Raw genomic sequence first — 121,896 nt, forward strand, 5'->3', positions numbered from 1 at the left:
GATTATGAACTCACTATTTTGGTTCCTCAACATGGAAGAGGCAATTACAAGATGGTTGACCATCTTGAAGCCTCTTTCTCCAGTTAGAAGATTTTTGTCTTCTACTAATAGGACCTACCTCCTTTAAGCTAACTAGTATTTAGACATTCCCAGCAAGTCATTCTGTCAGGCTGACACAATGACTAGTGATACAAATGAATTACCTTTGTCCTGTTTCTCATGGCCTGCTGCCTCTCCCTGAAGAAGCCGATAGCTTTTAGGAAATATGCTTTCTTAAAATACTCATTATTTTCTATTTTACCCAGCTGTCTCATTGTAGGAATTTTAGAATCCAGCAACTCAGATTGACAAATAAGAAATAACTGCTTTCTGGGTAATCACTCTGTGATTCTCTTCATATACATGTTAATAAATTGTGTATGTCTTTTCTCCAACTAAGAAAGAAAAAATGAATTAACTGCTTATTCTTTCTTGTAAGTATTGCAATGTCTTTTCTTGCATTGATAGAAGTTTTGCCCTTTGTTGTTTCCAAATATTTATGGGTTTTATATGAAATGCTATAATTTTTAAAGATCAGTTCTTTGGCTTTGGTTTTTTTTGTTTGTTTCTTTTCTTTTTTTTTTTTTTTTTTTTTTGAGACAAGGTGTTGTTCTGTTACCCAGGTGCGAGTGCAGTGATGCAGTCATGGCTCACTACGGCCTCAGCCTCCTGGACTCAAGCAATTCTCCACCTCAGCCTCCCAAGTAGTTGGGACCTCAGGCACATGCCACCACACCTGATTAATTTTTATTTTTTCTTTCATAGAAATGGAATCTCACCATGTTACCCAGGCTGATCTCAAACTTTTGGACTCAAGTGATTCTCCCACCTCAGCCTCCTAAGGTGCTGGGATTACAGGCATGAGCCACCATGCCTAACCAGATCAGTTCTTTGGAGAAAGCTGGAGAATCAAATCTGAGTTAAATCAGAGTTTGTCTCAAGGAAAATAAACAGCTGGCAACTTAGAATGGAAGGGGTTGATGAGAGGTTAGAACCTGTGAAGTAAAGTAACTCAGATGTGCTCTTCAGAGAGTACACAGCTCTTTCTCTAACCGTTTCCAGCTCAGTAGAATTTAGAATGGCTTCTATGAGGCCAGACAGTCTTTTTGATCCAATATTAAATTGTAAAAATGGATGTGGAAGCCAAATTTCACAGTAGATCTAACAAAGTGGCTAACTGGTACTATGCTTCTGAGAAACTGAACAGGCCTGTGAGAGCTGTAGCTAGAAGAAAAGTAGACTCCAGACTCCAGCACCAAGCAGATTTTCCTTAGCAATTTACAACCTGAGGCTCCAAGAAACAACTATTTTAGCACACACCAAAACTATTCCCATGTGCTGACAGGTATGGAGACTTCTATGTATATACTGTTTGATTCTTTTCTAACTCATTTCCATGCGCTATTTATACTTTTTCTCCTTAATTTTACCTTGCATGGGTTTGCTCATTTTTTATTCATACCTGTTTATCAATCCTAAAATACTAAAAGGATCCAGGAAGGGCAGCTCTAATTGGTGGCTGCACAGAGTGCTACTTCCTGTGAGGCAGCAATTTTAACCCTAGCTGGCATACACTTCAGATTTTCTCAACAGTAGAGGACGTGACCTTCCCTCTGATGCATTTTCCCACTGCCAAACAGAACTATTCTCTTGACAGCATGCCACTTCTCTTTCCAGAATTCAAGAATAGGATATCTCTGTTTAACACCTCGCCCGTCTCTGTAACTCACTCAGGACAATCTCAGTACCTCTATTACCTGGTCACAAGTGCTAATGTCTCACATTCAAATCTCATCGGCTGGAGGGAAAGTCATTAAGCAGAACTAATAATTCTTGTCATCACAGCTTTCTCCAAACCTGTTCCATCAGCATTTTACTCTCACTCTTACAGCCTAGCCTCGACTGCATCAAATAGACAGTGTTCTACAGTCCCTTTCTGGGACAGATATAGTTGACTGCGTATTCTAACCCTGAGCAATGGAGCCCTGGCTAAGAGAAAGAAGGGAAAGGAGAGAGGGAAATGCTGGAATGTTACCTTTTAAGAGAGGAAATGGAGACAAATAGTTTTTATGGGGCTAATAAACAGCCTCCACTGTCCCACAATAAAAAAAATTGAGCTTAAATACCAAAAAAGGCTTTTCTATGTGAGCTGAAAACAGAAAGAGAGAGCAAAAGGGAGGATGGGCTGGAGTAATCTTGCCTGAAGTTCTGTCACCCTAAGGAAGTACCTTCTGTTCTTCTGTCATACACAAGTGCTCAGGTCTTACATAAGCCCCATCCGCACTTTACTAGGAGCAGATCATCCTACCCAAGACAATAAAAAAGGAATCAATCATGCATTTTATGTATTTAGAGACACATGAGTACACTTTCCTCATAAGTAAAGCAGCACACCCCTGCCTGACTTCCTAGGATCTCCATAACTGAAGTATGGTCATGAGTCAGAGATTCTTAAACCAATCCTGGTTCTGCTTTTTTCACTTCACCAGACCAAACTTGTCCAGATTCTTTAATGGCTCCAAAATCACAACCCTTTGAACTATTTTACTTTTGTTTTCCATTTTCCTTTATACTACTGTCCAGGTGGTAGAGTTTTTTCTTAAAAAAAATCTGAGTGTACGGATCTTCAGCTGAAGATCAAGCAGGGAATGGGAAATCTATCACCTTCCTTATTACAGAAATAGTGCTGATATTAATGCAGCCTAATATTATATTAAATCATTTGACAGGTATATCAAACTATTGGATCTTATCCAATTGGTAGCCAACCAGATAGTTATAAATGAGATGGAGAGATAGGTCACTCTCTTCCCATAGCCCTCTCTTCCTTACCCTATTTACCCCAAGATGCTGAGGCAAGAAATAATGCACACTCCTTTGTGAACTCCTCTTCCATCTCCCATTTTTAAATGGAAACATAATTAAGGCATAATCTTCAGCCCTTTGCTCATCTCTCTACACTCATTCTCCTGCAGATCTCAGTCACCCTCATGGCATCAATCATGACACCACAGAAAACCCAGCAGTGTACAGTCTCTGGCTTCATCTTAGCTGGGTGCATCCATCTGGATGTTCCAGCATTACCTCAAACTCAGTCCTTAATTTTTCTGTTAGAACCATCTCTTCTCTGCAAACCATGCTTTGTGTTCAGCATGCTCGTCTGGGGTCCAGTTTAAGAAGGCCACCTTCTTTTTTCAATAAATGTATTATATAGTTAATCATTTCATTTATATAGAATGCATAGAAACTGTTCACACAATATCCAGCATTTTGTATTTTTTTCTGGTAGGGAACATTTATTCACTGAATTCTACATTCATATTTAGATAATTTAATAGTTTTATGGAGGAAGTGAAATGCCCCACCCCCCACCCAAAATTGAAAATGTCAGTGCTGGTTTTCATGGACACACCTTATCAGGTGAAGTAATTTCCTTTTATTTCTAGCTTTCAAGGACTTTTTTTAAAATCATGAATGAGCAAATGCCTTTTTCTGCATCCATTTACATGATTATATAATTTTTCTTTTGTATTTTGTTAAGACGTGGAATCACATTGATTTTTTTTTTTAATGTTAAACATACCTTCCATTCCTGGCATAAACTCTTAAGATCATGTTATAGCATCCTTTTTTTTTTTTTTCTTTTTCTTTCACTGATAACAATACCCGAGAATTTATCATCATTTTTAATATATTGTTAAATTCAATTTTATAATTTTTTTTTTTTTTTTTTGAGACGGAGTTTCACTCTTGTTACCCAGGCTGGAGTGCAAAGGCACGATCTCAGCTCAACGCAACCTCTGCCTCCTGGGTTCAGGCAATTCTCCTGCCTCAGCCTCCTGAGTTCAGGCAATTCTCCTGCCTCAGCCTCCTGAGTAGCCGGGATTAGAGGCACGCGCCACCATGCCCAGCTAACTTTTTGTATCTTTAGTAGAGACGGGGTTTCACCATGTTGGCCAGGATGGTCTCGATCTCTTGACCTCATGATCCACCCGCCTCGGCCTCCCAAAGTGCTGGGATTACATGCTATCTTGTTTTAAGTAAAAACAGCGTCTTCTGGAGAGTTTCCCCAAGACCAAGCATGCCACCTACAGGAAGGTGAAACAGGAGGCGCCAGTAGGTCAGCCTTTTCTTCTATTGAAATGCAGTGTGATAGTCAAAGGGGAAGTTGCTCTCAGATGCCTGAGTCTCCTTCCTCACCTTAATTCCTTGCTTATGTGACAACATATTCTCCTAATTCTTCTACCTCTCTGCTTCTTCTCCATTTTCATTAAATACTCTTCTTCTAAAATTTTGTTAATCATGTATCTTTGCATTAATTTTGCTTTTTCAAGCTATTTCATTAAAATATGATTTACTTTTATTACTAAGTTCTTTTGGTATCCTCCAAATTTTGCACCTAAGCCAAATGCATCCCTTACATCACCCTAATCCCAGACCTCCTTTCCATACTTCCTCTTAACATCTGAACATCTCCATTCACTTCATTCTGTTATAGGTCATACATACAATTATAAATGTATGTGAACAAAGAAAAATAAAGAAGAATTTGTCCTACTGAATACTAACACACACTACAATGTTACAGTAATCAAAACACTAGGACACTGGCCCAAGAAGAGACAACAGAACAGTGGAACAAGAAGAAACTCAGATACAGCCCGTCTGTAATGGGGGCTTTCAGTTTAGCAAAGGAGACACCACAAACTTCCGGGGAAAAGGTGAGCTATTTAGTAGTTGTGGGAACACTGGCCCATTATATAGAGACAAATAAAACATGATCCCCATCAAACACAAAGGTGAATCCCAGATAAATTGAAGTTGTAAATATGAAATTTAAAACTATAAGAGATATTTTAAGAATATCTTTCATATCTCAATATAGGGAAGACTTCTTTTACAAAAGACGCACAAACAAAAAAAAAGAGTCGATGAACTTCATTACAAAATATTAAGGATTTCTCTTCAATAACAGAAACCAAGGAGAAAGTTGCCAAAAGTCAGATTAGGGGAAGACATTTGTAATGCCTAAAATTGACAAGGGACTACTTGCGGGACTAAGGCTCTCCTGCAAATTGATAAGAAAAAGATAGAAGCGGCCAGGCGCAGTGGCTCATGCCCATAATCCTAGCACTTTGGGAGGCAGAGGTGGGCAGATCACCTGAGCTCGGGAGTTCAAGACAGACTGACCAACATGGAGAAACCCTGTCGCTACTAAAAATACAAAATTAGCCAGGCATAGTAGCACATGCCTGTAATCTCAGCTACCAGGGAGGCTGAGGCAGGAGAATCGCTTGAACCCAGGAGGCAGAGGTTGTGGTACAATGAGATAGCACAATTGCATTCCAGCCCGGGCAACAAGAATGAAACTCTGTCAAAAACAAAGAAAGAGAGGAAGGAAGGAAGGAAGGAAGGAAGGAAGGAAGGAAGGAAGGAAGGAAGGAAGGAAGGAAGGAAGGAAGGAAGGGAAGAAGGAAAGAGATAGAAGCCCACAGTACAAAAATAGACAAAGAATGTGAACAGGCAATTTATAGAAAAGAAACATCCAAGTGACTAATCAGTCCCAATTATAGCCCCAATAACAATGAATTAAAGAAATGCAAAATAAAACAGTATATTTCTTTATGCACATGAAATTGGTAAAAGTTAGAAAACTGAATGATGTCCAATGTTGATGTGCATTTAGGAGTTGCAGGACGTTTCAGGTACTGACAAAGGAAGTACAGATGAGTACAGCCATTCAGATGAGCACACGAGCAGTACTTAGTCAAATGAAGGAACTGCATCTCCAGCAATACTGCAACCCCTTTCTAGGATACATACATTTCAGGTGTGCAGGTCAGGTCCACATGCATATGCAGGTCCACGTGAGATATAAGGATTGCTTTCAACAGTAGAGAACCAGGGATGATCCAGGTATCCCAGGAGCAATATAGATATGTGGACTGACATGATTTAGATATTTGTTCCTTCCAAGTCTCATGTTGAAAATTGATCCCCAATTGATGGCCAGGTGCAAGGTATTTGAATCATGGAGGAGCCTCCCTCATGAATGGCTTGGTGCCCTCCCCAAGGTAATGAGTGAGTTCTCACTCCATTAGTACACATGAAACCTGGTTGTTAAAAAGAGCCTGGCACCTCTTTCTCTCTCTCTTTCTCCCTCTCTGACCATGAGATGCACCAGCTCCCCTTGCCTTCCACCATGGGTAAAAGCTTCCTGAATCCCCCAACAGAAGCAGATGCCGGTGCCATGCTTCTTATATAGCCTGCAGATCTGTGAGCCAGTTAAAGCTCTTTTATTCATAAATTAGGTAACTTCAGATATTCCTTTATAGCAATGCAAAATGAACTAATGCATGGATGTAGAGAGTAGAATACTATGGAAGATTTGGAAGAAACAAACTAAATGTACAAAATTAGATCTATAATTTAATGCCATTTTGGTTAATTAGATATACATGTACACTGGGCACTACATATTATACAGGATCTATGCAAATAAAAAATCAAATTCATTAAAATGTTTACCCATGAGGTAGGGATAGGAGGTTAGATATGGGAGTAAGGACTGAGGATAAAAGGGACCAAATAAATCAAGAGAGAGAGCTCGGAGGCACCAATGATGATAGTATAATGAACTGAGAAGTTCTTAACCGTTTGTACCTGAGGTCCAGCATGAATAGCAATAATAATGATGAATTAGATGTGGTCATCTGCATGGAAGTTAACTAATGCTAAGAGAATTCTCAAAACATATAACATGATGAGGGTTATGATCAATAAAAAACTATAAGATCTCAGGAGGGGCATTCTTTTGTGTGAGCATTGCTATGGAATGAGTCCAAGGAGAGACAGTAAATAGTTACAGGCACCCATCTCACTGTGTTGTCATTATGTGTAGAAATATAGATCTGGCTCCATTACTAAACAATGGACCCTTGGAAAATCTGAACTTGGTCTTTTTCTTCACAAAATAGTGTGTATAGGACAATGGATAAACAGTCTTGGATCCAGATGGAACTACTTCATAGTTGTGGGAACTTGATCAAGGTGCTTAAGGTCTCTGTATATGTGAAAAGATAAGTATCTCTCATGTGAAATGGCGAAAATAATAGTACCCACCTGAAAGACTGTTTGTGAGAATAAAGTGAGTTAATAAATGTAAATGCTCAGAATAGCACCTGAGCATATTAACTACTCCGTTATCAATGTTGTTGTTTTTAGCTGTTTTTATGTGGCTGAATGCTTTTAACCCATTAGGAGATCAAAGAACACTTATCAGATTGAATTCTTCCTCTCTTCCTTACATTCTACAGATTCTATGGCCTCCTCTTTACATTTCAACCTTTACAGTATTTCACAGGGGCCCCTGGGCCCGGGGGTCACGGCCAGAACGCAGAGATTTTATGATGAGGATGGTGCCCATGATGATGCCCACTAGCCCCAAGACAAGGCCCAGGGCACAGAGCACAGTCTCCGTCGTCTCAGGCATCTGGATTGGCTCTTGGGCCTCTGGGGGAAGAATGAAGAGATAGGGTCAGGAGGTGCAGTGAGGGTGGTCCTGGTCTGGGATGGGTGTGGGAATTGAAGCTTATGGACAGTTAATCCAGTTAATTGAGTGTTAGCACAAGGAGAGGATTGAGACTTGTCCAGTGGGGAAAGCTGGTGCAGAGGACACCAGGTCCTTGGAGTAGAGGATACCAGGAGATTACGGAGAGAAAAGGAGCTGCATACCCCAGTGTTTGAGGAGTGGCTGGTCCAAGCCCCAGTGCTCCACCCTGCAGTCATAGACATCCTCAGCTGAGGGCACAAAGGTCAGGTAATGGAACTTGTGGAAGCTGCCATCTGTTCCAGGCAGGAAGACGCTCTCAGCGACACCCTCAGTGACCGGCTGCCCATTGCACAGCCAAGTGACATTGAGCACCGGTGGGAAGAACTTGTCAATGTGGCAGATGAGGGTATTGGGCTGGCCCAGCTCCACAGGCTCCTTGGGAAACACGGTCACTTCAGGGGGATCTGGGAGGAGACAGGACCAGGTTAGGCCCCTGTTCTGGAATGAATCACAAGAGCTCCAACTCTGGGGGTTAGTCTACCTCAGCCTTAGATTTTATGGCAGCTCTGGGTTCCTGTATCACAGAGTGGGTATCACACCACTGACCGACCTCACTCTGCTCACCTTTCTGTCTCCTGAGAAGGGAGGACACAAGCCCTTGCTGTAGTGGGATCAGCCCATGGCCACTAGGGGAAAAAAAGGATCACACAGCAGGGGACACTTAGGCTTCCTAGTCTGAGGGTGGCAGAGAGGCTCTCTCATTCCGTACAGTTGGGCTACAGAGGAAGAGGCAAAGATAGGCAGTACCATTGGTGGCCTGAGTGTGGTTGGAACGCTGGATCATGATATTCAAGTTGTAGTTCAATGCAGCAATGTTAGCCAGCCCGCCCTGAACCTCAAAGGAATAGGCTCGGCCAAACTCCTCCAGACGCCACACGGTCTCCTTCTTGTCCAGATCCACATGGAATATCTCATCCTTATCAAACTCAAACACAAACTCCCCTGTTGGTCTCTGCGTCTGTACAAACATGACAAAAGTTGACACATGGTCCGCTGCATAAAGAAAGTAGAGAAAACATGACAAAATGTCAGTATGAATATGCAAGTGGTGAAGGCTAGAGAATGATAAAAACTTATGAATATAAAGAAGAAGAAGGTAAGAGGTCAAAGGAAGGGCATATGGGGAAGCAGGAGCAACACCATAAAGGAAATAATACAGAGCAGATGAGCCGTTATAAAAAGAAAGGCGCGAAGAACAAAATAAAAGGCTTATCATTGATAAGTCAAGCTGCCTCCTGGTCTTTGAAAGTCTGGGCATCCCGACCCTACACAACAGTGATGGTAACAACGACAGCTAACGTTTGTGAAGCGCTTACTTGTGCCAAGCATCCTTCTAAATACTTTACGTAGTTCACTCACTGAATTGTCGCAATAAGAATATGAAGCAAATACATAGCATACTATTTTACGGATCAGGAAATGCAGAGAGGTTAAATATTAATAACTTGCTAAGGTCATACGGCTACTGATAGAGCTAGTACACAGATTTTCTCTCCCCTTAAGGTCTTAATTCTTCTGGGACACAGATGTAAAATTGTTTTTAGAGTCATGGGGGTGGAGGAGTGGACATTTTGTTCTTCTTATTACAGAAAATGGAGAAAAAACAGAAAATTGAGAGGATGAAGAAAATATTCTTCTTCCAATTTTAGTCTTAGCTTATGAATATGAAACTATAGAATGTATAGCTTTGTTGATAGTATTTTTCATTTGGGGGATATAAATTCAAAAGTGCAGTACAGTTTTCTTGGCATTTGTTCCAATCTTTTGCTTCCTTTTAAAAAATATTTTAACATTTATTTTACTTTCAGGGATACAAAGTACATGCGCAGGTTTGTTATGGAGGTAAACTCACGACACGGGGGTTTAGTGTACAGATTATTTCATCACCCAGGCACTAAGCATTCCAAACTTTTCTTACATTTATATTTTGATTTTTGTTTTAGAGGCCAACTGGAAATTATTGCTGAGTTTGAAATACATGTAGGATTTAATTTATTTTGTTTCTTAGCCTTTATTAGTTTGCAAGAAGTAGCAAAGGTAAGAGGATAAAAGCAACTCTCATCATTAAAGAAAACAATGAATGTGTATGTGAGAGTCTGGGTTTAGCATGATAAGTGCATGAGCGGGAAAGGACTACACGGCTCATCTGCTCTCACCTCCCAACTCACAGATTTCCCTGTGAGCTTGCAGACCTGACATGTGGGGACCCAGTCTGTGCTTGGCCACTTACAGTGACAGGGAGAACGACTCCTCCTAAGTGTCTGGAGGATATAGGACCTGTATCTTATTTTTCACTGAGAATGACTCCCTGTCACTGTAAGTGGCCAAGCACAGAGTGCTATTTCAAACTAAACAAAATAAATCAAATCCTATAGGTATTTCACAAGCAAACTTCGCTTCCGCCTCAGTTTAAAGGACTCAAAGGACTCACCAGGAAAAGAGGGTAAAATAAAAAGACACAAAATCCTCTAGCAATAATTGGGAACTCATCTTAAGATGTGAATGCCCCTTGTACTTTTTAAAATGATTTTTAAAAAACACTTCCACAAGTTCTGCGATCGAAAGATCATCTAGATGTGAAACAGATTATTTTACTTCAAAATATCAATTCCATTCAGACAAAAATATGTATTAAAAGACTATATGTCAAATGCTGTTAGATGCTAAATATTCAAATAAAAATAATATATAGGTCCTGTTCTGCAGACGCTTACAATTCACAGAAGGAAACACAAGTGACAAGACAACAGCAGGTTCTGAAGGATATGTGCAGATTTGTGGGCATACACAAGATGCGATCAAACAACTCGTCAGAGAAGGCTTCCTGGGGAACCGATGGCTTCAATGTAGGCATTCAGAAAACAGGGCAAAAGTTACTTCTCACGGGGAAGACGGCCTGACTGACTGGGAGAAGAGATTGAGTTCACTGTGGGGCCATTGCACTTAGGAGATCTGAAAGTCATTTAAGGAGAAATAATACCTAGACATTTCTGTATGATGGGTGGTCTCAGGAGAGTTTAGGCCAGAGAACTGAGAGTCATTATGGGTAGGTGCAGGTTAGATGAGATTTTCCAGGAAGAGTGGCAAAAATCAGAATTGCAGAGATCTCAGAGTATGATGAGAGAACATGATAATTAAGAGGTGATTTAAAGGATGATAAGGAGAAACCAGAGAAATAGGACAAAAATAAGGACAGGGTAGTTCATCAGAAAGAAGTGGATTACAGTGCAAATGTTATTAGTAATTCAAGTCAGAGGCACTGAGAAGAACCCACTGGATTTGACCTTCCGCAGAGGTTCCTGATGGCCAAGATGAGAGGATCCTCAGGGATATACTGGAGACAAGTCAGAAGCTTAGCTCCAAGTGTGAGGACACAGAGAGAGTGTCTCTAGGGTGGGAAGCAGACTGAAGGCAAGATTGTTTTATATTAGTTGGTTTGTGCTTATGTTTTTAAGGTAAAGGACATGTTTAAATGTTAAGAGACAAGGAACCACTGGGAAGGGAAGCCCTGAAGAGACTTCCCTTCAGGGGTTGTTAAGAGACAGCTGAGCTAAATAGAAATTTCTACCAAGAATTCTAAAAAATATTCAGATCTATGACGATACATCCATTGTGGTGTTTATTAGGACATAACATTAGAAATAACCCAGGTGACCATGAACAGTACAATAGATACTTCTGGTTCTCCCCAGCCTCACGTCTTTATTCTACACATCTTCAATAAAACTGTCTGAGGACAGTGTGCATCTTGCATGTCATGGATTCTAACCTTCCCCATCACTAGATTTTGGGACGACAGCATCATGCACAGGATTGATGCCGTTCTCCCTGATGTCAGCTACAGGAAGAAAGAGCATTAATCCACCACGGTTCACCTCTGCCTGAGTCCTTGTGGCCATCCCAAGTCTAGGCCTCCCCTGTAGTCGCGGATGTCTCAGGACCTGAATCACAAGGCTAACAAGACCATGTAACACTGCTGTTTTGAGAGAGGAAAGCTTGTGACCACCCACAAAGACCCAGGACGGACCCTACTAGGGTCTTAGGAGAGAGGGAGGATACAGGAACACTCTTAGCACTTTGTCTCCTAATGCAGAGCTCATAGCTTGGAGTTCCTGTGAAGCAGCCACAAAAGGCAGAGGCTGGGGATCCTGGATAGATAGAAGGGGTGCGGGGGCCCTGCGGGGATCTGGGAAAGGCAGTGTATGACCCTCAGAGTTGGGTCTGGAATTCAAACTTGGCTTGTTCATCTGCTGTGTAACCTTGGAAAACGTATTCATCTTTTTGAGCTTCAGTTTTTTTCAAAATAATTTCTAAATAAAGAGAATAATTTCGAAATGAAGGGAATAGTTTCTTCATTGAAGCTTCCTGTAAGATGTAAATGGGGAAAGAAACTATGCAGGTGTCCTGTAAATTCTGGCTGCTATTGCTGTCATGATTATGAGGGCCAGAAGAAACACAGACTATCGTGAAGGCCAGATAGATCAATGAGCCTCTAAAATCTCTGATTCCTGAAGCAACAGTTGATGTGAGCCTCCCCCCATTCACCCCAAAGCTCTTGCGTCCTCCTGGGCACTCACCTTTGATGGCCCCAGCCCCTCGGAGACTCAGCAGGAAAGCCAAGGAGAAGGCTCTCAAGATCACAGCTCTGATCTGGAAGACTCTGTCTTCAGGATGCATGTTGTGGGTCTATAATTGATGACTGTGAGCACAGGAACAGTGATCAGTGGAGGCAGATGAGACTCTGAAACTGTGGCTGTCTAGCACCTGGAAATGATCAAAATGGGTGGAGAGGAGTCAGCATGGCTGGGCTTCACCAATCAGAGAAATCATAGAGCTGACATTCTCTGTTGCTGAGTAAAGAGGATGCTGGAAGGTGCCAGGAAGAGATGGGAGAATTTTAGGTACCAGTGTGGTCAAGAGTGCTCCAGTTCACAGTTCACTTTCAGAGTTAGAGAAAGAGACCTAAAAAGATAAGTCACACTTTCTTCTGATGGCAAATGTTTTCCATTATGTTCCTTCTCCCAAACGCCAACCCCATCCCAGACAGTCAGATGATCTTTGATGTTTTTGGGTCACCATATTTTAAATAATGTTTTATGCTACCCTGTCAAGTTTACAAAAATATTCTGCTGATAATTAAGAATGAATGGGCTATCTAATAAAATATATCATTAATCTTTCTTTCAGGCCCACTTCCCTGAGACATCTCCTCTTTATTTAATCACTTCTGCAGAAGTGCTATAATTTCTATTTACAGGTTTTAATTAACTTGAATAAAGTTGATCCTTAAGTATTTATCTGTTCCTGGTTACCTTTGTTAGTGAAATTTTTAGATAATTTTTATTCAGATTTCTTAGTATTTGTCTTTTCCTGGTATTTAAACTGTAATAACATTTTAATATTTAAATTACTAGTCAAGTTATTTCATTTTTGCATAAAAATACCCAGGACAGCATTACCTATGGTAACAATGTGCACCCATATTTTGATCTTGGTTTTAAGAAGAGTTTCTCTAATGCTTTTCTGTTACAGGTAATGTTCATTTTTAAATTGTATATTCTCTTACCATATTTAAGAAATTACTTTTCTAGTCTCATTTTAAATATTCCAATTTTGAGCTATTTCTTTGATTCTCATAGATAAGGTCACAAAACATTTAATATTTAATGTAATGAAGAAGTACATATATTACATTGCTATTTTTCTTGTTTGTGGTAACCTTATCTTCCATAAATAATAATTACTAACAGATTAGTACACAAGAGACGCTGTTATTAGCGCTTTGCAAGCATCACCTCATTTAATCCTCACATTAAGCCTGAGGGAGGTATTATTAATGTCCACTCTAAACATAAATTACCTGAGACATTGAGGAGTTAGGTATTGTCTAATTATCTATGGCAGGAAAGTGACAAGAAGAAGAGTCCAACCCAGGCAGTTACTAAGAAAACTGAGCTTTCCTGCATGATCTCCTGGCCCCTCAATCCTACTGGACACCTTCTATTACATAGTAGTTTTCTTCTCTTGCATTTTACATGCTAGCCTTCTATTTACATTTTAATATCTACTTAAAGAAATGATGCCAATTGATTTTTCTTTGAAATCAGAATTGGTGGTCCAACAGGATCACATTTATAGGTGTCTAAGAAATAATGTTCTTTGAAAGTTTGTAAAAATATTCACTATAAACAAAATAGAATCAGATGCTTTGAAGGAAGTGGGGCCTTTGATGTGGTTTTTTTTTTTTTCACTTTCTTCTTTACTTATTGGTCAAATTATATTCTCTGTGGACTTTCTTTTTCCAAAGCAATTTCAGACCTATTGATCTCATTTGATGTTAAGAGCTTTGCTATAAGGCAGGTTGTGTCATTCCCGTATTGAAGACAAGGAATTGAAATCCAAAAGAGGCAGCTTCCTTAAAGCTGCTTACTTACGTGGTAGGGTAGGTGGTGTGTCCATGCTCCCGGTGTAAGGTTCCTGGACTGAGCCCTGCTGACCCTGTTGACAGCCCTATGGAAGAACCTGGTATCCCCTGCCCATCTCAGGACTTACAGACCTTTGGGAGAAAGTAAATATGAATGGGTGCTAATTTTAAACACACCCTTGGACAAAGACAAGACAGACAGACTCCAGGCCCCATTTGAGTTTTGGGGTGGGTACTCTAATTTCTCTAAATCATGCCATGGAGTGACTTTTTACACACGGAGACAGCACTTCTTCCACAACAGACCATGTCCTGTGGGTTTGTGAGGTGTGGCAGAATTGGGGAAATTATAATCCCCATAGATGGGCCAGCAGAATATCTGAGATCACCTTCAGAGCAAAGGAAACACATCATCTCCCCAAACCTCATGACCTATCCGACTGCTTAAAGTGAGTATCACTGTCGTCCATCTGTCATCTTAAGTGCATCACAGGCCTTGTATTTTCAGACCTTTCACACTAACCGTCTGCCCAGTGAGTGATGACTCATGCAAAGCTCAGTGTCCATTGGCTCTTTTCTCAGACTCTGTCCAATCCCAGGGTCACAGAAGACTACTTGGGTTCACGGTCTCTAATATTTCAGACACGAGCTCCCCTTAGTGAGTCCTTCTTTTCCTGGCTGCAGCTCTTTTCATTTTGCCACCTTTTTCCAGCTCCGTGATGGTTCTGCAGGTTTCTGCCCTCCCCCGGACAGTGGCTCTGACGGCGTTACTGATGGCGCTACTCACAGCTGTGGTCCAGGGCAGGGCCACTACAGGTAAGAGCAGAGCTGCTATTCCTAGAGGGTCAGGCTCAGGGAACAATTCCTAGGGGACTTTAGGGACCAGACTCTGAGACAGGCTGCGGGGGGTCCTGCCCTAAGCCAGTGTCCTCCCTTCCCAGCTAGAGAATGAGGCTCATCCCCTGTAGGATAGATTGCTACCCTACAGCCCTACTCTCTCTCCAAGGACAAGGGTACAGCAAATAGAGAGAAGTGCCTGGTGGTCAGTATGCTTGTCTTTGGGGAATGGGGTCAAGGGGTCCAGGATAAACTTGGATGGACAAGGTTTGCAGAGAGAGAGGTTGGCAAGTGCAAGCTCCTAGGAGTGCTCAATCCACATTCCAGACTGAAGGGTCTCAGGCAGAGACCCCTTAGCTGGAGCGTCCAGGCTCTGAAGATCACTGAGGATTCAGTGTTTATGGATAATGCCTCTCATTCTCCAAGGTGGAGCAGAAGCCCATGCATCTTGGACAATGAAGGCAAGACGGGAGGGAGGGAGGAAGGGAAGGAGGAAGGGGGACAGGTTCTAGCCTCTGAAGGCACTCTCATTAAAGGTACTTCTCCCAGCCTCCCCAGAACTTGGTTAGAGTATTAGGGTGGGTTGAGACTTGTAGAGACTTGTAGAGATGAGGTTGTGTGAGTGCATGAAAGGGATTGAGTGTAGGTTATCAGCCAAGGAAGCAGTAGCCAAGTGAAGAACCTCTTCTTCCCACTGCCTTCCTGTGGCTGGTATAATATTATGGCTCCTATGATCTATTGTTTTTCCTCTCAGGATACTCATCTTTCTAGTCCAAATTTACACCAACACCCTGAAAGGAAGGACTGCAAACTTGGTACTTAGTTTTCCACTGACTTCCACCTTTCCTGCTTAGATCTTTCCTCCTAGATCCCTCCACACCCCTCCTAGGACACACCTAGAAGATACTGACATCATGTTACCTTGTCGTTTTTCAGGGTAACAATGTTGGAATCTCCTGAGGACAGCCCCTCAATCCCTAAAGCCTCTTATCTATTACCTTGGGTTCATTGTCTGGGAAGGGGTGGAGAATTTGCACTTGTAGTCACAGAGAGTGCTAAGAACTAACCAGCCGACGACGACTCACCCCCGGGAACTGGAGAGGGGTGAGGCTGGGGAGAGGGAGCTAGAGCAGCGCTGGTGACACTGAACAGTCCCCAGCAGGTGAGGGGACGCAGTACCCTCATCCCATAGGCAGAGCTGTTGTGTGGGATGAGGGGCAGTGTTGGGAGCCACCAAGGAAACCCAGAGGTGGGGAAGAAGAGAGCAGAGGGGGGCATGTGATGGTGGGCAATGAACAGGTAGAGAGGCAAAAGCTGGGTTGAGGTTGGTAGTGGGAATGAGATGAGGCAGTGGAGCCATGTGACAGGGACTAAGCTCCCTGCATAGAATGAATGTTCAATCGAAACCTGCTGGAGGGAGAGCTGGAGCCATAGGGGAGTAGGTAGAGTGGGCAGGGCCGATTCCACCATGCCCTGCATGCTCCCCCAACTCCACACACATCCCCATCCTCAAACAGGGCACAAGAGAAAGGCCCTTAAAGAGGCTAGGGGGGAAAAGCTTGGCTGAGGAAGCTAGAGGTTTTCAATATGTTCTGTTCTGAGTGAGAGATGAATTTATTCAGATCAGTAATTTTCAAACTGTGCTCTGGGCAGCTGAATTGTTAAGGGTTCCACAAACAGGATAAAGTCTCTTATATTCAAAACCAAAGGTTTCAAATTACACCACAAAACCCCTTATCACTTATGTTTACTTGGCAGTAAAAATCCATTTAAAAAGTTAAATGTTAATTTTAAAAATATGCCTAAGATGGGGTAAATGAAAAAAGAATCAAGTGTTGCAAAGAAAACTTTCAAAATTCTTATTCTTTCTTTTTTTTTTTTTAAAGAAAGTAAGAAAGAGAAAGAGAAAAGGGGGAGAGAGAACAGGAGTCTTGCTCTATTGCCCAGGCTGGAATGCAATCTAGAAATAGGTATTAACAACCTCTTTTATGCTGATGATTGTGTTTAACAGTGGAGACAGGAAGGAATAAGGAAAGAAAATAACAAACAGCCAACCAACATTTCATTTAAATCTGTGAAATGCTGTGCAAATGCTGAAGAGTGATTTGCTTCCATTTATGTGGTCACTTTCAAAATAGGTGTAATGTGATACTAAAAAACAATGTATGTTCTTAGGACCTGGGGTGAAGAATTCTATAAATATTCACTGAGTTTACTTGTTCCAGGTCTGAGTTCAAATCATAAATGTCTCTGTTAATTTTCTATCTCATTGATCCGTCGAATATTAACAATGTGGTGTCAAAGTCTCCCACTATTAGTGTGGGAGTCCAAGTCTCTTTATAAGTCATTGAAAACTTGTCTTACATATCTGGGTGCCCCTATATTGGGTACATATATATTTATGATCATTGACTCCTGTTGTTGCATTGATCCTTTTATCGTTATATAATGCCCTTCTTTGTTTCTTTTAGTCTTTGTTACTATTGTAGTCTATTTTGTCAGAAATGAAAGTTACATCTCCTGTTTTTTTTGTTTGTTTTGTTTTTTTCTCTCCATTTGATTGGTGAGTCTTCCTCCAACCTTTTGTTTTGAGTCTTTGTGTGTCCTTGCTTATGAGATGGATCTGGATACAGAGTGCCAATGTGTTTTGACTTTTTATTCAGTTTGCGTGTCTATGTCTTTGATTGGGGAGTTTAATCCATTTAAATTCAGGATTAATATTGATATTTGTGAGTTTAATATTGTTATTTAATGTTCGCTGGCTATTTTGCCCATTAGTTGATATAAATACTTCATTATGGAGATACTCTTTATCTTTTGGTAAGTTTTTGGGATGACTGATACTGGTTGTTCCTTTCTGTGTGTAGTGCTTCTTTCAGAAACTCTTGTAAAGCAGGCCTGGTGGTGATGAAATCTCTGAGTGCTTGCTTGTTCGTGAAAAATTTTATTTTTCCTTCATTTATAAAGCTTAGTTTGGCTGGATATGAGATTCTGGGTTGAAAATTCTTTTCTTTGAGGATATTGAATATTAACCCCCACTCTCTTCTAGCTTGTAGGGTTTCTGCTGAGAGATCTGCTGTAAGTCTGATAGGCTTCCCTTTATGGGTAACATGACCTTTCTCTCTAGCTGCCCTTAGAATTTTCTCTTTTATTTCAACCCTGGTGAATCCAACAATTATGTGTCTTGGGGTTGCTCTACTTGAGGAATATCTTTGTGGTGGTCTCTGTATTACCTGGAGTTGAGTATTGTCCCACCTTACTAGATTAGGGAAGTTTTCCTGAATAATATCCTGAAGAATACTTTCCAGCTTGGATTCATTCTCTTCATGACATTCAGGTACACCTATCAAATGTAAATTAGGTCTTTTCACATAGTCCCATATTTCTTGGAGACTTTGCTCATTCCTTTTTACTTTTTCTTCTCTAATCTTGTCTTCTCGTTTCATTTCATTAAGTTGGTCTTCAACCTCTGATATCCTTTCTTCTGCTTGATCAATTCAAGTGTTAAAACCTGTGCATACGTCTCAGAGTTCTCATATAGTATTCTTCAGTTCCATTAATTCACTTATATTTCTCTCTAAATTGTCTATTCTCGTTAGGATTTCGTCAAATCTTTTTTCAAAGTTCTTAGTTTCTTTACATCAGGCTAGAACATGTTCTTTTAACTCACAGAAGTTTCTTATTATCCACCTTCTGAAGCCTATTTCTGTTAATGGAATGCACTCGTTCTCCATCAGGCCTTGTTCCTCTGTTGATGAGGAACTGTGATCCTCTGTAGAGGGAGAGGCATTCTGATTTTGAGGATTCTCAGCCTTTTACACTGGTTTCTTCCCATCGTTGTAAATTTATCCACCTGTCGTCTTTGTAATTACCAACTTTCAACTTAGGTCTCTTAGTGGACATCCATCTTGTTAATTCCCAGGGCCGAAATGTGAGCAACCCACTGTGCTAGCTAAAAGAGCGGCATCAAGGTTCTTGGTGCTTTTCTGTCTGGAAGTCTCCCGTCTGGCTTCCCTCCTGAATCCTTTCTTCAATCCGCTCCAAACGTCGGCCAAAAGGGGAACCAGTCCCGTTTACTCTGCACCAAGAACCGCGGCGCCGTGGCACCAGCAAAACCGCAAAGCCGGCTGCAAGAGTCATGCTGGTGACCCGTGAGGCTCCTCCACTGGGAATCTCCTGGTCCTTGTGCAAGAAAGATTCGTCTGAAAGTGTGGCATCCTCTCGTTCTCTGCGCTTTCACTGGGAGCTACACGCCTGAGCTGCTAGTGGTCAGCCATCTTGGATCTCTCTCTCAAAATTCTTATTCTTGAGTGAAAAATGTTCTCCTGCTGGTGAATGACATGCAAAAACAAAGATTAACAAACAAAAATGGGAGGCCCACACTCAGAGCTGGGCAATTGAACAGGGAGGGGTGAGTGGGTGACAGAGGAGGAGGAATCTGGCTCAAGGTGCTGGGGGTGCTGGCCCTGGGAGTTTAGGGGGCTGGGGCCCAAGGCTCCAGGAGAAGAGACAGATCTGGATATCTGAGTGAAGACCTGGGATCTGCCTTAGCAATAACAATGGACATGAAAGGTGGACTCCATGGTGCCCCTGAGCCCAGCTGCACCCCTTCTCTACTATCCTCTGCCACCAGCTGTGCAGCTTCTGTGAGGGGTGAGGTTAGTAAACTGGAGAAGTTAATTTGCGAAGCATGAGACAGATGTGCGGGACAATCACAGCACCTTCATTTCCCCGATGTGCCCAAGAACAGAAAGACTCAAACAGAAAGGAGCGTGCGCCGCGTCACTGATACTTCTGTGTAGACACACGCCTGCCAGACACTGCTCATGTGCTCTCTAGGAAGAACCGCATGTGGGAAGGGCTGCCAAAGTTCTTTGTGTAAAAATTACGTCAATGCTCTCTTCCTCAGCGCTGTCAACAGAAGTGGCAGCCATCTTTTCCTCCGCATCAAGGCCTCCCTCATGAAGCCCGAGATCCTCAAAAAGAGGACCAAGAAGTTCATGCAGCACCACTCAGACAGATACATCAAAATTAAGCACAACTGGCGGAAACCCAGAGGTGTTGACAACAGGGTTTGTAGAAGGTTCAAGGGCCAGATCTTGATGCCCAACATTGCTTATGGGAGCAACAACAACAACAAAAACACATGCTGCCCAGTGGCTTCCGGAAGTTTCTGGTCCACAACATCAAGGAGCTGGAAGTGCTGCTGACGTGCACCAAATCTTACTGTGCCGAGATCACTCAAAAGTGCCTCCGAGAACCAAAAAGCATTGTGGAGCCACCCTGGCAGCCATCAGAGTCACCAACCCCAATGCCAGGGTGTACAGTGAAGAAAATGAGGAGACAGCTCATGTACCCCCTTTTGTGTTTCAATAAAACTGTAAAAAACTGCCCCAAAAATTGCATCAACGCCTCTAAACCCAAAGGACTCCACCCTGCAGGTCTCTGGTTGTTGTGGTGATTTTCATTGATTAAGATATTTTCCACATGGTTTGACACCAAGTCTTTCTGCAGCCATGTTTGAAAATTAACTTTCAGGATACAGACTTCCTTCCTTCCTTTTTCCTTTCTCTCTCTCTCTGTTCAAGTGATTCCACTGCCTCAGCCTCCTGAGTAGCTGGCACTACAGGCACGTACCACCATGCCCAGCTATTTTTTTTGTATTTAATAGAGACTGGGTTTCACCATGTTGGCCAGGATGATCTCAATCTCTTGATCTTGTGATCCGCCTGCCTCAGCCTCCCAAAGCGCTGGGATTGATTACAATCATGAGCCACAGCGCCCAGCCCAGAGTGTTTCTTATATCAAAGTTGAAGAAGTTTTAAGAAATATATTTCTACATTTTCTACATGCAAAACAACAGAAGCAAGTTGAGGAATTCTGAAGACATTGGCAGAGGAGAACGCCTAGTTGTGGTAAAGAGGAAGAAGGAAGGGAGGGCTTCCTGGAGGAGGTGGCATTTGAGGCAGAACTGACATCAGGATGGAAATGTCAGGCAGGGAGGTGGATAGGGGGAGCAGCTCCGCCCTCCATGTCTCCAACTCCTCCCCGCTCCTGTTTCTCCCGGCGACCCCAAGTGAAACGTCTCCCCCTCCTTCTCCAGCCGCCAGCAGAAGGGACTGCCCTCCCCTCAGTGCTGGCCCCTCCCTAGTGATCACTCAGCCCCCCAGAGCAGTGAGTCTCATTCTTTTCAGTAAATCCGCTCGTGCTGGTGAGAAAACTGAGGCCTGGAGAGGCTCTGTGACCTGCCTACAACCACAGAACTCCGTACTAGGAAAACTGCTATTTTAAAATCCAGCCCTGAGTGGGAAGATTTGGGAAGAATCGTTAATATTGAGGGGGGCGGGGGGGAAAGAGGATTAGGTGAGAGTGCGCCCCCGCTTCACGGCCGCCCCCTCCCTGCAGAGAATTACGTGTACCAGAGATTGTTTGAATGCTACGCGTTTAACGGGACACAGCACCTCCTGGACAGACTCTTCTACAACCGGGAGGAGTTCGTGCGTTTCGATAGCGACCTGGGGGAGTACCAGGCGGTGACAGAGCTGGGACGTCCCGATGCCAAGTACTGGAACAGCCAGAAGGACATCCTGGAGCAGATGCGGGCCGAGGTGGAGAGGGTGTGCAGACACAACTACGAATTAGAGGATCCCCTCATCCTGAAGCGCCAAGGTTAGTGGGGGCTTTGGGCCAGGGGTCCTAGGGCAGCTGTGGGAGCTGGGCCCAGAAAGCAAGGGCAGCTGGGCCGGCCTAAAGAACCTTAGTGCCAGGAGGGAAGGGGACTTTGGGCTGAGGATTGACCAAGGAAGCCCATTCGGAGCATGTCGGGGAGCAAGCAGGGGGACGTGGACCAGGCTGAGCATGGAGTGAGGAGGATGAGGGCCGAGAGACCTCCGGAACGCTATTAGGCCTGGCAGCTGACTGCATGTGGGGTGAGGAAAGGAGGCCACAGGACAGTGTGCAGTGCTGCGGTGTGGAGATGGAGGTGGAGATGGCACATCAGGCCATGCAGAGAAGAAACCTGCAGGGAGGCAACTGGATTTGAGGTGCTTGAGAGGCCAGATGGATGGTCTGATGGGCAGATAGAGAGAGGGGTCTGCAGCCAGGGAGGGGCCTGGGCTACATGAGACCACACAGGGAGAGGGGACCCAGGGGGAAGAGCCAAGGAGAGTCCTGGAAGCTGAGGGGAGGGGCCTCAGCAGCACAGTGGACAGCGGTGCCAGTGACTTAGGAAGGTCAGAAAACAGAAGATGGAAAGTGGGTTTGGAAACCAGGAAGACCTCTGGAGAGCAGGTTGGCTGCAGTGGTGGAAACTGGAATGAGAGAGACTCAATGAGGCTGAGTGTGGAGCATCCTCCTCGGAGCTGAGATGGATTTTACTTGTCTTGGGTTCCCCATGGCTGGCACAGGGCAGTGTCTGAGCTCATTCGTCTTTTCCTTCAGGAAGTCTGAGTGTAAAAGATGGAGAGAGGTGAGGTGTGGGCAGTAAGATTTCTCAAGGATGGGACAGGAGAGGCTTGGAGCTTTGGCTTCTGCCTGTGAACATGTGGGGCGAGGAGCCTGCTGCACCAACCTGAGGGACCTGGGGGAACATCAGGGTGTGAGGGTGAGCCCTAGACCTTTCTCCTAGAAAAAGAAAAAAATGAAGGGAGGAGGAGGAAGCTGGGAGATCACACCTTTGATCCCCTTGTTCCTGGAAAGTGGAAGGAAGTTCACCTGCCAGGAGGGAGAAGGTGGACACACTGGGTGGGGATGAGGTGAGTGACGGGTTTAGGAAAGTTGCTGAGGTAATAGTTGAGAGAGGTGTGCAAATAAAAGTAATGCAAAAACTGTTTCTAAGACTTTGTAGAGGCGCAAATCAGCGACATGGCAGCCATTCCTTTCACAGTAATCAGCTGCCAGATTGCAGAGAGCCCTGATGCCAGACTAAGGAGTGTGGGCTCCTCCTCTAGGCCAGCAGTTCCCAAGCCTCACTGCTCGGAAGACTCCTGGAGATCCTCTGTGATGCACAGATGCCCAGACTCACTGCCCTGAGACTCAGATTCCCTGGGTGGGGAGGTCTGGGTATCTCTGTTTGTAATCAGTTCCCTAGACGTTCCCATATAGCCAAATAAGTATTGTCAGAACACTGAAGATTTTTGAAAAAGGAAAAAAGAAGGTGTTGGGTAGAGGAGGGACCAGAGGCAGGGAGATGAGGCAGGAAACTGCTATTATTGTCAGAGAAATTGCAATGAAGGCATGAATTAGAACAGGGAACACACAGAGGCAGGGGAGAGGCGGGAAGGGGGAGGAAAAGGAGTTGTGACAATTGCAGTGTTTATGCCTACCCAAATCTGGAAGTAATTGAGCAAATGTTTCTGGGCATTAGAGAAGGCAACTAAAACAAACAGGAATCCTTGCCCTGGTGAAATGTATTTGAACTGGGTCAGAAATGAGGCCTTTGGGTATCAAGCCTTAGCTCCAGCGCCCCCTGGAGGTCTCTGATGTGCGGCAGGCTGACTGGCTCCTGTCAAAGAATATTGAGCAAGACGCTTCTCATGGAATATTCTGGCACCTTAAAACAGACACCCAAGTATTCCCCCTGATTTCATGGTTCCCAGGAGCTCTATGGGGAAGAAACTGTACATAATTCACAACTGAGATTTAGACATAGGTTGAGTAGTCTAGCGGATGTTGAGTTTACAGAGGTTATTGAAGTAGTGAGACACAGGTGTCCCTGAAATAAACTCACATTGAGGGAAGAAGAGGCTGGGAATGTGGATCAGTCTGTAAACAAGGCAAAATACCCTAGGGAGTAAGGGTTGTGGATCAGTTCAAGACAGTACTTTTACCTGGCCCAGCCCCATGTCAGGGTATTTGTGTTCTCCAGGAAGTAGAAAGGAAAGAACTGAGTGTAGGGACATAGATGACTAATTTGAGACATTCCTCTGAATGAGCTGTTCTCTAGGAGCAGTTGGCCCTTTTCTGTGTTGGTTTTTTGTTTTTGTGCTTGTGTTTGTCTTTGAGACAAGTTCTGGCTCTGTCTCCGAGGCTTAAGGGCTGTGACGTAATCATGGCTCACTGCAGCCTCAACCTCCTGGGCTCAAGTGATCCTCCTGCCTCCCATGTAGCTAGAACTACAGATACATGTACCACCATGTCCAGCTAATTTCTGTTTCTTTTTGGAGATGGGAATCTCACTATGTTGCAGAGACTGGTCTCAAATCTCTGGGCTCCAGTGATTCTTACCTCTCAGGCTCCCAGAGTACTAAGATTACAGGCAGGACCACCATGCCTGGCCTTTTCTGCCTTCTGAGGAGGAAAAGGTACTGGTGGCAGAGATCCAAAAAAAAGTTGTCAGCAGCAGTGCGGAAATTTACCTGCGAGCACAAATACAGAGATGCAGAGGGTCACAACACCTGGTTATCTGTGAGACCTTCATGGGACCTAAAGACACAGCACAGAAAAGGAACTTGGAAAAGGATGGGATTTCTACTACTCAAGCATGTAGAGGCTCAGGATATTATGTGAATATGAAGGTTTTGAGTTTTTGTAGGTGACGTCAAAAAATACATAGGTTATTTGCAGAATAAGACATGTCAAGCCCTCTTCATTTTCTTTGTATTTTCATGAAATAAGGTAATTGGATTAATAGGCCACCATAATGCCATTGTCTGTATATCTTCATTTTAAGATATTATTTGGGTAAATTTTGCATCCTCTGTATCAAGAGAGAACTTTGAAAAGATAGGTAGTTTCTCAGTTGATTAAATATTCTTTGACCAAATTGCTTTTAGTTAAAATTTCTCCTGAATGTGCTAGAGTGCTACCTCTGTATCCCTGCCATTCCCCTATATACTTATTATTTTATTCAAGATCATGCATGCTGTACGCGAAGGTCTATTTCTGTCTTTTCAGTGCTACCCTTACCCACTAGGCTAATCACATTAGCCTATTTTCAATATCTAGGAATCAATTACATAGCGAACATGCCTAACAAATAATAATCTGGTCAGATGCAGTGGCTCATCCCTGTAATCCCGGCACTTTGGGAGACTGACCGAGTGGATCACTTGAGGTCAGGAGTTGGAGACCAGCCTGACCAACATGGTGAAACCCTGTCACTACCAAAAATACAAAAAGTTCACCGGGCGTGGTGGCAGGCACCTATAATCCCAGCCACTTGGAAGGCTGAGGCAGGAGAATTACTTGAACACAGGAGGCAGAAGGCCTGAACCCCTCTTTCGATCTCAGCCCTCAGGTGAGTGAGGAAAGAGCTAATATTGTGCTGCCACACTCTAGACTGGTGACAGAGTGAGATTTTGAAAGAAGAAAGAAAAAGAGAAAGATTGAAGAAGAAAGAAAGAAAAAAAAGAAAGAGAAAGGGAGGGAGGGAGGGAAGAAGGAAGGAAGGAAGGAAGGAAGGAAGGAAGGAAGGAAGGAAGGAAGGAAGGAAGGAAGGAAGGGACCTCAAATGCTATTTCATTATTTTTCTTCCCCATTCCTAGTCCAGCCTAAGGTGAACGTCTCCCCATCCAAGAAAGGGCCCTTGCAACACCACAACCTGCTTGTCTGCCACGTGACAGATTTCTACCCGGGCAGCATTCAAGTCCGATGGTTCCTGAATGGACAGGAGGAAACAGCTGGGGTTGTGTCCACCAACCTGATCCGTAATGGAGACTGGACCTTCCAGATCCTGGTGATGCTAGAAATGATGCCCCAGCAGGGAGACGTCTACACCTGCCAAGTGGAGCACCCCAGTCTGGACAGTCCTGTCACCGTGGAGTGGAGTGAGTTACTCTCTGATGACTCTCTAGTCCCCACCTTTGAAAAGCAAGGGACTCTCTGGCTCTGGGTCCACTCATCTTGTCTTCTGCATGTATACCCTGGGGCCATATCCAACCCCATCTTTCTTCTACACCAGCTCCCAAGCATAGCTTTAAGCGGGAGCAATGGAGACTTCCTGACCCTGGCCAAGGGGGTCCTGAGGATTCATAGTTCTCCCCCTTGTCAGAGAATCTAAGGACACAGACACCTTCCTGAACCGACCTCACCAATGGGAGCAGTTCTCCTCCTTCAGCATTTTAGCCTACTGTGTCATTTTGAGAGACAACTTCCAGAATCAGCATTTGCCACCTTGTTGAGGTCACACCCTATGTTCCAGATAGGAGGGTGGCTCTTTCTGAATTTCCTCTTATGCAAGTTTTTTCCCCCTCACTGTCCTTGTCTCGATATTCTGCATCAGTCTCCAGAATCTCAGACAGGACGTGAGGAGGGGTGCCCCTGGTTGAAGGTGACACTGAACCTGGGTCTGTCCTTCCCAGAGGCACAGTCTGATTCTGCCCGGAGTAAGATGCTGACAGGAGCTGGGAGCTTCGTGCTGGGGCTCCTCATCTGTGGAGTGGGCATCGTCATGCACAGGAGGAGCAAAAAAGGTAAGAAAGCCTGCAAGGTGAGCAGGACTTACCTTCCCCTGCCATATTCACAATTATTCCATGGTGAGGGGTTCAGTCAGAAAAGAAATGTCAGAAAGCTCTAGAGGCCACTGAAATCAGATAGTCAGGGAACAAACATGACCTATAGGTAGAGAGGTATCCCAGGCTGGTGTCTTAATGCAATCAGATGCATGAGGTCCCAGGTACTCAGGCTCCTGCAGGGCCTCCGTTGAGTGACGGGCAATGGAAGTTGGTGGGATAGAAACGTTTTTCTAATTATTTGAGGTGGTTTCAATGGCTGAAACATAACCTTTCCTCTTTCATTCCAGTTCAACGAGGATCTGCGTAAACAGGTAATATTCCTGCTTTGGTTTCCTTGCGGGCTGGGTTGCAGGAGGATATGAGTCTTTTCTGTGCATTGTGACACTGAGGCTCCTCTAGGAAGAGAACCTCAGGCCTGAACCCCTCTTTCAATCTCAGCCCTCAGGTGAGTGGGGAAAAAGCATTGCATGGTTCCATTCCTGAAGGAAGCAGAGATCAACTGTGTTCTGTATCAGACTGAGACTCAGCCTCTCACCGTAATTTTTCTCTCCTGGGACTTGAAGGAGGCCAGCAACCTGGGATAATTTTGCCTTTCACCCCCACAGGGTTCCTGACCTCACCGAAAAGACTAATTTCGTTAGTCCCAGCCTCTGCTTCCGGGACAGACACCCAGCTCCCCAAGAGGACGCTGCTGCCAAGAAGTTGCTCTGAAGCCAGTTGCTGTCATTCTGCTCTTTGATTCAATGCGTGGTTTCTCTCACTGAGTTCTTCTTAGCGCCATAAACAATCAAAACCCAACGTGAGTGTTTGTTTTCTTTCAAAAATAGGCACCAAATCATCTCTCATCACTTTTGCCTGAGGGTTTTAGTAAACAGTAGGAGTTAATGAAGAAGTTCCTTTTGGTTTACACACAGGAAAGAAGAAAACCATGAAAATGGGGATAGGTTAACTGTTGCATAATGTGGCCTGTTACACATGGCACTCTTCTGAATTTACTGTATTTCCGTGAGCTGACCCCAAATCAAGTTTAGTGCCTTCATCCATTCAGGTCTCCGACCACTATTCACTTGTCTAGACATTTGTCTATTCAACGGGGAGCAGACTGCAGATCTGCCTGATAGGACCCATAATCACACAGAACTTTCAATGTATAACTGACTGAGACCATGTTTTATCATGATCATTAAGAAATTAAGTGATTGGGGCAGATCATCTGAGGTTGGGGGTTCAAAAGCAGCCTGGCCAACACGGCGAAACCCCATCTCTAAAAAAATTAAAAATAAAGAAGTTAAATGATCATCAGAATTTAAAATGATAAATATAACCTCATGCACCTTACACATTTACTTTACATGTCATCACACATACTCCTTAACCAAATACGGCTTGGCCTTTGAATGCATCAAGTGGGCATCATTTATCCTCTAGGTCTGCATTCATCCACCGGCCTAGACCTCCCGTCTTAATTTTCATATAGACAAAAATGCCTCTCCACTAGGGAAAAAGCAAAGCAATACATGTAGCACTCTTTTTCAAACACTGGTCTTTTTTTCTTTTTCTTTTTTACAGTCCAACATTGTTATGTGTTTTGTGTCTCATGTTGTCACCTTTCAGTCAAGGTAGAGGACATGTTTGGTGTCAGCTTTCTCTTTCATGTAGGGGATGGATTCTTCACTCCTGATACACAGAATGAGCGCTCAGCAGCTCTCTGATACATCCAGTTGATGGCTTCCCTCTCCAGGGCTATTTATAAGTGTCTTCTGGGCCTTTTGTGTCCCTGGGCGCCTGTCCCTGGTCAATTCCCACAAGCTACTTTGCTCCTCTCGCCCTCCTCCCCTTGCAAATAATGCCCTGCATCTGGGGACCGGCTTCCTCCAGTTCCAAGAGAGGTGAGGCTGAAGGTACAGACTTGGGCGCCACTGGCACAGGTATAAGTAAATATGCTGGAGTCCGCAGAGAGGACGGACTAAGTGAGGGGGTCGGGAAAGAGAAGCCACCCACAAGGACAGCCCATCATGTCTCACATAATCCTTTTGACCTAGGGAGTAGGACACAATCATTTTTCCTTTTTAAAACATCCTTATCCCTGATTAGCCTCATTTCCTCAAAACTATATAGGAAAATGCTGCTGCCTTGTTTTTGTTTAGTAATTTCAGCTGTCACATGAGGTAACAAGGACAGTATATACTAAATAAATGAGGACCTTTTATCTGCCTTATTTTCCCTTTTGGCTTCACAGCCAACTTGTGAGAAACCTATGCAGCAAAATTAATATGATTTTAATCCAGGATTCGATGATGGAAGGAGGTCATGAGGATTGCAGAATGGCCTCAAATTGAGATCACTGTGAAATCCTCAGGTTCAAAGCACATAAATCCTACCCTCAGAGCCAATGATCAGTCCATATCACAAACCAAATCCAATCAGAGTCATTCTGCTTCATGCTTGTCACCTGTACCCGTGTGACAGATCAGGGCAGTTCCCAGAGTGGAGTGACAATCTCCGGACTGACACTTGGCAGGATCAGAAGCTGAGGTGTCTGCACCCACGTTACAGGAACAGGATATGTGCTTCTAGGGAACTGAGGGTATGAAGAGATGAGGAAAAGCCCTGGAGTCACAGAAAGAAGGCAATGGACGTGTCTCACTCGGACATATGCAGGTATTTATTAAACTCTGGGATTTCTAAGAAAAGATATATTGCAGAGAGAGGTCCCAGAGAAGACCAGAGAAGACAGACCATCCAAACTGGGGACGACCTTGTCACTACACTTCAAATTTTTAATATTTATGCAGTGTTTTCTAAGAGTCAGGTCCTTTACTGAGTGCTATGTACAGCAAGATCAAAGGCAGCCAGGAGGTAGAGGAGTCTTGAAGTCAGTATTAAGGTTGAAGAGCAGAGATTCAGAGGAAAACTGGGACCAGAGCTTTAAAGGAAACCTGAAGCTGGTGACCCTTTTGCATTGGCCTGTGACTCAGAAAGATTGACGCCTGCAGTAGAACAACCCCAGCGGGCTGAGGACTCCCAGCTGAGTGTTGTATCCCCGATCCCTTTTCACCTGGTCCCTTCATTCTTTACTCTTCACAGTCCCGTAAGGAGAAGGTGGTCCATCAAACAGGTGATACTTCCCCAGTTGGTGATCAAGGGGTACCCTAAGCTGAAGTCATTTTGCCCCCTCTTTTGTCACCATTTGTCAAGAGGCAGTGAGGCCCGGCCAGGGGATGGTGAAAGTGGAAGGAGGTGGGAGTCGGGCATGGGGTGTGAAGATGTTCTTTAAAGGGGTTCTAATAACCACTCGCACTACCAGCCCAGTCAACACTTAATCACAGTTGACGCCTTTTGAGCATGTCATATTGTAAAGTGTCCCTGAAATTCCTGCTCGCTTGGCTTATAAGAGGAAACAACTTCCTAGTTCTCCTGTCCTTCTGCTTATTCGAAGTCTTGTTGAGCACCTTCCCTTCTATTCCTTTTATGCCGTAAGAATAGGATCAGCTGTGCCAAAATAACAAATACCTGGATATCTAGGTTTAGCTCACACTGCATGTCCAAAGTAAGGCTGCTGGGAAGCTCTCCTTATCGTCTTAGGACGCCAGGCTGACAGGCTTTCTCCTGCACATCTGCTCCCAGAATCTCCCCAGCAGAGCGAAGGGAACCTAAGAAATCATTCACTGACTCTCAATGATCCCTCCTAAACAGAACACACGTCTCACATTTCATTTTCCAACATAAATCACATGGCTGCAACTAACCTCTGAAGACTGGGAATCCTTGAAGGTGGAAAACATTTAGGAAGTACATGTTGAATGAATAATAAAACACTTCTACAGGAAGTGTTTATGGAGGACCTACTGTGTACCAGGAGCAACGCTAGGCATTATGGGTATAAGCAGTCCTCGACTCCTAAAAAGTTTACAAACTACCTGCTGGCCTAAGGAGGGGCGCAGGGATGCTGGCAACAGTCTGTTTCTTCAGCCAGGTACCACTTACATGGGTGCGTGCAGTGATAATCATTCAATGTACATTCTATTGGTTTGTGTGTTTCTTCCCAATGTCCCAGTGTTCACCACAAAAAGGGCTTAAATAGGGAAGTAAAGGAGAATTTGGGAATTTGAAGCAAAAGCAAGAAGCCAATGAACTAAGCACAAATATTGAGCTTTGATTATGATTAGAGTAAGAAACATAATAGATGACATAAGAAGGAGGACTCTTGCAACAGAAGTGTAATTAGTAAACAAAAAGCCAGACTGAGAAACTCCCCCGAGGACAGTATGACAAACAATAGAAATGTAAAAGAAAAGCAAAGAGAAATAAAGGTTAGAAACAGACATCTGACATCTTGATAATTAGACATCCAGAAAGTCAGGGAAATAGTAGAGGGAGAGGAATAACTGAAAACATAATAGATGTTTCTAGAAAGATGAAATAAGTTTGTTCAAAATGGTACATAGAATGTCAGTCTAGTTGTTAAACAAATTTGTTAGGGGAAAACTAACTGAAAACAAATGAGCTAATTATGTAAATTAAGAGGATGGAAAAGTAGAAAAACAGCTAAAAGAAAATATACGTAAACAATAAGCACAAGGACTGAATTCAATGAAATGTAAAAATAGCAAAGACAAACAAAATTAAATTTTGAGGCAACGAAAAATTAATGAGACCTCTGGCAAGACTCCTAAGGAAAATATAATACATTCAAAATGAAAAGGGGAAAAGACTATATGTACACACCTTTAAAATGCAAAATCTTATGACCAAGTCTATACCTAGGAATTTGAAAACTTAGATAAGATGGATACTTTTCTTGAAATATATAAAGGTCAAAACTACAGGAAGAAATAGAAAACTAAAATAGAGTAGGGAATATCAAAGAAATTGTTGTGGGAAGCAAAGAATCACCTTCCAAAGAGCCCTGTCCTGATCATATTACATTTGGGGCGTCCTCCCACAATTTCATGAGCAGATCATGCCTCTTACATGCGTGGTTCTAAAACACAGAACAAAACAGAGTTTTTGAGATCATTTTGTGAGGTTGGTTCATTCATATTTCCAAAGCCAGCTAAGAATAGTACAAAAGAAGGGAATTACTAATGTTGCCCATGTCACTGAATCCAATAGGACACTACAAAAACAATTAATTTTGACCAATGTAGATTGATTCTAGGAATGCAATAATTCTTCAGTGTCAGAAAACATATAATGTGGTTAACACATTAGTGGACTTCACAAAATTTATATTAATTTAAACTGAATTCAGCTCAAGACATACACAGAATTTAATCAATTTCATGACATGGTAAAGATAGTGAGCCAAAAATCCATAGCATATATATTTATGAAAAAATTAGGTGCATTTCCTTTGAGATTACGAAAAAGACTGGATGTCCTTTGTTATTGGAAATGCTTAATATAGCATTGGAGGTTCTGAACATTGCTATGTGTACAAAAGAAAATCAAGGCTTTGAAAAATGTAGGAAGACAGATTGTGACTGCAGATGATAAGACTGCAGCCACCGCTGGCCCAAAGCCTGGGTTCAAATCCAAGGTCTGCACTTTGAAGCTGTGTGACCTGCACCTTTCCTGGTATCTAATTCCCTGTCTGTAACATGAAATAAATAAGAATCCACCTCCACATGTAAATAAGTGAACACAAGCCCGGAGCAGTGGCTCTCACCTGTAATCCCAGCACTTTGGGAGGCTAGGTGGGCGGATCACGAGGTCAGGGGATCGAGACCAGCCTGACTAACATGGCGAAACCCGGTCACTACTTAAAAATACAAAAATTAGCCAGGCGTGGTGGCGTGCACCTGTAATCCCAGCTACTTGGGAGACTGAGGCAGGAGAATTGCTTGAACCTGTGAGGCGGAGGTTGCGGTGAGCCGAGAATAAGCCATTGCACTCCAGCCTGGGCGACACAGCACGACGCCGTCTCAAAAATAATAATAAAATAAAAAAACAAGTGAACGCATGAGAAGCACTTAGAATAGTGCCTGGAACATAGTAAGCAACTCAAGGAATGTAATTTCTCATTACATTTGTTGTTTCTCATTACATTTGTTAATGTTTTTATCCAGCCTAGTGGCTCTAAAACATCAGTGCTCAAAGAAACCCTGGCAAAGTGCTGCTCCTTCTCATTCTTCACCCTAACTTGTTACCTCGTCTTTTCCGCTGCATTCCTAATACACAACTGAGGTGACTCACAGGAGCCCCTGGATCCAGGGATGCTGTCAGATCGCTCGGTCTTCGAGACGGTGGTGCCATTGATGACCCCCGCCAGCCCCACTACCAGGCCCAGGGTGCAGACCCGCATCTCCATGGTTTCGGGCACCTGAATCAGTTCTGGGACCTCTGCGGCACCAACGGAAGATAGAGTTATGAGGTACAGAGAGAGCAGGGGCTGGCCTGGGGTATGGGAGGTGCTGGGTACTTGAAACCATGAGATGGTGACGTTTGGATAAGTGACCATAAAACATGGGATTGAGGAAAGCAGCTGCAGAGGAGAAATGGGTCCAGAAAATACAAGTGGTGCTAAGGCCGTGATGGCGGAGGGAGGGCACTGGGTACCCCAGTCCCAGAGGAGAGGCTGGTGCAGGCCCCGTACTCCCCCTGGCGGTCACAGATGTCCTCGGCCGTGGGAAGGAAGGTGAACGTGGCAGATGAGGGTGTTGGGCTGGCCCAGCTCCACAGTCTTCTTGGGAGACACAGTCACCTCAGGGTGCTCTGAAAAGGGATTAGGACCCGAGGAGCCTACTGCCATTGGCTGAGTCTCAAAGGTGCCACCACCTGAAGCCCTATATTCACCAGATTAGGAGCCACCCTTCCCAGGCCACCCTCCTGCTCCCCCAGGGCTTGTGGACAGGGTCATAGCTTCTCATGCTCCTGACCTGGCCCCCTTGGCCCAGCCTTTCTCTTGAGTGAGAAGAAAATGCCTGCTCCTCTGCTGTCCTAAGCACCCAGCTGTGTGGACCCAGCACTGCTCGCTCTCGGGGAAGGGGCTCACTCATGAGTGGGCATCACGGCCTCTAGTTCTCTGTGTGGCAGAGAGGCCCTCCCATCCCTACAGCTGGGCTAGAGAGGAAAAGGCAGTGCCATTTGTGGCCCAGTCCCATTTGGACCACTGGATCTGGGCGTTCAAGTGCTTCCTTGCCATGGTGATTCCAGCAACACCCCTCTGAGAGCCAAAGTCAGAGGAATGAATAAACTCTGGTAGATGCTAGTACATCTCCTCATCCAGGTTCACGCAGAGCTGCTGCTTCTCATCAAATTCAATCATACACTCGCCAGAAGATCTGTGTGTCTGCACAAGCTCTGCATATGTTGACACAAGCTCTGCATATGTTGACACATGCTCTGCTGCATGAAGGGGAGGAAGATAGAGAATGAGTGAATATGTAGGAAACTACACAGAATACAGAAAGCAAGAGGTAACAGGAGGTTATTGGGAACACAAAGGAATAACACAGAGAATGAAAAATACAAAATGAAAGAAAAGGAAAGGAATGGGAAGAAACAAAGACAGAAATGACCCATGAATGATTTAGGTTGTTTCTCTCGTCTCAAAAGACTTAAACATCCATCTACAATAATGGTAATAGTGAACACAATAAGGTGATATTTACTGGGCACTGACCACCTGCTAAACTCATTCATTGAATCTTCACACACCCATGTAGAAATAATTATTTTTCATAATAGCAAACTGACCACAGAGATAAAGTAACTTGTCCAAGTCACACAACTCCTGGTAGAAACGATATTGAGTAGTCCTCCTACCCAATTCCCATAGGATCTCAGAAACCCTACAGGACGATACATTAAAAACTACTGATATAGCCACAAAGCAAGGCAGGTAAGTGGAAGGATGGAATAAATATTTCAGAGTGGGAAAAAACTGTGAAAGACATTAAAAGACCTCATTTATAGACTTCAAGTTACATTCTTACTTTTAGAATTAAAATGATACCTTATATAATTTTATCCACAACACTTCCATTTTAGGCAGAGTATGTTTAAAAGTATTATCATTCACATAATATTCACAAAATTGTCTTGTGGAGTCTACATTTTCAAGTGTAGTTCCACCTGGAAATAAAAGTTGTTGCATTTGAAACCCCTGTGGGATAGTAGTAACTTAGCTTTACCTGATGTGAAAGAAGCAGCCACTGCTTGATGACAAGACGTGAATTATTATTACAGTAAAAAAATAAAGATGAGAGAGTTTGGGGTTCAAACTGGAAGAGGAAGTGAAGTGAAATGACACTGCATGGCTGATGACCCCTAAGCGAGGATGTTCTCCCAGTCCAACGTGGGGAAACCAGTCCTCTACTTAGATGCACAGAGTGACAGCGGGTTCAGTGTTGCACAGGGATGGTGAGGGTCCTCCACTGAGTTTAGGGTCCAGAGAATTACTCACCTACAGAAACGAAGCCCAAAGGAAAAGGAAAAAGTCACGGTGTATAGACTGGGCCACACAGATGTAACTGGTTCGGCTTAGGCTACTTTATATTTATTATATTCACAAAATCTGAAAAATAAAGCTCTGCACATTTTGAAGCTGATTCCTCACTTGAAACATAATTTTCATTTGGATAAATAAATGCTTATTGTGAACTTTCACTCTCCAGGTAATAAGGATGTAACTCAAAAGACAGGAACTTTGTCCTCAATCTGCTTGAAATCCAAGAACAAAAGAGACAAAGATGATTGCCACCCGTGTGGTTTGACAGACACTGAATATCACAAAGTTTACACAGGAGCTACTCGGGAGCAAAAGAGGGCCTTAAAGTTAAAATACCATTTCAGAAAGATTCCTCGGGACAGTGTTCACCTGAAGATGGCAAAACACAGAAGGAGGAAAATGGCATTTCCAGCAGGAGAAGCAGACTCAGGAGCAGAGAGGCATGAATTTGCAAGGAGAGCTACAGTTCTTCAGTGTGACTGAGCCAGGGGGGATGTGGGCCGGGCTGCACTGTGACCTCATTGTGTGCTGATGGCAGGGGTCTGCATTTTATCCCACAGAACACGGGAAATTCTCAAGGTTTTCCAGTAGCCCATAAGCTGATCTAGTTCCTCTTTCATATGCATTTACTTAGAATTTTGCTCCTACTCAAACAGGTCACATAGTGAACAGAGGAAGGGAACTGAGTAACATGGATTAAGCAGCGACAGATACAATGCTTTGTGTTTTACGTATGTGAACTCATTTAGTTCTCACAGCAATTTTGCAAGGTAAATGGTGTTACTGCTATTTTGCCTTTCAAGAAATGGAGAATTAGAGGTTGTTTCTTGCCCAAGACAACCTAGTAATAAGCCGTAGTGCAAGAACTGGAATCCCCACCTGTGACATGCTCCTTTTCTTACCCATATGACCCCCCTTATATCCTTCTGCAATTATATTTTAATATGTCCTGTTCTGAGTGAGAGATAAATTCACTCAGATCATTGGTTTTCAAATTGTGCTCTGGGTAACTCAATTGTCAAAGTTTCCACATCAGGATAAAGTTTCCCATATACAAAAAAATGAAGGTTTCAAATTCCACCATACACTCATCACTTATGTGTGCTTTGCAGGTAAAATTCCATTTAAAAATTTAAATGTAGCCTCCAAAAATACTGGGATTACAGGCATGAGCCACCATGCCTGGCCAATGTCCTTTCTTATAGACATGCATACACAATGCTGGCTTGAGTCCGCTGCAGGGCAGAGGGCTCAGCGAGAAGGATTTTTGTAAAGACAGCTCTTCACTTCAGCTCGGCAGCTTTGGTCATAGACAAGTTTGTTTTTCATTATCACAATTTGATCATTCTTGGATGAATTAAATGCTTAAAGAACTCTTTGATTTCTGTATGTGGAGCTAATGCTTGCCTTGGAAATTTTGTAAAATACATGTAATAAATAAAATATATTTTGAACATAAAAATTTAAACGTTGCAAAAGAAAGTTTCCAAATTCTTACTCTTGACTAAAACATGTTCTCTTATTTGTGAATGAGGAAGAGAAACAAACACTAACACATTAAAATGAGAGGATCCACACTGAGAGTGGGGCTGTTGAGTAGGGAGGGGTGGGCTAAAGGGGTTAGGGGTGATGGGCCTGGGTGTGTAGGGGGCTGGAGCCCAAGGCACCAAGAGAAGAAGCTGGTCAAGATATCTGAAGTCCTGAGATCTTGCCTTAGCAATGACACTGGAAACTACAGGCCGAATCCATGGTGGCCCTGAGCCCAGCCCCACCCCTTCTCCTCTGTCCTCTGCCACCAGCTATGCATCTTCTGTGAGGGGCGAGTTGTTAACTTGTAGAACATGAAACAGGTGTCCAAAACAAACCTTAGTTTCCTGCGTGTAAATCAAAGCACCTTAATTTCCCCTCTGTGACCAGGAACAGATCAGGCCTGAAGAGGCTCAGAGAGAAGCAAGCAGACATGTGCTGGGTCAATACCACTTCTGTATACACATACCCCTGCCAGACACTGCCCATGGTGCTCCCGGGAAGAACCGCAGGAGGAAAAGGCCGCCACACCTTTTATGTAAAAATGACACCCATCAATGCCTCTAAACTAAAGGAGTCCAGTCACTTAGTTTTCTGGTTGTTCTGGTGATTTTCATTAAGATATTTTCCAGATGTTTCTAGATCAAGTCTTTCTACAGCCATGTTTAAAAAGTGAAAATTAACTTTCAGGTTACATTGTCTTTTCTATGGCAAACTCGAAGACGTTTTATGAAATGTATTTCTACGTTTCCAGCATGCAGAACAAGAGCAAGTTGGGGTATTCTCAAGAAACTGGCAGAGAAGAGAGAGCACCTAGCTGTAGAAAGGGAAAGAAGGAAGGGGGGACTTCCTGGAGGAGGGGCCTTGGAGGCAGGACTCACATCAGGATGGAAATGTCAGGCACGGAGTTGGGTAGGGGGAGCAACTCCACCCTTCAAGTCCCCAACTCCTCCCATCCCTACTTTCTCTGCCTGAGGGACCTGCCCCCTGGTGACATTCTGCTCCTCCCTGAGACTCCACTTGAAATGTCTCCCCCTCCTCCTCCAGCCGCCAGCAGACGGGGCTGCCTTCCCTTCAGCGTGCGCCCCTCCCTAATGATCACTGAGACCCCTGAGCAGTGAGCCTCATTCTTTTCAGTAAATCCTCTGCTGCGTAGTGAGAAAACTGAGGCCTGGAGAGGCTCTGCGACCTGCCCAGAACCACAGAACTCGGTAGTAGAAAAAAATCGTATTTTTAAATCCAGCCCTGAGAAGGAATAGTTGGGAAATAGCTAATATTGGGGAGTGGGGAGAGGTGGGGGTGGTGTCACCCCCAACAACAACACCCTACCCGCAGAGAATTACGTACCAGGAACGGCAGGGATGCTGCGCGTTCAATGGGACTCAGCGCCCTGTGGACAGGCTCATCTACAACCGGGAGGAGTGTGTACATTTTGCCAGCGCAGTGGGAGGGTTCCTGGCGGTAATGGAGCTGGGATGGCCGAGTACTTGAACAGCCAGAAGGACTTTATGGAGCGGACGCGGACCGAGGTGGACACAGTGTGCAGACACAACTACGAGCTGATGGAGCCCCTCATCCGTCGGTGCGAAGGGGAGGGCTGCAGACCAGGGCTCCCGGAGCAGCCGTGGGGGCCGGACCCAGGGAGTAGGGGCAGCCAGGCCGGCCTAAGAGAGCTTAGTACAGCGCGGGAAGCGGACTTTGGGCTGAGGGTTAATGGGAGCAGCTCATCCGGAGCTTGTCAGGAGGGTGAGCATGGGGGCTTGAAATGGGCTGAGCATGGAGTGAGAATGGGGGCTGAGACCCCTGGGACTTTATCAGGCCGGGTAGCTGACTGCATGTAAGGTGAGAGGAAGCCACAGGACAGAGTACAGGGGTGTGGTGTGGAGATGAAGATTGTGGGTAACACCTCCCATGAGCACCGAGAAGGAGAACTGTCCAGACCCCAGACACAATTAATGCCTGAAGAATACCTCAGTTTATAGTGTCATTGCTCAGCTGTTTCCTTTAAATAATCATATAATAGTTTATAATCATATATTAGTTTATAGAATTAGTGCTTGAAATATAACTTACTGCCTACATACATTTCGTTTATATAATCATACTTAATACTTATATCTAGCATATTAGTTCGATATAATCTTTCTATATAATCATAAGTATTGTCGTTGGAGCTGTACTGACACATTTCGTGCTGATTTATAGAATCCTTCCATATGACCATATAGTATTATGTAGTAGGAGGAATGCCTAGAGCAGTCACAGAACAGAAGCAGTACATGGGAAAACAGCCAGACCAGGACAAGACCCAAAGACCCAGGCAGTGGCATCCCTGCCTGAAAGGGCATACGCTGTATGGCAGGCTTGGAGTAAGAGCCTCTCCTCCTGAAAAAGGAGTTGTGGAACCTGCATCCAGTTCCTGTGGAAAGTAGGCCTCAGAATTGAGATCCTGGAAATAACTGAGGGAGAAACTCCTCTGGGTGTGACCGGTCACAGCGGCTGTACACCCTGTCAGTCTTTTCTTGTTTCTGTGCTAGCTCAAATCATCCTCCCATAAATATCTTAGAGAAGAGCACAAGTCTGTCAGCTCCCACTGCATTAAGCTTACAGTATCCTTCTATTAGAAATCCTTTGAAGTCTCCAGCCCCCAGGTAAGAAGTGTTGCGCATGACACCTGTTGCACACAGCCCACCTCCTTGCCTCGGTGACCGATTGAGGGTGGACCCCTTTTCTGTACACAACCCTCTACTACTGCACAAGGCACAGCCCCCTACTGCACACGGCCCACCTCTCCACCCAGGTGACAAAATGGGGTGGTCCCCTCACTTGTGACTCGCATGATTATGTATGCCCTATTACTAAGCCTATAGATGATGACCATACACACGACCCTGCACCCTGCTTGTACCTAATAAGTACAGATGCTCTGGGGTATTTGGGAGCCACCACTGATCTCCACTCACAGGTGAGGTGGCCCACTGAGTCCAGATGCTCTTCACTAGCTCTTCAGTGTCCTGTCTCTTTAATTCTCAGATCCTGCCCCTCAACACAGCATAAGGGACACGCCACGACCCTTTAGGGCCCCAACAGCCCTACAGATATGATGATGGTACAGCATGCCAGACAGAAGAAATCTGTGGGGAGGCACCTGGGTTTGAGGTGCTTGAGGGGCCAGATGGATGGTCTGATGGGCAGGTAGAGAGAAGGGTCTGCAGCTGGGGAGGGGCCAGGGTTTCATGAGACCACACAGGGAAAGGGGACCCAGGAGAAAGAGCAATAAACTGGATCCTGGTAACTGGACATTGTGATTTTGAAATGGATCCATTTTCTGAGGTTATATGCCCTGATTCTTTGTCATGGCCGAGAAAGAATTCATGACACGGACACACTGAGAAATGGATTTAGGAGTGGAAAGTGTTGGCTGGGGGCCGTGGCTCACACCTGTAATCCTAGCACTTTTGGATGCCGAGACGGGTGGATCACCTGAGGTCAGGAGTTAAAGACCAGCCTGGCCATCATGGTGAAACCCCATCTTAATTAAAAAAAAAAAAAAAAAAAAAAGGAGTGGAAAGTGTAATAGACAGGAAAGAAGAGAGAGAAAATCCTTCCTAATGCTGAGAAAGCGGGTTGCCCAAGAAAGGCTCTCCGGTTTTTGGTGGAACACAATCTGTTTTGTACAGAGGACTGAGGAGGCAGTGATTGATTTACATAGGGCTCAGGGGATTGGTTTGACCACGTGTGCCATTTACATAGCCCATGAAAAGACTGACCCTCCCACCCTAGTCTTTCATTATGCAAATGTGGCCTCCACCTGGTGATGGCCAAGATGCCTGGGCACGTGGTTTTACCTGGAGGCTGCCATGACACCTGTAAAAGTGGTGACAAGGAACAGAGTGGGAACCTCCACATTGGATGCACCTGGCTTCCAGGTACTGCTGCTTCTAGTTTGCACATCTATGCCTGAGTTTCCAGGCTGCTTTCTGTTAGAGAAGAAATGTTTTGGGGCTGCTTTTTATTCAAGGAAAAGTCCACTGAGAACTTTTACCCTTTCCAGCTGAATAAAAATAATTTTTTAATAACTCCTGTATTATTTCCTCCCTTAGGAAACGTAATCATAACTGCTGTTAGGGGGTGTTGGACCAATGATTCTTTCTGGCTATTTCCTGCTGAAAGAGGGTGTCGTGTGGGCGGACTGCGGTTGGGGCTCCTGCTGAGGTTGATCTAAGGCTTCTTTGAAGAATGGCATGTCCATGTGTGGCTGGCTCTGTCTGCGGCACCATTTGGAGTTTGATTGCTTCTAGGTGAAAAGAGATAAATTTTACAAGAAGGTTTAAAATATAGGGTTAGCATATGAGTATTAAGATTATCACTATTAGTAGGGGTCCTACAGACCGTAACTATGACAATAGAGTTTGATACCTGATAGTTCCACCAATGAATTGTAATACTAATTTGTCTCCACTAGATGTCGCTGTACACTACCAGAAGCGTTTATATACAAGCTAACATTTCCTTTGAGAAAAACCTGTTTCCCCCTTGACTTGCTATTAGGGGATGATTTTAGGTTTAGGTCTTTTTTTAATAACTTGTGATATAATTGGGAGAAATACATTATTGGGAGGCTAAAATAACTTTAGTGTTAATCTTGGCAGTTCCTTTCCTTTAATTATTAAATTCTTTCATGACTTTCACAGACCTTCTTACAACATACTCCAACTTTCTTGTCTTAAACATCTTTCCTTTAAACAACCAGTTCCTTTAAACAACCAATCATATCCTTTTAGGACAATAATTTGCCATCCGAGATCCTTTCTTATATAAATCTCTTTCTTTATCACCTTCTTTCCATAGCTTGGAGTGCACCATATTACCAGTCTTCAATAAAAACTTCCAGCACACTTAGTGATAGTAAAACCTTCATGCTGCTTCTTGTCTGTAACTATTATTCCTGCTATAAGCAAAACAGACTTGATGAAATCCTTCCTGCAATTATGAATCCTGTCATAATGATGATAATTAGGCAAAACATTACAGCAATTCAAATTTTACAACCGGAATTCTACCTTGTGGGTGCCATAGTATGTAGTTCTATTGCAAATAATGGCATGACTATAACAATTCCCACAAAAGTGGTGTTGTAAATAATTTCCATTTAAAACTTTACTTGCCAAGATATAACATTTCTTTTTGGGGATTTACAGAGTTACAAATGCAGTCCTGTATATAATTAAAATCTCCCTACAAACACGCATTAAAAAGAAGTTCTAATATTTGGCAGTAAATTTTGAGAGGAAAAGCAGAAATGATAAAGAATATCTGGTGAGGCAGGAATGGGACTGGGTAAGATGAGCAGCCCTCACTCATTTACTTACCTGTTATCATTTTCAACTTAAGATCTTCTATTTCTCCACACTGATATTCAGGGCATTCGTCTGGGCTGTCAGGGGTTGCTCCCTCAGCTCTTCAAGCTTTGATTTGAGTGTGATGTATTCAGAAGTTGATACCTATAGCTTTTACTGCTGAGGAGGTTGAAAGAACAATGTACAGCCCTTCCCAGCTTGGCTTAGGGAAGGAGAGAGAGAGATGAGTTTTCACTACTACCAAATTTTCTTGCTGAGTAAAGGTAGTCCAGTTTCCTGAGGTTGGGCTTTTTGCTAGTTGTATCAATTCCTGTTGGATGTGAGCTAGAAAGGTTACATGCTTAATCAACTTTGAGGTTTTCTGTCTGAAAACAATCTCTGAGCACATTGATAAGCTTTATCCTTTCCTTATCTGCTTCCTACAGAGCTGCCTGCTTTTCAGCTGTGTTTACAGTTTGGTTTAGGAGCAGCATAACATCCTTCCATGTGAGGTGAATCGCCTCAGTTAAATTCTGGAAAGCTTCTATATACCTATTGAGATTGTCAGAAAATTGGCGTAAGTCTTCCTTTGCTTGCCTAAGGTTCTGTAATGAGAAGGGAACTTGAGGTGACCCCAAATAAGGGGAATTCTCAGATGGTTCCCTTGGAAATTGCCTTTCTAATTCTGAGGGATTACTTTCTATAGGCCTGCCCGATATGCCTGTTAAAACAGCTGGGTTGATCTTACAATGTTTGCAAAGGTTTAGTAAAAATGCCATGCCCTTGTGCAAAACAAAATTAGTCACTTTTCTCTTCCAAGTCCTGAGGTTAAAGGAGTTCCAGTGTTTCAGAGTGCATTCCAGAGGGGTGCAAGCTGAAGCTGGTCTGTTACCCATCTAGAAAAAGAAGTCAGAATGAAGTGTCCTTTTAGTCCCTATTCTTTCACTGTGACCCAGGACGGAGGGGAAGACAGTGGGAGCGTTCTCCCTACTGTTTTCTCTCCTTGGTTCCTGGGTCCCAGCAATGTGATAAAGGTGCCACCCATGGTTGTAGGCATGGCCCTCCAAGCCATGGAACTGGATAAACTAAGTGATGGGATTAACCACACTTTATCCACACAACCTTAGCTTATCCACCTTATGTGATCCTCTTTGACATCCCAAATTTGCATGTTCTGCCTGGCTCCCCAAAAAATGGATCTCCAGAGAGACTATGCTGTCTTTGGGCAAGGCTCCTTTAATGGAGGCAAAGTGCTAGATTGCCTGCTATTAGGGCCCATGCTAAAACATTTACCCTTCGCAGAATAGTTCTGGTTAACATCCAAACTTAAAGTCCCCTTGCTAATTAAGTACTGTTCTAATTGGAGACTGAAATAAACATGGGAAACTAATGACAGTTTTTCCTGCTGATGGGACAATATCAGAACTAAAGTTTCACTATGGAGTACATTTTATTCCTAGCTGTTGAAGACAGAACTTTCCTGTTCACAGAAGAGGCTTTTCTAGGGGCAGGAAAAGGAAGAATTTGGAAGCTGCAGTGTTTACCATAAAAACTGACAGGGTGCCTGATAAAGAGGATTTCTATTTTCACTAGGTGATGCTGTTGGCTTAGAAATACCATGTGCTCACCAGAGACAGGATAGAGAGTGAGATGCTTATTGTGGCATTTGCCAATCTTTCCTAACAGGACTGTTTCCCTGAACTGTAAAATTTCCCACACATTGCACACACAGAGAGGGCAGGAGACATAGTGACTGTGGATAGAAAGGAAACGAAAATTTTGCAACAGGATAGCTAGAGATCCATTACCAACACCTGGACGGGCTATCGGAGCCTGGGTTCAGTCCAGAAGCCTTTGAATAACACCAAGGTGTGCCCTGGCCAGAAATTTTCAGTTGCCCCAAGACTTTTCCCAGCCTCATACGATGTTGAAGTTCTCCATGAAAGGAAACTGGTATGAAGAAAGACTTGAGATGAAAGGACAGATTTGAGGTTTGCTCTATACTCACCACTTTGATGTTTCTATCTTCCATTCTGATTCGGATCCCGGATGAGCTCCCAAAATGAAACAGCTCCATTGTCTGGGGTATATACCCTGTTCATGAATTATTTGTCATGGCCGAAAAATAATTCACAACATGGAAAAACACAGGGAGTGGGTTTAGGAGCAGAAAGTTTAATAGAAAAGGAGAGAAAAAAAGCTTCCTAATGCTGAGAAGGTCACCCAAGAGAGGGCCTCCAGTTTGTGGTAGAACGCAATCTGTTTTGGACAGAGGCTTGAGGAGCCAGTGATTGATTTACATAGGGCTCAGGGGATTGGTTCGATCAGGTGTGCCATTTACATAACCTGAGAAAGACTGGCCCTCCCACCCTAGTTATTTTATCAGACAAATGTAGCCTCCACCTGGTGGCACCCATGGTAACTATACACATGCTTTAACCTGGAGGCTGCCGTGACACTTGTAAATGTGGTGCCAAGGAAAAGAGGGTGAGAACTGCCATACTGAATTTCCAGGCTTCCCGGTACGGGTGCCACCATTTACATATAAAAGCTCCTAGTTTGCATATCTATGCCTGAGTTTTCAGGCTGCTTTCTATTAGAGAAAAAATGATTTGGGGCTGCTTTTTATTAAAGGAAAATTCCACCAAGAATGTTTACCCTTTCTAGATGCCTAAAAATAATATCTTAATAACTCCTGTATTAATTTGGCCAAGTGAGAAGTCCTGTAAAGGAGAACAAAAAACACTAGAGAGCCTTGCAGTAAACAAGGACCTCTGTCCTGGAGAGAGGACAGAATGCAGCGGGAGGAGGAGGAGGCTCAGGTGGTCCCACCGTTGATCCTTCTGTTCCTGGGAAAGTGGAAGGAAAGTCATCCGATAGGAGTGAGAAGGTGGACACAATGAGTAAGGATGAGGAGAGTGACATGGGTTTAGGAATGTTGCTGAGGTATCCAAAGAAAACTAATACAATTTGCAAAAACTGTCACTAAGACTTCATAGAGGCCCAAGTCAGCGACATGGCAGCATTTTCTTTCATGGTAATCAGCTGCCAGATTGCAGACAGCCCTGATGCCAGCCTAAGGAGTCTGGGTTTCTCCTCTAGGCCCACGGGTCCCCAACCTCACTGCTCAGAAGACTCTCCTGGAGACCCTCTGTGAAGTACAGATCCCCCAAGACTCACTGCCCAGAGACTCAGATTCCCTGGGTGGGGAGGTCTGAAGATCTATATTTTTAATCAGCTCCCAAGTGATTCCCATGTAGTAGAGAAGTGTCAGAACACTGAAGCTTTTTGAAAATCTTCAGAAATATTCAAATGAAAATGACAAGACTGGAAATCTGTTTTTGGAAGACGGTGAAGTAGGTTGCAGGGAGCAGGAGCCAGAGGCAGGGAGATGAGGTAAGAAACTGCTATTATTGTCCAGGGAAATCATAAGAAGGGCATGAATTAGAATAGAGAAGAACACCGGGGTAGGGGAGACAAGGGGGAGGAGGAGGATAGAAGTTCTGGCCCCTCCAGTGTGGATGCCCACCCAAATCTAGAAGTAATTGAGCAAAGCCAACTAGAACAAACAGGAATTCTTGCCTTGGTGAAATATATTTGAACTAGATTAGAAATCAAGCCATTGGGTATTAAGCCTTAGCTACAGCGCCTGGACACAAGGCAAAAATACCATAGGTAACGGTTGTGGGTTAGTTCAAGACTGTTCATGTACCTGGCCCAGGACCATGTCAGGGTATTTGTGTTCTCAAGAACAGAGTAAATAAGGACATAGAAGCTCTGGTTTGGAACATTCCTCTGATTGGGCTGTTCCCTAGGGGCAGTTGGCCCTTTTCTGCCTTCTGTGGAGGAAAGGGGTACTGGTGGCTGAGGTCCAAAGGAAAGGCTGCAGGTGGTAGTGTGGAAATTGACCTGCAAGCAGCAGAAAAAGAAGGAGCACAAATAGAGAGGTGCCAAGGCACAGCTAACACCTGGTTATCTGTGAGCACCTCAGTGGATGTGACAACACAGTGCAGAGGAGGAACTGAGGGAAATTATACTACTCATGCATGTTGGTGCTCTGGATATTATGTAAACAGGATGATTTTGAGTTTTTGTAGTCAAGGCCAAAAAATCCATAGCTTACTTGCAGAATAAGTCATGTTAGGCTCACTTTATTTTCTTTATATATTTATGAAATACAGTTATTGAATTAATAGACCATGAGAATGTCATTGTTTATATATATATATATATTAATTTCAAGAAATTATTTGAGCAAATTTTTCATTCTTTGCATCAGGATAGAGGGTTGAAAAGATAAGGCAGTGTCACCACTGATTAAATATTCTTTATCCAGGCCAGGTGATACTTGTGGCTCATGCCTGTAATCCCAGCACCTTGAGAGGCCGAGGTGGGTGCATCACAAGGTCAAGAGATCGAGGCCATCCTGGCCAACATGTTGAAAACCCATCTCTACTAAAAATTAAAAAATTAGCTGGGTGTGGTGACGAGGGCCTGTAATCCCAGCTACTTAGGAGGCTGAAGCAGAAGAATCGCTTGAACCTGGGAGGAAGATATTGCAGTGAGCCAAGATCATGCCACTGCACTCCAGCCTGGGCAAGAGAGTAAGACTCAGTCTCAAAAAATAAAAATAAAAAATAAGTATTATTTGTCCAAAGGCTGTTAATTAGTAACTTATACACAAGATTTCTTTTAAATGTGCTACAAACTGGTAAGCTTGTGTGCCTCCTGTTCTTCTCAATACTATTTCTAGTTTCAGTAACGCCCTGATCCACTGGCCTAATCACATCATTCCTTTTTTTGTTTTTTGGGTTTTTTGTTGTTGTTGTTGTTGATTTGCTTGGGTTTTTTTGTTTGTTTGTTTGAGATGGAGTTTCGCTCTTGTTGACCAGGCTGGAGTGCAATGGCACGATCTGGACTCACCTCAATCTCCGCCTCCCAGGTTCAAGCGATTCTCCTGCTTCAGCCTCCCGAGTAGCTGGGATTACAGGCATGTGCCACCATGCCCAGCTAATTTTGAATTTTTAGTAGAGACAGGGTTTCTTCATGTTGGTTAGGCTGGTCTCGAACTCCCAACCTCAGGTAATCTGCCTGCTTTGACCTCTCAAAGTGCTGGGATTAGAGGCATGAGTCACCATGCCCAGCCATCATTCCTATTTTCAACATCTAGAAATCAATTCCATAAAGAGCATGTCTAAGAAATAATAATCTCTTGGCCAGGCACAAGATTTAAAAAAGAAAGAAAGAAAGAATAATCTCAAATGCTATTCCACTTTCCTCTTCCCCACTCCTAGTCCAGCCTAGGGTCAACTTTTCCCCCTCCAAGAAGGAACTCCCGCAGTACCAGAACCTGCTTGTCTATCACACGACAGATTTCTACCAAGGCACATTCAAGTCTGCTGGTTCCTGAATGGACAGGAGGAAACAGCTGGGGTCGTGTCCACCAACCTGATCCATAATGGAGACTGGACCTTCCAGATCCTGGTGATGCTGGAAATGACCGCCCCCGCCAGCAGGGAGACATCTACACCTGCTAAATGGAGCACCCCAGTCTGGACAGTCCTGTCACCGTGGATGGAGTGAGCCACTCTCTGATGACCCCTTAGACCCCACCTTTGAAAAGCAGGGGACTCTCTGGCTCTGGGGTCCATTCATCTGGTCTTATGTGTCTGTACCCTGGGGCCATGTCTGACCCCGGTTTTCTTCTATACAAGACCCTGAGTAAAATTTTAATCTGGGGGCAATGGAGACTTGCCTGTCCCTGGCCTAGGAGGTCCTAAGGATTCATAGTTCCTCCCCTTGTCCAAGAATCTAGGGATGCAGATACTTTCCTGAACTGACCTTACACACGGCAACTGTCGTCACCTTTTAGCTTATTCTGAGTTATTCTGAGAGGCAATTAACTGAATCTGCATTTGTCTGTTGTTGAGGTCACACCCTCTGTTCCAGAATTGAGAGAGTAGGCGTTTCTCAATTTCCCGTCATGCAAGGTGTATCCCCCTCACTCATGTCCTCATGACAATATTCTGCATTGGGCTCTGGGATCTCAGACAGGACATGAGCAGGGGTGCAGCTGCTGGAGGTGACACTGAGCCTGGGCCTGTTCTTCCCAGAGGCACAGTCTGATTTTGCCCCGAGCAAGACGCTGATGGGAGCCATGGGCTTCGTGCTGGAGCTCATCGCCTGTGCAGTGGGCATCTTCACGCACAGAAGGAGCAAGAAAGGTGAGAAATCCTGTGAGGTGGCGGATACCTGCCTTTCTCCTGACTTGCTCACCCTTCTTCCACAATGAGGGTTTGGGGCCGAAAAGCAATTCCAGAGAGCTTACTGAGATCACATAGTCAGGGAACAAAGACAGCTTCTAAGGAGAGAGGAATCCCAGGCTGGCATCCTAATGCAGCCAGATGCATGAGGTCCCAGTTACTCAGGCTCCTACAGGGCGTCCACTGAGTGATGGGCAATGGAAGGTGTGATGAAAACATTTCTCTAATTGCCTGAGGTAGTTTCAATACCTGAATACATTCTCTTTTCTCCTTTCATTTTAGTTCAACGGGGATCTCCATAAACAGGTAATATTCCTGCTGTGATTTCCTTGTGGGGGCAGTTACATAAGTCCTTTCTGTGCATTGTGACACTGAGGCTCCTCTAGGAAGAAGTCTTGGGCCTGAACCCCTGTTTCAACCTCAGCCCTGGGGTGAATGGGAAAAGACCATTGCTTGGCTCCTTTGCCGAAGGAAGCTCAGATCAGCTCTATTCCTTATCACCTGAGACTCAGCCTCTCACCATTATTTTTCTCTCCTAGGACTTGAAGGCCGCCAGCAACCCGGGATAACTTTGTTTTTTGCCTCCACAGGGTTCCTGACCTTGCCGGAAAGACTAATGTGCCTTGGGACAAGCGTTTTCTGTTTCTTTAGCCCCAGTATCTGCTTCCAGGACAGACCCCCGGCCTCCCACGAGGATGTCGCACTGAAGCCAGTTTCTACCGTTCTGTTCCTGGATTCAGTGCATGGTTCCTCTCACGGGGCCTCCAACCTTTCTCCTTAGAGCCATAAATAATCAAAACCCAGCATGACTGTTTTCTGTTACGAATATACACCAAGTCATCTCTCTTCACTTTTTCTTGAGGGCTTTGGCAAACAGTAGGAGTTAGTTAATAGAGAAGTTCATTGTGGTTTACACATAGGAAGGAAGACAGCCATGAAAATGGGTATGTCCAGACTATTGTATAAGGTGGCCCACTGGACACAGATCCTTCTGGATTTACTGTATTTCAGTGAGCTGCCGCATAATCATGTTTGGTGTCTTCATCCATTTACGTCTGAAACCACTATTCTTAGCTATTCGATGGTGAGCAGACTGCAAATCTGTCATAGGACCCATACTGACATAGCACTGATTCAACATACAACTTACTAAGAGCATGTTTTGGCATTACTGTTAAGAAATTAAATGAGAATCAGAATTTAAAATGATAAATACAATCTAACACACTTTAAACATTTTCTTTGCATGCCATCACAAATATTCCTTAACCAAATGTTGCCTGGCCTCTTGAATGCATCGAGTTGAAGACACTTAGCCTCTAAGTCTGCATTTATTCACCAGCCTAGGCCTCCTGAGCTAACAATTCATACAGAGAAAAATGCCTCCCCATTGTTGAAAGAGCAAAGCAATATATGCAGCACTCTTTCAAACACTGGTCTTTTTTTTTTACAATCCAAAATTGTTAAGTGTTTTGCATTTCATATTAAGTTACTATAAATCAAGGTAGAAGACATGGTTGATCTAAGCTTTTCTTTCCGTGTAATTTTTTTTTTTTTTTTTTTGAGGCAGAGTCTCACACTGTCACCCAGGCTGGACGGCAGTAGTGCAATCTCGGCTCATTGCAACCTCAGCCACCTGGGTTCAAGCGATTCTCCTGCCTCAGGCTCTCGAGTAGCTGGGATTACAGGCACCCATCACCACGCCCAGCTAATTTTTGTATTTTTAGTAGAGACAGGGTTTTACTATGTTGACCAGGATGGTCTCAAACTCCTGACCTTATGATCTGCCCACCTCAGCCTCCCAAAGTGCTGGGATTACAGGCATGAGCCACTGCACCTGGCCCGAGGATGAATTCTTAACTCCTGATGCACATAATGAGCACTTAGTGGTTCTCTGATACATCCAGTTGTTGGCTTCCTTCTCCCTAACTTCTCAGAAGTAGCTTCAGAGCCTTGTGTGCCCCTGGGCACTTATCCCTGATCAGTTTCCAAGAGCCACTTTGTTCCTCTCACTATCCAATCAGAGTCATCCCCTTCCATTTTTGTTCCCTGGACACATGCTATAGGCGTGGGCAGAGTGGAGTAAACAATCTCCAGACTAAGTCTTGTAGGATGCAAAATTGAGGTATCTGCACCCATAACGCATCCATAATGCACCTGTATCCTACAATTACAGGTCCAGGATGTGCATTCCTAGGGCACTGAGGATATAAGGAGTTTATATGTAAGAATATAAGAGGTCCATGTCCACATCTGAAAGGCATCAGATGTGTCTAGCTCTGACACACACAGTTATTTACTGAACTCTGGGATTTCTCAGGAAAAATGCAGTGCAAAGAAAGGTCCAAGATGAGACCAGAGCATACAGACCATCCAGTGTGGGCGCCACCTTGTCACTATATTTTAAATTTTTTGCATTGATTGAGTGCTTGAGTCAGACTCTTTGCTGAGTGCTAGGTAGGCAGGATCATAGGCAGCCAGGAGATGGAGGGGTCTTAGGGTACATCAGTCGTTGTGGATGAAGAGCAGAGATTCAAAAGAAAGCTTGGCCTGGAACTTTAAAGGAGACCTGAAGCTGTGACTTACCTGTGTCCACTTCTGACCGAGAAAGACTGACGCCTGGAGTAGAACAAACACAGTGGGGTTAGGACTCCCAGCTTACTCTCTTGTCCCCTATCCCTTTCCATCCTGTTCCCTTCATTTTCTGCCCCTCACAGCCCCTGAGGAGAAGGTGGTCCACCCAACAGATGTTGCTGCCCAGGTGAAGATCAAGGGGTACCCTAAGGAGAAGTCATTTCACCCTCTCTTGGTCTCTATCTGTCAAGTACCAACAAGGCTCAGCCAGGGGATAATGAAAGTTGGAGGAGGTGAGAGCTGGGCATGGGGTGTGAAGCTGCTCTTTAAAGAGGCTTCAGCAACCATTTACTACCAGGCCAGTGTATTCTTACCATAGCTGACGCCTTTTGAGATTCTAGCATTGTTAACTATTCCTGAAATTCCTGATCCCCTGGCTTATGTGAGGAAACAGCCTCCTCATTCTCCTGCTTCCTGAAAAGTTTGCAAACTACCTGCTGGCTTAAGGAGGGGTGCAGGAAGCTGGCAATGGTCTAGTTCTGTAGCTAGGTACTAGTTATGTGAGAGTTTGCTCTGCTGGCTTAAGGAGGGGTGCAGGAAGCTGGCAATGGTCTAGTTCTGTACCTAGGTACTAGTTATGTGAGAGTTTGCTCTGCTGGCTTAAGGAGGGGTGCAGGAAGCTGGCAATGGTCTAGTTCTGTACCTAGGTACTAGTTATGTGAGAGTTTGCTCTGCTGGCTTAAGGAGGGGTGCAGGAAGCTGGCAATGGTCTAGTTCTGTACCTAGGTACTAGTTACGTGAGAGTTTGCTCTGCTGGCTTAAGGAGGGGTGCAGGAAGCTGGCAATGGTCTAGTTCTGTACCTAGGTACTAGTTACGTGAGAGTTTGCTCTGCTGGCTTAAGGAGGGGTGCAGGAAGCTGGCAATGGTCTAGTTCTGTACCTAGGTACTAGTTATGTGAGAGTTTGCTCTGCTGGCTAAGGAGGGGTGCAGGAAGCTGGCAATGGTCTAGTTCTGTACCTAGGTACTAGTTATGTGAGAGTTTGCTCTGCTGGCTTAAGGAGGGGTGCAGGAAGCTGGCAATGGTCTAGTTCTGTACCTTGTACTAGTTACGTGAGAGTTTGCTCTGATAACCATTGCATGTGGTTTATATTGGTTTGCGCATTTTTTATAAAGATCCTCAATTTCACAATAAAAAGTGTTTAAAAAGACAGGCAAAGGAGGATATTGGTAATGTGAAGCAAAAGCAAGAAGCTAGTGAATCATGAGCAAGCCCTACACTCACCAGATTAGGGGCCACCTCTCCCAGCCCCACCCTTTTTCTCCCCAAGGGCTCCTAAACAGAGTCACACCTTCCCATGCTCCTGACCTGGCCCCATCAGCCCAGGTTAGAAATGGAAAGTGACATATTGGTTACAGCTGAGTGTATCCTTATTTGAACACGGTTTGGACAGTTGGCCACATGTGATTGGCCAAAGCTCAGTGATTGGCACAAGTGTAGGCTCTGGTCTATTTGCACCTCCACTTGTTATAGTTAGCGATATACAAAGAAACCTTTAGACCAAACTTAAAATATGTAAGGAGGCAGCTTTAGGCTAAACTTGATTTAACAGAAGAAATTATTTTACATATTAGGGAATTGACCACCGAGGTTAAGTAACTTGCCCAAGTCACAAACTCCAGGTAGAAACAATATTGAGTTGTTCCCCTACCTCACTCTGTTAGGATCTCAGAACCCCTACAGGACCAGACATTAAAAATACTGATACAGCCACAGAGCAAGGCAGGGAACTGGGGGGATGAAATCAGAATCTTTCAGAGTGAAAAAAAATAGTGAAGGACATGAAAAGACCACCAGACTCTTAGTGCTATTTATAAATAGCATAACTTCAAGTTACGTTCTTACTTTTAGAAAAATGGTACCTTATATAATTTTACCCAAACACTTTCATTTTAGGCATGGTAAATTTAAAAGTGTTGTCATTCACGTAACAGTCACAAAACTTTCTTGTCAAATGTATATTTTCAAGTATAGTTTTACCTGGAAACAAAAGTTGTTGCATTTGAAACACCTACGGGATAGTATCTTAGCTTTGCCTGATGTCTAAGAAGGTTGACAACAAAAAGCCCATTATTACTAGAGCAAAAGAATAAAGATGAGAGAGCGCGGGGTGCAGCCTGGAAGAGGAAGTGAAGCGAACTGACACTGCATGGTTGACGGTCCCTAAGCGAGGATTTTTCCTCCCGGCCCAACACGGAAAACCAGTCCTCTACTTAGATGCATCCACTGACAGCAGGTTCAGATGGTGAGAGTCCCCACTGAGTTTAGGGGCTAGAGAATTACTCACCTACAGAAACGAAACCCAAAGCAAAAAACAAAAAACATGACATAGGAGCTTTACCTAGAGGCACTGTTTACCCTAGGTTACTTTGTTTTTATTATATTCACAAAGCCTAAAACTAAAGGTCTGTCCATTGCGAAGCAAATTCCACCTTCAAATGTTAATTTTTATTATGTTAAATAAACACATTGTCAATTTTCACTCTCTAGGCACTAAAAATGTAACTCAGAAGACATGGACCTTGTCCTCAAGCTGCTTGAAATCCAAAAACCAAAGAGACAAAGAAAAGAAGATTGGTACATGCGTTTTTTTTTTTTTAATTTCCATAGGTTATTTTGATCACCACTGAGTACCACAAGGTATACGTTGGACCCACTCAGGAGCATAAAGAGGGCATTTTTAAAAAAATGAGATTTAAGTGTGGTGTTTACCTGAGGTTAGCAAAACCTGAAAGGGTAAATGGCATTTCCAGCAGGAGAAGCAGGCTCGGGAGCAGACAGGCATGAAGTTGCAAGGAGAGCTACAGTTCTTCAGTGTGACTGAGCCAGGGGGGATGTGGGCCGGGCTGCGCTGTAACCTCATTATGTGCTGATGGCAGGGGTCTGCATTTTATCCCACAGGACTTGGGAAACTGTTAAGCATCTTAAGCAGGAGAATAACATGATGAGAGCTGGGCCTGGAGGGTCAGCGGTAGGGATCATGGGTTGGAGGAGGCTGGTTTCAAAACCAGATCATGGCGGAGCGTGCTGGCTCAGGCCTATAATCCCCGCACTTTGGAAGGCTGAGATGGGTGAATCACGAAGTCACGAGTTCAAGACCAGCCTGGCCAACGTGGTGAAACCCCCGTCTCTGCTAAAAATACTAACATTAGCCCGGCGTGGTGATGGATGCCTGTAATCCCAGCTACTCGGGAGGCTGAGGCAGGAGAATCGCTTGAACCGGGGAAGCAGAGATTGCAGTGAGCGCCACTGCATTCCAGCCTGGGTGACAGTGAGACTCCATCTCAAAGTAAAATAAAAAGCCTTTCTGAAAATGGTGATGTGAGGAAGGACATGAGGTTTGGCACTTAGGGGGTGTTCAGTAAATGGTGCTTATTATTGTTGTTGTTAGAGTGAGAGAAAGCAAAAGAGAGCCTCACACAGGACAGTAAGGAAGAGAGAAAAGAAACGGGAAAGAAAACAGTAAATGTGGGCGCTTCCTCGCCCATCTGAGCACTCACCCCTGATGGCCAGGCTTCCAGGAAGCTCAGCAGGACAGCCAGGTTGATGGCCCGCAGAATCTGGCGCTGCGCTGGCTCCTTCAGTCTTCAGAGTGCATCTGCAATGGCCACTGTGCGCCAGACCCGGTGGAGAACACGAGGCGGTGCAGGAAGGGAGGAGCTCCCAATTCACCACTCCTTTCCCTGGCCTTGTCCAGGGAGAAAGGCTGGAGATGACACAGCCTGATGGAGTTCAACCAACCAGAAGACACCAGCAGAGGGCGCCTCGGCGGCTGGGGAAAGAAGATGCTAGAGCTTCTAGGAGGAAGTGGGAGAATTGTCAGGGACCGGTGTGGCCCAGGAAGCCCCTGCCCCCTGCAAAGTGTGGGGATAAGTGAAGAAAACGAAAACTAGGACATCATAATCACCTTCCTCTTAATGGGGATGTTTGGAAATACATTACAGAAGATGGGAGTTTTTATTTATAGTTACTTTTGTGAATGGATAATATTTCTTCATAATTTTACACTGATTCTTCGCATCATAGAGGAATTAATCTGTTACCAGGTGATACTATATTTACACTTTTATAGCTTTGATAATTTTGGAGAAAATCTTTGATGTTTTCAAACATATAAGGAGAAGGAAATAATAATTATTTAATTAGTAATTATTCTTTTATTTCTTCTTCACATAAGAATGTGGTGAGACCAGGCGCACAGCTGAATTAACTTTAAGAGTTGCCTGGACATGGTGGCACCTGTAATACCAGCACTTTGGGAGGCCAAGGCAGGTGGATCACCTGAGGTCAGGAGTTCAAGATCAGCCTGCCCAACATGGCAGAACCCTGTTTCCACTAAAAACACAAAACTTAGTGAGGCCTGGTGGCATGTGCCTGTAATTCCAGCTACTTGGGAGGCTGAGGCAGGAGAATGGCTTGATCCCAGGAGGCAGAGCTTACAGTGAGCCGAGATCACGCCGTCGCACTCCAGCCTGGGGGACAAGAGCAAAACTCTGTCTCAAAAAAAAAAAGAAAAAAAAAAAGAAAAAGAATTTGGTGATACAAAGAACCCTGTTTTAAATTTTGTGTTTAAGAACAATTTCTTTTTTCTCCATTTTTCTTTTTCTTTATTATTATTATTATTTTTTTGTATGTGTGTGTGTGTGTCAAGATCTCACCCGGTCACCCAGGCTGGAGTGCGGTGGTGAGTGTGAGCTTCCACCTCGTGGGCTCAAATAGTCCTCCCTCTCAGCCTCCCCAGTAGCTGGTACCACAGGCACATGCCATCATGTGCCTGCATTTTAATTCATGTACTTCCTCTTTCCCAAGTTCTCTAGTTTATCACATGTCCTTTCCTGAGGAACATAAATCACATGTTATTGTCTGCTTTCCATCCTGAGAGGAAGGAGATAGTCACATGGCCATTTGATGCTTGAAGGGTTTGGTGATCACCGGGTCCAATGAAGAGCCTCGGGATGAGTCAGTGTGGTTTTACCCAGGCGTGGAGGAGTACACTTCTTGATGGTGATCGCGTTTCCTTATTAAATAGGAGTGCAACTGATGGGATCTCCTCACATTTGCTTTCTTTCATGGTAGATGCCCAAATTCATGCAGTACTCTCAGCAGCAAGGAGTGGGACCATTCCCGGATGGAACAGACACCAAGCCTGGCTTTACCACTGAACACAATACAGGACTAATAAAGCAGGTCAGTTATTAGGAATATGCTTCCCAAATGTAGAAACCAACATAAGATCCCAATTTTAAAAACAGATATAATAGCATAATATATTATTTTGTTTCACCAGGCTGAAATGCAGTGGCATGATCCCAGCTCACTGCAACCTCTGCTTCCGGAATTCAAGTGATCCTCCCACTTCAGTCTCTAGAATAGCTGAGAGTGAAGACACCCGCCATCACACCTGGCTAATTTTTTGTAGTTTTGGTAGAGACAAGGTTTTACCATGTTGGCCAGGCTGGTCTTGGACTCCTGAGCTCAAGCAATCTACCCACCACAGCCTCCTAAAATACTGGGATTAGAGAAGTGAGCCCCCATGCCCAGCAGCATAATACATTCTCGTTCTTTGTATACTATTTGCACTACGTTATAGATACACACTTATTCCATAACTCTATGTTCACCAGATCACCCCAACTCCCTCTCTTGCGGGTTGTACAGTGAAAATACATCCCCAGTTTCGAAAGAAATGTGTATAACAGATTTTTCAGGCATAAGCTTGCTTTTAGAATACAGTTTACTATGATTTTTATAACTCATCTTAATTGACGTTTAATACCAAGAGAGAAGTCATATTTTCTCCAGTCATTTCATGGTATGATGTGCCACTAAATCCAAATTTTATATAATAGTAATCAGGAGGCTGGACACGGTGGCTCATGCCTGTAATCTCAGCACTTTGGGAGGCCAAGGTGGGTGGATCACTTGAAGTCAGGAGTTTGAGACCAGCTTGGCCAACATGGTGAAACCCCGTCTCTACTAAAAATGCAAAAATTAGCTGGGCATGGTGGTAGGCACCTGTAATCCCAGCTATCTGGGAGGCTGAGGTAGGAGAATCGCTTGAACCCAGGAGGCGGGGTTAGCGGAGACTGCACCATTGCACTCCAGCCTGAGCAGCAAGAGCAAAACTACATCCAAAAAATAAAAAAATCAGGAAAACTTCTAGTTGCTACAATATTATTAGTTTAATATGAATTTTCAAAAATGCTAGCCTTAACCAAGCTTCAGAGCTTTTCTTTCATAACTAACCTTCTTGAATGTGACAACAGGAAATTTTGATGAAATACATTCATAAATTATGATGACAAGTTGGTTTGTGGGGATTTTATGTATTACCAGATACCAACGCCAAAGGAGGAGCTATGTTGGGGGCCCTCAGAGCCACCCCAGGTGAGATGGTTCCCTAAGAGGACTCACAGGGCTCATCACACAGTCCTACTCAGGGCTCTGATTTATTACAGAAAAAGGATCCAGAGCAAACTCAGCAGAGGGAAAGGCACACGGAGCAAAGCCCAAGAGAAACCAGGCGCAGGCTTCCAAGGATCCTCTCCCCCTGGAGCCACACAGGACACACACTTAATTTCTCCCACAAGGAGCGGGGGTGCCACGTGTAAAATATTGTCTACCAGGAAGCTCATAACAGACCAGCACTAGGGCCTTTGGGAGTCTTTATTAGTCAGACTTCTTCAGATAAACAGAATTTATTGGCTATATATAGGTAGATAGATGAGAGGGGATTTATGATGGGGGTTCACTCCCTTGACTTGGAGGCTGAGGAGTTCCACATTAGGCCATCTGCAAGCTGCTGAGACTGGGGAGCCGGTAGTATGGCTCAGTCCAAGTCCAAAGGCCTGAGAAGCAGGGGAGCTGGTGGAGTGAGTCTGAGTCCAAGACCAAAAACCTGGGGGACTGCTGGTGCAAGTCCCTGAGTCCAAAAGCCAGAGAACCTGGAGATCTGATGTCCAAGGGCAGGAGAATACAGGACTTCCTACTCCAAAACAGAGAGAGAGTGAATTCGTCTTTTTTCTGCCTTTTTGTTCTAGCCAGGCCTTTAGCCGATTGAATGGTGCCCACCCACATGGGATGAGGGTAGATCTTCTTTCTTTAGTCCACTGATTCCAGTGCCAGTCTCTTCTGGAAACACCCTCACAGGCATACCCAGAAACAACACCTTACCAGCTATCTGAGTATCCTTTAATCCCATCAAGTTGACACCTGAAATTAACCAGCACAGGGCTGATCTCATAGGCACCCTCTGCCTAATACATACCAAAATTCCAATCTCGCAGAAACAAAGCAGGTGTTTGGCATAAACCATATTGTTTGTACAAACAGTTTAGACATAGTGAGCCATTTTTAACAGTTCTGGGAATGGTGGGAACCCTACTGAAATCCAAGTTCCCAGGTGCCAGACAGGGCCAATATTGTAAGCAGGTCCTTCAAAGGATCACAGTCAGGTGTGATATGTTAACTCGTTTCTACGCAGAAGTAAACCATCCATTCCATTGACAACTTTCAAAATGACATGAGTATCCGTTTTATCAAAGAAAGTCATATACTGGGCCGGGCGCGGTGGCTTACACCTGTAATCCCAGCACTTTGGGAGGCCGAGGCGGGCTGATCACCTAAGATCAGGATTTTCAGACCAGCCTGACCAACATGGCAAAACCATGTCTCTACTAAAAGCACAAAAATTAGTCAGGTATGGTGGCACACACCTGTAATCCCAGCTCCTTGGGAGGCTGAAGCAGGAGAATCGCTTGAACTCAGGAAGTGGAGGTTGCAGTGAGCTAAAATTGTCCCAATGCACCCAGCCTGGGCAACAGAGTGAGACTCTGTTTAAAAAATAATAATAAAGTTATATATTGATACAGAAGATACTCTTAAATCCTACTTTTCTAGAAATATTGGTTATTATAGAAGATGTAGGACTAAATTCATTTTAATGTTTTAATTCTGAAATTATTATTACTAATGTTTTTTGAATCCTATTAGCATATAGGCAAGTTTTAGAAAGCTAAAGTTACAAACCAGGGATGCAGATGAGTATTCTGTGAAATTTTTAATTTTTGCAGAACACCATGAGAAATTACACATTTTGTATTCTATATTTCTTGTAGGAAATACCCATCTCTCAGTGCCCCACATGAAAAAGGGAAGTTGTCATTTTTATGTAATCACTGTCAAGCATCTTGGTAAAACAGAGGGAAGCAGTCTGGGCCTGGTGGCTCACACCAATAATCCCAGCACTTTGGGAGGCCAAGGAGGGGAGGTACCTTGACCAGCCAGGGCAACATGGCAAAACCCTGTCTCTACAAAAAAATTAAAAAATTAAAAATAAATGTAGTCCCACATACTCGGGAAGCTGAAGGAGAAGGATCACTTGAGCCTAGGAGGTAAAGGGTTCAGTGAGCCATGATAGTGCCACTGCATTCCAGCCTGGGCAGCAGAGTCAGACCCGATCTCAAGAAAAAGAAAAATAAGAGAGAAGCAATCTATTTTGTACCCAGAGAATTTTACATGCAGGGAATTTGACGACGAATGAGCCTCCTTTGCCTAAGAGAGACTTCACTATTTGGAATTTTGAGAAGAAGAAAATACACAAACAAGCAAATGTCATCAGCAGAGGGTTGGGAAACCTGTGTTTATAATACCCAGCGATTAATTTAATATTGCCTTAAGTCATAGTTAAAAGGGACTTAGTTTAAAAGTCATTTTGATTGCTGGCTGACTCAGAGTCCTCAACATTTCACCTTTTGCTTTATGAAAAGAACTAGTAGATTAACTTAAAGTTTGACAAGAATTTCTCCTAACATGGTACCATCAGAGTACAGTCAGAAAGTGGAGTCAACTCAGATTTCTCACCATTGAGTCAAGTTGGGAGTAGAGGATTTTCATATGGAAGGATTGTAAGTAAATAATTTACAATTATTCACTTATAATTTACAGTTATTCAATAATTTTTATTGAATACAGAGAATTAAAACTGTGGGTTGTTTTGAATTCACAAAAGAAATGTTTTAAAGCTGTGGAGGAAAAGGCCAGATTATCCATTGCAAAGCGTTGGAATTCAAAATCATGTTAAGGCTACAGAGACAGGATCCTATCTCCACCTAGTGGCCCACACTGAAATCTAGACTTAGAGCAGGAAACAGGAATTCGTCAACAATTTGGGAATACTCCAGAATTCTTTACAAACAAGTTAGAGAAAAGGTTAGGCACACACACAAAAAAACACGAGTCAAAATAAATATGACCAAATGCATAGGTTTTGGCAGCCCTTAGGTCTCTGTGATTTCACTAAGCTTTTAGCAGCAGCTGTAAAAATCACTGCATTGCTAGATTGCAAAGAAACCTCCTACCTGTGACCTAATTACATTTTTAATGAGTTGAATGTAAAAAAAAAAAAAAAAAGAACTAACATCAACGAATACAAAATGTCAGTTAGACAGGAGGAATAAATTCAAGATATGTGTCGTACAACATGGTGACTGCAGTTGACGACAATATACTGTGTACTTGAACACTGCTAAGTGAGTAACTTTAAGTGTTCTCACAAAACGCAGAAAAAAATGTAAGGTTATGAGCTTGATTTAGCCATTAAACAATGTACATATAAATCAATACATCATATTGTATACCATAGATTCGATTTTTGTCCATTTAAAAAAATAATTAAATGAATATATATGTTTTTGTTGCAGAGATGTATGAGGGATTGATCAATAAAGACTCTCAAATATTTGTTAAAAGATACAAACTGAGGGAAAGCCTTCAACATCATATCCGGAAGAAAGAAGGGATACATAGTTAGAGGGTCCTAATATCCGTAAAGTGGGTGTGATCATCAGAGAGCCATACCTCGAGCAGTGCTGCCTCATACAACGCTCTGCTGTTGGGGAAATGTTCTCTATCCAGCTATCCAACCGAGCCGCCACCAGCCACAGGTGGCTCCTGAGCACTTAAAATGCTAGCAGCTGGTGCAACCAAGAGGCTGAAGTTTTCATTTCATTTTAAGTTAAAGCAGAACCACCTATAAGAGAAAGTGCTAGAGAATTGGAAAAATGAAAAAGAATTTGAGAAGCCAGAGGGAATGGAGCTAAAGTGTATGGTCGTGGCTCGTTAGATTTGGGGATATCAGAATCCCAACAGCACAATGGGCTCACTGGAAAATTAATGAGATTACAAAACAGGTTAAAGAAAGCACCAAATATAGTCCAATTTTAGCAGATTTGGAAGTTACAAATTTAGCAATAACTTTAGCAAACCCTCAACTTGTGCAATTTAACAGTGCTAGCAACTGAGCCAAAGGGGAATGCCAAGACAAAAAGCTTATAAACTTTAAGAACACATTTCTCTTAGTACATACAGAAACACAGCACTTCCACACCTTTGATTCATTCTCCAAGCTTAAAGAGCTTGCATTAAAACCAGATCCTCCCCTCATATGACAGGACAAACAGCCCCAGTGTTCTTCCCTCCAGATCTGTTCCATCCTGTGTCTGGAGACACTCTGCACTCAAGTTAAAACAGTTTAGACAAAAGACAAGGTTTAGGAATTCCAGAAACTTTGGGGTGTAAGATCAATGGCAACTTTTACTTAAGAAAACCCAATCTTATAAGAAGGGCTATTTTGAATATCGGGGTATGTGGAGGGGAAAGTATCAAGGTGGAAGGTTATGAAGCATTAATGGGAAATACAGAGAATCAAGAAAGATTCTACGGTGATTTCTCCTGCCCCGGCCATGTTATTTGAACTTACCATTGCAACTCTGGGAGCTGGAAAAGCTCTTAAGAACTTCCGGAATTCTGCTTTCCCAGAAAACAATGTAATAGGAAAGAGGGACAAATCCCTAGGAGATTATGTAAAATAACAATGATGATCACTTTGTTGGAGAAACCTGAGATAGTCTCACCAGTAGGACTCTTTAACAGCTCATTCTGGCCAGCCAAAAGGTAGATGGAGCTTGGAAATAAATTGTCAATTACACCAATATTAAGAAAAACAGGTAATTCTGAAGTGGTATTAAGTGGCAGTGACTATTCTAATCACTTTACATATTCAACTCAATTATGAAAAATAAAACGTGATTAACACTGTACAAGATATTATTTCCTTAGTAGATCTTGCTAAATCAACCCTTGATTAGCATTCATATATCAATCTGGCTGATGTATCCTTTTGAATCCCAATAAATAATATTCACCAACGTCTGCTTTCACTTGGCAGCCCCAACCTTTTCCTTTTCTAAATTGCCAGAGTAAATTCTCCCACCCCAAGGTACAATCCAATGAGCAATATTTAAACAGCCTAAATCCAATTCAAGAATTAACATTGTTTTATTACCCTAAGGATACACATTAACCAGGAGTGACTTGAAAAAAACTGTGTCCATGAGGAACCTTTTTGGGGTAATAGAAATATTCCTTATCTTGATTGTAGTGGTAGTGACACCATGAATATGTTTGTCAAAACTCATAAGCACAAAAGAAAAACAAATACAAAAAAAAAAACTCATAAGCAGCTGTACAGCTGCGCGGGATAAATTTCACCGTATTTAAATTACATCTCAGTAAACCTGATTTTTTTCTTTTTTTTTTTTTTCTTTCTTTAGATGGAGTCTCGCTCTGTCACCCAGGTTGTAGTGCAGCGGCGCGATCTTAGCTCTCTGCAACAGAGGTCAAGAGGTCAAGAGCAGCTCTGGCGAGTGGTGCTGTCCCTGTCCACACTCCAGGGACAAAGTCCATGAGCCCCTGAGGTCCCCAGAACTGCTCTCAATCAATTCCTTTTGGGGCTTAAGCTACTCTGAAACAGATTTTGCTATTTGTAACAAAAAAATAATAAAAGTAAGTAGAGAGTCTTAACAGTACTAAGATCAAAAGTGTAAAAGGGAGAGCAGGTCGGGCGTGGTGGCTCACGCCTGTAATCCCAGCACTTTGGGAGGCTGAGGTAGGCACATCACTAGGTCAGGAGTTTGAGACCAGCCTGACCAACATGGTGAAACCCCTATCTCTACTAAAAACACAAAAAAAACAATTAGCTGGGCGTGGTGGCACGCGCCTGTAGTCCCAGCTACTCGGGAGGCTGAGGCAGGAGAATTGCTTGAACCTGGGAGGCGGAGGTTGCCGTGAGCCGAAGTCACACCACTGCACTCCAGCCTGGCGCCTGGTGACGGAGTGAAACTCTGTCTCAAAAAACAAAAACAAAATTGGCCAGTTGTGGTGGAGGGCGCCTGTAATCCCAGCTACTCAGGAGACTGAGGCAGGAGAATCTCTTGAACCCAGGAGGCAGAGGTTGCGGTGAACGAAGATTGTGCCACTGCACTCCAGCATAGGCAACAGAATGAGAGTCTATCTCAAAAAAAAAAAGGCGGGGGGACAGCAGCATGCCCCAGACACCCACATCAGCAATAACAAAGACATGGAGACGGAGCCAAGATAGCTTGAAAGGTCTCTCCCTTTTCTTTCCATTGCAAAGGCCGTCACTAAAGGGGGAATTGTTCCCTTACAGAGCAAGTATTATCCCACTTTGCAGGTGAAGAAACTGATGCTGAGGTTAAATGTACAACTCAGAAGTAAAGCATCCCTGCCAAGATAAAGGAGGAAGTCCTGGTTGGAAATACAGAGAGGTCTGCTGCCAGCTAGAATCAGTGCCGTTTTTGGTCCTGAGTCTGCTCAACCCACCCAAAACTAGACCACCTGCCACACAAACCCTTTTGCCTGAGTCCCTCTCTCCCCAGAGCCTCAATCAAACAGGGTGCTATTTCTCCTCCTCTCTCTAAGCTTAATGTCTCTGAAACATGTTTGTTGGGTTTGGGGTTTGTTTGTTTCTATAGATTTGCAGTTCTAAAAATAAGGAAAACCTGCAGGTATTAATAAAATAACCACAACTGGAAAGGCATGGAATTATAAGAAATCTCGCCCTGCATTAGTAATACGGGTATGCCTTATTACATGAGGAGAGCAGACCCATTACGTTACCCAACAATGTAGCCCAACCCCCAGGGAGATGTGAACACAACAAGGGATATATCCCTATGACGCACATTCTTTGGCCTGAGGCTCTGCGGAGTCCATGCCTGTTATAGGTGAAGTAGCCAAGACCTGGAACATGACCTTTACATGAGCTGCCAACGTGGCCTTTATCTGCTGTACTTTGGAAAACCATCCATGTATTAGGAATCAAAAGTTCTTCAACCTAGAGCAAGGCATTTCTCAGGAAGAGAGCCAGATAATCCCAGCACTTTGGGAGGCCGAGGCGGGGCAATTGCGTGAGCCCAGGAGTTTGAGACCAGCCTGGGCAACATGAAACCCCACCTCTACTAAAAATTTTAAAAATTAGCTGGGCATAGTGGTGCTCACCTGTAGGCCCAGCTACTCAGGAGGCTGAGATGGAAGAATTGCCTGAGCATGAAAAGTTGAGGCTAGAGTGAGCCATGATCGCACCACTCCATGCTAGCCTAAGCGAGAGGAGTGAGGCCTTGTCTCAAAAAAATAAATAAATAAATAAATAAGAGAGAGAGGGGGACCAGAGCAAAGTAAACAAGATGGATTGACCTGCTCCTGCCGACTGAGGAAAGGCCAGGCAGAGTGATGTACTGGCTCTCATGGAAGCTGAGAGCTGTGTTCATTCTACCATCCTGGCCCTCTGGGGAGAGCCCTAAAGGAGATGCCCCTGTAGATATCCTCAGTCTTTATTCAAAGACTGGCAGGGCAGGTCTCCCCTACTGAGATGGCAGGCCACTGCCAGTGTCAGTTCCATGAAACTACCCAGAAGATGAGAGGAAAGATAACAGAAGGCCAATTGTCAGCACTCAAGGTGACTTCTGCTTCCTCTAGGTTTGAGTTGCAAAACATAACTATGGCCTACACATGTACACTCTCTGTGAACTGCACAGCTGGACAGAAGGAAGCTCCGATGTGGCCCTGATGCTCCCTGCTGCCCACATCAAACTTGCAGGAAAAGGTGTTAAACAACCACAAAACAAGGCGGCCACCAGTCACTACACAGACACTCATTTCTGAGGCAGCTGGAGCCTTGGTTGGTTGGTTGGTTTGAGATGGGGTCTCTCTCTGTCACCCAAGCTAGAGTACAGTGGCAGGAGCACAGGTCACTGTAACCTCAAACTCCTGGGCTTAAGTGATCCTCCTGTCTGAGCCTCCTGAGCAGCTGCAACTACCAGCATAAGCCACCATGCCCAGCTAATTTTTAAATTATGTTTTTGTAGAGAAAAAGGGCTGTGCGCGGTGGCGCATGTCTGTAATCTCAGCACTTTAGGAGGCTGAGTTGGGCAGATCAATTGAGCCCAGGAGTTCGAGACTAGCCTGGGAAACCGGGCAAAATTCCGTCTCTACAAAAAATACAAAAATTAATGGAATACGCCTGGAGACCCAGCTACTTGGGAGGCTGAGGTGGGAGGATCACTGGAACCCAGAGAGGTCGAGCCTGGGGAGAACCGTGTCCTTGCCACTCCACTCCAGCCTGGGTGAGACCCTATCTCAAAAAGAGAGAGAGAGTCTTGCTTTGTTGCCCTGGCTGAGAGCCTTGTTTTGACTCACTCCCTCCCCTATCTCATCTCCACCCCAACCTGCCCTGGTCCATTCAAAACTACAAACCTCTTAAGAATCATGTGTTTCATGTATTTGGGGGGATAAAAAGAAAAAAATAAAAATAAAAATAAACTACAAACCTCAGCATGCAAGACAGCCAAAGGAGGCAAGAACAGCTCTGTGTAGCCCGTGGCTGTGTGGTGCTCCCAGGTACGGTGATGTAAGTGGTCTGGAAGTTATTTTAATTTTATTTCACAAGTTATTTTTTGACCATAAGTCACAGATGCTAAAAATATCAGCCCAAAGCTGAAAAGCAGCTCCAAGGGTGTGACAGGCCAGAGGACCCACCCCACAGCCCTCCCTCTATGTGTGATCACCCTGTGCGCCCCATCCCAAACCCTCCTCTCCTCCACCACCAAGCCAGAGCACAATTCCATCATATCACTCGCCTTTTCAAACACCATCAATGACTCTCTCTGACTTTTTGGGTTCAAGTTCAACTCCTTCCACAGGCAGTCAATACTTTTCAGAACTTGGCCCCTCCAGTAAGAGTTTATGTTCTGCCCCAATCAAACCCCAAGTAGTTCTCTAAAGCCTCTGTCTTTCTCTTCCTCATCTCCTCCCACCCCTTCCAGAAGCCTCCATGGCCCACCAGCCAATGGAGACACTGCCAATACCCACAGGCCCGAAGGAGGCTGGGCATTTGCCTTGGTCACACCCAGCCCCACCCCAAAACCCCACCTCTACAGCCCTACCCTTAAACCTCTCCCATCTTTCCTTAGAGTCTGGCCCTGGCTTTCCGGAGGGGAGGAAGAAGTCAGCTGCCAGGAGAAGGCTGCGGGCCTGGCCTCCTCAGCAGCAACTTGGCACCAAATCCCTCATGAAACTGTTAGATGGCATTGGTCGGCAGCACTGTGTAAATAGGCTGTTGTGGATTGGCCTGGGGACTTAGCCGCTGTATATAAATGTTATTCAAGTGACTGTACAGCATTGTTTCCATGAAGAAAAGCCCTCGGAGCTCAGAGCATCTGACCAAACGTGACCTTTGGGAAAGTCCTCTTGGTGTTCTGGGGGCGACCTCTGTGGGTTTGGCTCCAGCTGCAGAGAGAGCGCCAGAGAAACCTCAGCTCCAGCCCGGCTTGGCTGGGAGTGGGTGCGGGCAAGGCGGATGGGGGGGCGGGCACCTGTTTAGGTCTGATCTTCTCTTGATCAGACCCCGAGATGGAGGGAAGGGGGTGTCTGAAGTCCCTGGGCCTTGGATATTGAGGTGGAGGGCACGGGTGATCCCAGAAGCCCTACCCACCACCGGAACCCAGACAGATGAGATCAGGGGCTTCCTCCTCCATTCAGCCTCCTGGGTCGGGGGGAGTGGGTGAGGGTTCAGCGAGTGACAGGGGAGAGGTAGCGTGCAGAGACGTCTAAGGGACCAGAATTATTCAGCTCACCCGGTGGGGTTCGCGCGCGGTCTCGGCGCGGGCACTAGGGGGCGGCAGAGGCGGAGGCGCCTGCGCCGAGAAGCGGCTTCCACCCTCAGCGGTTTTTCCGCGCACCCGACAGGGCCACGCTGGCCCTCTAGACGCCCACAGGGGGATTTCTGCGATCCAGAATGATTCGGGACCGGGACGGCCAAGCAGACGCTGTCGGGGACACGGTGGGAGGAAGTACGGGGAGGAGGGGCGAGGGCGCAGCCTACCCGGGCTCGGGCTCAGGGTGAGGGGACACCCCGCCAGGCCCGCCCTGGGGCTGCTGATGCGAAACCGGGACACAAACGCGCGCACCCGTGAGCATGGTGTCAGCGAGGAAGAGGCGTCCCAGTTGGGATGAGGCCCTGGAACACGTTTTAATGCAGCGCCCTGACTGGCAGGAGTCAGGCAACGTGGCCTGGGAATGTGAAGCCCCACGGACGCCAGCTGGGAGGTCCCTGCTGGGCCGCCAGTCTTGGAATTCCGATAGGCCATCTCAAGCACCTAACCCGGAGGGAGCAGAGCTTCTCAGTGCCCGGGAGAGGGAGGCTAGGGAACGGGGAGCGGGTGACAGGAGTTGGGGGACACAGGCAAGGACTGTCCGTCTCCACCCGACTCAAGAGTGTGCACGTGACTTCACGAGTGTGGAGGGCCTGGCCACGGCCCTGGTCTTCATGACAGCACAGCCCAAGCCTGAGGGAGAGGGATAAGGTGCCCAGAGGTACACGTGCAGTAAATGTCTTGGAAGTGGGCCTCAGCCTCCCATTTAGAGATTAGACTGGGCTATAGGCCAGAAGGATTAAGGCTCCTTCTGGGACTCAGGCCCACCCACACCCAGATGCAATCTCATAGGGTGTCAGAACCTGGGCCATAGGAACCCTAAACCCCTACCTGGTGTCCCTGGGGCATCGTTTGTAATTTTATACTAGTCACCCAGGCTTTGTAAACTCTGGGTCCTGACACCCCAGCTGGATAGGCCCTGTAGCGTATCTGGATTAAGCCATACAATTCTGGTAGCCATTTAGCTGGGAAGAGGGAGCATTGGATAGGTATTGGGGGAGACTGAAATAACACAAGCAGTGACACAGACATCCGGGAGGAGACAATCACATTATTTAACCATCAGTCAGCATGGACGCTGGGCACAGGGTCCTGGAGTCCCTTCCATATGCCAGACATTAACCTTTTAATTGCAGGATCAGGGAAGGTGAGGAGTGCCCAGGGGAGGGACGGGGTGGCAATGAACATATTGGGTTTCTCAGGGCCATGGCAATTTACCAGCAAATATGGAAGAATTTTAATATTCCATCACCTGCTGGATGCAGCCCTGCACACACCCCCACACTATTCCATTTCTTCCCTGGGGAAGCAGCCTGGTCCTCAAATAGCAGGAGTGTCTGCCAGATCCAGACCAAGTGGAAGAGACAGTGGGCCCGTGAGCCCAGGAGCCAATACCTGTGGGTTAGAGGGCCCCACCCTGGCAGAGTCAGAGCCCTGAGACCAGGGAGACCATCTATTCCAACTTTCACAGTGGGTGCGACAGCTGAGGTGGGAGGGAGGTGCGAGGGAAGTGGGGTTCAGCCCTGAAACCCCCACAAACACAGTCACTGAGGAAAGCCCTACTGAAAGGATGTGGGTGCCGGAGCCCACCCCCAGAGCCCTGTCTCCAACGTCTGCTGATTTTTGTTGACATTTCTCTTTCTTTGTTATTTTGTTTTCCCACTCTTTAAATAATTAATATAATTACTTTTAAATACAAAATGCACCATGTCCTTTCTCTTCTCTTCCATTTGTTTGGGGTGATTGGGAGGTGAGTTTTAAATAAGGACCTCCACTCTCTAATGGGTCACAGGCTCCAGGTGGGAGGGCCAAGAGCCCCAGATGCCACTCCTCCCATGGGGTATCTGGGCAACCACTTCACCCCTCCCCTGGCTTGCCTGCCCCTGATTGAGGGCTCTCAGCGCCCTGGCCCAATGCTCCCTAGATGGTGAGGAGCCCTCTTGGGAGGTGGCACAGAGCTGATGTTGTGGGATTCCAGGTGGGCCTGGTTCCGATGGACAGGATCAGACAGAGGTCCTAACCCATGAAGCAGACAGGCCCCAGCAGCACCCCTCCCCGCCTCGGGGGGGCTCCCAGGTCTGAGAAGGAGGCATCTAGCACTGGCAGCTGCTCCAGCACAGGCGTTCGCACCTCCAGCACCGTCCGACCTTGCTGTGTCTTCAGTGAGAGATGGGAGAGAAAGGGGTGAGCCGGGTGGAGGCACCCCCCCATTCCCCAACCTCAGGCCCAACCTCACCTTCCCTCTGAGCACCTTGACCCCATCGGGGTGACTCAGGATGTACAGACTGGGAGTGTCCGTGTGCCCATGAGTGTGTGTTTGCTCCCCACTCCCGACCATGTGCCTCTGCTGGGCAGCCATGTGCCGGTCTGTGTACACATTTCCATTACCCTGTGTGAGGCTGGTGCATGCACCCAAGTGAACCTCACCTGGGTGGCTCACAGATGTCTGGCTTCCATCCTTTCCACCCTCCTTACTGGCTTTTGAGCTCCTTCAGGCATCCCTGACAATCCATCAGGAAGGACTCCTCCCTGCTCTCCCTGGTGCCCTGCCCAAGGGGTCTTCCCACCTCCTTCCTCCAGCCTGAATCTGAGATCAGCCCCGGACCCAGCTCTTCCTATTCCCACCTGGCAGCCATCTCTGAATTCTTTGACATAGGGGCTGGTCTCCGGGCTCAGCTCATCCTCATTGGCCCCACGGAGTCTCAGGGGACCATCGCGGGCTGCTCCAGAGCAGGGGTAGGAGACGTCCTGGTGGGCTGAGACGCTGAGCAGCCGCAGGAAGGTGAGCTGGACCACACCCACTGGAGAGCCCTCTGAGTCCACGTAAGAGAACTGGAAGGAGAGAGACGGCTGGGGTCAGGAGGAGACAGACGGGCCTGAGGAGCATCTAATAGCCCCAGGACAGCTGAACCAGAGTCATGAGCAGGGAATGGCTGGGAGGCAAGGGCTGGGGGAGAAATGAGTGGGAGCCAGGAGCCTGAGGTACACAAAAGGCAAAGTAAGCATTAGAGGACCGATGAGAAGGAAAGGAAGGAGCTAAGGAGTGGAGAAGGGGAGGCAGGCTCCAGGGGAACAATAGCCAGGGGACTGTCACCAAAACCCAGAAACCACTAGGCCCTGAGGGGGTGCACCATGGGACAGGGGAGGGACAGCCAGGGGCCAGCTCTGACCTGTGTGACGTCATCCCTGGGTGTCACACAGGTCTCCCCACCTGCTGTGAAGTTGCAGAAAACCCGGAAGGCATCCCGAGCACAGCCCTGGTTGGGGTCGACCCAGTACTCCCCTGTTGGGTGGGGAAGAGGGGAGGTCAGGGCCACCCAGGCCCAGGCTCCAGGATGCTCTTTGCCCCCACATTCCTCTTCCCTCCCAGCCCTCCCCACCATGCTCTCAGTTTCCCGGTCCTCCTCCCTCCCAGAGCCCTAAAATATAGCCCATGCTACTGCTGCAGCCACCTTCCTCATGTGACACCTCTGCCCCCAACAGTAACCCCAGGCCCCCTGACTGGAGGAGGTCCAAGTATGGACAGCCTCATCCTGGGACAACATGTGGCTGCAGGCGCTCGCATAGATTCATCTGTGCAGGTGCACACAGGTGTGTACACATGTGTATGTTTATCTGCTCCTGCAGACACTGGGCTGATAACCAACTGGTACACACTGACCCAGATCAGTTGCTAAAATACCGGGATACTTCTGACCTGGTTGGTAAACAGCTGCAGTTCCCAGCCCCTCAGCCCTCACCCTAAATCCAACACCTTCTCCAAGTCTCCCCCAACATCCATCCTGCTTGTTCAGTGCCCACGCTGTTGGGGAGACGTTTGTGCACCCTGAGGCCGGCACTGACCATCGGGCAGCTCCGGGTGGCACAGCTTCAGGTCCTGGCAGGTGCGAGCAGGGCTATCCTGGGTCCCCGTCGGCCGCCTCATCTGCTCGATCTCCTCCCGCAAGGAGTCGAGTGAGCCAAAGATCTCCTCCAGCCCCCCAGGACTGCCAGGGGCTCCCCCGGTCTGCATGGCCTCATCTTCCTGCATCAGGCGGCTTCCATCCACCGAGCGCCGAGTCTTCTTGGGCATCTGGATGGGCAGTGGCTGGATCACCTCTCCTGGGGGACCCTGGGTGCAGGGACAGATGGAGAAGGCAAGAGACGAGGTTGGTGTGAGGGTGAAGCCGGGCAGCAACAAAGCAGTGGGGGACGGCCTTGGGAGCAGCCGTGACTCCTCACTCACCGGGTGTCCTGGAGGGCCCTGCACACCTTTCTCTCCCTTGGGTCCAGCTGGGCCCTGACAGGGAATAAATGAGGTCATGGAGGGGTCAAGAGGTCAAGCATGGATCTAGGTCACAGAAGGATCAAATCAGCCTCCTGGCTGGGAATAAGGGGCTCCTTGGGGGGAGTCTGTTTGCCCTGGAGAGACAGCATCAAGTCCAGAGGGGATGGGGCAAAGGTCAGAGCTGACGGGGGTCACTTACTGTGGCTCCTTTAGCTCCTTTGGGGCCAGCAGGTCCCTGTGAAATGAGGAACAAGAAAGAGACGGTCACTGCAGGGGAAGAACAGGACTCAGGAGTGGGGAGGCAAGGTCCCAAGTCCACAGGAGCCTCAGGTTACTACAGGAGGGGCAGGCCTGCTGGAGTACCAGGACATTCAGACCTTGGAAGTATGGGGAGGTTTGGGGGTGACAGAACGAATAGGGGACCCTGAGGACTATGCTTGGGTCCTTAGGCTGGTGGTTCCGTGGAAGTCATTGGGAGGCCATAGGCCGGCAGCAGTGGAGGGACAAGGTGGTACTCACGGGGAGGCCGGGGGGCCCTCCAGGACCAATGGGACCAGATGCTCCTGGGATACCCTAGGAAGGGGAGGGGCTGGTTCAACTGTGTCCTCCTCCCACGCCCTCCCGAGCATCTGCTCCCTCACCCACAGCCAAGTCCCAACTCCAACTCCACCCTCCCCTCCTCAACATGAACCCCACTCTTAACCCCCACACCTTCAGGGACCATGCCCTCTACTCACTGTCTCGCCCTTCTGTCCAGGGGATCCCTGAGGGCCAGGAAGTCCCCGATCTCCCTTCTCTCCCTGCTCACCGGAGGGCCCAATCAGTCCAATGAGACCTGGGTGGCCCTAGAGAAGGGAGCAGGGAGTCAAGAGAATGCACAGAGGAGTCATGTGGGGAGAAGGGCCAAGAGGACACAGAGAGGGACCTGGGCACAGGGCCCGTGAGTGGCCCCCACTGAGCAGGACCCCAAGACTGGCTGCTGGAGGCCTGAAGCAGAGCAGTAGGCACCCGGGCCCCACAGGTTTCAAGGATGATGGTGATGGGAGAGACACCTGGCCACGTGTCTGTCTGTCACTCACCTTCTCTCCTTTGGCTCCAGCATCGCCCCGGAGACCAGGCAGCCCTGGGGGTCCCTGTGGAGAGATGGGAAGTCACTCGTTCAAGGTGGGACTAAGTTCTTCCCAGCAGCCTCCACTTCCTTCAGGGCTTCAGCTCTGCCCAGGCACCGCCCTCACCCCCTACCCAGCCCAATCCCAGTCACTCACCATAGGACCTGGGGGCCCAGCCTGGCCTGTAGCTCCAGGTCGGCCTTGCTGACCCTAAAGATTTGAGGGGACCACAGGGGTCAGGAGGAGCATCCCCACACTGCACCCCTCCCATGGCCCCTCATTCCCAGCCCAGCCCTTCCCTGCTGTGACTCACCACTGAGCCTGGGAGGCCTCTCAGACCATCAGGACCAGGTTTCCCTGCTGGGCCTGCAGGACCCACTGGGCCTGTCTTCCCTGGGGCACCTACAGCACCGGGATCCCCCTGAAACACAAAAGGTATGTGTCCTGAAGGGCAGAGGAATGGGGTACAGGCAGAGGGCAGAGGGTCCAAAGTGGAAGGGGTGAGGTGGGGAGGAAGGGCCAAACTCTAGGAGCCCTAGGGCAGGAATAAGTATAAGGGACACCTGTCCCCAAAAGGGCTCAACACGGGAGAGGTGGACATGGGGTAGGCATCAGGAGACAGAGGCATCTGAGGGGTGGGAGATGGAGGGGGTGCTCCAGCACCAGGGCGGCCTCTCCCTCACCTTGGCTCCCTTCCCTCCTTGTCGCCCCTCGGGACCAGGCGAGCCAGCAGGACCCTGCAGATGGAGTGGAAAGGAAGAGCACATGAGGCTGTGGGCAGCCAGGCTCAACTCTTCCACCTTCCTGTCCTAGACACACACACGCACACACATGTGCATACATAGGCACACACAGAGGGCTGATTCACAGACGTGCAGAACAGATCCAGCTGTGACAGTTGTGAAAATACTGGGTAGTCTGTACCTGTGGTGAAGAGCCACTTGCCCACACCCTACCTTGTGGCCCATCTCCTGCCCCAGCAAGTAAACAGGTTCACCCCTGGCCCACAGACATGCTGGCCAGCACCCTCCTCCAGTTTCCATTCTGCTTGTCAATAACCATCAATACCCCTGGAGAGGACATGCACACCAGAACCCAGGAACAAACATGCCCAAGGTACTGCACACTCACCAACCCACCAGCTCCTGCACACACACCACACCCAGGGCCATGCAAACACCAGGCATCTCCCCACCCAGTCCACCTTCCATTGCCCAGCCTCCATCCACACAGCCCAGGCACTGCCTCCGAGGTCTCAGGGATCCACCTCACTTACCCGCTTTCCAAGTGGCCCAGGGGGTCCATTCTCTCCAGTGGGACCAGGGGATCCCTAGGGAGAGAGGAATTGGGGTAGCTGAGTGTTTAGCCTCCAGCCAAGGGATTCCTCAGGAGTGGGGCACAGAAGGGGATGAAGCTTGGGCTTGGGGGGTGGTGGGGTCACTGGTCACTCACAGGCTGTCCTGGCTCACCATCCTCGCCTCGATCACCCTTAGCACCATCCTGGCCCTGCAGGGGTGAGGCAAGGTCAAAGGTAGGCCCCCAACCTGGCTGGCATCACCTCCAAAACTGTCAATCCTCCCATCCCTGGTGTGTGCCTGTAATCCCAGCTACTCGGGAGGCTGAGGCAGAATCAGTTGAATCCTGGAGGCAGAGGTTGTAACAAGCCAGATCGTGCCACTGCACTCCAGCCTGGGTAACAGTGCAAGACTCCATCTCAGAAAAAAAAAAAAATGCCTTCATCCCCTTGCCCACCCTGCCATACCTCCAACTTTCTAACACTCAAGCCCAGTGCCCATACAGAGGCCCCCATAGAAGCCCCACCCTTTTTGCCCCTTCTCTTGAGTAACACTCACCCGAGGACCACTTTCTCCAGGAGGGCCAGGGTCACCAGGAAAACCAACGGGACCCTGATTCAGAGGGAGAACAAGAGTCAGGGTCACAGCTCCCTTAGCCCAGCACAGACTCCCATGGGCACAGGAGGAGGTCTCCTGCAGCCCTTTTCCACCTCGTGTACTGCAGGGCGTCTCTCACTTTCTCTCTGGATCGCAGACCCATGCATCCCTCCCAGGACACCCCATTCCCAGAGCATCCCTCCTCTCCCAGGTCCCCACACTCCAAGATCCTCCCTCACACACACCCATATTCCCAGGTCCATCATTTGCAGGGCCTGAGAGGACTCAGCCCCACTGCCCCAAACTCACAGGGTTCCCTTTGGGGCCATCATCGCCTGTGGGGCCTTTAGGCCCTGGTGGTCCTGGCTCTCCAGGCTGTCCCGACTCTCCTTTCTCCCCACGCTCCCCTCGTGGACCCTGCAGAACAAGCAGAAGGAACAGATGGTCGCAGGGGTCTTGAAGATCAGGAATGCAGCCTCTGCTTCCAAGACACCTTCAGCCATCCCCTACTCCCCTCAGTGACAATGAGACACACACAGAAACTTAAGCCTATATGGGAAGTCCCCTGGTGCCCTTCCCTTCAAGGAAGGGGAAGAAGAGTTCACTCAGACCAGGGATCAGGCCTCACACAGGATGGCAGGGAGCAGAGACTTGCTGCAGAAGAGTTCCAGCTCAAGGAAGTCACAGGAAAAGTGGAGGTAGGGTTGAGGGGGGTGAAGGGGATTGGGGAGTAGGGCCTTGGAGCTGTCACTCACTTTGACACCTGGCTCGCCCTGGACCCCTGGAGATCCTGATTCACCTGGTTCCCCCTGCAAAGAGATTAGAGTCAAAAACCTCCTCTCATTCCCTGGCCAAAAAATTCTGATATTCCCCACAACTCATTCTCTTTTAGCTCCCTGACCAAAATTGGCAGAAATCCAACTCTCATCCCTGACTTCCATGACTGGTCCATTCCCCCTTCCCAGTTACCTTCTCTCCAGGAGGACCCAAGTTCCCAACACCTCCTGGGGGACCTTGTGGGCCCTGGAAGAGGAACAGAAATAGGTGTCATTGCTTAGGAAGGAGGTGCCATTTCAGGGGCAAAGCCCCAGATGAGCAGCCCACAGTCACAGCAGTGAGGCAGTGGAGGCCTCCCAGGAGCAAAGGCTTCTCTTAGCCTCTGAGATGAGACCAGATTTTATGGTCTGGGAAAGGGAGGCAGAGGACCAGATACATTGATCTGAAGGGACAGGGGCTGAGATGACTCACATCAGCACCATTCGGTCCAGCTGGGCCTCGAGGTCCTGGGGGGCCAGGTGGTCCCTAGGGGGAAACAGATATACCAGAGATGGGGAAGGGAAGTGAGATGGATGAGCATGAATGGTGGAGGGAGGATGAGAAGCAGCCAGGCCAGGAGTCATCAGTGGGGTGTGGGGCAGGGGCTGGCCAGGCAGGAAGGTAACTAGTATGGGGGCCAGGGTCAGTAAGGTCACACTCACCATAGGACCCACATCTCCCGTTTCTCCCTTCTCCCCAGAGGGGCCTGGCAAACCCTGTGCAGGTATAGAAAACATGGGCCCAGGTGACCACCCCACCCAGAGTACAGCCCTAGACAGACAGGCCCCACAGTCCCCTCCCCTCAGATCCCACAGGCCCTCCGGTCCTCATCAGCAGGCTGCTGGCAGAGTCTGGGGCAAACATCACCCCATCCTGACCCCACCTCTCAGCCCCTGTTCCTATCCCCCAACTCACCTGTAGGCCTATGGGTCCTGGGGGCCCATTGAATCCTCTTGTGCCTTCATCACCTTTGGCTCCAAAGTGTCCCTGGGGCCCACGAGCTCCGGGCTCCCCATCTGCTCCCTGCAGGGTGGAGGGAAAGCAGGGACAAGGACACAGGAATGGGTCATGGGTCAGGTGTTCCCTATCCACAAATACCACACAGAGCTGGGTGCCAGGACCAGAGCTCCTTCTCCTGCTCCCAACCCCAAGGGCAGAGGGGAGCTGAGAAAGGACCAGAGGCTGCTGGGGCTTCGGTAGGGGTGGAGGGGTCACTCACCGCTGCTCCAGGCTGCCCCACTGGACCAATGGGTCCAGGGGGTCCAGGAGGGCCCTGGGTGAGAGAAGAGAGTCAGAGACACCAAAACAGGGGAAGAGATCAGGTGGGAATGAGGTTAAAGGCCAGGAAGTCAGATGTCAAAGTCATGGACGCTTACATGTTCGCCCTTGTTCCCTTTGGTGCCCTTCTGTCCAGGGTCCCCCACCTCACCCTGGGAGGAGAAGGCAGACAAGATATTAGAAAAAGGTGATGGGTAGAGTGGGAAGGATGACATGACAGGGGTCAGGGGTCATGGTCAGGTCAGCCAGCTCATCTGGAGAGAAGATAGGACGGGTGTCTGTGGGTTCCTCACCTTGTCACCATCCTCTCCAGCCACACCCGGAGGCCCAGCAGGACCAGGAAGCCCCACAGGACCCTGCACCCCATCTCGGCCAGTTGGGCCAATGGGCCCCTTCTCACCCTGTTAGATAAGAGGAAGGAGTCATGGCCTGGAGGTGACCCTCACCCAGGCCAAACACCCCACAGGAAATTTGTCATAGCCCATCAACCGTAGGCTCACAGACCCCTCCCCAGTACCCTTCCCCAGGACCTCCACACTCACCGGGACGCCTTTTTCTCCTGCTGCTCCAGGGGGACCCTGCGGGCCTGGGCGCCCTGGTGGACCAATGGGTCCCCCTGATCCTGCTGCACCTCGTTCCCCAGGGGAGCCCTGAGAGAGCACATGAGTCAGACCCCCAGGAAGGAGACCCCAGTCCGCCCATACCAAAGAACCTCAGACCACAATTCCCAGAAGACTCAAAGTCAGGTGCATTCTGCTACCCCTAGACAGCCTCTGCCCAGCCCCACAGCCCCTGCTGGTATGGGGATGCCACTCCCACCCCCTTCCTCACCCACCCCCTTTCCCAGGCCCTTTGTACCACCCTCTGGAACCCCAGACTCACTGCAGGGCCAGGGGGGCCAGCCGGACCTTCATTCCCCTTCAAACCAGGTCCACCCTATGAACCAGACATTTGGGGAAGATGAGACTTGAGAGAAAGAGCAGGGTGAGGGCTGGGGAGGGAAGACAGGCTCAGAAAGATGGAAATAGGGAGTGACATGGAGGGGTCAGGGACAGGGTCAGGGAGGGAGCTCAGGATGCTTGGTGCTTATGACGGATGGCAGGGGTCTGGGAATCACACTCACAGCAGTGCCTGGGAGGCCTCTCTCTCCTGGGAATCCCCTCAGACCAGCAGGACCATCCTTCCCTGGGGCCCCAGGGGGACCAGGGTCACCCTAAAAGGAAAGGAGAGGTGATGAGCCCCAGCCATGCTGCCAAATTAAACAGAGAGCTCTCCGGCCAGCCTCAAATCACCAATTGCCTGTTCCTTTCAGCACCCCAATCCCCAAGTCCCCATGTTCCCCTCTGCCTGGCCCCTCACTGACCTTTGTTCCTTCTTTTCCAGCAGTTCCAGGCAGTCCCTGCTCTCCAGGGGGCCCTGGGGGACCTGGGTGACCTCTCTCCCCCATGGGGCCAGTTTCTCCTGCTGCTCCCTAGACAAAGGCAGAGAGAGTCCCCGCTCTCAGGCCCTTCATCCCACTGTCTGCCAAAATAGTCCACCCCGCCCACCCCAAAACACTCCTCCAAAACCCCTTTATCCCTGGCCCAAAACTCCTGGGAAATTCCCAGGTACTCCTGGGCCCCTGCTGGGTTTTCTCTGCCCCATGTGGAGTAACTGCACCACCTTATGTCTCTGTTGGGAAACTGCCTCCTCCGGGGGACAAGATGATGGGAATGCACCCCAAAACAAACTGAAGTTCAGGACCCCTGCCTGAAATCCCAGCCCCCACCATTGACCCCAGCCCCAGGGAGGGGTCTGGGTTAGATGGACCTGGAGCAGGAGTGTGTGACCAAGAGAAGAGGAACAGACAGACTAATGCTAGGGTCTGGGGTTCATTCTCTCCTAGGGACAAACCTACCTGAGGTCCCACCACTCCTGGAGGACCAGGGGGGCCGGTCTTCCCTTGGAAACCCTAGGAAAGAAAGAGAGGAAAATGCAGTGAAAGCAGATGTGGGCACCGCGGACAGATTCCCAGGAGGAGGCATCCCAGGCAGGGTCACACGGAGCCCTGGGCCCTGGGTCTGAGCAGCACCAGGGCAGGCTCCACCCTCCCAGGAGACCGTCCCTGTGGGCTTTGCAGACAGCTCTGAGGTTAGAGGGTCTGAGGGGGCCCCACGAGAATGAGTAGCCAGGCTCATCACTCACCACTTCTCCTCTCTGGCCTGGGTGTCCCGGCAGCCCATCCTTCCCGGGGGGGCCCTGAAAGGGGTTCAGGTGTCAGATGAACTCTCAGCTGGAAAGGGGTCAGGGAAGAAGGACTCAAAGAAAAGCAAGGGGGGTCAGAGCTAGGGGTCAACTCACCGGGGGTCCTTTGGGTCCAGGAAATCCATTGGGACCCTGAGGTCCAGGAAGGCCCTAGGGACAGAGGTGGGGGAGTCAGGAGAAGGGAGCAGGGGCTGAGCGGGGGAACTCAGCTTCCTCTCTGGGGTGAGGAGGGAGCTGGCTCATCCAGGCTCCCTGGGGAGCTCAGGGGAAGGGGACTCTCAAGCCACACTCACCCTCTCTCCAGGGGGCCCATGAGGGCCATCGCCACCCGATGTTCCCTGTGGGGGAAAGAGTCAGGAGGTGGGAGGAGCTGCCTTCCAGCTGTCCCTGAGGTCAGGTGTTGAGGGAAAGCTGGGGCTGAGTGGGCAGGGGGCAGATAGAGCCCTGCGGAGACCTCACCTTAGCTCCAGACTTCCCGGTGGCACCCCGGGGTCCTCGCTGGCCCCGTGGACCCTACAGAGGGGAGGGGAGTTGTCAGAGAAACCCAAATGACCCCCTCTGGATCTTGAGCCACCTGTTTCTCTCCCCTGCACTCACCGTGGGGCCCCGTTCTCCCCGAGGTCCTGACTTCCCTGACAGGCCCTGGTGGGGATGAAGCAGAGAGAACATTACCCAGAGTGAGACTCCCCAGAGACCCCCTCTACACCTCTCCAGCCTTTCCCTCCTCTCCCCCTCCCTGCCCCCGGCTTACCCGGGCTCCCTTCTCTCCACTGGCGCCAGGAAAGCCAGGAAATCCTAGGGACCCCTGGTGAGAATGGAGAAGCGGGGAAACTGAGAAGTTATAAAAGGTAGGGTTCAGGAAGGGGAAAAGGGGGTCAGGAGAGGCCACAAAAGCAGTGGCGAGGGAGACCTGAGCTCCGCCAAGAACTAAGCAACCTTGGACAAACCCCTGATGCTCTCTGGGCCTCTTCTGTCATCTGTAAAACAGGGGTCAGCTAAATTCTCTCTGGGGTCCCCCACTGCTCTGCATCCTTGCTTCCTGGAGTCAGGGGTCAGGGAAGGGAAGAGGAGGAGGGGCATGGATGGGGCATAGCATCACCTTGGGTCCCTGACGTCCAGGATAGCCAGGAAGACCAGGAACACCCAGCTTGCCCTGTGGAGGGACAGGGAGCCGTTAAGAGTGAGAGGAGGCCCAGATGCTGCTCCACCCTACAGACCTCAACCTTCGCATATAAGGACCAGCCCCTATCCAGCAACATACTCCACAGACCCCAGCCTCTAGCCCCTCATTGCCTGCCCCACAACTGCCTGACTTTTGTAGTCTCCTTCCCGTGAGTGGATTCTCCCCAACTCTAGTGCTGAGAGCCCACCTGCCCTGTGCCTGCAGATGTATCAGGCCCTTCCACTGTGATCTAGCTGCTGCCCACCTGTCAATCTCAGTTTCATCTACCCCATGAGGGAGGTGGGATCTACCCCAGCACCCACTCCTACTCCACCAAGACCAGTTCCCCCAGCAGGCCCTTTTCCCACCACCCCCCGACTCCCACGAATGCCACCTTCCCCAGATGCTCCAGGGCTCATCCTGACCAGGCAGCTGCAAAACAGGGCTTGGGAGCAGATTCTGCAGCCAGACTGCTGGGGCACAACCCTGGCTCTGCCCTTCACTGGCCATGTAATTAACAAGCATCCCTGTGCTTCTGCAAAACCTCAGCAAAACAGGACGGTCACATGCCTACCTCACAAGATAGATAGCACACATCAGCACAGCACCTGGCACAGGGCAAGTGCTGGGGAGAGTCAGCTCTGGGGACCACAGACCTCACTGTATTAGACTCTCTCATCTCAGAACTCCTGCTGCTTGGAGTCTGAACACGTGTTCACTCTGCCTGGAAGCAACAGCTACTCTCTATGCCTCGTCTCCATCCAACTCTTCATGACAGGAAACTTTCCCTGATTTCTTATATATCCCCTCTGCCCATCAGCAGCCAGGAGGTACCTTTTACACAGGGAGAAGTATAACTAATGCATGGCCATCTTCAACTGACTGGCTGACTTCAGCTGTGGGTACCCCCCATGTCCATCCCCAGCGCCCATACCCCAGAGGCCCCGGGCACAGATCCCTCATCCCATCACCTTCTCGCCCATGAGCCCCAGGGGCCCAGGGTCTCCAGTCGGTCCAGTGCGTCCCTTTGGCCCCTCGGGACCATCCTCTCCCCTGGAACCAGGGACTCCAACCTCGCCCTGGGTAAGAGGGAAGGACAGGTGAGTGTCAGGGACTGGAGGTGGGGTCTGGGCCCAGAAGAGAAAGGGACAGGACAGGGAGCCTGCAGGGTAGAGATACTGTGATTGGAGAGCAGGCATGACATAGACCATGGGGTTATCATCCTGTAGGGTTGAGGCTCCCAAGGGAACACAGCACTGGAACTGGGGAGTCCAGAGACTCGGGAGAACATACTGGTGCTTGGGGTCTCCAGAGTGGAGGCTCAGTAGGACACAGAATTGGGGCCAGTGTAGATTCTCTACTCACCCTGTCACCTTTCACGCCTATGTCACCTTTGAACCCGGGAAAGCCATCCTCGCCCTGAAAAAGATGGAGGTGAGAGGACACCACAGATGACAAAGGGCTGGGGGTTCTAATGGGGATTCCAAGAACATAGATGGAAGCATGGGCTCGGGAGCTGAAAGGCAGTAAAGGGCAGGCTGGAGGGAAGGCAGTGAAGAGAGGAGATGGCAGGACTGAGGTGCTGGGAAGCTGGGGACATGGTGCTCACCTTCTCACCCTTATGACCCTTCAGACCCCGAATTCCGTCTACACCCTAGAATTAGAGGGAGGATAGAGGTAGTAGAGTGATCACGGGATGGAGGTGGGTTGAAAGACTGAGCTCCTAAGACCCCATATTGCTCCCCGGACCACAGAGCTTTGTCTCCCAGCCTAGTGGTCAGTTACCTTGACCCCTCGAGGTCCTGGGTATCCTAGAGGACCCTGAGGTCCAGAGGGACCCTGGAAGAAGAAAGAGAGGCATTTATAAAGGGCCTCAGGGCATCACTTTGGGGGACTCCAGGGGTGGGAGAAATGGAAGTAGCAACATTGCTGTCTGGGTAGGGTTACAGGGCACAGGAATTGAGAATGTGGCAGAGCCACGTGAATGATGAGACAAGGAAATCTCAAGGACTTTGAAGGTCTAGAGTCTGGGTGGAGGCTCCCTCAGGGGATAAAGACATGGAAGATCTCACCTGGTTTCCTTTGGTTCCAGGGGGACCTTCTTTCCCTGGGTGACCCTGGAAGTAAGGAATAGAAAATGTGACCTGTGGCCCCTGTCACCCTCTCTGCACCCCTCTCCACACTTCTCCCAACCCAAATTTCCTGTGACCCAGTGAAGCCAACTGTCCATGAGCAAGCACCACCAGTGACCTTTCAGTGTAAGAGTCACTGGAGTGGGAGGCCAAGGGGAACTGGATTCAGAAGTGGAGGCCCACTCACCGGGAGTCCATCTGAGCCAGGCATGCCAGGGAGCCCTGGCTTCCCTTGAGGACCCTGCAGGAAGACAAGGAGGCTCAGGGTCACTAGAGGGGTCATGTCTGGACACATAAAATCCCAGCAGACATTTTGGGTTCTCCCTACATCCCTACTCCAAACCCCCTGTCCTCCAAATCACTTGGTCACTTACCTTCTCTCCATGAGGGCCGATGGCACCTTGGGGCCCAGGTAGACCCTACATACAGGGAAAGATAAGTCACAGGGGCCTCCCAGGGTCTCTTCGAGCCACCTCCCCATTCAGATCATGAGCAATAAGGGCCTGAGACCCTTAATTTCCTGTCTGCTTCCACAGTCTGACCCATTGTGGAAGGCCAAGGGAAGTCACTAAAATTGGGAAAGGGAGTAGGGGCACCACTCACCTGGGTCCCAGGAGTACCCTGTTGTCCAGGAGGTCCTGGCTCTCCCTGGGGTCCCTAGAAACAGGTGACCAGGCACAGGTCAGAAGGAGATGGTGACAGAACAAATTTAGAGCAGGGAGCTGAGTCCCAGCAACAACAGCCAAGAGGGCAACAGTGGGAAATAGGCAGGGGTCAAAATGGTGACAAACGGGATGCTGGCAGGGACCTTCCACCCTTCACTCACCAAGCTCCCTTTGGGGCCCTGGGGACCATCCATGCCTCGGATGCCCTGAAACACAAGATGGGTGTGAGCAGCCTGAGGGCGGGTCCAGAGGGACCTGTGGTTTTGAGAGGCCCGGCCATACCCGAGGGCGGGACGGTCAGACCTCCAATCCATCCCGGACCCAAGCAAACACAGCTGCCCCAGGCCCACAGGGGTGGGGCTGTGGATGTGTGGGTTTGTGGGCTTTAGTTTTGTTTTTTTTAAGGATTTATTCCTAGGCCCAGAGCCCTAGGGGCACCGCACCACAGGGCCCTCCCAGTGCACGGGCGGGAAGGGGAGTGAAGGCTGAGGCAGAGCACAGTAGGGCCAGAGCAGGGGGAGCTCAAGGGGAATGGAAAGCGTGACGAGAGAGGAGAAGGAGCAGGAAGGCAGCTAGAAAGGTGGAGAGTTGGAGAGGTCAAGGGGCCACATTAGGGTCAGAAATCAGGGAGTCACTTACAGGGGGTCCAGGAATACCAGGTGGGCCTTTGGGACCAAGGAGACCTCGAGGTCCCTGCATTCAGGGTGAGGGGAGGAGATGGCATGAATGGATAAAAAGGTGTCCTTTTAGTGCTCATGTCTCTCTCCTGGCTTCCCCAGAACCTCCTCTCCCAGCACCAGCCCTTGGACACTCACCGACTCTCCAGGCAGCCCTCGAGGCCCAATCTCCCCGTCGTCTCCCTGGAGGAGGAGGACATGGTGAAGCTGCCATGCCTTCTAGACCTCTCCTGCACCCAGCCCCTTGCCACTACACTTACCCTCTCTCCATCCTCACCATGGGGACCAGGAAGGCCCTGGGCACCAGTATCACCCTGCAAAATGGGGGAACTCATAAGAGGAGCCTCAGAGCCCCCTATACAGGCAGACCCTCTGCACTTAGCCAACCCAATACATTCACTGAGCCCCTGCCAAGCCCCAGACTCCCTTCCCTACATATCTCACTCCTACAGAAGGTCCATGCCCGATTCCAACACACACTCCCTAATGTACTCACCCTATGGCCCTTCTCTCCAGGGAGCCCCGGGAGTCCATCAAAACCTCGGTCACCCTAGGAGGAGGAGGGGTGGCCAGAGTGAGGACACAGCCCTGACTAAGCCCACCCCTCCCTACTGCACCCTGAGTGGGGTGGGGCTCATTCTGGGGGAGCCTGAGCAATTAGGTCATTCACAAGAAACAATGGAGCCCAGGGTGGGCTGGGAGCTACCGGCCTCAGGGAGGGGCCCAAGCCTGTTACCTTCACTCCAGGTTCTCCAGGCATCCCTCGGGCTCCGTCAGCACCTGCCCGGCCCTGGAAGTGCAAGGGAAGTGTCAGAGCAAGCAGGGGCACAGGCCTCTACACTGCCGATCTCCCCACAACACCCATCCACCCCTGGAGTACTCACCCTTCGCCCAGCCTTGCCAGGAGGGCCTGTGAGGCCCTGAGGTCCTCTGGGGCCCTGGTAAGAGAAGAGATGAGGTGGGGTTAGGAGGCATACGTAGGTGAGTGGGGAGACTGAGCTGGGGAACAGATATGGGGGTGCAGTAGAGGAGGGTGGTCACCTGAGGTCCTAGGTCTCCAGACTCTCCTTTAAGGCCAGGGCTCCCAGGTTGTCCCTTGGAGAGAGAAGAGAGGATGGCCATAATGAAGGACACACCCAGCAGTGACCTCAGAGTGTTCCCCAAAAGAAGCCCCTTTCCAGAACTATCCATACCCCACACACAAATAAAGCATCCTCCACCCAAGTACCCCAGTCACTCACCAAGGGTCCAGGACGCCCTGTGTATCCCATGGGGCCAGGGGGTCCACGGAGAGCCAGCTATGGGAGAAGGGGAAGAGCAAAGCTGAGGGAGAGGCAGCAGGAACTCCCAGCCCCAGCGCCCTCCAAATTCACCCTTCATCTCCTGATCCTCTTCCACTGCCCTGGATTCTTCCCAACCTCCCTGTAAACCTAAAACCAACCCAGAACTCCCCCACCCCACATTCACTCCAGCCAAACCTCCCAGTGCTCCCCCAGAGCCTTCCCTTTCCAGGGAAGCAGTGCCACTCACCCTTGCTTGCTGCAGGATGGCCTGGGCCTGAGCCTCTTGGGCCGCCACCACAGGGCCCTTGTCACCCCCACCACTGCCAAACCGGAACTGAGGGCAAGGAGAGAAGGTCCCGGTTCTCCTCCAAGAAAGCCATGAGACCCTCCCAGCCAGAGGCTTCCTCCAGCATTTCTGCCTCATCTCCCAGGTTCTGCCCATCCAGCATTTCCCATGGCTTCCAGATAACCACTTAGAGGATTCCAGAAACTCAACTCCTGCCCTCCCCGCTGCTGCCCAGCCTCTGCCTCCAGAAAGACTCTCTTTTGGTTCTAGATCCCCTGAAATATAAGCTGTTCTGCTCAGTTCTAGAAGACTGGTGTTCAGTTCTAGGTCATCTAATAAGACCTCATCTCCCCCATCCCAAAGACCAATCCCTTTGGGCTGATGATCTTTAGACTCCTCCAGAGCTTTCCTGCCCATCTGGTTCTTGGTAACACAACACAATTCCTTGTCTTCCCCATCAGCCAGTTCCAAAATTCAGGAGACAACTCACTGGGAGCATGAGGGATGTGCCAGGAGGACCAGGAGCCCCATCTGATCCAGGGAGCCCTGCTCGACCAGGGGGGCCCTAGAGTGGGAAGAGAATACAAAAGATGAGGTGACAGATCGGGGACATCTAGGTCTAAGCATGATTTTGAAATGTCCTCTTCAACAGAATAGGTGTAGACTCCTCTAGATCTTTCCTGAGCCCCCACTCCCATAGAGGAAAATGAGGGTCAGAGGCCAGATTATTCCCCTCCCCAACCAGAGGCTGCCCTCCCTTCTGGGTGCTGGGAAGCACAACCATCCCCTCATTCATTAACCAGTCAGCTAATGAAGAATTACTGGGCATGGCAGCCCCCCCTTGGGTACCACTGGCTCCCCAGAAGCTTCCCCTGACACAGAGAACACCCTCTTACCCTCTCTCCGGGGTCTCCAACTGGGCCTGGATTCCCCTGGATGCCAGGGGGACCAATCAGTCCCTGAGGAACAAAAGAGTAGGGGTCAGATGTGGGCATTCAGACAGGTGTGGGCACTCAGCCTGAGGCTGAGGAGTGGTCTGTGCAGAAGAGATCTGGGAATCTGGGAAACAATGATTGGAAGGATGCTCTGGAGTTCTGAGGACTGAGTTCTGAGTTCTCTGGAACTCCAAAGGATGCTCTGGAGTTCCTACATATGCCTGGGCGCCTGGACATATGTGGGAAAGACTCAGAGGGGCACATAGGAGGGGTTCTGAGAAAATAATGGCAACCAGATCACTGCTAGACTCACCGCAGGGCCTTCTGGGCCAGGGGGCCCCTCCACGAGCATACCCTGCAGAGTCAAAGATTGAAAGTCAGAGGCAACAGGTCCAGCACACACAACCCCACTTGCTTCTTCCACTGTCTCAGTTCTGTGACCAGCATGACTTACAGGTTCCAGCACAGCAGGCTCTCCCTTCTCTCCCTTCAGCCCCTGGGGTCCATGGGCAACCTGAGGGAGACACACATGTAACCCCCAGTAGGGCCCGTGAGCATCCAGGAAAGCAGGCCTATCCCCATCCCAACTCCCGCCTTCATTCTTAGATCCTCTCGAATGATCCTCTCGAGACCACTTCAGCCCAAACCACAAGCCCCACAGCCCTCCCCTAAAACTCCCTCTTCACAAACCTTTCCTGCCAAGGAGACCCTGGGGTTCCCTGTCCCCACAGTTCCCACCCCCACTTCAGCAAACACAACCTCTTCATTTCCTTTTTTTTGAAATGAAGTCTCACTCTGTCGCCCAGGCTGAAGTACAGTGATCTGGCTCACTGCAACCTCTGCCTTCTGGGTTCAAGCAATTCTCCTGCCTCAGCCTCCAAAGTAGCTAGGATTACAGATGTGTACCACCATGACTGGCTAATTTTTGTATTTTAATAGACATGGGGTTTCACCATGTTGGCCAGGCTGATCTCGAACTTCTGATCTCAGATGATTCACCTGCCTTGGCCTCCCAAAGTGCTGCGATTACAGGTGTGAGCCACCACGCCCAGCCCCTTCCAGGAATTTTAAACCACCCATCTTCCCAAACCCTCTTCTAGAGGACCCTATCCCATCTCCCAAACTCCCTCTAACCCCAGAAATCCCTAGAATCTTAAGAAACCTTCCACACGTTTACCCCAACACGTCACAAAAGAATCTCTCTAAGATTGTGGGTAGATTTTTATCTGGGGTAAGAAGAGGGCATGAATCCATATGAGAACCTGATAAAAGCTAGGCCAGGCATGGTGGCTGATGCCCACAATCTCAACACTTTGGGAGGCAGAGGCAGGCATATCACCTGAGGTTAGGAGTTTGAGACCAGCCTGACCAACATGGTGAAACTCTGTCTCCAATAAAAGTACAAAATTAGCTGGGCGTGGAGGCATATGCCTGTAATCCTGGCTACTCAGGAGGCTAAGGCAGGAGGATTGCTGGAACCCAAAGGTAGAGGTTGCAATGAACCAAGATCCTGCCACTGCACTCCAACCTGTGTAACAAAGTAAGACCCTGCCTCAAAAAAAAAACAAAAAAAAAAAACTGGAGAGCAGTCCCCACTGATAGCACAAACTCAGCCCTCATAACTGGCTTTTGGAAAAATACAGCTCTTGCAATCACTTATCCAAGCCCCAGAGCAGTCCCCCATAGTACATCCCACAGTTCCTCTCCCAGCAAGGATGTATTGTGCATTGCCCTTCCTCCAGCCCTCATGTACACTCCAAGCCCACCAGTTCCCTCCCTTGCACACCCCCACTCAGATACCTGTTCCCAACACTAGGGCCAGAAACCAAATAAGAACAGAGTGGAGACATTTAACCACCCCAACTCCCCCAAACAAAAATATTCAGAATGCCCCTCTCCACCTTCACTTTGACCAAACAGCCATGATCAGTTTCAAAACTCTCCAAAATCCCGTATCAACCCCAGATACCCAGAGATCAACACAAAGGAAAAGCAGCAGAAGCTCAAGGGAGGCAAGAGAGGGGAGGTGTGGGATGCGGCAGCAGGGAAGAGGAGGCAGCCATAACTGCAAAGCAGGAAGATGGAGTGGAATAGACAGGAGGCAGTTCCAATGGCAGGGAATACTGGAAGACATGAGGACAACTAAGGGACACAGAACAAAATGACAAACACTTGGAAGCAAAAATGATGCCAGGGCCAAGGAAAACTAAGTGTGGCCAACATGGCTAGTAAACAAACTGGACAAACAGGAAGTGGCTGTACAGACAGGAAGCAGCCAAGAACAGAGGATCTGGGAAGTAAACCTTCAACAACATGGCTACTGTGACCCAGAGTAAAAAGAAAGGCACAAAACAGTTACAACAGGACTCTTGCAAAGGGAATCATGACAGTGAAGGATAATTCTTCCAGAAAACACAAACATCAAGGCTAGGACATACAGGAAGTAGCCATGAGAAATACTGAGGCCCACAATGGGAACTTTCTGATTTGAATGACCTGGGACATACAGGAAGTGGCTTACTGTCAAAGGAAATTGTCACGATATAGCATGAAAAACTAAAGCCAGAACACAATAATAAATTCCTTTCAGTCCAACCTGACACAGTTACCAAGATGGATGCCACAGCTGGAGAAGGCAGGAAGGGACAGACAATAAGTGGCCTGTAGGTTAAAAAAAGGTGACATAGGAAGTTAGATCATTTGGTAGAAACATGAACAAAAAATTGTTTTCACCAAGAAGAAATGATAGAGACACATTGAAAATGGACACAAGGTAGTAGCTTCTTGACCAAAAGCTTTATGAAATTCAGCTTGATTTAGATAGGAAGTGACTAAGAAAAACAGGAAGTGGCTATGTAATTTTTTTAAATTCCCAATTGCCCTGGGCACAAGTATTCACAAGAGTTACAGGGTAAGACATTTGGCAAGGGAAGGCAGGTAGTCATCTTTTCAAGCAACATATACATCACTTGTGAACAGAAAATGGCAAGTGACAGATGGGAAGTAGCTCACAGCCAACAGCCAAGGATCAAAACCAACAAGAAACAATTCTTGTAGCTCCCACTGGTGGTCAAGAATGAAAGAGAAGCTCCTTTCACTTACGGCTCCTGAGTGGGCTGTCTCCGCAGAGAGGGCAGGGCCAAGCTCTGTCTCCTCACGATAATCGTCCCCATAGCCATAGGTGTAATCGTAGGGCCCTTCAGGGAGGTCTGTGCCACCCTCCCCATATTCCTCTGCCGGGAACCTGTCAGCTGTGGGGGGGACCTGGAGATCTGTCTGCTCCTTCCCAGGGATGGGGAGGGAGAGGGGTAGATGGGGATATTAGGGCTGAGAGGAGGCTTACCCTGGACCCCAGCGTGCAATAACTTCTAGCCCAAAGGATTCTGAGGGTAATCAGAATTGGAGTTTTTCTCCCAAAAGCCATGGGAGTGGTTGTATAGAAATGGAAGGGCCATCAAAGGCCAAAAATGGGGAGACATGTCTAGAAATCGGGCCCGGTGGGGAAGAAGTGGTGGATAAAAAGAAGGGTGGCCGGAGGGCTGGATGCAGAGTGGACAGTCCATGGATATAATGACAGATAAAGGAGTCCAAGAGTGACCAAAGAGATAGAGAAGACAAAAGGTAACAGCATTGGACAGAAAATGGCTCCTGGGAACAGAAATAGGACATAGAAAGGAAGACCATTAGACACCAACATGGAGATGAGGTCACTCTGGAATCAAAGGATCATGGAAGGAGGCCTGGACACTGAAAAGAACTGGTTGGACTTAGAGAGACAAGCAGACCCATAGGTCTAGAGTGACCAGAAGACAGAGGCCATCAATGGAAATGAGGAAGAACCCTCCGGCCAGAGGAGGGGCTGGTCCATCAAGATGCCATGGGCCAAGGGGAGTGGGTCACAGGTGCCCATTGTCCCCAGCTGGGGTGAGGGTGGGGCACAGAGTTACCTCCTCAAGGGGTGGCAAGGGGCTTGACTCCAGGATTTCTTCCTCTTCACCTGGGGTGGGGTCCTGACCCCAAGGAGAGAAAGAGAAGAGTAGCACAGGGTAAGAAGGAAGGAGAAAGGTTAGCAGAAGAGGAGGCAAAGCAGTACCAGTTGCCCGAGGGCAGGGTCTGTCTGTGCTGGGGGATGGGGGAAATCTCAGATCTTGCAGCCCCTTTGGAGGGAGACAGTTTGGGGAGAATGAACCTCCAAGGTCATAGAGGTTTGGGGGCAAAGATCTGGATGCCCCAGCTCTACCTGCCGGTAACCGCTGCCTCTGGTCCTGGGGGTGGGCCAGGCAGTGGGGGAAGCTGCCCTCCGAGCTGGGCGTCGGGAAGGGGGAGGCTGGACCCGGGCTGGGCCAGAGCCTGCAGTTGGAGAGGGCCTCCGGCCTGGTGAGGGGGATGCCTGCCGGGCCGCTGACCTCTTGGCAGGTGGGGTAGGCTTTCGGGGAGGGGTCCGGTGCCCCCTAGGGGGAGGGGGAGGCCTGTGGTGGGGGCTCCCAGGGTGCTGCAGCAGAGAGACAGGGAGGGGACAGGGAGTAAGTAAATCCCCATCATCTAAACACACTGTGCCTCTCCCCACAGCATGGAGAGGGGAGGAAGGTGTCCTAGGAGATGATTGCAGGGGGTACTGGGAGGAAGGGAAGAAATGAAGGGGTCCTTTGAGTTTACCTGATAATCAGGGGTCGTCCCCGTAGTCATCACATCATAATAGGGGGGCTCGTAGTCATAGTAGAGAGACTCAGTGGGCTGGGATTAGGGGGTGGGCATAGGCAGAAAGGGGATGAGGTAATTGGAAGGCATGGGGTGAAGGGCAGAAGAGGGAGATAAAAAGATGGTGGGTGAGTTGGAAAACAGGGAAGGTATGGAGTTGGGAAACAGAGTTGAAGATGAAAGCAGAGGTTGAGGGTCAGAAGGGAGGTGGGGAGAGGTGGAACAGAGGGAAGGGGTTCCACATGTGGGGCAGAAGTAGACATGATTAAGAGATTGAACCTCTGATCTTCAGACCACTGACCCCAGAGCCTGTCTGTACTCTAACTGTCCAGACCCCACCCAACCCAGGCTCCCTTCTCTTCCCTTCCTTCCCCTCCCCTCCCTTCCCTTCTCTTCCCTTCCCTTCCCCCGACTACCTCCCTTTTTTCTGCCCCTCCAGGTAGATGGGGGCCAGAGACCAGGCTCCCCACCCCCACACTTCTGCAGACCCACCCCTCCTTTGGGATTCCGTCCATCCCGACTCCTTCCCATTTCTCCTCCTTGGTCTCACCATCCCAACTGCTTTCTCCTGGCTTCCATCCCCTCTACTCTGCTCTCCCACCTGCCTCCCCTGCTCTTACCCCTCTCCCACTGTCTCCCAATCTCTTAATTCAAGGAAGGAAGGGGAAACCCAGGGACACAGTTCTAGGAAGACTGGTAGAAGAGGAGACGCAGAGCAGGGAACACAGCTCCCAGCCATGAATTCTTCATAACAACTCTTTTTATTTTTAGATGAAAATAAAAAGGCTGATGAATGAGAACTAGGAGGAGGGGGTGATGGGAATAGGGAAATGAGAGTGGGGAGGACAACTAAGGAGGGGAGATGACTGGGTGTCTTCCCTCTCTGGGGTGTGCTGCACTTGGGGGTTCTCCCGGCTCCCTCACCTGGCGCTGGGGTTCCTGATTTTGTGGCCTATGAAGTCTTGATGGCTGCTGCTTTGGAGATCTCTGGGCTCTGTGAGGCTGTTGGTTTTGGGGTCTTTCCCTCTGACCCCCCTCACATTCCAGCTCCTTCTGCTCACATGATTCATAGGCTGCTTGGACCCCTGGGACAATGGCAAGCTCCTGGACATCACCCTGCAAAGACATGAGAGAGATGGAGCAGAGAAATACTCAGAGAGAGGCAGAGGGTATCATCCAAGAGAAAGGGTAGGAGGCCAATCCTACGTAAAACTCTATGATGGAAGAAGGTCACTGTCAGCCCTCCATATGCATAACCCTTTTCAGTTTTCAAGGGATCTCATGGGACCTTCATAACAACCAGGAAAGTCAGTAGAACAAACATCTTTCTGCCCATTTTCCAGATACATTCCATTCAGAAAAGCCCAAAAAGGCAATGACTGCTCCAAGGTCACCCAGAGTGGCAGAATCAGGACCAGATCCCAGGACTTCCAGCATACTTTGCCTCCCCTCTACCCTTTGTGGCAAAACATAAGCCCTTCCACAGTGGCTTCCAGAGACAGGGCTCAGCCTTAGAAGCCTTGGCCTTCCAATAATAGTGATGATGAGAATTCTCTGGACCTCTAGAAATGGAGTGGGAAAACCCACTTCTTAGTTCCAATGGCATTTACTTTTGCCCACACATGGTGCTTAGCATACCCTCCCTTGCACTGTAACTTAGGGATGTTGTCTCATTTCCTGGGAAGCACTGTAACTTAGGGATTTTGTCTCATTCACCTGGGAGCTCCTGCAGGTGACAGACACTTTATATTCTTCTTCTTTGTTCTCCTTGGGCAACAGGTATTCAGAAAATGTTGACTGGCTTGGAGGGTAGATGGAGGGATGGATGAATGGATAGATGAGTGCATGGGTGGATGGGGGCTTAATGTATTACTGAATGGGAGTACTGACAAATAGGGAATGAATGAATGTATGTACAAGAGGGTGGACTCGTGGGCAGATGAATAAGGGACACAGAGTAGATGGAAGCAAATGGGTGAGTAGGTAGACGGGTGGAATTGAATATCTGGGTAAATAAATGGTCAGATGGGAAATAAGTGGGTGAGGAGATGGGTACATGAGTGTATTGAAGAAGTAGCTGAGTTGGTGGAAGGATAATGGATGATGGGTGGCCAAATGGATGCATGCATCCTTGTATGCATGGGTAGATGGGGTGGGTGGATGGGTGGTTGAGTGAATAGATGGGTGGAGGAATTGAAGAGGATAGATGGATGGAAGCATAAATGGGTGATTTAAAGGGGAGAGTGGTTAAGCAGGGGGAAGATGGACAGGTAAGGGGATATAAGCCTTCATGCATCTGTAGGAGAGTGTGTGATATATAGGTGAGTAAATGAATGAGGGAGGGAGTGGTGGATGTGTGCATGGGTGGGCTGGAGAGTGAGTGAATAGATGGCTAGGTGAGGAGAGAGAGGTGTTGAAGGGATGGACGGATGAGGGGACTGATGAAGACTGAAGGACAGAATAAAGTGGCTGTGGACAGTCCTGCCAGAAAAGTAGGCATCTATTTCTCACAGAGATCAGTAGCCCTGAAGATAGGAAATGGAAATAAAAATTCACAAGAAAAAAATGAAAGCCTAGGGAAGGCTGGACCCAGAAGGGGAGTGGGCACAAGAGAGGGGACCAGAGGCCACTCCTGTCTCTGATTGCTCTGGTTACCTCAAAGACTTCTTCATCCAGAATACGGGCACCAAAGATTATCACTCCATGCGTGTCCAATACTGGACGAGCGCTTCGGGGGAGAGGCCGGGTGACTCGCTTCTTGCAGTCAACAATGAGGGTGACAGACTGGCCCTTCACAGCCACAGCCACACGGTGCCACCTGATCATGGGGGGAGAGGTTCAACTGAACTCTTGACTGACTGAAGCAGGGGAGTCAACACGATTGGAGAGCGGTGATGAGAGCTGAAGCCAATGGTGATAAGAAGAGTAATCACAACTTATTGAGTGTTTACAGTGCGCCAGGCACTGTGCCATCAATTTCTCATTTGATTGTGCTGATTCTACTTAATGTCCATTTTACAAATGTAGAAACTGACACTCAAAAAATTTAAGTAACTTGCCCAAGGTACAGGCTGGTTCAACATGCAGAGAAGGGTGCATACTCTAAAGCCCAAACTCTGGGCTGGAAGTGACTGAAACTTGGGCAGTGGGTAGGTGTGGTGTGGCCAAAAGGGTCTGAAAGTTTCACACTTTAGAGCATAGAGGTTCAGAGGCACTTCCTCCTGAAAGAGAGGGCCGGGCAGACCAGAGGAGCAAACAAACTTACTTGCCATCTGCTAGGCTGAGGCCTCGGAAGACTGGCTGAGCTGCAGGTTGAGGCCGTCCAGTCTGGTCCTCATACAGGAAGCGGATAGGTCGGCCCAGCTCCAGGCCCAGCTGTCGGACACCTTGGGCACTGTAGAGAGTCAGGAGAGGAGCCTGGAGACCAGGGCGGGTCCGGACAACAGTCAGCAGAGAGAAATCTTTGGGAAATCCTCCTAGGGAGTATCCAAGAGAGATACACACAGAGTGAGAGGCAAAGAGAGCCACAACCCCTTTCCTCCTGGTGTCTAATCCTAAGCCCCACCCTATTACCTCCCCTAGGTCTCCCTACCCCACTGTGTCTCCCATACCTGGGAAAAGCTGGCGAGTGGGTGCACTCAGCTGGGCAGGTCGTGCCACTCGGTAGGCCACATCAGCTGGACAGATGCCTCTTGCTCTCCGCACACCATCAGGGAGGGAGGGGAACCTCAGGGCTCGGAGCACATCCACAGGGGGTGCACCTGGGAGGGTCCATGATGATCAGGAGAAGGAACAGGGCATCCAGATCAGGATGATTTGGCCTCAGGAGGGCATAAATAGGGGACATTTGGGATCCAGAACTCAGCTTTCCAGGGCTCAAACTCCCTACAAGGCAAAGGTCATCTCAGCCTCACTTGCTTCTGAACAGTGCCTTAATGGATGGGAAATGCAAAGGTACCTGGAGGCAGGGCGGCCTTAGCCGGAATTCAACCCCATGCCCTCCTGCCCCTCTCTCTCCTAGCATCTGCCTCTCACACTCTCCTGTTGTCTTTTAGCCTATGAATCTGTCTCTGTCTATGCTCTCTGAATCTGTCTCTCAGCTCTACTACATCTGTCTCCTGTCTCTCTCACTGTCTCTCTTACTCTCTCTGTCTCTTTATGTTGATTTTTCCATGCCTGTCTCTTCTTCCTCCATTTCCCTCACTTTCTATCTACCTTTCTCTCTCCCTGGCTCTCACTCCCTTTCCATATCTCTCACTCTCTGGGTCTCTGGCATCTGTCCTGTCTCCAGCACAAACAACATCTGGGCAATCGATCATCCTGGGCACAGGAGGTGCAGGGGGGCCACAAGGAAGAGAGCAGAGAGGCTCTATGGGAGGGGGCTTTGAGCAGCTACATATCCCAGATTTGGTGGGGTGGGGTGGGAACAACCCTGACCATGCTGAGGAAAAAGATAAGAAAGCTCTCCCAAGAGCGTGTGCCTCCTGGTTTAGGAGATGAGTTGGGGAGGGGTGGAGGAATCGGGGGCGGGGGCTGAAGCTGCCACGCGGAGCCGGAACAGGTCCAGGGCCCAGAGCCACACATCTGTGGATCCCATCAGAGTGCTTGCCCAGAACCCAGGCAAGCTCCCCACACCTGGAACCTCAATCCTGTTTCGCCACCCCCACCAACCCCACCACCTGGGACCCAGAGATGCAAGACACAGCCCACCAGCCCTGTCTACCTAGAATTCAGCTTCCTAGGGCTCACACTCCCTGGAAAACAAAAGATCACCTTGCCCTCACTTCCTCCCCTGTATACATACTCTTCACACCATCAGCTCCAGATTGGAAAAATCCCAAAGAGGGTTCCAGCAAAACTTTCATAGAAGTGTAGGGCAGGGCAGAGGCCAGAGCAATCAGGAGAGCAGAGCTGGGTGGGGTGGGTGAGGTGGGGCAGGCAGGCAGAGAAAAGGCCCTTTGAGTCCAGAAGCCGGGAAACCACGGCCTCCCCCCGCCCCCCACCAGCCCCCACCTAAGCCTGGCCCCTGCGCATGTGGCAGCTCCGCAAACACCAACACACAAGGGCCGCTTTGAGAGACGAAGGGTGAGTGAGACAGAGACACAGAGACTCACAGAGACCCCAGGCCAAGGAGACCTCAGAGGCCCCCACCCTCCACCAAACCCCAGGGGAGTACAATTCGATCATATAGGCGACCTACCCACAGGTCCACCCACCATCTTCCCACACCAGGCCACGTACTTGCCCCACTGTCTCCGGCCTCATCTGCCCCTCAGGCTCCCCCCTGGTAGCCCCATCACCCTCCACCACTCTACCTCTGGCCCCTCAAATGCCTTATTCTCTAATCTTCGGAATTCCACAGTAACCCATTTCCCTAAAGTCCCATCTCTACCCACTCAGCTCCTGAAATAAGAAACAGTCATCTTAGCCATCCCCCTGCCTCCATGCCACAGCAGCCCTCTCCCCTAAGCAATACTCCTAGAGTCTACAGGCACTATGGGCCTCAATCTCCTGGCCCTGGGCCTCACTGTCCTTACATCTTGGAAGTTCTTCCTTCTATAATGTGATCTAAATCCTTTATGCTGCCATTCTGACCCTCTTCTCTCTAAAGCAGAGAAGAATTGAATAGTCCAGTTAAATACAAATCAGCGCGTGTCTCCAGAATGTCTCCAGACATGGGGAGCTTTTTTCAGCCTGCTGAGGGCTTGGTGCTCACCACCCCCTCCTCCCTGACATCAAATCCCCTTCCCTAGAAGCCAGCAAATCTGGGTCCCGGGAAAAAGAAGGAAAAGATTGGGGTGTGGACACTAGGGTCCCAGGGGAGCCTGGCTGGCCAGACGGGGGAGGGGCTAGGCAGGAATGCAAAGAGTTGGCTCTGGCCTCAGACACCTGATCCTGGCCTGTCCAGCGGGCCGTCCTGTTGGCAGCCAGCCCCAGTGCTCCCCAGAGCCAGCCGCGTGGCAACATCGAGGGCACAGGGAGGGGGAGGGTATGCTGTCCGGGAGGCCAATGGGACAGGTAGTCAAGGCATCCTTTCTTTCTGGGCTTACTAGGTTCTGCTCTGAATCACAGGTGCTCAGGTCTTATCCCAGAGATATTGACAGAAAGGCCAGAAGACTCACAGACCTCACCATGAACATGGGCATCTACCACACTCAAACCTGCAATGGCTGAACGAGGCTGGCCCTGGCCATCTTCAGCTCTGGCCATCTGCAGCTCTTCCCAAGGACCTAAGACAAGCGCCCATCCCGACTGGGCTCTCTAAAGTAGTCCTCCACCTTTCAGCCCTACCTGCCCTCCCCCAGTCACTTCAAGGATGAAGAGATCCCTACCCTGACTCCAAGGAACCCAGGTGTCTTGCCCTCCAGCCTGGACCCTTGAAGCCCAAAGTCTCCTTTTCAGACTCAGAGGCTCCTGCCCCAGGCATCAGCTGTCCCCTTCCCAGAGGCACTCGGAGCTCCAGCCTGACTCCGAGGACCCAGGCATCAGGACTCCTCTTACCTGCCCAGCCTGGGGCCGCGCTCAGCCCCAGCACCAGAGGTAGGAGGAGGAGGAGGAGGTGGTGATGGCAGCGGCGGCACCGCTCCATGGCTGAGCGACCGGAACGCCGGGTCCCAGGGACCCAGGTCTGCCTGAGGCGCTGGACGCTCAGAGGCTGACAGAGACAGGGAGCAGACTATGAGCCTCGGACGCCGGGGTCCCAGGGAGGTCAGAGGCTGTGGGCAGAGACAGCTGTCAGTGGCCCAGCTCCATGCAGCAAGGCGCCGTCGGGGCTCCCAGCACTGCTCCCTCCTCGGTGGCTGCCGCTTCTGTGTGTCCCCGGCCACCCCTGCGCCCAGAGCCCCCACCTCGCCCCCGCCCCCGGCCGGCCCCCGCCTCCAGCCGCCCGCCCACAGGCACCGAGGGGGAAACCCCACCCTCAATCTCCACCTGGGGAGGGAGGCGGGAACCCTCCCTCTCTCGCTTGCTCTCTCCTGTTCCTTGCAGGTCGAATTGACTGTACCCCAAGATTCTCTTTTCAGGAACCCCAAAGTTTTCCCTAGTCCCTTCCTTTTCCAGGACCCAAACGTCCAGTCACACACACCCCCTCCCGTTCACTCCCTTTTGGGGGCCAAGCCCCCTTTCAGCAGAGGCCTGGGCGGGATTTAGGGCACAGTGGGAGGGGAGAGGCGGGCCTGGGGGTCATAGTCCCCACCTTCCCCAAAATCAGGTCTCTGTAATTACTTCCCTCGCCCCGCCCCGCCCCGTGTAATTATAGAGCCCGGCCGCCGGGGCGGGGTTATTTATAGACCAGGCTGTAGATAGTGGCGAACTGGGGCGGAGGATGGGCGGGGAGGTGTTCTTCCGGGAGCCAGAGACTGGGACCACCGATAAACACAGGCTAGTCAGGTCCTAGGAGATGCACGTGGGGGACAAGGTAAGGGAGTCCCAGAGCCCAGGTAGAGGGGGAGCAATGGTAAAATAAGGGAGCAGGCGACTCTGGTTGGAAGGGTCCAGGGAAATGGGGTCACTAAAGGACGTGGGCCGCCTTCGGGCAGGCAACGCCTGAGGAAGCCACGGCGCTCGGTGCCCAGTGCGACCCCATGAGCGGGCACGGCGCCGGGTCTGCCCGGAGCCCGCGGCGCGGCCGGAGGGAAGGCCGGAGCGAGCCGAGGCGCCGCCCGCTGGCGCGGGGAGGGCACGAGCGAACAAGGCGCCTTTGAGAATCCGCCGCCCCCCTTCCTCCACCGGCCGGCCCCGCCCCCAGCCTGGCACACCCTCTTCCCCCTCCCCGACAAAGCTCGCCTTGTGTCCCCCACCCTGCGCCCGCCTCTCAGGCCCCAGGGAACCTCGGCGGCGGCGTCCAGGGATCGCGTCCGAAGCTCCCAACCGGATACCCCCCCAAGCCCGACTCGGCGCTGCCCATCCTTATATAGTCACCTCGGTCCAGAAAACAGCGATTTTAATTTGAAAGCGATTTTATGTATGAGTGAGAGGGGGAAGGAACCCCAAAGAGAAGAGACGCAGGGCAAAAATCATGCAGCCCCAGCACCCCACCTCTGCGGGCTGGCCACCCCCCACTCAATTCTCAGGCCAGGATCCCATGTCCCTAGCCTACACTATGTGCCCATGGCTTGAGGAGAGCAGTGAAGGGAAGGCCTCCGGGACTATACTCACGAAATCGTCCCCTGTGGGGGCCCTGTCTTCACAGCCCAGGCCCCTTCCCCAAGTCAGACAGGAAGAGATGGGGTGGGGGGGAAGCTGGGAAGGCTAGTGCTTGGAGAGCCCTAGGGACAGGCCATTTCAGGGCCCTGCCTTTCCCAAACACCCACCTCCACCACTGGCATTTCTTAGTCAACCTGGGAAAGTACAGTACTTCTTTGAGTCTAACTGCAAGTCTCTATCCTCAGAGGAAGTTAAAAATAGCAGATCGGTTCCTACATCTCCACCAGCCCCTTCACCACCACCACCACCTTTTTTATATTTCAGTCTGACTGAAGGAGGTGAAGTGTAAAAAGAGACTCTGGACAGGAGACAGTCACAGGGGACCCTCCCTCTCCCAGAGAGGCCCCCATCTGCCAGGCTGGAGAAAAGGAAGGCCTGTCAGGGCCCTACGCTTATGTCCATCAGTTTGGGGGGCCTGCCCACCAATATCCATCTCTTGGGGAGTTCCCCATTTCCATTCTTCAGATGGAAAGGAAAATGAGGCAAGATGAGAGGGAAGCAAGGTCCCAGGGGCAGGGCCAGTGCTTTGTGCTGGGAGAAGGACAGAGGGTGAGAAACTACCCCAAATCATGGGAGACCCCGACAAATTCAGAGACTCAAGGCCACTGAAGGGAGACAACCAGTCCTCACAGGGATCTGGGGTCCCTTCCAACTTGGGATATCAAGCAGATCCCTTGGAGGGCTTATGTTCTTGGTTCTGCCCTGTACTTCTCACCCCATCAAGCTTCTGGGAACATGGCCCCCCCCCACCCTGCCCCAAGCTTGGAGTCCCTCTTGGATGTGTGCTCCTCCAATGTGAGAAGCACCATGTCTGGGTCTGAGCTCAGGCCAGTTGATGGGGAGCCTCAAGCATCTCCATAAGAAAAGTGTCGATGGGGGTGTCACCAATGAGCTTGAAGAAAAACAGATGCTCTAGACACTTAAGGCCGATGGACCGGAGGGCAGGAAGACGTAGCAGCAGCTTGGCAAACCTGGGGTGGAGGTGGAAGAAGGGGAGTGAGAGCTGGAAGCACACGGACTCTGAACACATCCTCGTGGCACTCCCCACCTGTGAGGGAGCCTCAGTCCCCCCAGCCCCATCTCACCGTCCCTGCTGCTCAGGGTACTTCTGTTTGCAGTAGGTCTCCAGTGATGCATACACTTTCTCCCGCAGGACCTCCACCTCACTAGGGTTGGAGAGGCCCTTGGCATCTAGGATGGCACGGAAGAGAGGAGGAAGAGAAATGAACACAAATCAAATCAGTACAGCTGCGTAGATGTGAGCCACACGATGTCCCTTTTGGTCCGCACTTGCTTGCCCTTTACCAGAGGCCTGGCAAGGGAAGCAGGGCCTACTGGGTTTGTGGGACGCATCCACGGATGTGGGTTTTTCCTTGGCCAGTTGGGAGATTTCCAGGTTGAGGGTCTTACTGAGGGGGATAGCTGGGTAACTTAGGAGTCTCGGAGAAGAGGAGGCTCCAAGGGTGCCTTGGCCTTGAGAAACAAAGGTAATCCTCCTCTTACCTGGATTAAACAGAATGATTGCCCTCAGGCAGCCAAGCTCTGTCTTGTCCATCCTCATGTCACGCATTTTGGACACTAGCTCTGTCAGCACCCTGGAGAGGGACCTGCAGGTCACTCAAAGGTCACAGCTCAGCCAGCCTTGGACACGGACCAGCCTATAGCCCCACCCCCTTTATCTACATGCCAGCCTAGCCGAGGGCCACTGACCGATCAAAGATGGCTCCTACTCCTGCTGAATGGGCTGAGTTTCGGTGCACATGAAGACCTGTGGCAAGGAGGATGCCATCTCGAACATCAATGGATCGGTGGGAGAAGGAAGCAATGAGGAGTTCGTTCCAGCCTGGGTGGGGCAGCAAGGGTCAGGAGCCAGAAATCAGGCCAAGAGATTCAAAGCACATCAGTAGAAGAGAAGGAGAAAAGATATGGCGAGGTCAGCAAGTTTGGCTCCCTTAGGACACAAGGTAAGGCCACTGGGGTCACTAAAGGTTGGAAAGTCAAAGGGGTCAAATGTCAAGAGGTCAAAGGGATCCAAGGTCACTGACCTGCCCGCAGCAATATGACCTGATCATCCAGAGGCAAGGAGGAAAAGTGTGGGATCCTCTTCGCCCACTCAACAAGCGTGAATAGCTGTTTGTCAGCTGCCTGACAGATGTTAGTCACGGGGTCATTTGGCTGCAGGGGACGGGGGTAAGAGTTACGGAAGATTTTGAGATATGCTGGGAACCCCCTAGTAAGAGGCTCCTTACATACAGTCTTCCTGTGAGCCCCATCCAAACCAATCCCTGTAAGTCAGGCTTCTCTTCTGGTATTTGTTTAAGCAATTATTTATTTGGGAAGTGCCTGTGGTTCTGCCAGTGGGTGTTTTGGGGAGTAGAGACAGAAGGAGCTATCATATCCACCTCAGATATTTGAAAGACCTTGTTTGGCAGCACTTCTGGTCCCAAGCAGTGTTAGGAAGGTTATGAGGGGAAAGGATGAGAAGGGATATAGAACAGACCTAGACTACCTCCCCCTACCCCCATCATGAAGGAGAGTGAATTGACCCCAACACTCACGCTGCTGCCGCTACCACCGGTTCCCCCAGGACCCTCAACGCCCTGGTCACTCTTCTGCTCCACAGCAAGCTCTGCCTCCAGGATCCTGTCCACAGGCATCTCCTCAGGGGCTCCCCCAGCCCCCTCCCCATCCCCATCCTTGTCCTTTCCCCGCTGACGCTCCTCCTGTACCGCTGCAGGGGAAAGAGGGAGAGAAAAAAACAGAGAGTCAGCAGCCAGCCATTAAGGGTTTCCACAAGTATCCTTAGGGCCTCATCAGGATCTCATGGCCCTTGGGAAATATTTATGGAAATTGGAGAAGTCACTAGAAAGGGTGGACTGGGAGCAGCCCTGAAGCAAGGGTTATAAAAGGGCAGATAAGTCAGTCAGGAAGGGTGAGGAGGGTAAAAGAATCAGGGAGGAATTTAAATGGAGAGCCTACTACATGGTTAAAAAATATGCCAAGATTCAACCTGAAAAAGCTGATTGAAAAAAAATTTTTAATAAAAAAACATGGAAAGAAACATGCTAAGCACGTTTTAACATTCACTCTATTATCATAATTATGCTGGAAGCATTTATTCTCATTTTTAAAGATGAGGAACTTGGGATTCAAAAAGGTTAAACAGCTCACTTAAATTCATATAGTAATGGCAGGTCATACAATTGGATCTAAGTGTGTCTGAATGCAAATCTGTACTCTCCTGACTCTGCAAATAGGCAGTGAAAGGAGTACTGGCCTAGGTCTTCACGGATGTGAGTTCTGATCCCAGAACTGCCTGCCACTCCTTTGTTGCATGACTTTGGAAAAGCCAGGCCTCAGGCTCATCTTCTCTAAAGTGGGATTTTGACCAAGATACGTTCTCAAGTGTCTGTCTCAGACTTCTACGAATTGGACTTAAGAAGATAAGATGGAGACACAGAATAAGGAAGGAAATCCCTGAGCTTAAGAGTGTCGAGTCCCAGGAGTTAGAGGAAAGATCACAGATAACAGGAGACAGAGACCAGAGAGGGTCCATGGAATCAGAGAGGAGGAACCACTCAGGTTAGAAAAGGGGAGACAGAAAGCCCATCACGGGTAAGGAAAGGTTATCCTAAGACCAGTCTAGGGAGGGGTCATAGGTGTAGACCACAAAGGCCTAACCAGTAAGAAGGAAACTCAAGGGCCAGAGCAGGGTAACAGGGAGAAAAGCTTCGAAGGGAGAAAGAAATCAAATATCGCCCTCTAGAGGATATTTGATTTGAGAAATCAAATATCACCCTTTAGCCTTCCAGAGAGGTAGAGTCTTGAGCGGGGTAGGGGAGAAGGGGCATGTGGTCTAAGAAGCCTGGGCAGGGCAGGTCCTTACCCTCCCTCTTCATGCCAGTGGCCAGGCACTTCTGGTAGCGGCAGTACTGACAGCGGTTCCGCTGGCGCTTGTCTACTGTGCAGTCTTTGTTGTCCCGGCAAGAGTACGTAAGGTCCTTTCGGATGGTGCGTTTGAAGAAGCCCTTGCAACCCTCACAGCTGTAAACCCCGTAGTGTTTGCCTACAGGGAAAAGGGAAGAGCAATAAGATTGCGTGGAGACACCTTCACCATTTAGTCTCTTCCTAATCTCCCCCTGGCAAAACTTAAAGTCCTCTCTACATTTGCCAAATACAGAGATAGGGTACCAGGAGGTGAGTGATGATCCAGTCCCAGTCCCCTCACTGTTCAGAATCCCTACGTTTGCACTCCCTTTTCCCTCTGACCTTCCCCCTAATCGCATCCCACATCTCATCTTCAGCTTCTTTACTCTTATCAGGCCTCCCCCAGGTCACTTGCTCTGACCAAACCCCATAAGCCCTGGGAATCCCACAAGTGGTGATACATGGCCCAGACTCTCCCTCTCTCTTCATCCTCTGAGCCCCATACCTGAGCTTCTGTCCCCGCAGATTGCACATAGCCGTTTGCCAGCCCCCGGGCCACCTGGAGGGGGTGGACAGTGCAGGCCCCGGACCCCTAAGACTGGTGGCTTCACATCTTCAGGGGGGCCAGACCCACCCCCAGGGAGCGACACTGTTGAGTTAATCTGGGATGAGGGAAATAGGGAAGTCACAGGAAGACTCATTGGGAAGGAGAATCTCATAGAAGTGATGGAAATCATTCCCTACTACTAAGCAAAGTCCCACAATGCACATTCCAGAGGGCATCATTTACACTGTAGTCTACATGAGGGGCCATCCCTGGAGCACAATCCCAAAGAGAATAAACAGAACCCCCCTGAAATTGTGCTGTTCCACAGTGACCCTGAAGGGCAGGTGTCTTGGGAAAGCAGATGGGACCAAACGGGCAGAAAATCACTGATAGATGAAAAGGACATGAAGAATATCAGAATTAGCTGGGCATGGTGGTAGACACCTGGAATCCCAGCTACTCAGGAGGCTGAGGCAGGAGAATCACTTGAACCCAGGAAGCAGAGGTTGCAGTGAGCCGAGACTGAGCCACTGCACCCCAGCCTGGGCAACAGAGCAAGACTCCATCTCAAAAAAAAAAAAAAAACCACACACAAAAACCAAGGAATATTAAGATTTCTTTTAGTGGAGGAAGCATGCATTGAAAGTTCAGTCACCTCAGGAAAGGCAAGGGGTCTCAACAAAGACCACAGGCCTGCCAAGATTAGAGGATTAGAAGGTCAATGAGCCATGGGGAAGTTCACGCAAGGATTTGGGGTTACAAGGAAAACAAGGAAATGAAAGTGGCCAGGCAGTAAGTCGGTCACAACCTCTCACCTGGGGGCTGCTGACAGGCCCGGAGAATCCTGGGGGAGCTGGAGGGGGCAGACCAGGGGACCCCATGGAAGAACTGATAACTGGAAAGGGAGAGCCCAGTGGGGGTGGTGGCATCGGGGGTGGGGGTGGGGCCCCAGAGCCTCCAAGGGATGGAGCTGTTGAAGGGGGTAGGGGTGGCCCAGGAGGAGAAGGGGGAGGGACTCCCTGGGGAAGGGGATTTGGGGAGGAGCTGTCTGGGCTTCGGGAGTCTGAGAGAGGGGTATGTACAGGCACACAGACACACAGAGACAGGAGAGACAAAAAAAGAAAATGAGTCTTCAAACATCCAAGTAGAGACTTTAATTCTCTAGTACCCCACCGTGCCTGGACCCAGCCCACTCCATCCATCCCTAAGTCCAGAGACATCCTGCTGTCAAAAAACAGTATAACTCCAGCTGGTCCGATGAGTGCGTTATCAGAACTAACATTAGCGTCACTAAAATTGGTATACAACCTCCCACTGCTATATTTGACTGGCTGAAAAAACAAAAAAACAAGGTACTCCTCATTGTGGTGAGAGGAGGGAGTTGACAAGGAGAGGAGGATAGCTCAGTTGAGAAACATCTTCCAAGCAATCCATTTGAATGAATACCAGGTCATCCCCAAGCCACACCTGTCTCGTGGGTGGGGCAGCACGTGGGGTACCCATCCAGCCCCTCTATTCCCAGCGTAAAGCTGGGTAGCCGGGGCGTACAGGGGAAAGAGGTGGGAGAGACCCCTCCTATAACGCAGAATCTGCCTTCAAACGTCCAAAGTCCTGAAGCTTAAGAGGAATCGTGCCCTTCCCACGCCCGCGACCTCCAGTGCCCCAGGCCTCAAGCGGTCAAGGCTAGGAGATCTGAAGCTCCCCTTCCCCGCCCCGCCCTGGGGGGAGGAGGGCGCTAAGGCCCTCGGGAGGGAAGGGACGCGTGTTTACAAACAAGGGGGCGGGAGCGCCAGGAAAAGAGCACTGGGGAGGGTGTGGGGGAGGGGGTTGCAGATAACGCGGTCACTGGCTTGCCTGCCCTTCCGCAGGGACACTCACCCCGCCCGCTGTCGCCCATCCCGTCCCGTCCGGCCTCCCCCGGCTCCGGTTCCGGGGTTTGTTGTTCTCCGCCTGCCGCCGCCGCCGCCGCCGCTGCGGGATCCAGCCAGGGCCGTCGCCGCCGCCACCGGGACGCGACCCCACAATGCATTTCTTTTCGCACCCCCACCGGCCCACACTGCCCTGCGGCATGCCGCTGAGGGAGGAAGGGCGGGCGAGCGGCCCAAGACATGATCCCTGGCTGAGAGTAGGGATATCGAAGAGGTGCCAGAGATTCCCAAGAGTTGATCGGAAGATTAGCTGAGCACGAGGAAGCACCTGAGAAAACGACTCTGGCCTGGATTGGGTGGAATTAAGCTTGTCGTTCTGCTCTGTACCAAAATGACAGCGCCAATGTGGCAGCCATCTTTGTACAGACGGGAAGTGTCGGCGCAAGTTCCCGCCCCCTCGTCTAGTTGGAAACCGAGGAGGCGGTCTCCTCCAGCCTGTTAGCCCGCCTTGCCCACCTTCCCCTCAAATAACCTCCAGGCTCGCGCATGCGCGTCAGCTCAGGGTGGCTTCGTCGCTACCGGAGTGCCGCCATATTGGTAAAGGCATTAGGGCGAAGGTGGAACGGAACTTCCTGTTCTCGCGGGAGCTAAAGGCGGGACTGCCACGTCCAAGCAAACGGGGAAAGGAGAGGATCCCGGAGCCGGTGAGAATTCTGTTTTTCCATTCTATCCCTTCCAGGCCATTCCCTCACCTAATGAGCCATAGAGACGAGGGCCCAGAGAGTCCGTAAAGTGGCTGGTCAAAGACTAGTGTCCCAGAGCCCTGCATCCGCGAGGGGGTTCGGCATAAAGAGAACTAGTCTTGGGAACTATGTAGGTGGAAACTTAAGGGAATGGGAGAGCGGCCCATAGAGGTGGACGGAGAGCGCGACTGGAGTAAAGAGGACCCTGTGTAGGTATAGAGTTAGTTGAGAGTCAAGTGGAGTCACTGTCTCTGTCCCTCTGGTCAGCGTGATGGCCAAAGGTCTGGGGGCCCCCCGCTGGGTGGCCGTGGGACTGCTGACCTGGGCAGCCTTGGGGCTTCTGGTGGCTGGACACGGGGGTTATGACGACCTGCACGACGATCTGCAAGAAGACTTCCATGGCCACAGCCACAGGCACTCACATGAAGATTTCCACCATGGACACAACCATGCCCACGGCCATGGCCACACTCACGAGAGCATCTGGCATGGACATACCCACGGTCACGACCATGGACATTCACATGAGGATTTACACCATGGCCATAGCCATGGCCACTCCCATGAGAACCTCTACCACAGAGGACATGGACATGACCATGACCATAGCCATGGAGGCTATGGGGAGTCTGGGGCTCTGGGCATCAAGCAGGACCTGGATGCTGTCACTCTCTGGGCTTATGTGAGTTTCCAGGGGATGGGAGAGAGAGGGGCTGGTTCTGGATTGTCGGGAAACTCCACAGTACTTGACCCTGATTCTCCCTCACCAGGCACTGGGGGCCACAGTGCTGATCTCAGCAGCTCCATTTTTTGTCCTCTTCCTTATCCCTGTGGAGTCAAACTCTCCCCGGCATCGCTCTCTACTTCAGATCTTGCTCAGTTTTGCTTCTGGTGGGCTCCTGGGAGACGCCTTCCTGCACCTCATTCCTCATGCTCTTGGTAAGTAACCTCTGACTTCTACCTCAAATCTAACGTATTTTGTTCTTTTAAGGGTTCTTTCTCCTTTCTGATTCCTGATCTTCCGATATTCCCCCAAATACACACCCTTTGGGTTAGATATTCCCTCATTTGGCTTCCCCCCCTTCTTCCAGAACCTCATTCTCACCACACTCTGGAGCAACCTGGACATGGACACTCCCACAGTGGTGAGGAAGAGACAGATGGGGACAGGAGTTGGGGTGCTGGGGAAGGTCCGTCTCTCCCTATTCCTCACCTCCTGCACTTAAGGAGGAGAAGTCTGGAATGCACATCTCCCTTAATGTCTCAATGCCTCTATTCCCAGGCCAGGGCCCCATTCTATCTGTGGGACTGTGGGTTCTCAGTGGAATTGTTGCCTTTCTGGTCGTGGAGAAATTCGTGAGACATGTGAAAGGAGGACATGGACACAGTCATGGACATGGACATGCTCATAGTCACACACGTGGAAGTCATGGACATGGAAGACAGGGTGAGCCCAGGAACAACTTTCCAAAAGCTGACTTGCCTGCCTCAGAATCGCCTCATCTTATGGCCCTCAGGAGGGAGAGGACATATTGGAAGATCTGTTCTCCACTCTGACCAACTCCTTTCTTCCCTCAGAGCGTTCTACCAAGGAGAAGCAGAGCTCAGAGGAAGAAGAAAAGGAAACGGGGGGTGTCCAGAAGAGGCGAGGAGGAAGCACAGTACCCAAAGATGGGCCAGTGAGACCTCAGAAGCCTGAAGAAGAAAAAAGAGGCTTAGGTAAGGGCCAGAGTTGGTGATAAATTTGGGCAAGGGACATCCTCACGAATCACATGGAATATGTGCTATGGGTAATGGAAGGTGTCTGGGAAACACTAAGGGACTGGGTGTGAAGTGGTCTCTGAGGGGAGATGTGAGGATAGCTGACCAAGACTGGAACAACTGGTGATGGAGGCCTCTGATCATTTTCTCTTCTTTTCCTGTACAAGACCTGCGTGTGTCAGGATACCTGAATCTGGCTGCTGACTTGGCACACAACTTCACTGATGGTCTGGCCATTGGGGCTTCCTTTCGAGGGGGTCGGGGACTAGGGATCCTGACCACAATGACTGTCCTGCTACATGAAGTGCCCCATGAGGTTGGAGACTTTGCCATCTTGGTCCAGTCTGGCTGCAGCAAAAAGCAGGTTGGTGATGTCTGCCGAACACTGCTGCCTCAAACCCTTTGTTTCTGCTCACTCACCTTAAACCCAAAACAGCCTCTTATTAGTTCCAAACAATTCATGCTATCATTGACAAGTCCCCTAGAAATGAGTGGGAAGAAGTTCTGGTTTCTTTTCTTTAGCTCAGTATTTCTTAAACTATGGTCTATAAACAATCTGAATGGTTTAGTGGAGTCTTACACACACACACCTACTCAATCAGAAAGTCTGTGGAAAGGATCTCTGATCTCTAAGATTTTTTTCAGAAATTGTCTATTCTAGACCCTCCCCCTTTTTACTTTGATGTTTAGTTTCCAAATCCATGTCCCTTACACCTATATCCCACCAGCTACTTCTAAACCCACTGATAATCTTTAGCTGTTGGTGAGTGTCTCTTTCTCTTTTCTGCCCATCAGGCAATGCGTCTGCAACTACTGACAGCAGTAGGGGCACTGGCAGGCACTGCCTGTGCCCTTCTCGCTGAAGGAGGAACAGTGGGCAGTGAAGTTGCAGGTGGTGCAGGTCCTGGCTGGGTCCTGCCATTTACTGCGGGTGGCTTTATCTACGTGGCAACAGTGTCTGTGTTGCCAGAGCTGCTGAGGGAGGCATCACCATTGCAGTCATTTCTGGAGGTGCTGGGGCTGCTGGGGGGAGTTGTCATGATGGTGCTGATTGCCCACCTCGAGTGAGGGGTGGGATAAACTACCTTGCCCCAAACCTCTACCCCTCACTCTAGGTCAGGGGTGTGTGGAGGCTGGGGGCCCTGGCCAGGGACATCTACCAAAGGAAGGAACCGTAGCCTGAGAAAATGGTTACTTTGTCATTAGGGCCTTCAAGGGCTGGCAGTCTTACAGAGGCGGTAGAGGTGAGAATGAGAGGCCAGAGGGAACATAGTGTTGAGCACCACCTGACCATGTTGTTGCATTTGGAGGTCTAAATGGGGCCATGAAGAAGGCTGGGAGAGGGGATGATGGCAGCCTACTTGGTGTCCCCTACCCCACCTGTTAGAAAACCAAGTTGCTACACAGAAAGTTCTGCAAAGTCCACTTCCCTTTCTCCCACCACTTGGTAGAGGCTTCAGGAAAGACCAGAGTCCTGGACAGAGAGGGTAACAGGAGTAGTCGGGGATAAACATAAACATCAATCGTGTGTCCTGATTTGGGAGTGATTTGGGGGACGGGCGGGGGGCGGGGGGGAGGGTTGGTAATATCACGGCCTGATTTTTTTTGTTAGTATTCTTTTTATATCACTGTGTTTGAATAGAGGGGGAGGAGGGGTGGAGACCAGAAATAAAGTCCTCAGATCTTCACCCCACATGGAGTCTTTGTCTTTTTGGGGGGAATGGGGCCCCTTGTCTTCCCCACACTGTCGGCCCCCAAACAGCAGTGTCTGGCCACGCCCCCGCGGTGGGAGGTCGGCCAGCGCTGGCGGCCGCAGATGGCCTAAGGCTGTCGGGGCTTCGATTGGCCCCGGATTTGCGTTCGCCACGCCCCCTCTGCACTAGGATTGGCTTAGTGCTGGGGTTCCCACCCACCCACAGTCCGCCATGGCGTCTCAGCTCCAGCACCGGCTCCGCTCTGCGCTGGCCTTGGTCACAGGTTGAGGGGGTGCTCTCCCGGGAAGGTTTGGGGTGTTGGAGTGATGTCAGGGGCATGCCCTTGGAGTCCACGGCCCCTGTAACCTCTGGCCCCTTATCCACATTTTACTAACTTTTTGCCCTGTGACCTCTGATCCCTGCCCTCTCCTCCCCCTGCCCGGTCCCTGCGTGTTCTGTCCTACCTCAGGTGCGGGGAGCGGCATCGGCCGGGCGGTCAGTGTGCGCCTGGCCGGAGAGGGGGCCACCGTAGCCGCCTGCGACCTGGACGGGGCAGCGGCACAGGAGACAGTGCGGCTGCTGGGCGGGCCAGGGAGCAAGCAGGGGCCGCCCCGAGGGAACCACGCTGCCTTCCAGGCTGACGTGTCTGAGGGCAGTGCCGCCAGACGCCTGCTGGAACAAGTGCAGGTGAACGCCAGGCCACGTTCTCTCTTTAAAGCTCTAATATTGCCGCCACTGCCCCGGCTCTTTGTGGGTTTTTTTTGATGCATAACCTCCCCCTCCCATAGGCCTGCTTTTCTCGCCCACCATCTGTCGTTGTGTCCTGTGCGGGCATCACCCGGGATGAGCTTCTGCTGCACATGTCTGAGGATGACTGGGACAAAGTCATAGCTGTCAATCTCAAGGTGGTGATCTCTGAACCTGCGACTTTTGGCCACCTTAGTCTGGGGGGTGAGTCGGAGGAGGGCTGTCATCCCAGCTGATCTTTTCTCCCTTGTTACCCTTTCCCGCCAGGGCACCTTCCTAGTCACTCAGGCTGCAGGCCAAGCCCTGGTGTCCAGTGGTTGCAGTGGTTCCATCATCAACATCAGTAGCATCGTAGGAAAGGTCAGGTTGAGTTGGACGAGGTCAGCCAGCCAAGTGGCATAGAAAGGAGAACCCCTCCTTGAGACTGCTGACTCATTCCACATCTCTGACTCATCTATAGGTGGGGAACATGGGACAGACAAACTATGCAGCATCCAAGGCCGGAGTGATTGGGCTAACCCAGACTGCAGCCCGAGAGCTTGGACGGTTGGTCAGATGGTTGAGGGTCCTGGAGAGCACCTGGGGGGTCTGAGGGAGGGACCAGCATTCCAGTCCTCTCCAGAATCAGCAGCCACTCTCCTTCTCACAGACATGGGATCCGCTGTAACTCTGTCCTCCCAGGGTTCATTGCAACACCCATGACACAGAAAGTGCCACAGAAAGTGATGAATAAGGTAGGAGGCTGTGGCTGGAGGGCAGAATCATTCAGAGACTCAATCTGGGCTTCACAGAGAGAAAGAGAATACTGGGCACAGTTCCTGGCAAACATTAAGTATTCAATAAATATATAAGGAATGAAGACAAAAAAGGGTCACAAACTTAGTCTTCAAAAAAATCTATAAAAGCGGCTTTCACCTGCGTATGAATATTTCCTTACAGATTACTGGAATGATCCCAATGGGACACTTGGGGGACCCTGAGGGTGAGCACCGAATGGAGAGGAGTCCCTGGGAAGGGGGCCTGAATGAAGAGATCCCAAAGTTTTGGGATTTTTTAGGGGATGGGTGGTTGGTATCTGTGATGGGGTTTGTGGTGAGGTGTCTTTGGTGGGAGATTTTGGGTATTTTGAGTGTATGGGAGTGAGCAGGATTCTGCCTTCTCCCCAACATTCTCATAGATGTGGCAGATGTGGTCGCATTCTTGGCATCTGAAGATAGTGGATATATCACAGGGGCCTCAGTGGAAGTCACTGGTATGAGGCCAACCTGGGGAGGGAGAGGGCAGAGTAAGTGGAACCCAGACTATATGAGAAAGCAAGTAAGGGGAGTCTGGAGCCACTGGAAAGGGCAGAGGTTCCCAAGGGCAGGGACAGAAGTGGGCACCCCCCCCAGCCCATTTGTCTCTCCACCCATGCATCTGTCCAAATGTTTCTGCCCCTCCCAGGAGGTCTTTTCATGTAACTGCCTCAAGGTCCCTGGACTCTGCTCACCCCCCACCACTCTGCCCGGCCTCCTGCTGATGAGGACTCTAAGTTCCCAGGCTACAAAAGGGGTGGCAGTGTATGGCTCAGGAATGCTGAATATGGGAAGCAGGGGTGCTGGTGACCCTAATAAATTTCAAATCCTCTTCCCTGCCACCTCCGGTTCTTCTTGTGTCCAAGCCCTCAGACCCTTCCCCACCTCCCCCTCCTTTCCCTTTCCCGAAGGATTGTTCCCTTTCACTGCCTGGTCTCCCAGGGCAACCCCCGCCGCCGGGTGTGAGAGGAAAGAGTATGTGTCACTGTGTATGCGTGACACTCTGGGTCTTTTTGGAAGGAGGGGTTTCTTCACCCCCTTCCACTGGTTCTACAGCACCAGTTTCCTCCCCCCAGCTGCCTGGGTCCTTTGGTCCCCAAGGGTAATTTGTTCATGGCCCCATCCTGGTGTCCAGTCTGGCCTTGGAAGGGGGTCTTGGAACAGGTGGCCCTCCCCCACCCCTCTCCTTTCTGTGAGTCCCCCCCTCCCCTTTCTCTCCACCTTACAATAGCTGCAGCCGGCCTGGGGTCGGATGGGGGGGATTAGGGGAGGGGGCCAGGATTAGGGGAATGAACCAGCCGATGAAAGAGGCTGGAGAGAACAGGAGGGAGGGGGCTGGGAAGAGGAGGAGGAAGGGGAGGGGGTCTGCGCCAATCGACTCTGGTGCCCACATAAGGACTGGCCACGGACTGAAGGAGAAGACAGGGAAGTAGGGGGCAACTGGGGTGGGGGGCGAGGGCACCCACTGCTGGTTTGTCCCAGAGACAGGCCACCCCCTGGCAGCCGCAGCCCATGTCCGGGAGCCTCAGCACTGGCGGGGACAGGACGCCCATCACGGTCTCTTCCCCCAACCCCCGCCCCGTATCCCTCTCATTCCCTGCCCTCATTGGGGATCGCACTGCCCCTTCCTCTTCTCTTTCCTCCGCATCCCCTTCGTTTACTCTACAGTCCTGGAAGAGGCTTCTGCCCACTTCCCACTCCAGACATTCTGCCCCTGTGTACCCCACCCACATGCGCACACCCCCTCCCCAACGGGGGCCCCATCTTGTGTGAATCCCTGCTTCCGCGTGGTGTCTCCATTCCCCGGTTCCTCCGGTGCGCCTCTCTCCCTCCCTCGCCCCGGGCCGCGGCTCCTGATTGTCCAAACGCAATTCTCGAGTCTATGGCTCCGGCCGAGAGTTGAGTCTGGACGTCCCGAGCCGCCGCCCCCAAACTTCGAGGGGGAGAGCGGGTCGGAGGGTCTAGGGAGAACCAAAGCGGAGGGTGGAGCGAGTCCCCTGCGTGGTAAGGGGAATCCCGAGCACTTCGGGACCTAGTTGCGTTCTCAGGACTAGAGGACTAAAGGGGCGGAGGATCTTTTGCAGCCTTTTTCCCCGGGATCCTGGAATGGGGGTTACGGAGAGTGAGGGGGGTTGATCCCCAGAGCCGCCAGGGTACGCAGAGTGGGGGAGGTAGCCTTTTTCGCAAGCCCTCGGTCCCCTCTAGGGGGTCCCAAAGATTCCAGGCCCCGCCCCCCGGAGCGGAGGCCCCGGGTGGGGGCCTCTGGAAGGGAACCCAGGCTAAGATTGTTGACCGCGAGACGGAGCTGGGCCGGGGGCGGAGACCGTGGTCCCCACGTGGCGCTCAACTCCCGGGACGCAGGATCCTCACGCGGGGCGAGCCCGTCGCGTGGGCGGGGGAACTTCGGCATCCACGTCCCGTCCCACCCGCGCCGCGAAGGGCGGATGACGTCTCCGCCGGCGGGGGGGGGGCGGGTGGAGTGGAGGAGCAGGCGGAAGTGACGTAGGGCCCCAGCGCCCGGGCCATGGCGGCTGCGGTGGCGGGAGCTGCTGTCTGAGCAGCGGCTGCGGACCGAGCGAACTTGGCCCAGGAGCCCGGGCCTAGAGAGAGGCGCGGAGGCGGCGGGAGCGAGAACGCCTGGAGCCGGGTGAGGGGCAGCGCCGGCGCGGGGGCGGGGGCGGGGGCGGAGAGGGACCCTTCTGGAGGGGCGGGGTCTGCGCGAGGGGCGGCCCCCCTAACGCCCTCCTCCTCTTCCCCCGACCCCAGCCTTCCTCTCCTCCTCCTCGACTGTGCAGCCCTTGTAAGGGTCTGTGCCTCGTCACCATGACGACGCCGGCGAATGCCCAGAATGCCAGCAAAACGTGGGAACTGAGTCTGTATGAGCTGCACCGGACCCCGCAGGTGACAGGCATTCTCCCTTTCAGGCTTACCCGCTCCCGCAAACCCCTCCATCCACAGACCCCATCACACACAGCTTCTTTTCCGTAATTCGCTCTATTCTGCCTTGTAATGGCCCTACCATTGAATCACCTTACCCTTTTCAAAGCACTTTCGCATTTATCTCATTTAATCCTCAAAACAGCCCTGCTAGAGAGGTGGAGCAAGTATTATTATCTTCATTTGAAAGATCACAAACAAAAATTACCTTCCCTGTTCCTCATTCAGTGTCATAAGTCAGTGCATATAAGACTCACTTTGGGAGTTTTATTAAAAGTAAAGCTTCATGCCCCCCAACATTCTGATTCAGTAGTGGATTGGGTTCTCAGAATCTGAATTTTTAACAGTCACTCTATGGGGTTCTGATACAGTTAGCACCAGGACTTTAAAAAATTTTGTTTAATAGTCTTGCCCAACCACAGATCTGTGCCATCCTCACTCCTAGGCCACTTACCCACGTCAGATCCTCCTATTCCAAAGATCCTACTCTTAGTTAATGGACATTAAAGTCTGTCTTTTCTCCATTCTCTCCAAGTCATCAGTCCTTCTCTTAGAATTTTGTCTCCTGTAGAGACGAACATGGGTATCCAGATTCTGCCCTCTCACTGTATTTCTCAAAACCTTTATTTTATGGGCTGTTATTTCTAAAACTCCTTTCCCCCTAACCCACACCACCTTTCTACTCACTAATACCTCCAGGAAGCCATAATGGATGGCACAGAGATTGCTGTTTCCCCTCGGTCACTGCATTCAGAACTCATGTGCCCTATCTGCCTGGACATGCTGAAGAATACGATGACCACCAAGGAGTGCCTCCACAGATTCTGCTCTGACTGCATTGTTACAGCCCTGCGGAGCGGGTAATAGGAAAGACATGTTGGAGATGAGATGAAGGGGTACAACGTTAGGACCCTCTCACTGGTCTTGGTTCAGCCTAGGCTTCAGTTTCCTTGACTAACCAATCAGGGCTCCCTTCTCCTACTCCAGGAACAAGGAGTGTCCTACCTGCCGAAAGAAGCTGGTATCCAAGCGATCCCTACGGCCAGACCCCAACTTTGATGCCCTGATCTCTAAGATCTATCCCAGCCGGGAGGAATACGAGGCCCATCAAGACCGAGTGCTCATCCGCCTGAGCCGCCTGCACAACCAGCAGGCATTGAGCTCCAGCATTGAGGAGGGGCTGCGTATGCAGGCCATGCACAGGTGTGAGGGTCAGGAGAGAAACAGGACTGCTGGGTTGGGTCCCTGGGTCAGACTCCTGATACTGTCTTTGTTGCCTGCTAGCTTCTAAGTTTCAGCATCCTAAGAGCTGACCACAGACTGATCATTAGGGCTGGAAATCATGGGTGTAAATTGCAGTTTCTTAGTAAGCAACTGGCACTGCTATTCTTAAAGACAAATATAGGACTGGGCACAGTGTCTCACATCCGTAATCCCAGCACTTTGGGAGGTGAGGGTGGGAGGATTGCTTGAGTCCAGGAGTTTGACACCAGATTGAGTAACATAGGGAAACCTCATCTCTACAAAAACTTAAAAATTCAGCTGAGCGTGGTGGCACATGCCTGTAGTCCTAGCTACTTGGGAGGCTGAGGTAAGAGGATCACTTGAGCCTAGGAAGTTGAGGCTGCAGTGAGCCATGATCATACCACTGCACTCCAGCCTGGGTGACAGAACAAGGTCCTGTCTCAAAAAAAAAAAAGGAAAATTATAGTTTACCCCTTGACTTTCTAGAAGTTAGAACAATAAACAGTAGAGCAATTTTGAGAATCAGCTCTAGATTCATACTGCTGGAAGTTAAATCACCTCCTAGGCTAGCATCTCTCAGTCTTTCATGTCTATCCAAATTACCTGTAGGTCTTCTTCAGATACAAACTGATTCAGTAGGTCTAGAGTTGGGCCTGAGAGTCTGCATTTCACAAGCTCCCAGGGGATGTCTGTGCTGCTACCACACTTTGAGAGGTGACAGCCTAAGATCACTAACCAGTTACTTAACCTCTCTAAGCCTCAGTTTCCTCAGCCACAAAACAGAGATAATATAATTACCTGCATCACATGATTCATTGTATTAGGTGGGGGGATTGGTGCAAAACACTTAGCAGAGTGCTTACCACATAGTGTTTAGTAAATATTAGGTATCATCATTAGGATTTTCCCTGTCTTAATTTTCTGAAGTTTAAAGTCTAAGCCCTTTATCCTGGATGTTTTTTAACCTTAACCACTTGCTTCAACAGGGCCCAGCGTGTGAGGCGGCCGATACCTGGGTCAGATCAGACCACAACGATGAGTGGGGGGGAAGGAGAGCCTGGGGAGGGAGAAGGAGATGGAGAAGATGTGAGCTCAGACTCCGCCCCTGACTCTGCCCCAGGCCCTGCTCCCAAGCGACCCCGTGGAGGGGGTGCAGGGGGGAGCAGTGTAGGGACAGGGGGAGGTGGCCCTGGTGGGGTGGGTGGGGGTGCCGGTTCAGAAGACTCTGGTGACCGGGCGGGGACTCTAGGTGGGGGAACCCTGGGCCCCCCAAGCCCTCCTGGGGCCCCCAGCCCCCCGGAGCCAGGTGGAGAAATTGAGCTCGTGTTCCGGCCCCACCCGCTGCTTGTGGAGAAGGGAGAATACTGCCAGACTAGGTGAGGAGCCCTGTCTTTCCCCAACCACTGAGAAACCAAAGATCACATAGATTTCCATCAGAAATGGGCTTTGCCCAAACCCAAAATACCATCCCAACCCAGAGCCATTTTGGAAAGCCTCTACCTCTAGACCCCATCTGAGGCATCCTGGCTCTAAGCCTGTCCTCCCTCCCACTCCAGGTATGTGAAGACAACTGGGAATGCTACAGTGGACCATCTCTCCAAGTACTTGGCCCTGCGCATTGCCCTCGAGCGGAGGCAGCAGCAGGAAGCAGGGGAGCCCGGAGGGCCTGGAGGGGGTGCCTCTGACACCGGAGGACCTGATGGGAGTGGTGGGGAGGGTGGGGGTGCCGGAGGAGGTGACGGTCCTGAGGAGCCTGCTTTGCCCAGCCTGGAGGGCGTCAGTGAAAAGCAGTACACCATCTACATTGCACCTGGAGGCGGGGCGTTCACGGTGAGACCTTCTGAGGGCAGTGGTAGAAGAGGGGAGAGGAGAGAGGGTGGTGTGGGCCACCCAGAACCATGAGCCTGTTCTGACTCATCAGCACTCTTTTCTACATCCTCCATCTCTTTCTCTGTCCTTTCTCATCGTCCATGTCCCCTTTCTTGCCCCATCCTTTTTATTATTCCTTTTTTCTTTCCTCCTCCCTTGGTCACCTTTTGCGTCTCATTCATTTCCTTTTCCATCTTCTTCAACTTTCTTCTCTCTTTTCCCCCTCTCTCCCTTTTACCCCCTCCTCAGACGTTGAATGGTTCGCTGACCCTGGAGCTGGTGAATGAGAAGTTCTGGAAGGTGTCCCGGCCACTGGAGCTGTGCTATGCTCCCACCAAGGATCCAAAGTGACCCCGCAAGGGGACAGCCAGAGGAAGGGGACCATGGGGTATCCCTGTGTCCTGGCCCATCACCCAAGCTTCTTTGTCCCCCAGTACCCTCAGCCCAGCCAGCCAGCAAGAGGACACAAATGAGGACATGTGGCTTTTATACAAAGTATCTATATGAGATTCTTCTATATTGTACAGAGTGGGGCAAAGCACGCCCCCATCTGCTGCCTTTTCTATTGCCCGCAACATCCCATCTATATAAGGTGTTGGAGAAGGTGAAGAACCCTCCCCTTCACACCATCCTACCAACAACAAATGTGCTTTTTTTCCTCTTTGAAACCTGCAGTTCTGTGTGTCTGTTTATCAGGGGCATACAAGAAAAAGGAAAATATATCAGGGGCATACAAGAAAAATAGATTGGGGTGGAGGCCTAGAAACCATGTAGAATCAAAAAATGTCAGGTTATTTGTGATATGTCGTCAGAAACTCCAAATTAGTAAATATGTATGAAAATAGGAACCATCTATGAAGCTCAGAGGAGAAAGAACAGAGAGGTGTGAAGTCAGACCCCAAACTTTCCCCGTAGAACCTGAGACGCCCAGGCTGAAATCCAGGGTTTCAGCACCAAACGGAAAGCAGGAAAGTGGCTCAAAAGAGAAAGATGTTTGGAAGTCACTACCAGCAGCTGGTTTGTATAGCTGGAAAGAGGGAGGGAGGTGGGGAGGGCGGCGGAGCAGCTTAGTGTTCGACATCCCAGTTCCCGGTCCGCCTCCCAAAAAAGGGCAGCCTGGGCTGCGGACTAGGAGTGTGAGTGCACAGCCTTTGCCCGCCGGGCGGCGGGGCTGAGCGGAGGGAGGGCCGCCTGGGAACTGTAGTTGTGTGTTGGTCCAGGCAGCGGCTGAGAGCATAGGAGTGGGGGCATCGAGGAAAGCCGCCGCTGCCTTCCCGGCCTCGAGTTCCGCGAGCTGAGCTAGGCACCAAGCCTGAGGCTAGGGGGCCGGGTCGCACGCCTGCGCTCCGGGTCAAGGGCTGTGTCGGGATTCGGGAAGATGAATCCCTTCTCCAGAACCGACTGGGGTTCCTTCCACAGCCCCTAGTCTCTCTGCCTGTCACTTCCTTTTTCCTCTGCCCATGGTACCCCCAGCCCCTTCGGCCCCAAATTCCTCCCCCTCGCTCAGTTGGTCTCGCTGGCAGAGGAGCCGGCCGTGCAGGTTAATCCCGCTTGGATTAGTTCCGCGGAGTGGACGGCCCGCCCGCCGATCCGATCGCTTCCTTCTCCACCCTTGCGATTTCTCCTTTGTTCGCCTCCTACCCGGTGCCTCAATCCCGCAGATGAAGGTGGGGATCCTCCAGCCTCGGCAAGTACTGCGGACCAATGGGGCTGGGTGGCCCCTGGCCTGCAGAAGCAGACAACACCCACTTCTACCCTCGTAGGAGCTCCTTTCTACACCCACTTCCCTGGAACCCGTGATCCTGACTCCCCTCCTTCCCGACCCCAGCATCCAGAAGGTGTGGGTATACAGGGAAGTTGTAGTGGGAAGCAGGTGGGTGGTGTTCTGGAGTTTCAGGGTAGAGAAGCAGGTGGGAGAAGTCGGCTGAGATACCGAGGTGGAAGCCGAAAATATGGAGTTAACCTGACTTCTCTTCTGGCTCCAGGGGCTGCCGGGATCGTCTGTCCTCACCCTCCTTGTCCTCCCCAGCCCTAACCTACTGTCAGCCTCTTCTGTCATTGCTGCCCGCCCCGCCTTCACTCTGGAACAGTCTGTCCCTTCCAGCGTCCCCAGTCCTCACCTTCGCCCCACCCGCCCCACTTCTCTATCACATTTCCCCCTTTCGTGCTTCTCTCCCCGCCTCTGCTGCGAGTGCTCTCTCGCCCTTCTTCCCCCATGACTGAACGTCAGAGACACGGCTGTTTTGTTGTTGTTTTGAGACGGAATTTTGCTCTTGTTGCCCAGGCTGGAGTGCAATGGTACCATCTCGGCTCACCAAGCAATTCTCCTGCCTCCGCCTCCCGAGTACCTGGGTTTACAGGCCTGTGCCACCACACCCGACTAATTTTTGTTTTTCAGTAGAGACAGAGTTTCTTCATGTTGGTGAGACTGGTCTCTAACTCCCGACCTCAGGTGACCCGCCCACCTTGGCTTCCCAAAGTGCTGGGATTACAGGCGTGCGCCCGGCCGACAAGGCTGTTTATTTAGGTGACACCATGTGGGAGAAACACAGGAACCCCTTTTCATCTGGGCTCCACTGGGGCATTTCCTTTCCAAGTCCCTCCCAGTCAAGCCTGCATTACTGAGTCAGGCAAGGTGAGAGATACAAAGTATGCAAAAGAAAACTTTTCTATTTTGTTGAGGAAGGAGATACATGTAGAACAGTTAACAATGCAGAAGAACAGGGTAGAGGAAGGGAGGTTGATATGGTATTAGAGTCAGACATACTGGGTTCAAACCTGCCCTGCCACTTACAAACTGAGCCACCTTGCACAAGGCACTGGGTCTTCCCTCTGTTTCCTCATCTGCAAAATGGGGGAGAATAACAGGTTGCCCTGAGAATTTAGAGATAACACAAGTAAAGTTACATGCCTGACAGATCACTGGGTTTCCCAGTGCCGATCCCAGAATAGTAGCATCAGCATCACCTGGGAACTTGTTAGAAATGCAAATTCTTGGGCCCCACCCCAGATTTGCTGTTTGAGAAACTCTGGAGGTGGGGCAAGCAATTGCATCTTCCCAAGCCCTCCATGTGCTTCTGATTTTCACACAAGGCTGAGAACATAAAAGAAGATGCCCCACAAAATGTTATCACCTTGCCTTATAGCGTAAAGGATGGCAAAGGGCCCATGTCGGTGGGAGGGGCTCTGCGACTCCGAAGTAGGAGGATCACTGTGGGCCAGTACAGAGGTCAGGAGCCACCTCACAGAGGAGGCAGGACTGGGCTGGGGAAGGAAACAGAGAGGCTTTTCTGCAGTGGGTGAAAGAGATGGGGGAAGCTCCTTCTCCCGTACCCAACCTACCACCCAACACATTTTACCTCTCTCAGGCTTCAGTCTCCAAAGCAGAGTAGACCGTGTATCTGAACACAGAAGCTGAGCTCTGGAGCCCAGAGCCTCAAGGGCCTGAGGGAAGGTGCCCCCTGGAGACCCCTGCCCAGGCAAGGCCTAACTCTAAGGGCCCTGTCCTTGCCTGGCAGCCTTCAATGCCCTGATGAGCTGCTCACAGGAGGCTGTGCTTGGGGCTCCTCCACCCTTACAGTCCACCTCAGTGAGGAGGGAGGCGCCACTGAAACCCCCAACCACTTCTTCATTTGGGTGTGGGGCTTAGCCTCTCCTCCCCCACCTCTGTCTCCCCTGCTTCCAACTCCCCATGCTGCTCTCATGCCTGTAACTCCTTGGGAGGCCGAGGTGTGTGGATTACTTGAGACCAGGAATTCAAGACTGGCCTGACCAACATGGCAAAACCTTGGCTGTACAAAAAACACAAAAATTAGCCGGGCGTGGTGGCTCATCCCTGTAATCCCAACTACTCAGGAGGTTAAGGCATGAGAATCACTTGAACCTGAGAGGTGGAATTTGCAGTGGCCGAGATCGCCCCACTGCACTCCAGCCTGGGTGGCAGAGTGAACCTCTATCTCAAAACAAAACAAAGAAAAAAAAATGCCCTTAAGAGTTCCTTTATTAAAATAAAAATAGAAAATAATAGATAACTTAATCTCCAGAGATCTCTATGACAAACCCCCACCATCAAATCCTAGTCCCTCAGCTAATCCTACCGAAACCCATCACTTCCTCCAGAGGCTGCTGGGTTCTTCCTGCCTCAGGTGCTAACGCTACACCCAGCACCCATATCTGATGAGCCATCTTCCTGTGCCCACTCTTTGCTTCACCAGGCCCTGTTCTTACAAGTTATCTGGTACTCTTCATGTTAAAGGATAAGTCAGACCTTATTGTATTAACTTGCCGCAGAGTATATCCTCTGGAACTTGGCAATATTTCTCCCTATGATGTATCAGGGAGGTTGATGATTGACACATGCTAGAAGGAATTAAATACCCTTAGAGGTCAAAGGATCACTTGAGAGACCACTAATCATTTCTACCCTTTCGGGAAATGTGTATTGAGTCTGCCATGTGTCAGGAGTTGTTCTGGGACCTGAGTCTCACTGTCATGTGGTGTGGCCCCTGCCTTCGAAGGATTTGATGTAGGGGTGGTTTAGAATGAGCATCTCAATCTTAAATCCAGCAGCTAGTCCTATCCATTTTATCTGCTCTAATATATCTCAAGTCTGTCCACTTGTTTTCATCCCTCTGCATCCCTGAGCCAGCCACCATGTGGACCATGTGGCCTCCTCTGAATCATTGCAGTAGCTGAAGAGGCTGGGAATGGCCTTCTCTACATTACAATGCACACCTAAGAGGGATCCTTTAAAAATGCAAATATGATTGTTTCAGTCAAGTGCCTAAGCCCATTCAGTGGTTTTCCATCGATCTTAGGTTAAAGACCCAAGTCCTTAAACTGACCTCTAAGGCCCTGCAAGGGGTGGCCTCTCCTCTCCAGTTTCATCTCCCACCACTCCCCCTCACTCGAGTGCTCCAGTTCCTGTCCACTTTGTGCTTCCTCCTGCACTGAGCCTCCGGGGAGGCTGGGCCCTGTACTGGAAGGCTCCTTTTTCTGTTCCTCTCCTCTTAGCTCCTCTTTGTTCTTCAGGCCTCAGCTTCTCAACAGCCTCAGGGAAGGCTTCCTGGCCTTCTTTTCAGGGTCAAATTCCCCTATTTTAAGCACTCACACCAAGGTGTACCTTTCCTCAGAGGCACTTGGCCCTGTAGGAGTTCTACATTCGTTGATGATTATGTACAGATTGATGTCTGTCTGCCCCATTGAATGTAAGCTCCCTGAGGGCAGGGACTATGACTGCATCTGCTCTTGCCATTTTCTGGACCTAGCACTGGACACTTCATAAATAGTGGTTGGATAGATGCATTCATGCCAGGATCTGGGCAGGAGGCTAGATGTTTCAGGATTTCAGAGGTAATGAATTAAGGCCGTGATGCTCCCTCCTGTAGCTGCAGCCCAAGAGTCCCTCTTGCTGTTACCTAATACTGTTACTTCCTCCCTAATTCCTGGCATCATTCAGCTCCA

General features: G+C 49.2%; 7 protein-coding genes and 2 long non-coding RNA genes across 18 annotated transcripts; 5 read left to right on the forward strand and 4 right to left on the reverse strand.

The window, feature by feature from the left end:
* Positions 1-6,455: 6,455 nt before the first annotated feature.
* CAJA-DPA1 (major histocompatibility complex, class II, DP alpha 1) lies at positions 6,456-12,402 on the reverse strand. Its single transcript, XM_002746421.7, has 4 exons — positions 12,229-12,402; positions 8,399-8,644; positions 7,774-8,055; positions 6,456-7,551 (listed from the first exon to the last, which is right to left on the reverse strand). Exons 1-4 carry the CDS (start codon positions 12,326-12,328, stop codon positions 7,397-7,399), a joined length of 783 nt encoding a protein of 260 aa, XP_002746467.1. The 5' UTR covers positions 12,329-12,402; the 3' UTR covers positions 6,456-7,396.
* Positions 12,403-14,739: 2,337 nt separating this feature from the next.
* CAJA-DPB1 (major histocompatibility complex, class II, DP beta 1) lies at positions 14,740-27,161 on the forward strand. Of its 3 annotated transcripts, XM_017971018.3 has the most exons (7): positions 14,740-14,891; positions 21,318-21,581; positions 25,397-25,678; positions 26,213-26,322; positions 26,651-26,676; positions 26,765-26,810; positions 26,971-27,161. In XM_017971018.3, exons 1-7 carry the CDS (start codon positions 14,795-14,797, stop codon positions 26,977-26,979), a joined length of 834 nt encoding a protein of 277 aa, XP_017826507.1. In that variant the 5' UTR covers positions 14,740-14,794; the 3' UTR covers positions 26,980-27,161. The 3 variants fall into 3 exon arrangements, with proteins under 3 accessions (XP_017826507.1, XP_002746458.2, XP_078225000.1); XM_002746412.6 differs by lacking the exon at positions 26,765-26,810 and having other exon boundaries at positions 26,213-26,323; positions 26,653-26,676; XM_078368874.1 differs by lacking the exon at positions 26,765-26,810 and having other exon boundaries at positions 25,475-25,678; positions 26,213-26,323; positions 26,653-26,676.
* A 13,233-nt stretch (positions 27,162-40,394) lies between these two features.
* On the reverse strand, positions 40,395-54,219 carry LOC144582109 (uncharacterized). Of its 2 annotated transcripts, XR_013534028.1 has the most exons (5): positions 54,083-54,219; positions 50,536-50,568; positions 43,695-43,780; positions 41,720-42,582; positions 41,186-41,298 (listed from the first exon to the last, which is right to left on the reverse strand). It is a non-coding gene; the product is annotated as an uncharacterized LOC144582109 (long non-coding RNA). The 2 variants fall into 2 exon arrangements; XR_013534027.1 differs by lacking the exons at positions 41,186-41,298; positions 50,536-50,568; positions 54,083-54,219 and adding an exon at positions 40,395-40,644 and having other exon boundaries at positions 43,695-45,687.
* Positions 54,220-67,683: 13,464 nt separating this feature from the next.
* On the reverse strand, positions 67,684-97,176 carry COL11A2 (collagen type XI alpha 2 chain). Of its 2 annotated transcripts, XM_035297598.3 has the most exons (67): positions 97,027-97,176; positions 96,598-96,812; positions 93,708-93,857; positions 93,362-93,572; positions 92,752-92,914; positions 91,021-91,212; positions 90,055-90,132; positions 89,346-89,408; positions 88,501-88,680; positions 85,853-85,912; positions 85,712-85,753; positions 85,360-85,422; positions 84,954-85,028; positions 84,425-84,511; positions 84,136-84,192; positions 83,936-83,989; positions 83,779-83,832; positions 83,631-83,684; positions 83,391-83,444; positions 83,155-83,208; positions 83,033-83,077; positions 82,857-82,910; positions 82,379-82,423; positions 82,156-82,209; positions 81,927-81,971; positions 81,740-81,793; positions 81,493-81,537; positions 81,206-81,259; positions 81,030-81,074; positions 80,786-80,839; positions 80,392-80,499; positions 79,358-79,411; positions 79,010-79,063; positions 78,856-78,900; positions 78,718-78,771; positions 78,552-78,596; positions 78,355-78,408; positions 78,199-78,252; positions 77,912-77,965; positions 77,378-77,485; positions 77,138-77,227; positions 76,897-76,950; positions 76,557-76,664; positions 76,308-76,415; positions 76,113-76,166; positions 75,956-76,009; positions 75,652-75,759; positions 75,399-75,452; positions 75,169-75,222; positions 74,890-74,943; positions 74,676-74,729; positions 74,230-74,337; positions 73,882-73,935; positions 73,481-73,534; positions 73,305-73,358; positions 72,712-72,765; positions 72,342-72,449; positions 72,185-72,238; positions 71,999-72,052; positions 71,657-71,764; positions 71,439-71,492; positions 71,119-71,154; positions 70,878-70,931; positions 70,496-70,763; positions 69,823-69,935; positions 69,278-69,484; positions 67,684-68,809 (listed from the first exon to the last, which is right to left on the reverse strand). In XM_035297598.3, exons 2-67 carry the CDS (start codon positions 96,683-96,685, stop codon positions 68,669-68,671), a joined length of 5,217 nt encoding a protein of 1,738 aa, XP_035153489.3. In that variant the 5' UTR covers positions 96,686-96,812; positions 97,027-97,176; the 3' UTR covers positions 67,684-68,668. The 2 variants fall into 2 exon arrangements, with proteins under 2 accessions (XP_035153489.3, XP_035153490.3); XM_035297599.3 differs by lacking the exons at positions 88,501-88,680; positions 89,346-89,408; positions 90,055-90,132; ... (4 more) ...; positions 96,598-96,812; positions 97,027-97,176 and adding an exon at positions 87,995-88,047.
* Positions 89,352-93,017, forward strand: LOC118153118 (uncharacterized). Of its 2 annotated transcripts, none has more exons than XR_004742374.3 (3): positions 89,352-89,444; positions 91,169-91,284; positions 92,895-93,017. It is a non-coding gene; the product is annotated as an uncharacterized LOC118153118 (long non-coding RNA). The 2 variants fall into 2 exon arrangements; XR_013534029.1 differs by lacking the exon at positions 92,895-93,017 and adding an exon at positions 91,440-91,557.
* An 845-nt stretch (positions 97,177-98,021) lies between the features above and the next one.
* Positions 98,022-105,081, reverse strand: RXRB (retinoid X receptor beta). Of its 4 annotated transcripts, none has more exons than XM_002746422.6 (10): positions 104,654-105,081; positions 103,591-103,838; positions 102,734-102,890; positions 102,188-102,367; positions 100,860-101,032; positions 100,347-100,476; positions 100,012-100,144; positions 99,805-99,896; positions 99,387-99,492; positions 98,022-99,272 (listed from the first exon to the last, which is right to left on the reverse strand). In XM_002746422.6, exons 1-10 carry the CDS (start codon positions 104,883-104,885, stop codon positions 99,125-99,127), a joined length of 1,599 nt encoding a protein of 532 aa, XP_002746468.2. In that variant the 5' UTR covers positions 104,886-105,081; the 3' UTR covers positions 98,022-99,124. The 4 variants fall into 4 exon arrangements, with proteins under 4 accessions (XP_002746468.2, XP_008992482.2, XP_017826505.1 ...); XM_008994234.5 differs by having other exon boundaries at positions 99,805-99,908; XM_017971016.4 differs by lacking the exon at positions 103,591-103,838.
* Positions 105,082-105,292: 211 nt separating this feature from the next.
* SLC39A7 (solute carrier family 39 member 7) lies at positions 105,293-108,840 on the forward strand. 2 transcript variants are annotated; one of them, XM_002746426.6, is made up of 8 exons: positions 105,293-105,347; positions 105,654-106,068; positions 106,157-106,325; positions 106,478-106,531; positions 106,669-106,833; positions 106,965-107,105; positions 107,315-107,511; positions 107,943-108,840. In XM_002746426.6, the coding sequence occupies exons 2-8, from the start codon at positions 105,658-105,660 to the stop codon at positions 108,213-108,215; spliced, it is 1,410 nt and encodes a 469-aa protein (XP_002746472.3). In that variant the 5' UTR covers positions 105,293-105,347; positions 105,654-105,657; the 3' UTR covers positions 108,216-108,840. The 2 variants fall into 2 exon arrangements, with proteins under 2 accessions (XP_002746472.3, XP_078225002.1); XM_078368876.1 differs by lacking the exon at positions 106,478-106,531.
* A 224-nt stretch (positions 108,841-109,064) lies between these two features.
* On the forward strand, positions 109,065-111,224 carry HSD17B8 (hydroxysteroid 17-beta dehydrogenase 8). The gene is made up of 9 exons (XM_002746427.6): positions 109,065-109,124; positions 109,311-109,528; positions 109,630-109,746; positions 109,856-109,948; positions 110,049-110,134; positions 110,238-110,322; positions 110,528-110,570; positions 110,766-110,840; positions 111,032-111,224. Exons 1-9 carry the CDS (start codon positions 109,073-109,075, stop codon positions 111,046-111,048), a joined length of 786 nt encoding a protein of 261 aa, XP_002746473.1. The 5' UTR covers positions 109,065-109,072; the 3' UTR covers positions 111,049-111,224.
* A 1,660-nt stretch (positions 111,225-112,884) lies between these two features.
* Positions 112,885-117,101, forward strand: RING1 (ring finger protein 1). The gene is made up of 7 exons (XM_002746424.6): positions 112,885-113,029; positions 113,149-113,283; positions 114,019-114,179; positions 114,307-114,522; positions 115,551-115,940; positions 116,121-116,394; positions 116,683-117,101. The coding sequence occupies exons 2-7, from the start codon at positions 113,206-113,208 to the stop codon at positions 116,782-116,784; spliced, it is 1,221 nt and encodes a 406-aa protein (XP_002746470.1). The 5' UTR covers positions 112,885-113,029; positions 113,149-113,205; the 3' UTR covers positions 116,785-117,101.
* The last annotated feature ends 4,795 nt before the right edge of the window (positions 117,102-121,896 follow it).

This window comes from Callithrix jacchus, chromosome 4, assembly GCF_049354715.1.
Source record: "Callithrix jacchus isolate 240 chromosome 4, calJac240_pri, whole genome shotgun sequence".
Lineage (NCBI taxonomy): Eukaryota > Metazoa > Chordata > Mammalia > Primates > Cebidae > Callithrix > Callithrix jacchus.

Coding starts and splice junctions, on each gene's coding strand:
- RXRB (XM_008994234.5), bottom strand. CDS start 104,885: ATGTCTTGGGCCGCTCGCCCGCCCTTCCTCCCTCAGCGGCATGCCGCA. Junction 100,477..100,859: donor CCGGTGGTAGCGGCAGCAGC/GTGAGTGTTGGG, acceptor CGTCCCCTGCAG/CCAAATGACCCCGTGACTAA. Junction 99,909..100,011: donor GTAGGAGCCATCTTTGATCG/GTCAGTGGCCCT, acceptor AGTGACCTGCAG/GTCCCTCTCCAGGGTGCTGA.
- CAJA-DPA1 (XM_002746421.7), bottom strand. CDS start 12,328: ATGCATCCTGAAGACAGAGTCTTCCAGATCAGAGCTGTGATCTTGAGA. Junction 8,056..8,398: donor CCACACTCAGGCCACCAATG/GTACTGCCTATC, acceptor GTCTCCTCCCAG/ATCCCCCTGAAGTGACCGTG. Junction 7,552..7,773: donor GCCACTCCTCAAACACTGGG/GTATGCAGCTCC, acceptor TTCTTCCCCCAG/AGGCCCAAGAGCCAATCCAG.
- SLC39A7 (XM_002746426.6), top strand. CDS start 105,658: ATGGCCAAAGGTCTGGGGGCCCCCCGCTGGGTGGCCGTGGGACTGCTG. Junction 106,326..106,477: donor CCTCATTCCTCATGCTCTTG/GTAAGTAACCTC, acceptor CCCTTCTTCCAG/AACCTCATTCTCACCACACT. Junction 107,512..107,942: donor CTGGCTGCAGCAAAAAGCAG/GTTGGTGATGTC, acceptor TCTGCCCATCAG/GCAATGCGTCTGCAACTACT.
- CAJA-DPB1 (XM_017971018.3), top strand. CDS start 14,795: ATGGTTCTGCAGGTTTCTGCCCTCCCCCGGACAGTGGCTCTGACGGCG. Junction 14,892..21,317: donor CCAGGGCAGGGCCACTACAG/GTAAGAGCAGAG, acceptor CCCTCCCTGCAG/AGAATTACGTGTACCAGAGA. Junction 25,679..26,212: donor TCCTGTCACCGTGGAGTGGA/GTGAGTTACTCT, acceptor TGTCCTTCCCAG/AGGCACAGTCTGATTCTGCC.
- HSD17B8 (XM_002746427.6), top strand. CDS start 109,073: ATGGCGTCTCAGCTCCAGCACCGGCTCCGCTCTGCGCTGGCCTTGGTC. Junction 109,529..109,629: donor GCCTGCTGGAACAAGTGCAG/GTGAACGCCAGG, acceptor CCCCTCCCATAG/GCCTGCTTTTCTCGCCCACC. Junction 110,135..110,237: donor GCAGCCCGAGAGCTTGGACG/GTTGGTCAGATG, acceptor TCCTTCTCACAG/ACATGGGATCCGCTGTAACT.
- COL11A2 (XM_035297598.3), bottom strand. CDS start 96,685: ATGGAGCGGTGCCGCCGCTGCCATCACCACCTCCTCCTCCTCCTCCTA. Junction 85,913..88,500: donor AGACAGCCCACTCAGGAGCC/GTAAGTGAAAGG, acceptor TGTCTCCCTCAG/GTTGCCCATGGACCCCAGGG. Junction 78,409..78,551: donor ATGGGCCCCCTGGAGAGAGG/GTGAGTGTGGCT, acceptor CTCTGTCCCTAG/GGCCTTCCTGGACCTCAGGG.
- RING1 (XM_002746424.6), top strand. CDS start 113,206: ATGACGACGCCGGCGAATGCCCAGAATGCCAGCAAAACGTGGGAACTG. Junction 114,180..114,306: donor GTTACAGCCCTGCGGAGCGG/GTAATAGGAAAG, acceptor CTCCTACTCCAG/GAACAAGGAGTGTCCTACCT. Junction 116,395..116,682: donor CTGGAGGCGGGGCGTTCACG/GTGAGACCTTCT, acceptor CCCCCTCCTCAG/ACGTTGAATGGTTCGCTGAC.